We start from the raw sequence: 125,370 nt of genomic DNA, 5'->3' as shown, positions 1-125,370 counted from the left end.
ATTTTGCGACATTGAGGGATGGATGTAAGTAAAATTGCGTTACATAAGACGCCTTTAAAACTTACGCAAGGTTCTCCAAGTGGCAATGGACCTACAAAAAGTTACTAACTTTACTAAGTTACTAACGTTAATGAGATATCACCGTGAACGATGAGTACTAGTTACAGACGGTAATTAACTTCTTTTTGTACAGCACGATATGAACGTAGACGATATATGGTTCCAGCAGGATGGCGTTATGCGCCACACAGCGAACGATTTGAGAGTATGAGTGCCCCGGCAGTCGGTTCTACGTTACCGGAATGACCCGGATTTATTGTATATCCGGCCAAGGACTGTCATTCTAGCAGCACTCCCCATATATATATGAGGAATGTTTTTGCTGACGCAACAACAACAACAGGGTATAATTATCTCCAGCGAAGGTTACTTAGATTGTCTACCGATATCGTACAATTTAACCCCTCTGAATTTTTCCTTAAACGGTTTTTTTAAGTTTCAGGTACCCTCGAAGCTTAATCCAAGTCTACCTTAGCCGAATAGGTTGGTGCGTAACTACCATGTGGAAGTGCACATCACGAAGCAATTTTATTAACAGCGGTCGCCCCTCAACAGACGATGGCAAACCACCGAGCGTATTTCTGCCATGAAAAAGCTTCTTATAAAAATAATAGGTCCCTTCATTTGTGGAATAACATAGGGACGTACACCATAAATAGGAGGACGAGCTCAGCTAAACACCCATAAAGGGCGTAAGCGCCAATTATATATACAATATATATAGCATAACTCGAGTACAACTGAGAACGAAATCGGCTAACTTCCTTGGGAGTGTATAGAGAACCTATAAAAAAAACCAATAAACATATACACGATTGCTATAAATATTTGCTGGACTATAAAACTACATACCAAAAATCTTTCTAGAAATTTTAATTAAAAACCGTGGAATCGGTATGAAAAGTTTGTGAAATTTTCCTAATGTTTGCACAAATTTCAAATTTTGTATAAAACATAGATCTTTCAAAACTTGGGCCCGTTGGACAGTGTACTATACATCTATAAAAAATGCACATTTAAACTAAAAAAGAAAAAATAGTCAAAACTGGTCAAAATGTTGTTATGTTCTCATATGTAGCTAATAAATCATAAATCGTAGTCATAAATCACAAAGCAAAGTTCGAAAAAATTAGCACAGCTGTGAACAGCTTTAATTTTACTTTGATCAATCCGTTCCTAAGTACCTGCTAAGAAATTTTGGCATTACACAGCACAAATAAAGTAAACAGCTGAGTAGTTATAACGCCTCCTACACATAGCACACAGAGTTGTATTTTTTAATACCTTTTAGTGCCATATACAGGGCCCGCCATCTATCGTTACGGATTTGAACTGGTATTATTTGAAGAATGGCAACACTTAGCTATCATCTGATTTGACAGAAAATTAGTTTTATTCTTCCGCTGAACGAAAATGGTTATGTATACGCTCGTAGAACGCTGGGAAATATTGCGACATTACTTTGATAATCATGGTAATGTTGCAGAATGTGTACGAAAATTACGTACGGCAATGGGAAGAAGAAAAGCACCGAATGAAGCGTATGTTAACAAGCAAAATTGCCGCATTTGGGGCTCAGAAAACCCGCACGCACTCGAAGAAAAGCCGATGCATTCACAACGAGTCACTGTTTGGTGCGGATTTTGGTCGAGAAGCATCATTGGTCCATTTTTCTTCGAAAATGAGCGAGGAGTGGCCGTAACCGTCAATGGAGAGCGTTACCGGGCCATGTTGAACGAATTTTTGTTCCGAGAAATTGAAAAGGAGGATATTGGTGGCATTTGGTTCCAACAAGATGGCGCTACTTGCCACACAGTGAATGCTACGATCAATCTTTTGCGCACTGTCTTCGAAGATCGCATTATCAGCCGAAATTCTGATATCGTTTGGCCGCCTCAGAGCTGCGATTTGACGCCGTTGGATTATTATCTTTGGAGTGCCGTCAAAGACCAGTGTTATGCCAACAAACCAGCAACAATTGATGCACTGAAGACCAACATACGTGATGTCATAGCTGAAATACAGCCGCATACAATCGAAAATATGTTGAAAAATTGGACCGATCGTATGGGATGGTGCATGGCTAGCCGAGGCAGCCATATGAATGAAGTTGTGTTCCATCATTAACCGGAAGGATTGTACTTCAAAATAAAAAAAAACAGTTTGGAAAAATATTGAGTAGTTTCTCTTAGCATTTTTAATTCCGTAAAGTTATATGGCGGACCCTTTATTTGCCAGAACACATTTCACGCAGCGGCACTTTTAATTTCAATAAAAAAGTTTTTGAAGTAAATTAACTATTTTCAACTTACCGTCTTTTCCGTTCGTCATCCATGATTTTTCTTTCGGTTGTTGGTTGTCACTTATATTCAATTTCTTTCGGTTTGCTTTCAAATGCACACAAACAAAAGGGTTTTCTTTAATTATTGTCTTTGTTGTACTGCTATCGTTTTCTTTAATGCTACTCTTGCTTATCGGACTCACTGTCCTCCACCGCATAGTAGCATCAGTTGGGAGTTTTTGCATTGACCTGCCACTCAGTGGCGGCGTATAGCATTGTAGTTATAAATATTATTTTAGACGTCGTGGGTGATGCGGATGGTAGTGCGAACAGCGGCGTCATTAAAACGGAGGTGTGTAGACAAAGCACACTTCCGCAACACGATGCAAAGTACGCGGAAGAGCAGGCGTAAGTAGCCGCTACCACTGTAATAGAAATTCCTTCAACTCCACAACGCTTATACGCTTAGTAGCTTACATAAAACAATATTTTTTTTGCATAAAAATAATCTGATTACAGGCATAAATGTGAGCTGCTTATGCTATGTAGGTCGTTGTGTACCGCGCTTCTATTGTTTGTATAAAACAGCTGGTGACAAATTTTCGTGTTGGCATCCAATCACAATGGAATATGCCTTTACACTGTGGACCCTAGCCTTTGGTTAGTAATGCTAGTGTTTAGTCGTTGAGGCTTTGTGCGATTTTTGGCACTTTCGACAATTCTGTGCGTCTTTTTGGTGCAATTCCTTTACCGTCTCAACTTCTATAAATGTTTTCCGTTCCTTTTTGTCTTTTTGCCGTTTACAATTTGTTTAATGGTCGTGACTTCACCCTATTGCATACTGAGTTTCCTCTATTTCGCTGGGGGTTTGTCTTTATTCTTGAATCTTTGCTTGATGGAGAAGCGGTTTTGTTACTGCAATGTTTATTTTACTCCCCTCTTATCGGTGCTGTTGCATTCGCTTGGACTTAAGTACAATTAGGTTTGCCTTTTAGAAATGATTTTCTTATACATACTTCTTTAGTTTTTTTTTTTTTTGTTTCGATAAGTAAAAAAGTTTTTTATGCTCCACGTTATTGCTGATTTTTACTACAATGGCCGCTACTGTTGCTGCTCAGTTCAGTTGTATGTGTACATAGTAGTTATATTACGTGATTTATATATATTTGTATTTGTTTCCTTACTGCTCCAAATTTTTCCTTCTATTTTTATTTTTTTCAAACTTCGCAACCAATGTCTGCCCTAAAATATAAAAAATTATATAAATTAATTAACAAGTCGATATTTATTTTAAATTATGCAAAAATCAACAGCTAAATATTATCGATAATGTGCATATATCCGGAGCAGAAACTAGACGAAATAAAGTGGCGTACATTTGCAAATATCAAAAAGTCTCCATCACAAATGAAAATATACATAGCTCAGAATCTAATTTGAACAATAGACTACATAAATTAAAAAATATTAAAAGCAATACTAAAAAAATTGATTAGCTTTTCTTTATTTTTAAATCACATGTTCTCTTGACAAGGACAGCTTTTTCGATCTCAAAAAGTAACATATCTATCCGATGTTTTTTAACTGTATAAAAACTATCGATATCGACAACTATGGTTTGACAGGTGAGTATGGTACACTGTGTTGATATTTTTGTTCAGTAAGCGAATCACTTAACGGCAGAATAACGCTTCCGAATCGGGGAAATTTAGGGTAGATTCACACTATGGTGCCGATCACGGTTCGTTCTCGGTCTAGTCTCGGTTCGGTAAAATCTTTCGACATCTACATTTGTGTTCTTACATCGGTCCAGTCGCGATTCATCGTTAGTTGCGAGAACGCAACGTTATTCACACTATCAGTACAAGTCGCGGCCAGTTCGATCACGCTCCAGCAAAATATTCTTCGAACTTGATCGATGCTGGAGTGTGACTGTACCGAAACTTGAACAGCACGGATAGTGTGAATACAGTCATTGTTTTTCGTTTGTGAATATTTTACCGGACCGAGACTGGACCGAGAGCGGACCGTGATCGGCATCATAGTGTGAATCCGGCCTTACTTTGAAAAATAAAACTTCGCAAAGATCATAGAGCATTGGCGGCATCATCGGCTTTTACCTCTTTTGAAATTAGGAAGAAGCTGGCTCTACGGTGAATGGCGAGCGCTATCGAGTCATACTGACTGAATTTACGTTTCCAAAAATTAATTAACTGAACATCAACGACATTTGGTTCCAACAAGATGGCATGCCTTGCCTTACAGCGCGTTTTACAATCCATTTATTGCAATATTCAAGCCACCACGGCATACGGCCAGATTTATTGGAAAAAGTAGTCAAAAATTGGTCCATGTAACTCATAGAAGTGGCGGACATATGCCGGATATAATTATCAGACATAAATGCCAAGAAATTATCTACCAGATTAGTTATTAAGCTCTTAAAAATCACTGGATATAATATTTGTTAGACTACAAAATTCTAATGTTTCAAATGAAGAACAGAGAGCAAGTTTGAAGTGGTAGCTTCGTTGGCCTTTTTACAAAATGCAGAAGGAAACACCAGATCGGTCACGTCGTACCATGCGGCCCTGACTATCAAAAATCGAGCTTTTGCGATATTGTGTATTCAACGTTAGACTTTTTTGTGGAATGGTGACAAGATACATCTATATATTTTTTACTTCTTTATAAGAAGAGATTTACAAGAGTTGATTCGTTAATTCGTCGAAGTACTATAAAACTGCATAAAACATTTCCCGTACATTTTTGGGGAATGCTGCACTTCAGCAGTTCTTGGTCGCATATAAATTCGTGTCATTCGAATTATGTAAAACTGCCTGTCGGGAAAATACTAACTAATCATACTTTTTTTAAATAAAAAAAAAAACGAAATGAAATTTGTTTTGATATTTGGTTTTTATATCAGCGAAAAAAATCTTCAAGTTAATATTTTTTTATAATTGTTATTACTTATTAACTCATACTTCATAAAAAACGGTTTCAACTGGTAATCAACAAAATAAAATAATTTGCAAATAATTATTGAAATAAGAGAAAATTAAATTTGTTGGATATTTTGCTTTGATACCACCGAAACAAAAGTCTTCAAGTTAATATTTTTTGATAATTATTGAAAGAATTATTCCAATTGATTTGTTTTGGACAATCAAAAAAATAAGATAAATTTGTAAATAATAACTGAAACGCTTATTTTTTGTTTATTTTGTTGGGGAATGTTTAGCCCCACTGATTTTGGGGTGGTGGAGGGGGTATGGCATCTAAATCTCCACCCACTAGAAATCGGCCAGTCTAAACTTTAAGAAAAGCCCACGAAACTAATCCATCTACAGACTTCTGAGGAGCAGTTTGAAAATTAAGTACAAACACCATTTTATTATAGCTTAAGCCAAAAATTCCCAAACCCCCGAAAAAAAACTTAGGAGACATACTTCACTTTCTGTTTTCTTATCTGTATTTACCAACTTGTATTCTTGTTATGGACGCACTGCTCAATTACGTAAATCAAAGATGGACTAGTGCAAATACTTGTGACATTGCTAGGCAAACATGGCCAAGCCTAAATCTATGTCTGTCCAAGAATATTATAAAAATTGAAATATGTATATAAAATTAGGATCTTAGTAAGAGCCCTCATAGGACATTGTCTCATAGGAAATCACGCAAGGAGATTAGGTGAATACATGCAACGGACCCATTTCATGGTCTAAGTGTGATCGCTGTCTCTATGTGCGAAGCGGTTACCAAACCTAACCTAACCTAACCATAAAAATTTGTTTGCGTGTCGAAGAAAGAATTAACTAAACAATGCTTGGTATTGTCATTTTGGTACCTTTCATTTCTATAAGAAATTTTGCACCTAGGAGTAAAGAAATAATACCGGTATCTAATAGTAATGCTTATTGGGATTTCGCTTGTTTTCTTTTGTCTCTTATTCTATGAGCATATTTTCGAGTTTGACAGCTCAACTCTGCCATTTAATTTGCATATGCGCAAGTGATTTAATGAAAAAAAAAAATCAAAATAATATATTTGACTTGGAAAAATGACAATAACGAATATTTTTAAGATATAATTAAAAAATAATAATGCTTTCTAGTAGCTAGTGTGCTAATTAAATTAGTGTTATATTGTGTATATCCACTATAAATAATAATAATGTTCTTTTTTTGAGAAATATCTGAATTTTCACGACATTTTTTAGACTGTTTTTATACGATTTTTAATCTTTTAATAAGAATTAAATTATTTTTTATGCAACCATGTTACATAAAGAGCGTTTTGGAGTCAGGTGATCTCTGTTATGGTCATTTTTTGGCAACCAGCTAAGAGTGTTTTTACCTATGGATCTGTACAATGATGTCAACACAAAAATTGATACTAATTGCCTTAAGGCAGAATAAGACTGATTATTGTATTATACAAATCAAACCCACTTTTCAAACATTTTCATAACATACAACTCATGCAGAAATATTCTATCTTGAACAGCACAAAGTCAGGCTTCAAAGGCTAAGGATCAATACCTTCACAAATAAAGTGTAAGTTAAGATTGTGAAAAAAAATTAAATTTACAAGGCCTGAGGGGAATGAATAACGTGACTGGCCGAGTATTTATTGGTAAATATTGGTACTTTTTTGTTAAATTCATTACAACATTTGTTCTTTATCGAAACTACACTCAGGCGCATTCCAAGGTGAATTGAGTGCCTTAGGTGGCGCCTTTAAAAAACAGTTACTTTATTTTTCACGATTTTGACAAGTCTGACATCAGCTCCCTTTCCGACACAAAACAAACAAAGGGAGGGGAAAATCTACATGTATGTGAAAATTCAGTGAATGGCTTGGTAATATTGTAATTTGTGGTATTTAAACTAATCATAATAATGAAAATGAAGTGCCGTGTGTTAAATTGTGAAAGCGCAAAAATATAAAGCCTTCAAATGCATTTTTTTGCGTTTTTATGCGGAGACGCCATGACTAGGAAATATATGTGTGCGGGTATAATTTCTTGTGTTTTATTGTTACCATTGCCTTCCCCTACTCTCCTTTTTTTTTTGTTTATGCATGAACTCTTACGACACAGCGAATTTAGAAGGCTATTATTCTTGGGCGCACGTATCTGACTTTACTCGAGCAACAACAACTTTTACATGTATTTTGTTTTAGCAAGTTGGTCGTTCAAATGTCAAAGTTTCAATAAGAATGTAAACAAATAAGTAAGGCTACAACAAAGAATCAAAATACTTTGACATTCCAATCAGCAAATCCCAAAAAAAAAAAAACAAATCAGCTGCGGCTACTATGGCAAAGTCACATTCTACGACCTTCGCCTGACTACACGTTTGTATGACCCATGCAGCAAAATTATCTGAGAAGATAGTTTTTGAACAAAAATAATAAACTTATCTAGATTTCTTTTTATTTATGTGATTTTGAATTAAAAATAAAAAACTTCAGATAAGAAACCAATTTTCCGGTGTACAAATGTGGAATAAATGTTATCTTATTTCGGTGTAGCTTTTCTCCAACAATTCTTTATACAAGTACAGTAAAATTTATTTATGCAGATACATTTATTCCACAACAAAAATAATAGTTAAATAACAAATTTTAGCTTTATCAATAATTTCAAATTTAAATAAACTATTAGTTTGGGGGAAATTAAAAAAATGCTAATAACACATTATCTGTCAAATAGAAACGCTAAATATAAATTATAGTCAAATACACCCTGTAATTATAGCAAGTCATATTTTCGAGTGAAAGATATACCTATGTAAATTAATAAGTACAAATGTGTGTATTTTATTTTAAATATTTGCATAAATTACCTGCAAGCTCAGCAGTTCAACTGTAGTATTACAAAGCACTGCTGAACCGAGCTAAACAAACGGAAGACAATACTGCAACAACAGAGACAAGAGGCAAAGTCAGTCAGTCGGTGGGCCACTCAGCAAACCAACAACACGGCAGACCAACTGAGCGACCATTCATTCAGTCAACCAAACAGGCAAGCAAGTTGCGAACGAGACGTGAGACGTACAAACTATACGTAAGATGTGGGTAACAATAAGACATAAAACAAAATAGAATATAAAACCGAATCGCGAACAACGGCAAATCCCAATCCCAAGTGCGCCACGGCTCTGTGCTTGCCTGTCAGCCTGTCTATATGTTTGGATGTAGCTTGGTGTGTTAGTTGGAAGGTGTTGCAGACGTTGGCGGCGATCTGATGAGGTCACGAGACGTTACTAAAAAAATCAAGTAAAACAAAAGCGTCGTATGCGATGCGTTACAATTACGCGGCGGAAACCACTTGCGGAATCTAACTTCCGAGCAAAACGAACTAATTCTGTGTAGTATTTGAGTTTTTATAACTTTCACAAACTTGTGGATCGCGCCTATCTCCTAGCTTAAGACACCACCGACACTAGCACTTCCACTGCCAAATCACTAAAACAATTTGGTTATTGAACTGATTATCTACCACACATTTTTCCTAGTTGCCAAAATTCTTTGAATAAATAATTCAATTTCATATCACACACATTCACTTCTATTCACGCTTCTTTGCGCCGAATTTGCGTAGTTAGCACACAGAAATTAAATATAATTTTATACTTTTGTTTCATTTATTTCGGCCTTTTTGTTACTCATATTCTTTTATACTCTGCTTCTTGGCTTAATTTCGAGTCACTGTTGCTTCATCATGAATTTACATAAAAACACTTTATGACTCTTCCATTACCTTGGTACTATTCCATATTGCTTTCACATTCTCTAAATCTATTGGAAATTATATTTTGTTTGGAAGGTTTGAAATTTCGGAAATAATATTTTATTGAAGAACTTTTAAAAAAGAAATCCGACGGACAATGAAAATATGCGCTCGCCGTCTACTTTACACACAAACACATACACATGTATACGTCAGCGGCTAGTACAAAAGAAAAAGTCAAAACACTACTAACAACTTGAAAAAATGAACCATGCAGGGTTGCAATAGCGGAATTTTCAAGTAAATATCCATTATTGGTCAAAATTCCTCCGAGCCTCGACTTGTCCAATCAATTGCATAACAAAACTGTTCTTAATTTTTAAAATGTAAAAAAATGCCTATGACCTTGAAAGAAATTACCTTACATGGAATTTGCAAAATTTTAGTCTATAGTAATATCAGGAAATATTTCAGAAATTGAAAAGCAACTTGACTAAAAGCTGATCCTTGTAAAGCTCAACTGATAACAGGAATATTAGAATTGCAGATTGCTCTATCCCAAGGCCACGATGCCAGAACAGAAACGAAAAAAGGAAAGAAGAGGGGAAATAAGTGAAAGCCAACAGAATAAGGAAAAAAATTAATCTGGAAAATCAAAAACTTAATTTGGACAATTTATTCTGTTCTATTTCTGTTTTGGATATATAAAAACATGGATTTTTGACGGAATTCTAATAGAAGAAGTTTTAAAGCGTCCGGTTATTTATGATGGCGAATTTATGATGGAGCTTTAGTTGCTCTATTCTTTGTAGTTAAGAAGACGACGATATGGGCAGAGATAATGCAGATAAAACGAATATTGTTATTAATTCAATTTAATGTTCAGATTCTCGAACAAAAACTAAAAAAAATTTGCTACAATAATATATAAATGTTGTAAAAACCGAGGATCTCATGACCAAATGTTCGCGTTGTCGAGCTTGGCCATCCCCCGCTTCCTTCGCTTGATGCCGCCTGGCGCGTTTGTGTTTTGCTTGTTCAGAGAGGCAACAATACTTATGAGGTTGAAACATCTTGTAATTTTACATATCCTTTGCTTGCTGCTATCTGGATATGTGTTATGTTCTTTAATATTTGTTCTATAATATATTTTATGTTTTCTCTACCCGTTTATTTTCATATTGTGCAGGGCTCATGGTGTGTCTCTGTTGCAGTAAAAATATATTAATTCCGCTTGGACATAGCGGGAATATATCTTCGTGTACGCTCTTTGCTAACCATCTTAACTAATCTTCAAGTAACACTTTTCAACACTGTTTTTCGTCAAGTTCGACTGGCGCTCCATGCAACCCTGCCTCAATTATAACTGTGAAATTTTGCGGTTCTGAAAAATGACAGATGACGGCCGAACAGTCAAAAATCGAATGTTATTATTTAGCGCTGTGTTTGCATAATCGTCGTGGTATTTCAACAAGGTGAACTTTTTTGTCTTTTAATTGCCAGAATTTAATATACTACGAAATAAAACAGAGCCAATACGTGCGACTAATTCGTAAAATTTAAGACCAAAAAAACTAAGTTTTAGCAAGTCATTTTGTGATCACTGAAGTTTTTACGAATTGGGGTCAAATAGTGAGCGTAGAACCAAATAAAATTCGTGTGTAATACGTATAGTAGATAAGCTAACCAACTTGCGGCAACAACAAAATCAACAGGTAAATACAAGTCCAAAGTTTAAACAATAGCATTAGCAAACTGAGACGCATACTGAGTATTTTTGGGGAATAGCAAAAACTAAAAATATTTGTGTATGCGTGTGCAAAGTGCATAAGTATATCTGGTTTTTATGGAATTTTTCCATTGAGTAGTGCTACAGTCAGTGGAGTTTTTGTTGTTCATGTCGAACTTTATTATTGTACAGTTGAGTTTTAAGCCGGTTGGATTAACTTCACCGGTTGGTACTACAGGAAAACAAGGAATTCAACACTTACAGATAATCACAATTGGAAACAATAATATGTACATTTATGCAGTATATAATAAAGTCAGGCAAACCTTTTTTGCTTATTTTAGCCTTAATGGAATACACATATTAATATAGAAGAAAATGCGTTCGGCATTCTATCGGTGACCCTGCCACTTGTCGGCAAGTTATTGATTAATTTCCGCGAATTTCTTTTCCTGTCTCTTTTGACCAAGTCATCAAACGCTGAAGTACTTCATATGTACTACATACATATGTATGTATTCTTAATAGTCGATTTCACTTTGTAGTCACACTTTTTTTGTTTTTGTTTTGTTCTTCATTTTTTGTTTTTATATTCGCTACTATGTCATGCTACTACAATTCAGTGCGGCTGTTCAGTTCCATTTTGCGAAATTGGGCCAAGGCATTTTTGTTTGTTCAAATTGACGTGCTATGAAAATAATGAGATAAACTTGATATTGGGCCTTATTATCAGCAATTTATTACTTGTAGTTGTAATTAAGGGTTAATAATAAGCTACTACCATATTGTAAATAAATTAAGCTCTAGCTGGTGACGTCACCCGTTTAATTAAGGTTTTGTTTGCATTTTTCATTAATTGCTTGAAGTTGCCTCTAGTCAAATAAAAGTTTAATATGTCGTTTAAATAGCAAATTAAAGTTTATAATGAAAAGCGCTGTGCTTAACTGTAAATATTTTTACAGTAATCAAAACAATGCTGATTTTTCCAAAGGATACATTTTTACCCACGAAAATAAGAAAATTAATCTTAATATTTAAATAGTAGGGGAATATATTGTATTGATGCGTATATTTATATATACCAGCCAATATTTTAATAACATTTTAAATAGAAGATCTTCCCTATTTATTTGCATGTTTACACAAGCTATTTTTCTTGGTATGCACTAAAGAATATTACAACTTTGAATTATTATTATTATTATACAATGCACATTAATTTATCGACATACATACGTAGAGAAAAATTAACTACTCTATCGGTAGTTTTATATTTTTTTTAAATGACGTCGTACGTCAATCATGTTGGAGACTGAACTTGTATACTGCACACAAACAGACAAGCAATGGAACGTGTAAAGGTCAAAATAAAGATTTCCTCAAAATTATTATTTTTATGTAGTACAAAAGTTATTTAAAAACAAAATTTGTTGATTAACCTCTCTTCTGCCTTTCAGCAATAAATCTATGTAATTCGGTAGATACCAAAGAGTGATGCCAGCTCTTTTTTTTGTCGCAGAGCTGACTTAGTAACCTTTTTTGGGTGTTTGGTCGAGCTTCTCCTTCTATTTGTGGCGTGCGTCTTGATATTGTTCCACAAATGGAGGGACCTACAGCCTCAAGCCGACTCCGAATGGCAGATATTTTTTCATCACATATTTAACCGTAAAACTGTATGTGAAAAATAAAACATCTTCGAAATTGGCGTATGCATTAATTTAGTCGCATATCACCCGCACATTAAACTCAGTTTTCTCTATTCCGTTTAGTAGGCCCTGAAGCAAGTCAATAAATTTTTAACATATTTAAGCACTTTTATAGTTATTATATAAATATGTATTTCCATTGTAGTGTGAACTTGAAATCAGTATTGTTTACATTTTTATCGGTTTTTGTTTTGCCACCTTTGCCCATGACGAATGTCTTTTGCATAAAACGAGTTTTTGGAATCACGCGCTCTACTCTGACAAACGAACTTGACTTCTATTGAATTTTGCAAAATATTCACAAACAACAAATGTTCACAAACAACAATTCAAAGTTTTGTTTTAAGACTAGTTCGTTCAGCTGTACTACACATACAAAAATATGTATGTGTATGTGCTTGTAAATGTGTGTACTATTGTAAATACGTTTAGGTTATTGAAATCGAAAGACTTAAGCAGCAAACAAGAATTCGCACTCAAAATGAAACTTTATTCGGAGCTCTGCAAATTGTAAAATAAAATAGGCCAAGTTTTAACAACCATTGCTAATGTGGATTGGTCCTCTGCTCGACTGACTTACAAAACAGCGTAAATTTGGAATGGGAGAGGGTACTTGCGTTCATTCCATTAGACACGCGTCTCGCCAAAGTCCACATAAAAGTGAAATTCTTTTATGTCGAACCCATTTATTCTGAATATCCGAGGAAAAAGAAGGTTGTCACGACCAAATACCGCTTCTTCCAACAACAATCGGTTTCCGTAATGACCTGGACTTATATCCGCCAAGGATTGTTACTCTAGCGATGTTCCCAAAAGTATGTATGGGGAATGTTTATGCTGTTACAACAATAACAATAACAACCGTTTCTATGAGTGTTTGAAGCGCACCTACGAGCGATATCAATACTATGCTCGCTGATTTTAATGCCAGCATGTGCAGTGAATGCATCTTTGACCTCACAGTCGAAAAATTCAGCTTACAATGGGAGACTTCTATTGACGTACTGAGTTTTCGCCGCGGTCCGACACTGTCTCTTGAACGGAAAACTCGAAATCAAATCGAGCTGTTGTAATACATAGACGAAAGGTATAATATAAACAAGGGTCGCTAAAATTTTACCACCTCAGCGTCAAAAAGCCCAGATTAACGACTAGACTTTGGCTCTTGTTCTAATAAAGCGCTTCTCAGCGAAACGACGCTCTCGAAAAATGGGCGAGACTGAACAATTAATTGGTACGGGGAGGCATCTCGCTTTGTCAATTCCCTAAAAGTCGCCACCCTGTTGGGAGATGTCTAAGTATAAGAAAGAAAGAATACTTCTCTATATTAGTAGAACGAAAAGAGAGGGCGAAATACAAAATTGCTCCTGCAAACATTGTTGATGAGTTGGCTTTAGGTCTGGTAAATTTACCGCCGATCAGATATTAATGAATCGTCAAATCTAGGAAAACCTTGAGCAAAGCGATCACACCCTTCTATTTGTTGATTTTGAAAGCCAGCGCCGTCAGAATCGGGCAAGGCTTATCCAAGTCCATTGATATCAAATGATTTTTTATTTATTTTCATTCTACCATGTGATTTCTTTCATTTAATATTGAGTGCCACATTTTGTAGCCTATCAAAAGTGACATTGTTAATGTGCTGGGATCACAACGTGCAATATGAAGTGCCTGCTTCCACACCATTTATAATTGCCAAGATGACACGATATGTAACTTTCTCACTTTCAGTTGAGAACGGAAAACGACTATTAACTGGGGCCGAAACACAGGTGCCGCTAGAATCCTAATCGTACCATAGCTTCGTGCAAGCATTGATAAAACACAATCATTATTTTTGGCTTTCTTGTCATGGTGCCCCATCGATCATCGATCTATAATTGAACTCACAATCATCCGCTTTGCTAGAACGGAAGCCATATACAATTTGTCAAGATAAAAACAGTATAAGCATACCGCTTTTGGAATTTTTGTTAAACTTTTTGATAAATCTAATTTGTCATTAAATTATTGCAATCAACTGAGAAGTGTCCGCCAAAAAATAGATTCTTCAACTTTATTCATTGCCTGAAAGCACCTTTTTATTTTTGCGATCATAACCTAAGAAATTTTAGTTTGATTAATTGTTATAGTTTAGATCAATCCATTTACAATATGTACATACATACATATACATACATGTAGAATATGATGATTGAAAAAAATGGCAGTCGCTAATGAGCAAATAACAAATACATCGACAATTTGGATTTCACCATGAGTACCAAGCAATACACGTACTTTTATGGGATTTTGATAATTTGGCAAGATTGAGCGACTGCATAAATGTATGTATGTGTCTAGGTATGCAAATATTTGTGTTGTTAACATAGAAGCTGGTACATATTTACATATAAATATAAGTATAGTATACATATGTGTATGTATGTACGATGGGGTAGCGTCCCTGAAGTCTGAAAATGTTTAGAAAGCAATTATTATTGATTATCGTGAATTTTTTTATTATCATATACAAATTGATGAATAAGTGCAATCATAATAATAGCAATTACGTCTGAATAGAAAATAATTCACACACTAATTTCAAAACATAAGTTTCTAAAAAGCTGCAACTTCGGTTGTGAAAATAAGCAAAAAATGGAACAAGTAAATAATGTCATTTTCTAGAAGTTAAAAACAATAGACTAAACTAAAATAAAAATATAAAAAAAAAACACGGTTGTTAGAGATAACTTGTCAAACCAGCTGTCCAATTAAATATTTGCTTGAGACTTTTCTGATCAGTCCATGATTCAATTATTAAAGGTTTGCTCACTAGTGACATTCGATTTTTCACACTCCCTCACAAAAGATTATATTTAAAAATGTGAATAAAGTGGTACAAATTAAATTCTTTTTGGTAAAAATGGTAGCAAAAAAGTATTTTCTTACTTAAATGGAAACAAACTACGAAGACTTTAAAAAATTAATTTTAATTAATATTTGAATGTAAATAATGGTACAAATAGAAGTTATTAGCGGAAATTGCCAAGTCTAATATTAAAACAAGAAATTATTTCACTTAGTCCAATATTTTATTTTCTGAATTAATTATTAAATTTAAAATCGATCGCGAAGTAGCGAAGCTTCACCAATATGAAACTATTTTGTTAAAAATAAATATATAATTGGCACGTATAATTCTGTTAGGTGTTTGGCCGAGATCCTCCTCCTAGTTGAAGCGCGTGTCTTGATGTTGTTCCACAAATGGAAGGACCTACAGTTTTAAGCCGATTCTGGCAGATGGTTTTTTATGAGTAGCTTTTTCATTCTGGTACTGTACTTTGCTAAGCCTCCTCTGGACACTTCACCCTTCTATGGTAAGGAGGGCTCATTGGAAACAAGTTCCTTCAATCCCAACTTTTTTATAATGAGGTATGCAATGTTATCGGTCGCGTCGGAACTATCCAATTATTCTTCCGGTAGTAACTCTTTGGGAAATGCTAGCTCTTTCCAAAACATGAATTCCTTCTAAATCAGCACATCACAAGAAATAAAGCTTTCTAAATTCTCCACTCATCGATCTTTGATGACGTCAAATACTCTATCATGCCCTGACCTAAGCGGTATGTATTCCATGTCATACTACCATAGTCCTGAACATACCGATGAATACTCTTGAGCGAGTTGTTGGTTATAAGCAAACCATTTTGAAAATGAAATATTTTTTCTACTTTTCCTCCACTTTCACTCAAAATTTCTAGAGCTAGCAACCCAGTGTTTTGCTAAGGGAGCTGATTTGTGAAGAGAGAACGAGAAAGCTGCTTACTGAGCAAACCTTTTATCATTGAATCATGTGATCAGTCTACCTTTGCGAGTTACCAAGCAAAGTCTTACATTCAAAGAGCGGATACAAATCCTGAAATTCTTTTGGATAATTATTTTTTTACGCCTAACTTACAGAATTCTCTTTTTTCTCTTTAACTTATATTTTCTTCAATATTGCGCCCAATTACACTATGCAAAGATTTGCGGCTCGTTATCTGGGGGCGAAATGGTTCCAATTCTGGATGAAAGAGCTAGACCCACATAGTAAAACCTCAACTTGCATATGCTTTCTTTAGTCAAATTTCTTTGATATGACCATTTTAAATGTTTAAATTTGCAAATTTTGCATAAGTATTTTTAGAATAAATGAAAAAATAAGAAAAATACATATCAGAGAGAAATACGTTGTTAAAGTGCAAATAGTAAAATTTTATAATTTTTGTTTTGGCCCCATTTTTAGAATGTTCGAGTAAGATAGCATTTTGAAGGTTGCCAGCGAGTTAAAACGTTCTACAAAAATTTTTTGACCTTAGCTTAGAGCAAAATTTTTGTACAAATAATCTTTTATGTTTTATTTTATATTTCGCTTATACATACACATAACTCTTGCTCTTTTCTGGCCTGATAGTTGGGGGAGTGTACAATCAGTATCGGAATCAAGATGTTATCAATCGAAATTTTGCTAGAAACAGCTTTCAACATTCGCATGGTTCGAACTGTGTTATTTTTCGCTTGGCAGTTTTTGGCTTGGTTTTTGTTTTTATTTTTAATTGTACCAAGCATTGACTAACATACTTTTTAACAACATTTTGTTGTTATTATTTCATTGAAATTCCTTCAAAACAAACACATGTGCATTTTGTTTAGAAAAAATATAAAGTGCTCGGACTGAGTCAAGATTAAAATACAAGGTGGCGCAAAATTAATTAACTTTTGTTTCGGAATAACTTTTTTACTAAATCAAAAAAAACAAAAAAGAAATTTTGATTGATAAAAATCTTTATCTTGATCTTTATGCGCTCCAGTGCTTGTCTGTTTTTATACTGTAGCTGTCTAGTTCACAAGTGCTCACGTATGGCGCCATTTGCAAATATTATAAATCTTCAGATAGTGATAGGTGATCAATTTTGCGCCACCTTGTACTTGCTCATTTCTGATGGTGTGTGCATAAATTTGTTTAATAATTAAACTAGTTTACAGCCAAAAACCCCAGGAGTCAGAATACCCAATTCCTATGCACATTCGCCATGTACGAATATTAACACATTTTTTTCTGTCGTGTAGATATCGCCTTGTAAATGCTTTAGATTAAAGGAAAAAAAGTAGATCATACTAATTTTTAATATCCCGAGAATCTGCTAACCGAGCAAGGGTATGCTGTCGGTAACTCTTTACTTTTCTTTAAACGATTTTTACAAAATTTATAGAAAACCAATTTTTTTTTTTTTTTTTGTAAGAAATTATTACCAAAACGATTGTAAAAAAAATTTTTCTACCCATTTCTTAAGTCCAAAGTAGCTAGAAAAGATTTAAGATATAATTGAAAAAAAAAAAAAAATCATCCAATACATATTAGACTTAATCGCCTAGATTTCAGTAGTGAATAATTCCTAGGCGGTAGCTTTTTTTATATTATGAAAATGGTCGATCTTTAAGAACAACATATTGCGAAATTTGTGACTTTTTTGGTGGAAACAATCATCGAAATGATTGGTTTGTCAGAAAATGTTTGTAAAAAAATTTTAAGAAACTGGTTCTGTCGCACATATAAAAAGGGTTGACAGACCAAAAACTGGACGTTCTGCTGAGATATTGCTGATGTAGCGCAAAGTGGTGCTCAGCAGGCTTCAACGTCAATATCTCGACGTTCTCAACCATTCATGAATCGACTGTTTGGCGGATTTTATCTGTAGCTCATGGTGGACATTTTTCACATATAATTGTTAAGAGCCATATTTTGAATAAAATTAGAGAAACCTGAAATAATCTAAGGTAGGAAAGTAGGTGAACTGGTTGAAGTGCCAGTCTGGCATTCCTCAAGTAGCATTAAAGCGCCGTTTTCACACCATTATGAGACCTCCAACAGGCAGACATCTACACCCAGCCAGAGCTGTTGATATAATGGAAAAGATTGATGAGATTTATGCTGGTCCACTGCCCCAGGCTGTCGGAGAAAGGAGCACCCAGTGACCTTAATCGTCTAGCTGCCAAACCCGGCCATTTACAGAGAAATGCTCTACAGTCTCCTTCTCTGAAAGGTCCCCACAGCTTCTGCATTGGGTGTTAAATGGTAACACTTGAATCTAAACTTTAACTTATTTTATTGGGAAAACAACATCTAGGCGCTTCTTTTAAAATACCCTATATTTCGTGACATGGTCATGAAAGCGTTAATTTTTATGGGTAATAAATGGTTTGATTTCGTTTTGTTACTGGAATTATTCTTCCCTTTTTTTTTGTCGGGACAACTAGCAAGTGGAGCACTCAGACATGAATTAAGTCCATTGTACTACACTTGGATTCCCCTTTAGTTTTCTTTAAATCTACCCGATCTCCGAAGAAATCTGAGTAGATCTTGTGGTGCCAAGGAGCCAATATGGTCGCTTCTTAACACATCAGTACCAAAGACCTGGATTTACAGGACTTGAGTATCCCTGATGTGGTTGGGGGGCTGTCTAAGGCCATAAGCGCAGCTTGGCTGTCGCTACAGACACATAAAGAGATGCCTCTCCATCGGTTTTCCACAACAAAGTTCATCGCTTCTTGAACTGCATACAACTCCGCTTGAAGCACAGATGCATGCATTCCAAGAGCAAAGTGCAGGTTTGTCCCGCTGGATTCCACGTAAACCCCAGAGGCCGAGCCATGCTCGGTCCTGGAGCCATCCATGAAAATGCGAAAACAGTGTTTGCCGGGCTTATTTTCTGAATTTGACCACAACTGGGCCTCTGGCAGCCTTCTCTGTTTTCCAATGCCGGACAGGGGCCCTACCAGTTCCCATTGTGTTTCAGCCTGCAGAAGGCCTTCAACGCCTCTCCTTGGATGAAAGCATCAAGTGGTGGCAAACCAATCAGAGCATCTAATGCCGGGCCTGAACAAGTCGGAAAAGCTCCGGTGCAACAGATGGTCACAGTGCGTTGTATATAGTAAGGTCCTCCTGACTCCCACGAGAGAGAGTGTACTCATCCAGACCACTGATGCATAGGTGATAATAGGTCTTATCATAGCCGTGTAGATCCTTAGGACCTTGCTAGGAGAAAGACCCCACGTTTTCCCAAAGACACCTTTGCACTGCCAGAAAGCTGTCAGTGCTTTGGATGTCTTTGTTTCAACGTGTGATTTCCATAGGAACTTACTATCGAGGATTACTCCAAGATATTTAATTTCCTTGGATAGCTGGATTGTGACTCCTTTTAGCTTAGGCAGAACGAGTCCATCAAGCTTCCTCCTTCTGGTGAAGAGGACAATACCAGTCTTGGCGGGATTTGCCGATAGCCCATTCGCACAGCACCAAGTGTCAATCAGAACCAGAGTTTTCTGCACTTTCCTGCAGGTGTTCATAAGCGAAGGGCCTGTTACCAAACAAGCAACTTCGTCCGCATATGCTTGCGCAATTCTTCAGTTCAAATAATATGGTTTTCTTGTTGTTATTAACATTTTATCCGTCATGACCATTTGATCACTGGTGCGCTTATGACTTATAGTGTATACTTTTGTTCGCAGCAGATTATATGCGAAGTTTCGACTTTTTATTTATTTTTACTTAATTTTATTTAATTTTTTTCATTTTATTAATTAAAATTTTTTTTTCTTTTATTTTATATTATTTTTTTTATTTTTATATAAATTTTATTTTTTATTAATTTTTTTATTTTTATTTTTTTTTATTATATATGTATTATAAAAATAGTTTCAAACTTTTTAGTCAGAGTTTTTAGATATGGGTACGCAATTTCATAACGCATTGAATTCTGGTAAAGTTCCAATTGAAATTCGCACCAATTTCTGATAACTTTTTTTGCTGATAATATTTTGCATTTTCTTCCATATAACGAAGGCTCGAAATTTTTTTATATGGAGCGATTGCACAAGAGCGCATACAAAAAAAAAAACTTCGCTTCATTTCTACACTCTTTGTTTTTTTTGTGAGATTTGGCAATCTACTTTTAGAAAAGAGATTCATACTTAGTCGGCTATTTTGGTAGCTGGTGAACAGTAAATCTTAACTTAGACTTAAGTAAATTTAAAATTTGATTGTGAAACCCCTCCTGACTGCCGTAAAATTTGCAAGCTAATAAAAAAGACTGTTTTCTTCACCTTATCACCGCTGAAATTAATTTTAGGCAAAACAAATTCAACGCTGATTAGTTACTACATACATAAACTGACTGCACACATAAATGTATTTATAAATACATACACAGGTACCAAAAAACAAAACAAAAAGAAATTTTCCTTGTTGCGGGTAATTGAATTATCGCCAATGTTGAAATGTCAAGCTCCATAAATATTTGAGACAGCTTTACTTGCGCATAAGTACGCACATACTTATGTATGCACATACACACGAGCCTAAATGTGTACAAACGTAGCTTGTAGTACATATTTGCACAGGCGGGCGGAAGGCGGCTATCGGACTTTCGTCTGGCTGAGAGGCAGCTTCAAGTACAGCGACGCTATCGCCGAATATTTGTCAATCACCATGCGATATGGCCAGCGATGTCACAGTCAATTTAAAGTGCGGTGCCAACACCAACATTCTGGAATTGACAAAAGTGGATATTGATATTGTTAAATTTCTTTTCAGAAAAATTCTCAGCAATTATTTGGTTTTTGTGTTTTTTTATGTGATCACAAGTGTTGCATGCTAATAGAATTATAATTATTTTTGACAAAAATAATACTGTTTAATTTTAGTACAAAATGATTACATCTAATTTATATTTTGTTTTTGCTTTTACGGTACACTTGAAAGTGCAGGACGCCTTTGTATATATCACTTTATTGTTTCATTTGTTATTTTTGTTCTCAACTCAGCTGGGCAATTAATATATTAACTTGCCAGTGGAAATGACGAATTTTGTAGACTTATAACAGCTAGAAAATAAACATCTAGAATATAATTTATAGACATGAGTTTTTCGCATTAAGTTCGCTGAAATCAAATATCTTTTTCTACGAGCTGTTAACAAAGTTTGAGTCATTGCAGCTGTTGTGATCATTTTCATTAGAATTAATCACCTTAAGCTGAATTTCACTGCACATGAAATGATCAGTTACACTTTTTATTTTTATTTTTGTTTTTTAATTTATTTAGTGTGAACAGGTGGCCATAAATATAGGTACGTACACCCTAAAGCTGCCGTTGCTAAATGGGTTTGTATGTGACTACCATTCGGCATCACCGAGTCCGAAATCCACTGTAGGCATGAAATATCAATTTATAAAAAAAAAATTCTAATGGCAATCATCCCTCGGCAGATAATAATAATCCAGAGGCGGTATTAAAATATTGCTCACTCAATTTGTAACATAGATATCAAGGCGAACACTTCAAAATGGATGAGATGTTCGGCCAATTGTCTAACCATTGTCTTCTGTTACAACTTCGTATCAGTGTTAACATTTAAGGAGCGACTTAGATTTTTTGTAATTTTAATTTTTTTTATTAAAAATTATCAACTTTTGCTTTCAAGCAGGCTCTTAAACGGACCGCCATTGTTTTACTATATAGTTAGTGCCACTTATGACTATGACCCGTCACAGACACGGATAACGCTGCTACATTAAGTGTTCGCTTTAGATTCTCCGAATTTCGGTGACAAACTTTGCAAGCTATAGCTTCCAACTATGATCGTAATTTGTAGTTGAGAGAATTACTTGAATCTGTACTGCTTGAGGGCTGCCCAAACTTCGGCAGTAAAAGCTGGAATATTATGTCGTAACCTCTCTTGGATGGTTTTAGCTTTATGTGTTAGTGCAAGGCCTTGTTGAAAGACTCAGTGCTCTCCATTAAATAGGGATCCATTTAAATTCTTCACGTCTTGCCAGACATCTTCTTGGTAAAATTTTATTCCACTTTTTTTGCCTTTTTCCTAGAAATGCAAAAAAGAGAAACCTTAACGGAATACTCTCCACCAACCGCGATGTTTGTTGGATGCTGACTTCTCTGAACCCTTGCTACAGCATTTTTCACTTCTCACATTTTCAAGGCTATTGCTGGCGTACCACTGCAAAAGGTTCTTCCATATTTTCAATTTTATTTGTTTGAACCGCTGAATAGCTAATAAATTGCGAAAAGATTTCAGATGGAGGGTCGTCAGGGATGAATCGTGGCATGGATCTGAAAGATATGTTTAGCAATCTAGCTACAATTTTCTGCTTCCTCAAAGATTTCGGCGAACTCGCTTCGGCATAGCTTTTATGGTTCTACTCATACGATCAACGTGCGAATCACGGGTTTTGACCCTGGTTTTCACTGCAAGTTATTCTAAGAATCGATGGATAGTAGGATAGAGAAAAATTTTGAATATACCGGATTTTTTTAGTGACGTGAATATCTGCTTTTCATCGCAACAGCATTTTCTTTGTTACCCCATTCCATGTAAATCACGTGAAATTTTAAACCAAAGTGAATGAATATATTTTAGAATAAAACATTTTTGCATCCAAAAAAAAAAAAGACCTGCAGCTCTGTAGGCCTTGTAGCAGAACTTATGGCAGTATTATATATGTGCCAATTATATATACAGGGTGGTGCTTCTCGCATCTCAGGGCAGAACCTCAGACATAAGCAATAAGCAATAAACTTTAAACGAATAGTTTCATACTAGTAAAGCAAGGCTTTTACCTAAACAAAGTAATTTGAGTTCAACAACAAGTTCATATCCTAATAATTTGCTATCGAAGTTATATTCTATCTGCACACATTTTTACTAAACAAGTTTTTTTGGAGAAAAAGAAAAAAGGTGTAGATATGTATACAGAGGGTCTCCAGAGAATAAATAAATGGCGCATGAATAATTTACAATCAAAAAAAAAATTTTTTTATTGTGCGTTATATTTTTAGTTGGAGCCGGAACTGTGCTAATTTCCTATATCTCACGCTTTCGAAAAGAAAAATAAAAGGGTACTTGCGTAAATTGCCTTATCTTATCAATAAAGCAAAAATGAAATCATATGGTACAAAATATTTTCTCAATACTTCTCGAGGCGCCTTTTTAGCTTTATACGCTCCAACTTTCAAATAATATGTCGCCGGGTTTTTCTTCAATCCTGTTATACTCGCAATAAAACCCTTCAGTCTTAGTCTTAAGCCACCTCTTAGCTATCTCGTCCAAGGTTCTCGATTAGGATTGAAATCGGAGGTGTTATCAATTCTTGAAATTAATATTTCTAATAAATTAATTTTTTTCCTTAACAGCTGTTGGGTTTATATTACATAGGAACGCTGAGAGAGAGCGCGGAATTGCCTTTGAGTATTCACAGGCAAAATAATGCTCTTCAATCGACGTGATGAAACTTTTCTCAAATTTTCTTCGGTACCTAAAGGCGTTTTCTGGTGCATTTATTAGTGTGCCGGCGCAACCTAAATAATAGGGGAAAATATCTCCCCAGAGCTGAATTATGTTAATTCACTTTATAATTTTATTTGTTTGAAATTCAAGCACCGTGAGATTTGGTAACACCTAAAACACTCAGACTAAAAAGCCCATTTGTATTTAAAGTGAAAGGGTAGATAGTCAATGAGGAAAGGAGAGAAGTAACAGAAGAAAAAAAGAATAGAGAAATAGAGGTAGTTAGACCTGTGAGGGGTTTCCTGATTCTTTGGTAAATCTGAAAATATCCTCCAGTTTGAGGAAACGAATTTTACTCGTTCTCATGACATCGGAACCTAAAATTCGCAGCAAATGCCCTAGCAAATGCCACGCACTCACAGAGAAAAAGCTCAGTGTTATCAGCTTCCTCTAAGCAAGACGGGCAAATCGGTGGTCATATGTTGACCCCATGGATTATGTCCTGTAATATTACCGACCATCAAGCGAACATCTTTTCTTCCAAGTTTTCTGTTCGGGCTTGTCACAAAATACTGCGCAGTTCTGCAGCGGTTTAGGCCGGACCATCGCTCTTTATGTAAATTGCATACATAATCGCTAATCCACTTCATTATTCCTGCAGAACTAATTCCGATTATTGGCCCTGGTCCCTGTGGGGAACTGCTGATCCACAGTTGGCCAATTTTTTAGCAATTTCATTCCCTTGAGCACCGCAGTGTCCTGGAACTCTTATACCTAAGTACAAGCTTATTCTGTCTTGCTTCTTCTTACATTTTTGAACAATCTTTGAAGTTTGCTTTGCGTTCTCCAGAGCCTTTAGTGCAGTCTGACTGTCACTAAAGACTCGAATCTGTTTCCCGCTCCATCTCCTCTCAATTATCCATTCTGCTACTATCGAATCACAAAAATTTCTGTTTGGAAAACTCTCCATCGGGCCTCAGGTGCTAAAAACAACGACTACTGCTCATATAGCATCTTAAAGAATTCTCTGGGTCCCGAAGTGCTGTTTTCGTGCCAGAAGCCATATTTATGGAGTCTACACATTGCTTTTATGGCTTCCTGGATAATGGAAATATGAGTGTTTTGTCTTTAGATTATATAACAGATAGTCGTTTCAAAAATACACTAATTAAAGTTGTAATACCTTTGACATTTCAACTAAGCTCCTAATGAGTGCTCTCGGCTATATTTCCATCATTCTACGGCTTTACTTTTGCTTCAAACAGAAGCAACTACAACTCATAGTAACACTACCAGCTGTTTGGTGATCTCAGAGATCAGAAGTTGGTTTAATTCATCCTTTGCTCGCACAAGGTATTTTACTTGCCCCTTCCATTTACTGTGTGCTGATATAAAATATTTTGTAAAAAAATCACAAAGAAATAATTTTCAACAAATTATAATTTTTTATTGTCAAAACGCGGACATTTTTTTTAAACGAATCGACAGTCAATAAAAACCGTGATAAATAAATAAATACAAATCCAGTTAAGGATTATTTTCAAATCCTTGCTATTCGACGTTGAAGTTCACATTATTGGCACAATGGTGGAATGTTCGCTGTGCTCGTTATTGAATTTTTTATTCAATTGCATCTATCATGTGATCGGTTGCGCTTTGGAGTATCCGCTCGTGGTGATGGCGCTTAGTTTTCTAATCGCGCTGGTTTTCGTAACGAATATTTATGCGGCAAAATTAATTTGTGATTTTCGTTGCCCGTTACGGGGCGGCACAGCAGGCAGTGGAGGCAGCTGTAGAGCAGATACGTGTGCGGGTGGAAGTGAGTCGGCGAATTTCGATTATGGACCAGATAATGGTAAGCTAAGTTTGTTGCAGGCAAAACAAAAAATAGTGTAACTTTTGCTTATGGATGCGCTCCGCACTTAAAAGGTCCCCACAATTGGTGCTGCTCAGACACAAATCAATCGCCTATAAATATTATCGATAGTAATGTGCAAAAATTTCCCATACGTGAATTACTGTGCTGGAATCACTATGATGATTTGCCCGATGGTATTATGCTGGAAAATACTGGCCATACAGGTTTCTCAGACGATTCTATCTTTTCAATAAATTTCGTCAATTCAATGTTATTTTACAGTTATGCTGCGCGCCTGTTATTCAGGCAACACACCCACAGTGAGCGGTGCTGATCTTCTGGCTTGTTACACTTTTGTTGAGCTGTGCTTTCGCTGGAGTCTACTAAGCAACGATGGATCAGAACATATGTTGAATTATCGCAAGTTTCCGTTGGAGTTACAGGTTACACTCTAATTATTTTCCCCCTTCTTTATTCGCGTGCATTTTTGTACCTTTCCAGGCCATGCATCGCACTGGCCCCTCCGGCGACTGTACATCTAGCTATGATATACTGATGATTGGCTACTTCTTTGAGGTTTCATCGAACAATCCCTATTTGGATCCGCTTGTACAAAATTTACATCGTATACAGAAGCCTGGTTCCAAAATTGAAATCCCACCATTTCCACTCTCTTACCTCTGCTATCAATTTCGTACTGGCTTCTACAGCTACGGTGGCTCATTGACTGAACCACCTTGTTATCAGGGCGCTGAATGGTTTCTCTTTCCCGAAGCCTTGGCGATTAGCGAACGTCAGTTGAACGAATTTCGCCATTTGCTCTCGAAAGACGGCAAAACACGCATTCTCCGCAATTCACGTCCTGTCCAGAATATCAATTGTACACGTGTGGTCAACTTAAACCAATATAACCCCCTCGACGCTTGCCAGATGGAGCCGCCTGAGTGTGAGGTGCAGGCTGAGGATGTGGAGAGTTTTCAATAGAAGTTGCGCGCAAGAAAGAAAAATATCCTGTGGCCATTGCAATTGCAATTTGTATATTTGTAAATTTATTTTACGAATGAAAAATATACACTTGTACAGTTTATATCTGTAAATACATTACGAGTATTTGCTAAGAAGGGCGAAATACAAAATTCTATGCTGAAATAAGCAACGATTTAAATAAAATGGCAAGCGGGTTAAAATTTACTATCACATTCTAAAATATATGACATTCTAAGCATTGTGTGTATGTATGTGTGTAAATGAGCATCGAACTAACTCGAGTTGTGACTTTTAACAAAACAACCTAACCAGCGTGGTACGAGGGTTGCTTTTTATATTTTGCGCCCAAAAATGAAAACATTTCATTTAATTTTTCAAATTATTCTTCTTGGAGTCAATACACCTCCAAAAAATCGCTTGAACCAATGTTCAAAGCACTTTTACCACTCAGTAGTGGAAACCTCCAAAATGAGCTGTTTAAAGACTTCAACAGCTTCTTCAGGCTTTGCAGAACGTTGACCTCGTATTTTATTTTAGATGTTCGGCAACAAAAAGAAATTATTGGATGCCAAATCGGGGCTGTCAAATGGATGAGCCATTAATTCAATCATTTTAGTGCTCAAAAAACACTTCTGAGCCGAAACGTGGGAGCTCGCGTAGTTTTGGTGAAGGATGATTTGTCTTCGTTGGTTGATTTTCCTCCATTCTCCGAAAATTTCTGGCAAACCAATAGTTGTGAACTACTCAGAATTGACTGTTTTAAGTTTCTCTAGTGGTGCGAGTACAGTTGCGATATCATCAGATTTCATGAAAAAACAGGGACCATTTGCTTTGACAATCCAACTTTTGTTGGACTGAGCTCGTTTTAGAACACCCATAATTGCCGACACAAGTCCTTTTTTGCCCAATGGACAAATTATGCAATATCCAACGAAATCCACGTCAAAAGTCCCAATAAATCATCGCACGAGAATGTTAAGTTAATTCCATCTTTTGGGCGAACAAACGAACAAATAAAGCTCGTAAGTAAAAATGTTATATATAAGTTTATGCCAAAAAAACTTTTCGATAAAAATATCGAATTACAGTTTATCACACGTAGTGTAGCAAAGACGACCCTGCTAAAAGACAAGCCTCGTACTTTCCATTACTCTAGAGGTAAATATTTTGTTTCTCATGCAATATTTAAACTTGTAAAATTTCCTAGCTTTAGAATTCACGTTAATAAAAGTTTAATAGAAATATTCAAATTTTCCATTAAAAATAAGGATGTATTGACCAAAAAGCAGAACCTGTTATAATCAAATAATGACGTATATGAGTTTAGTCATCGGCATGATTCAATTCTATAACCGAATCATGGGTTATCGGAAAAGCTAACAAATATTGCAAAATTAACATGCCTGTATTTTTTTTACTGTTTCATTGGGCTGTTTGGAAAATTTTAAATTTTTTTCCTATTGCGTTTGTACTAGCTTTAGAGAATACCCCTATTTAGTTTTATGATGGTTTTGTAAGTTTACTCATAATATTTTTTACTTTGTCCGCTCAACTATTTAAATCTAGAGATCAACTGATTTAAAGTGTCGGAAGTGCTCTCCTACTCGCTGGTGATATGCTAATCAAGTTACTTTCAGATAAGATAAATTATATAAATTGCCAAGTATGAATGACTGACATAAATATTTTTGTTCTACGACGTGCTGTCTTGGCTTAACTCTTATCGCAAGTGAAGCAGTAAAAATTTAGTGATACAAAACAGTACCAATGATTCTGGAATTAGCTTAATTAGCCAGCTAAATATAATTATTTTATTGATACTAAATGACGCTGACGCAAACATTTATGATGTCAAATAGAAGGTGTGATTTATTGCCTGATATAAGGCAGCACTAATTATTTGCGGAACGTTATGGAAAGTTAGGAGAAGTGCTGTTCGATGGCTATAGGCAATAAATTCATAACACCTTTTATGCATTTCTAATTTGGAAATAAAAGTATAAGTGATAACATCTCATGAACAGGCAATTTCCGCTGAGCTGGGTTTCAGATATTTCAGAAGGTATTTTATTGAGGCCGCCAACGATATCTCGTCAAATGTACATTGGACAATCACTAGACTGCATAGAAAATTATGCACCGCAAAAAAAATTCTATCTTCAATTGTCTCGTAAGACCTACATTACACGATCTGAATACTGCAGAATACAGTTTAAACTCTTAACTATCCTTAATTGACCCCGACGTACACAATTGGCCGTGACTAATACGAGTCTGGGCGCATACAATAAGTGTACAGCAGAGAATCGTTAATGATTCTCACAAACTTCAATTGTGAAATCAATTTTCTTGATCACGAAAACATGAAATTTATTTTTTGAATTGTAAAAACCGAACGAAAATTTAGTCGATTTTTGCATCTTTTATCTCGAATATTTTTTTCTATTGCGCAGTGTTAGTGAGATAAGGGCAAACACAACAAATTGTAGGAAGAGCTAGCCAAAAGATGTAAGTGACTTATTTTAAAGTTTAAGTGGAACAAATTTAATAAATACTGGCATTAAATAAATTATTATGAAGAGCAAGCTAACAAATTTCATCCCACGCTTGACTCATACGTTTTTATGTGTTCCTATTGGGCAGTGTCTCGTGATAATGCCAACCACCGGGCTGATGGAAGACTGGCCTAGATTGATGAGGGATCTATAGGCAGCTCTGTGCTCATTGTTTCTAAAGCAATCCTGTCTAGTTATTTCACAAGTGGGCTACGCGGTCTATCTACTGTTGGCGGTCCATCTACATGGCGCAGTATACCAATCTGCTCCAAAGCTTTCTTGAGGATAAAGGGATATCCACATATCAGTTCCCAACTAGCCAGTGCATCGACGATGGAATTTCTCCTCAAATGACTTCTGTCGTAGCAGTAGGAACGAGGAGAAGGTGCATAGTGTTGAACACTTTCTCTGTCATTGTTTCGTCTTGCAAGAACGCGACATCGGTGTCTGAACTCTTACTTCTTTGGATGTCTAGCAGGCTTGGAGTTGGCAACTATCCACAGTAGTTTATCCTTTATCTGAGAAACGAAGTTTTTTCTCCACACTGGAAATAAGAGGGAGAAGTTGAGTGCAAATTAGTGATATCACAAGAGGCCTCCAGGCCTAAGTGAACCCTCTTTACAACCCTATGGAGGGTGCCAACCAAATCTTACTTAACCTAACCTATAATTTATAATATGCTCGTAACAAATATCAGTTTTTTATGTTTTAAACTCTAAAATTATTTCATAATAAACACGCCCCTAAAGGGTTCTCATTTTTGTGACTCATTTTTATATAAACTATGTCACTCCTGCAGGCGATTGGGTTTAGATATGAAAACATCACATGATCAGAGTTCGAAAACAAACGAAACATTTTACGAATGACTCGTCTAAAGGCACAAAACCACTGCGTACCAAAACCAAAAACGAAAGCAAATCTTAAAGTAAAAACCATGGAAAACATGTAGTGAAATAAAACATGCAACTTCTTAGTTTCCTTTGGTGTTTGTTAATTTGCAGTCAGTTCGCAGATGGTGAAAAGAGTTTTAATTAAATCATGCCTCATCCTGATAATAAAATATTCCGTGGGATTTTTCTGTTAAAGGAAAATAGCGCATTTGCCTTAAATTGGGTATGCCGGCAATTAGTAACTTTTTATCTTATTTTTTTTTGTATTTATTAATGATTTTTACTGTTCAATTTTTACATTGATAAGATTGATAGATTTGTTTTGAATGGCATCATTAAAAATTCTTGTTTATTTTAAGACTTTCTTTTATTTTAAGTCACCGACGTACGTAGTCCCTTACTGCAGCCCCTAGAGAGCACAAAATTGAGCTCAACTCATCCCGTAGAGAACAACTGCGTTCTTTTAGTTACATATTTACACAATACATCGGTTTGTGTGTGTATGTGTTTGGTTGCATCTATACAATGTTGCCATTGATATTTTTGGTTGCACACTTTTTCACACATCTGCGTTATCAGTTACAATTTTTCATTATTTAATAAACCAAAGCCAAAACCAACAAATGCAAATAGTTCATTATTAACATTATTCAACATTGTTTTTAAGTTATTTTAACAAAAATTAAAATTTTTCCAAGTTTATTTTGTAAATTATTTCAAAATAAACTGTTTGGCAACACTGTGTGGTGAGAGAGCAATCAGCTGACACTGTTCTACGGGAATTTTCAAAAATCCTGCCATAAAATCTACGATACTACGATACGGAAGGGAAGTAATTTTTCATTTACATGGGGCTCTCATTACTTAGATCGTAACAGCTGACAGGGGACTGCGTTTACGTCGGTGACTGTTTCCACCATAGGGCTTGGCACGCCATCCTGAATCGTTTAAAGCCAGAACAATGCTCCCAAATTGTTGAAATTTACTTTGAAAAAAAAAAAAAAAAATATCTGTTCGCGAAGTTCATAGAGCGAAATGTTGATTCGTCGTCGTTCTCAACTTGTAGCCCTTTGTCCTTCGACTAAGTGGAAATTTGACGCAATGTCATTGGCTTACGTGCCTATAAAATACAACTCGTGCAAGAATTGTAGCCAAATGACCATCCTTTGCGTCGAATTTTTGCTGATTCGCCTCATTTAGATTTTTTAAGGCTTATTGGATAAAGTAGTAAAAAATTGCACTGATCGAATGGACTAGGTAACTCGTATACGCTTCGGACTTCGGCCTCTTTCCACAAAATGAAGATTTCCATCACTCGAAATATTTTTTTTATTTACTAAAAAAGTTATTCAAAAACAAAATTGGATGAATCATTTTGCGCCACCTTGTTTATATGCCTGTGCATTTATATACATTTAAGTAAATAATGATTTTTCACAACAACATTTCTCTTTAATTGGGTTTCAATTGTCTTTGTCGCAAAACAAAAACAACTTCGCATATGATAGAAAAAGTTTTGCCTTATAGTGATTGACCCCCAACAGCCAATGGTAAGCTTTGCATTTTTCACATGCAAAAGTTTGTCATCAAAACCATTTGTCGTTCTGGGACGGCACAAAAATAGGGGTATCCCTATTTGTAGAACAACATCAAGCATTGGGACTGATGATGACGAATAATAATGATGATGATGAGACGTCAATGATGATGAATAACATTTGTAGAACAACATCAAGCATTGGGACTGATAATGAAATGTTGTTCTTCTCAATATGGGCTAGAAAATCAAGCGGCAAGGAAGTCAAACGGCAGGAAAGTGCCGAGTCGAAGGTACCAGTTGGGTCAAAACGTAAAATATCTCGTTTGGAGTAGGGATATACATTTTTTGGATTTTCACTATCTCAAAATTTTCGGGATCTCGTTATTACAAAAATTGCATTCATATTGTTTGCGTAGCTCTAATACTATTTAGGGGGGGACAGGTCTAGGCTGTAGGGAGGGTGGGGAAGCACCGGAACCCCCATCTTGGCTAATGCAGAGGTGCAGAGGAAGGCGGTGGGCGCCGGCGCATTGTCGTGATGAACAGATCGCTGTTCGTCTTCGACGTCGTCCCGGCCTTCCTTGTCCGACTTGTGCCACCATTTTACCTGGGCACTAGACAGAGATTGGTCCCCGTAAGCCTCCTTGAGTAGATCAATGGTTTCGGTACTCGTTTTGTTTAGCTTTACGCAAAATTTGATCGAGTAACGTTGCTCCAACGATGCTGCATTTTCGCCACTGCAAAATCCTAACAAACTATTAAAACAGCTTTCACGCGCGGAGCGATGTTGACTGCACCGCTGTTGCCAGCGAACTGGGACCGGTTTCTAGTGGAAGGGGAAGGTCCAACAATAATTTTCCCCCACCAGCCGATTCGATTGATGGCTTGGCAGACGCTCCGCGCGGGAAGGCTCATTACTTTTCAATTAAACCCTGTACATTTTCTTTATCACTCGACTACTATTTTTGTTTAGCTACAAGCTGTCTAAAAGTCTTGTGTCGGTTTGGCTAAAATAATTTTTTTTTATTTTCAAATACTTGGCAAATATCATAAAGACCGCTTCTGCAGCTTTAAAGATTATAAAAACAGATTAGCTTGATGCATGAGAAGTGGTATAGCGATTACTTAGGCGAAAAAATTAAAAATATATTTTCTTAAGAAAATTCTAAAAATAAAAGTTTTTACTAATGAACTCTCCTCAATAATATGTACGTACACACATCCGTATATATACTAAATACATATGTATGTATGACCTGACTTCTAACTACATCAATAGTGTCACCCCAAACTAAGTAACGTAATTTCTAAACAGACCATAAAAGGTAAAATTTATTATACATACATCGCACTCAAAATGTTTTAAAATCTTATCAGCATACCAATGAGATAATTGTCTATTACTCAGATATGTAGCAAAGAGTTGGGCATGTTCCGCGAGATAAGCCTTCATTATTCTCTGCGTTGATTGTGCTCCTTATCATTTTCGGGCCACGCACAAATGCAACGTCAATAAATAAACTTCAGCCAAGGACGGCATACATATGGTTGACAAGTATATATGTACATACATACACAATACTTGATTGTATGTAAAACCAAAAAGTGCGCAACCTACAGGCACCACTATTCGTCGTGTGTTCATTCGTGCCTCGAACGTTCGTGCGATCAGCTGATGGCGGTAGTGGTTAACGTCTAGAAAGTGCATCAATAGTCGCAACACAATTAAGCTCCTCTGTTCACATTCATAATAAAAGTATGTGAATAATTGGAAATTCATTAAATATTTTTTAAAAAGGGCCACTTTAAAGAGCGAAGCCGATGCTCGCCAACGCCAATTAAATTACTATTAAAAGTATTTGTGCATCTTTAGCTGGCGGGTGCCCGGTGACGGTTGCCGGTTGCCGGTTACTCGTGACAATTCGAGTCTTTTCATTGTGTTAATTTATCTCTGTGTTGTATTTTCTGTTGGCTTGTTGCCGTTTAAGCATCACATTGGCGCGTGTCGCTGTGATGGCGCGGAATCAGTAGGTGTTGCCGGCTTGACGTTTATGTCGTCAAATTGTAGTATATGTACAAATGTATTTGTATAAATCGGTCAATTATTATTAATTGAAAGCGAAAACTACAATTTTTGAAAAGAAAAAACAAAAAAAAAAACCCCCAAGATAGAAATGTTACGTATACGCAGCGTGCGTGTTATGTGTGAAGTGCGATTAATGTGGAAGCTCAGATACCAGTCTTTAGTTGCTAAACTCGAACTTAACTACTGAGTTGTGTTCCTATCTCGGGATACAATTGTTTGAATCACCAGTATTTGTTAAAAAAAAATTTAATTAATAAAAATTCAAAAATTATTGACGTGTACGAAAATACGTTAAATTATGTGTCGTCGATATTAAAAATTATTTGCTAATTAAGACGCTAAAGGCCGTTTTCCCAGTACCCGGTTCAAACTGCTTTTAACTAGTAATTGAAAAAACAATTTCATTTTCACCTAGGGCTGGTTAGTTGACCTCGGGTTAGTTCATTCATTGTAAATATTTTGAGAGAGAATTCGGAAAAGTCCATTGTGAATACACAAAAACTCAGTTCAGTTAGTTGTGTTTAAAAATGTGTGTGTGTTTTTTTGTTTGTTTTTCGTAATAAGTAATTTAAAATGAATAAAAGATAAAAAAAGCAATCGTTTACCAATTTTCTAGAGCACTGATTAAAACATTTTTGTGGCACTGGCCGAGCGAACGAAACGACTAGGCATTTCGTGCCAATTAGTTATAATATTTAAATAGTCTCTGAATTAGCACACAAAGCTAGAGTTGAGGTCACACTAAATGTCCCGTTATTTGAAAAAACCTTCTTTTTGTTAATTTCCAAACTGATGGCAAAACAAAATTAAAATTAAATTTTTCCTGTACCATCAGCTGCCAGTTTTTTTGCTGCTTATGCTACGGTAAACTTTATCAGATATTAGCTCTCAAATGTTTGCTAATCACACATTGACAAATCTGCTTTTTAGGCACTTATCGATTATGTTATGATTAGGTGCCTAATCTTTGAATAACTGTGCTAACCAGAAATTGAGAAATCAATATTTTATCAATTTACCAACTATGTTATGATTAAGCGCATAATGAGCTACTAAAAAACGGTTCTAAGCGTGTAAGCTTAATTTCTGTGTTATCTAATCGCTACTCAAAACGACTGCTACCTGAATATGGGCTTGAAGTAAAATAAAATGATTCAGTCTCATACGCACTTAGTCATTGAAATATCCATCCATTTGTATTTTAATCCATTTAACTTACGAATCTACATTTCTTTTTTTTTCATCGATAATCAAGAAAAAATTATAGTATATAATAATTAAATAAAAATGGTTATATTAATTAAAAATGTTAGGTAGAAGATAAGCGAAATTGTGCGTTATCACTTAAATGTGAACCTACCCAAAAAATGTCCACCTTTAAACTGTATCTGATGTTGCACTATGTGATTATTATACGTTGGTATAGATAATAATAGAAATACGTTAATAAAAATTTTCCATAATATCTTAGTCCCCATATAAGATATATGTAATTGGCGGTTACACCTCTATTAGATTTTTGGCTTAGCTCTTCCTCCGCCTTGATTTCTTTCCACAAATGGAGGAACCTACAGTTTTATGATGCCTCCGAACGGCAGATAGTTTTTTATGAGGAGCTTTTCCATAGCAGCAATACACCCGGAAGTTTGCCATTTCCTACCTAGGGGCGCCGCGCTATTAGATAAAAGCAGATAAAAAGTCAGGCTTAAAATCGTGATTTCTTTAAATTGCTCACTCCGACTTTTGTTGATATTTTGATTGATTTTTTTTCTCTCATATGGCTTCAACGCTTGTCTGCTATCATAGTGGTCTTCTATCTTCCTTGAAAACCTCTTCGTATACAGTGACATCTTGATGAAAGCGTTCTCCGTCATCGTCACTAATTGAATCCATATTTTCGAAAAAAAAAAACTAATGTGAATGCAGATGCAATGTAATTTTAATTACGCGTTGCTTCCAACCGTTAGCAGTCCAACCACACTTAGCATTTTGTATTGGTGTCTCTAAATTACATCAATGGTGATAATACAGGTCGCATCCAACAGCTGAATGCTATACTTCCAATTGGTTTTATAACTATAACTTGGCAACAGTTTGTAAAAAAAGTTTTTCGCTTCTTATTTATGCTGAAATATATTACATTTTTTCTAAGGAAGCTGTCTGTGCAAATGTATACCAAGATATGAATCTTCAATTAACTTTTTAATGTCTAGACCTAGGAAAACACCCTCAAAATTCGAATCCACACAATTATTGTTGTCTGTCGAATTACAGTTACTCTCTGTTTGCGGTCTTAGTATTGATGGCACATAATATCTTATGCCGATTTTACAGAAATTTTCTTTAAATGGGTTAGACAAAAACTGTAATCGACGGTTTCATTCTTTGGCTCGCGCAGTCCATATCACTGGCGTAATAAATGACCTTTTTTGTATTTTTTTCTTTAAACTAACCATTAAAATTTGTATAACACCTGGAGCAGCATACTTTGGGAACAACTTTCCTTGGTTTCTCGTATCAAGATCAAAATGAGCTAAATAATACTGTTTGATTAAGTTGGAAAATGTTTTTTTCGATTTTGGCGTAAACTTTTCACAAATATCAGAGCTGTTAGCTCATGCTCATGAAAATTTCAATACAAGTAATATATTAGTTATTCGACTACAAATCGTAGTAATTAGGCAACAATATTTTCGGACTACCCGAGTTTTAACAATCGAACGTACATCTGCATTCAAAATAAAACGAACGCGACGAACTACCAATTTTAACTATTTTTATTTTTGTATTTAATTTTTTTTATGTTTTTATAAAATTTATAGTTTGTCATACTAAAATTGAATGGGAATTTTCAGAATTCTGAATTAAAAGTTGAAGATTTTTTTTGTCTTGAAATTTGTTAAATTTTTCTGAATTTTCTTATAATCTTTGGAGCTTTGAGTTATATAATTTTTGTTGTAGAATGCATTATGATTAGGTTAGTGATTGTCCACTATGGATTGTCCACACTGGCGCTCATAGCAAATTGTGATGCCGCGTAGGGAACTTGTTAGAGAGATAATAACTCTTCTAAAACCAGTGTCAACTTTTCAAAAATTGTAGGAGATCCTTGTTTTCCACTGTACTGAGAATACATTCATAAAAAGTGTCTACCGAAAATGGTGAATCTGCGTCTTGAAAGAGCAGGATAGTGGCACAAAATGTGCGAGATCATCTCTTCCACTTTCTCATTTAGATAGCTTCTGTGTCTGGACGCCAATCTTCTGGGCGTATCTGCCTATTAGTGTGCTCAGACTATGTTTATTTAGTCTAAGTAGATATTCTGTGCCTTTAGCATTGAGCGGGCCGTAATTGTCAGACGAATCTGCAAGTGGATTCATTACGCCATCTTTCATTCACTACTCTTACAATTTTCTCAAAATTAAGTAGCTTTAGGAGGTGTAATATAAAAACTTCTATAAAAACATAAAAAATTGTAAATATGAAGAAAAAAGAAATGATTAAAACTTACTTTGACTTACTGTACGTAAAAAAAAAATAAAAGGGCATACAAATGTCAAAGTTTCCAGGTGTGATATAAAAATGGAATGTATATAAATATTTATTTTTAGTAACCCCACTATAAAACAATATGAACCGTCTCAGACAATTTTTGAGTTGAGTAGGGTAATAAACCAAAATGACTTAAAATTTTCAAATTTCATTAAAAGATAAAATTGAAGCCAAAGTTGAAAAGGAGGGAGACACGATATAATTAATGAACCAGTAGATTGTTGCACAAAAACTAACGTGTGAGATATGAAATAAGACTGAAGCAGCAAAAGGAGCTAAGATTTTTATTCAATATAATCAACAGAATACTGAAAATATATATTGGTCTATGAATAAGTTCGTGCGGTTTTTTTCGAAATTTGAATTTCGGATCATTCCCATGGCTTTTAAACGTTTGGAAATGGTTGATTGATCAACTCCCAAAGTTTTTGCAACCTCTTCTTGCGTTTGAGCCGGATCTTGATCGAGCAATTCCTCCAATTCGGTATCCATGAACTTTGGCGGCGCGGCCAAAATCACCACTTTTAAAGCGTGCAAACCACTTCTGGCACGTTCGCTCAGCTAGAGCATGCTCACCATAAACTTCCACCAAGATACGATGACTTTCGGCTGCTTTTTTCTTCATATTAAAAAATTCCCCGCAAAAACACATTATTTGGCACGAAATTCGACATTTTCAAGTGTGGTAAAAATATTGTTGTTTACGCTTCAAATAAAAAACTTATACTGACGTTTGTGCCTTACGACAGTAGCTCTCCAATGAATGTTTGGAAATGTGGATCGATGGAATAATAATCAAGTTACGCCATCTGTTGTAAAACCGCACGAACTTATCCATAGACAAAAATTATTTCCTAAAATGATTCATATCCGCAGCGAAAAGCTTTAATTATCTTCGAATAAATAATGCAAAACAAAAACAATAAAAAAGTTAACGGGTTAGGTTAGATTAGACTTGGTTGATCATCTAGATCGCACATAGACCAAAAATTCATCCATAGTGATACCAAGTGGTAGTATGGAGAGTTTATTTTATATTTTTTCTTTAATACACAGTTTGAATAATTTAAGTAAGCTGCTAATTTTTTGATCTGCTGCTGATCTAATGCTGAAAGTGATGCAGAACCTAAGAAGTTTATTCGTGTTTTGCTAAGTGCGGGGCAGTGGCATTCTGCACTAGCTTCAGTTTACCCGTATACGAAGGAGTAAAACAGTGTCCCGTCAGTATCCCCACTACAAGTTTACACTCTTTCATTGGTAAGAGATAAAATATTGTTTGTAGACCTGATGTTGTGCTTGCGTAGCGTGAAATTCGTGATTCTGTATGAGCTGGCTCTTTACCATGTTGAATTCGCTTCTTGAATCAATGCTGCATCTACATCTAGTCGTTGTTTGCAGAGAGGTGGTGGTGTACCAGCCGTACCAGGTACTCGAAGATTAGCGCCTGCTTTGGCTAGCGTATCCACTTTCTCGTTTCCTTCAATTCCCTTGTGTCCTGGAACCCAGTAGATATGGTGGCTTGTTTCTCAGTTCCTAGCTCATCTATCCTGTTCTCGTATTGTCGTACGCAGTGTGAATTTGTCATTACAGCTGCTATTGGCTTGTTGGCTGCTTGGCTGTCAATGTAAAAGTTTATTTGAGAGTGTTTTCTATGTCTAAATCTGTTGCTTTCGTTGCCGCGTAGATCACAGCTTGGAACACACTGCAGTACTTCGGTAATTTGTGTGACTGTTCATATTCCAATTTCTAACAAAATACTGCGGCTCAACCCCCTTTTCCGTGTTGGCACCGTCTGTGCATAAGTTAAAAGAGTGGTGCATTGAAAGTTGTCCCTTCCGCCATCTGGCCTTTTCTAATACTACCTTAGGTTCCCTTTTAAAATTAGCTTGAGGAATAACGTAGTCCGAGTTAGCGGACTGTGGCCCCTAGGCCTTTGAACTACTTTTTTGCACCTACGCCTAAAGTTAAAAGGACTTAACAAAAAAGGATAACGAATATCAGTTAATCTTCTCATAATAACAATTCTTATAGCAATAACTAAAAGTGCGCTATTTCTCTGTCCATAGCTGTATGACAACGAAGAAAATGACAATTTAGTTAAGCGTAGATATATCTGTTAAAATACCCAACAAAATTAAAATTGTTTGCAATAAACTCTTAAATTCTCAAGCTAAACTGAGTCGAAAAAAGGTTTTTTCGAGTTAAATTACTTGTATATGTACATATATAAAATGAATAAAAAAAAATTTAAATTAAAAAATTGTCAACGTAAAAAAATGTATGTTAAAAAAATTTACTTAAAAAAATATTTTTTTTTACTTAAAAAACAAAATTTTGTTAAATTTTTATTGCGTAAAAATATCATTTAATATTTACTTTTTATATAATAAAAGAAGAAATAAACAATGATTAGTAAATATTCTCTTTTTTTTTTTAATAATTGCACTGGAAATACTCTTTCTTTGGAAATGCACTTCCTTTGATTGAAATTTGACAGGTCTCATATACGGATATTTTTCTATTAAAAAATAGGTGTTGGCAAATGAACATAAAAGGCATAGCCAACGTCTAGAATTAATTTGGCTTAAAAAATAATTTTTTACAAAACAATTTAATACTCTATTGGGATTAGAGCTCTCGATTTTGTTCCCGCATTTTCGAGTAGTCGGGACAAATGAGTAACGAGTACTCGCACACCTGTTCGAATCTTATTCGAGTATGCCGAGATTTTGAGTAATTCGGCACTACTTTGATTATTTTTTCCCGTTTTTTTTTTTTTTTTGTTTTTTGACGTCAGCACTTTTTTAAAGTTGCAACACTAACGATATAAAATATTTGCAATTTTCGTTTAGCTGCTCAAATTGTTCAAAAGCGAGAATATTTCGAGCAAACCAGTTGAGCAATGAATTTCGAACGAGCATCGAAACTACTATCGCGCAGTGCGATGCTCAAGTATCTTGAGCTCTAATAGGAATATATTATATATCAGGCCGCCGTAGCCGAATGGGTTAGTGCGTGACTACCATTCACAGAGAGAACGTAGGTTCGAATCTCGGTGAAACACCAAAATTAAGAAAAACATTTTTCTAATAGCGAGGGCCCTCGGCAGGCAATGGCAAACCTCCGAGTGTATTTCTGCTATGAAAAAGCTCCTCATAAAAATATCTGCCGTTCGGAGTCGGCTTAAAACTGTAGGTCCCTTCATTTGTGGAACAACATCAAGACGCACACCACAAATAGGAGGATAAGCTCGGCCAAACACCCAAAAATGGTGTACGCGCCAATTATATATACATATATATATATATGATTTTTCTTTCTTTCGCTTTCCTGCCGTCCCGTGACTACATCAAGTCAATTTCTATGTAGGGATAAGAATAATAAACTCGTTTCAACTATCTATAGGTAGAGTGTACAAAAAAAACGGTTGGTTCAAGTAAGCACCTTAATATTTTTATATATTGTTGTTTGTATTGCTTCTATATTTCTTTTGTACATATATACTATATATGTACATACATATATTGCGCACATTCGCATCATCCTCCGACTCACGTGCCGCGTTGGGTATTTCCAAGCCCAAAAACATTCTCATATTTTACGTCACTTTCTAAGCAAATAAGATAGTGCTCATAGATAATTAAAAATCATAATAGACTTAAATGCTTTGCAATTTCATAACAATAGAGTAATCAAAAACACATAAAAGAATACAAAAAATGGTTCCTTTGCTGGTATGATATGCGCTTAATTTTCTTATCTATAAGTGGATTGTCTTAACGCTATTATTTTCATGATAAAATACGCATATATTGATACATACAAGTATATAAGTACATAGGTATGTATATGTTTGTCACACTGCCAATGAGTGAGAGCACGCAATGCTAAAGAAAATCGTCTAAAATTAGTTGGAAAATACCAACACGATATGATAGTACTCTGCGTTATTGTTTGCCACAACAGTCGGATTCGTTTTCTATGGACATATTTACAAAGGTGTTGAATGAATTTATCACAACACTATGCTTTCAATTGATAAACGAGCCATCAGCGCGTGTAGACGCTTACATAAATATAAATTAAAGTGATTAGAATGTCACAGAGTTATTGCCTAAGGGGCAGGACGACTTGTCTGTCACGCCACACAGTGAACCGCATCTCAAAAAAAGCCTGCAAAAAAAAAACAAAAAGGAGATGCCCATGCACTGCCATAATTCTTAGTTTGTACTCGTATAGGTCCGTTTTCGTTTCCGTTGATTAAGAATTCTGAATGTAAGTTTTCGAACTTCACATGGAGAATGGATTTTAGAAAAACGCAAAAAGGCTTAAAATGCGAGTGTAAATACTCGAGACGGTCATTTTGGATACTGAACGTAGTTTTTTTTTTTAATATAAAAAGGCATATTAAGTATGGCGGCATCAATGTGAGAAATATTAAGAACACAAAAATATGTAGGTGAGTCCTTTCAGTTGAAAAATAATAATAAAAATAGTGAATCAAATTAATGGCGCTCCTGACGCTGCTGTTGATAGTTAATTTAAACATTCGCACCTACTTACGAGTACATACATATACATATGTATTTGAATTATGCGCCCGGTGAATGTAACCTACACTTGGTCCTGGTCCCGAAATTTCGCGATGACATTTGGGCATATTTTCTGAATTACTCGGCGTATATTTTATTTCAGTTCTAGTTTGTTTGGGCAATTGGAATACAATTTTCCTTTCAAAACACCCCAAGGAAATAATAAATCTTAGTGATCAATTCATATCGACGCGAAGTGTGATAACTCTTCCGTAAAATTTCGTTTCGTTCGATAGTCGATTGCATTAACCTGCAGAAACCGCATGTCTTCGAGATAAATTTTCCCAAATTTGAGCTGGGAAAAAGTAGTTTCTAATCTCACGGCAACGAATGACATTTATGATATACTCGCTGGTAGCCGCATTGCCGTAGAAAAGAGATCTAATGCGCCTGAAAAAGTGAGTCGTGATATGTATACAAAGGCCTTTTAGAATGACTTTAGAATCTCTGCTTCCCAGATGTGACAATTCTGTTCGTTTACATTGGCATTCAACTCGAAGGCTCCTCAGCAGAGAGGATGATTTTCTTCGAAAAATCACCATTCACTTGTTGGTGCTGTAAAATTAGAATATTCTGGACTTGTAAGAGCAACTTGACAGCTGTCAATAACAACACTATCCAAAACAAAATGGCGCTTACTTTAAATGGGACAACAGATATTTTTAACTTAAGGTTGTTATACAAAACATGTTGCATCTTACTTTGCTGTTGTTTTTGTGTTTTTTTTTAACGAATTGAAATATTCTCTATAAATGGCCTGACAGTCTTTGAGATTTCTAATTCCTTGTTTTGTAAAATATTTTCCCACATAATTATGTAGTAAAAAAAATTGGTACTGAAAAAGCATTAGCAGTTTTCAGTTAGGATATCAATACATAGTTTTGAATATATAGATTAGGAATTTTTCCAAGAACATTTTTCCAAAACAAAAGACTTCTCACCAAAAACCATCTGCCGTTCGGAGTGGGCTTAAAACTGTGGATGCCTCCATTTGTGGAACCACATCAAGACGCACGCCACAAATAGGAAGAGGAGCTTGGCCAAACACCCAAAGAAAGGGTGTAAGCGCCAATTATGTATATACATATGAGATATCTATGACATTTGTAAAGTAGACGAATATGAAATTTTACACTATGCTATAGAACAAAGCGTTAAAATTATTGAAACTTACTATGAAAAAGATCGACATCTTTAAGAACAACATATCGCCAAGTACGAAATTTTTTGGTGGGAATAATCGACCGAAAGAGGCAACAATTCAAAGGTTGGTGAACAAATTTCAAGAAACTGGTTCTGTCGAGAATAGAAGCACAAGAAAACCAAAAATTGAACTTTCTGTAGAAAATATTGCTGCTGTAGCGCAAAATGTTGTTGAACAACCTTCAGCATCGATATCTCGACCGCCTCAAGAATTAGGCATTCATGAATCGACTGTTTGGCTTATTTTATCTGTGCAGACGTGCACATGGTAAATACATAAATGATGTAATTTTTCAAATATAATTTTTAGGAATTTTTTGGCTTTAAATAAAAATTCAGGTGCCATTAATTTAAATTTTTACATGTTTTATTAAAAAAAACAAATATCTAGTCGCGTCTTATGAATGACTTTTTACCTTATTATTATTGTTTTTTTTTTTAATTTTTGTACCTATGTTATTTATTATTTTAATTTTTGTTTAGTTTTGTTTTTGAATTTTTATTTTATTTTTTTTTAATTTTTTTTTTATTATTTTTTTTTATTAATTTTTTTTTTTAATTTTTTTTTTAATTTTTTAATTAGTTTGTATTTTTTTTATTTATTAAATTTTTTTTTTTGTATTCTTTGTTTTTTTTTATTATTACTATTTTTTCATATAATTTTTTTTTGTAATATATTTAATTAAAATTTTTTATTTATAATTTTTTTATGAAAATAAGTAAATTTTCCACTGTCGCTTCGGTTAACTTAGTTGTGTCATCAAATGTCTCTATCAAGGATTTCATTAGTTTTAATTAAGAATTTCACACAGTCTGTGTAAATAAATGAAAATAAATACTCAGTACCTGCCGGTATACTGTACCAACAAACGACTCATATTGCTGGCATTTTAGAATAAAAAAGCATTTGCTTACACAATAATTTTTTCTTTGTATATATATATGTATCTATGTAAATAAACCATTTTAATAATTTATGTAAGCTTGATTATTTTTTTCTACTAACAACTTCTCTGTAAAATTTTCTTCCAGTCCTTGGCTGCCTAAAATTGATATTTCCTTTGTGAACGTGTGACCAATAAAACTCGCCATCACGTCGCAATACGCCCTATTAACCGTTAAGCACATTATTTGTGTCTACAAGGTGAAGAAAAAATTCATCGAACCAGTGAACAATACGTAAAATACTCGAAACCAAAAGCATTCCTTGTAGAACAAACATTCAGTCACGAATCACAACTAAGTAGCCACAACCGCATACACCCTGTAGTACCTACTACGTTCAATTAAACACATTCCAGTGGTGTCTATCTTGTTGCTACAACGTTCCTTTAGCACGCAACGCACACCAACAAACGATGCCAGTCCAATCACCAATCGCAATCAGCAATCGAGCTATTGAACATATAGATGATGTCGATCCTCTTGAGTATCATGGTCATTGGGAGCCAGTGGGCATTGCACGTGTCCAGAATACAGGCACTTCCGCGGTGGTAACATTCGCCAAACGCAAACAGCAGCCGTACATTAAGGGCGGCTGCTTACATGACAACAAATACATTTTTGAGCAGCTGCATTTTCATTGGGCCGATACGGATGAGTCGGGTTGCGAGCACACGCTTGAAGGTAACAAGTACTCGATGGAGGCACATGCCGTACACTACAATTCCAAGTATAAGAATTTCACAGAGGCAAAGAATAAACCCGACGGCTTGGCTGTGATCGCGTTCTTCATACAGGCGTGTGGTGACAAAGATTGCCCTGAATTCAAAAAGATCACTGAAGGTATACGTATAGTGCAGAAGATTAACACAAGCGGTTCGCTGGATTCGGGTTAGTAGCAATATCGTTAAAAAATTTATTATTTCATAATTAAATTAATTAATGATTTAGATTGCTTGTCCTGGATTGGTTTGCAGGAGCTAAGCAAACATTACTATACTTATAAGGGATCACTGACCACGGCACCATACTTCGAGAGCGTCACTTGGATCATCTATCGCACGCCGATTTACGTCTCCAAGGGACAGGTAAGTGCTGGAAAAATAGAGAATTTAATTTCAAATATTTAAAGCCGCTAACATAAAAGTGTTGTTGTAGCAGCATAAACATTCCCCGTATATGCATGGGGAATGCTGCTGAAGTGACAGTCCGGGTCTAAATATAAATCCGGGACGTTCTGGTAACGTATTAGGTCTCCGGGGGCGGAATTAGGTTTTATAATTAAAGCTTGTTCCTAACCATTGAGCGTATGAGCGGGAAATCCATTGGCTTTATTCTTCGTGCTGGTTATTTAGACACGATGCCGCAGTGGACGGGCGAATAACATGCAATCGAAGCGTATTTCACGTTACAATATTCGACGTTTACGTCCCCAAGTGAAGATTTCACTCGTTCACGTGTCCGAGACTTCCGGAAAACAAGTTCGGTGGCAAAAAGTCCATGGCACGGGGCCCAGCTGGACATAGAAAACAAACGAAAATATTGAACTTGTCGCTATAAGTTTGCGCGATAATCCGCGTCAGACCCTGCGCAATAGAGCGTCTTTTAAATTGAAATTGTGTAAGCGCTTAAGTTTAATGATTACAATTTGCATACAAATTTTTACGAGACAATATTCCAGCAATTTCGTTCGATAAACAATATCTTTTGGAGTGATGAAGTCCATTTCCATATTCCAAGCAGTGCAATAATTCATTCATTTTTTTTTTTTTTTTGAAAATTGTCCAGGGCAAGCAATTTCGAGAGATCATGGCATGCGTGTTTTCTTTCCTAACAAACTGATAAGTCATTTCGGAGACATGTCGTGGCCACCCAGGCCATCCGATCTGTGCGAGCACCTCAAAAGAAAAGTGTATGAAGCAAATCCCGCGACCATCAAAAGAATCGTTTCCACGAGAGTCGGTTCTACGTAGACGAAACGACCCGGATTTATATCCGGCCAAGGACTGCCACACCAGCAGCATTCCCCGTGCATGGGGAATGTTTATGCTGCTGCAACAACAGCAACCATCAAAAGAAAATATCGTTCACGAGATTCATGGCATCCCGACTAGTATTAGTCCCAAGGATCTGAGTTTTTATATAGGGTGGTTAAGGTCTTAAATTTTTGGGCGAAACTGCTTACAGTTTATCGAAAATATTTTGTTTAAAAGACTTCAAATAAAATTTCTGTCCTCGGGCGTCTAGCATAAAATTGATAGAGGAATTTTTTGATTGTACAATTTAACCCTTTACCTCCTATATACATAAGGTAGGCCTTTTTGATCCTTTTCTAAAACAAGCATTAGAAAAGTTCATTCAAAAATACAGTTAGTAAATAAGACTAAAATCGCAATAAAGTCATGTTTAGTTCGAAAAAATTACTTTAACTAATTTTTCTATGAACTTGTGCGATGCAGTAAGTCAAAAATTGCTTTCCATACAAAGTTGTATGTGTTTACAATGTATCTATAGCATTGTAAGACTATTAGCTTGGATAAAGCTTTCCTGTGCACACATCTTAGCCCGAGCAAAGTTGTTCGGCTTCTGTGACTCCCAGTAAAATTGTCAGCTTAAAATGTCTATGGAACACTTTAACTCTCTAACTGCATTTTAATGTTATTATTTTATACCTGCTTTTATTATAACTGCTTTGAGGAATGGCACAAATACCCGTTAAGGTAGCAGTTAAATTGTTACAATATGCTACAAAATAGTTCCTCTTCAAATGAAAATAAAATTTTTGTGGATCAATTCAACCCTTTAACTGACTTTTTTAATGCATTTTGTAAATGAAATTTCTCTTTTTAAATTATATTATAGAAATCTGAAAACAGAAATTATATTTGATGTCGTATTAGATATAATCTTTTTGATAAGCTGTACGCGTTTTCGGGGAGTTTAGGAAGGTGGTAAGGGTCTCCCGATGAATGTCGTTTAATGTTTGTCTGTGCATGGTCCGGTACAGTAGTTACATTTTTGGTTTGTCCTGGATCTCGTCAGTGTAGTTGAAGAGATACCTCCTGACATACGTGAGAGCTGACTCAGGCTCTGGCAAATGTCTGCAAGGGGATACACTGGGTAGCATCTTAGATAATATTGCTTGCTTAGCATTTTGTTGTGCTCTTTAACTGGGAGCATTGTTGCTTCATTGTGGAGGTGATACAATGACGGCGGTCTTCGGTCTTTATTTCTTTTGTTACGGTGAATGGCGAAGCTATTGAGCCATGCTGACTGAATTTTTTTCCAAAAATTTATCCGTTAAGGGGGGAGCCTGCTTTAGAGGCTTCAAAAAATCAATTTTTTCGTGGATTTTTTTGGGAAGGAAAGAAATATTCGATTGAAACGAGACTTTCGGGTGTTATTGTTATATATTTCAGCAGTCTTCTCAAATTGTTTCATTAAAATATATATCATATTATGCCTAGTACAAGCATTTTGCCGAGGCGCCTCGAGTGTGCATGTGTCGTTCGGCGGGAAAGATGCAGGTCGCAATTTTCACCTGAAACCAAAAATCCAAAAAAATTTTTTATTTTAGTATAGTATAGCTTCTAGTTAAACTAAGAAAGTTAAACAAAAAGTTAGAAATTCAACTATTTTCGCTAATTAAAAAAAATTCATTTTTTTTTGAAAAACAAATTCACTTTAGATTGTTTAAAAAGTGAGATAATCATAACTTTTTTAAGGTTTTTTAGGTTGAACTAGAAGAGAATTTAATTCGTCAATGTTATCTCGTTTCGATAGGACGTTTAACTTTTTCCCTATCTTTCCCGCCAATTAGGAAAAATCGTAAAAATAAAAAACCGAGAAATCGCGCGTAAAAGTTTTTGTATATAAAAAATCTGCTCGTATATGTACCTGCTCGACGCTTGCTCAAAATTTCTTCTGTAACTGCGAAAATATTTTGAATTTGCTTCTGAAATTTTGAGGACACATTCTTAGATAGTTTGGGAAGACATTTATGCAAAACAAAAAAAATCGATTTTTTGAAGCCTCTGAAGCAACAAGATGGCGCGATTTTCCTTACAGCGCGCTTAACAATCAATTTATTTAGTTAAGCCACCATTGACGCCATACGGCCAGATTTATCGGAAAAAATTGTCATATTCAAAAAAAAAAAAAAATAACCGCCGAGAAATAAGCAGATTATAACAAAAAAAAAAATCATTCCAACAATATTTCTGTTTTGTATTATCATTTTAGGTTCTCAGTTTTTTAAAAAACAGCCAATATATGTACATACATTCTGTCAAAAAATATCGGGAAACGTTCATTTAAAAAGTGCGCGTTACACATACATATGTACATATGTCTAAATTTCGTTTGCTGGAATGTTGGTACAACTGTCCTCTATAGTGTCGCAGAGTTTGAGCGTGATCTGTCCATCACCTTGTTTTTGGCATTTAATTATATAATATCAGTCAACCGCAGGTTCGCTCTGCGATTTTCCTTATGGCCGCCCATCAAGGTCTTCAACGCATGAAAACGTCGACAAAGTCAAGGAAATGGTGGTGGAAAACCATCATTTAAGTTTGTGGGAAGTAGCTCGTAACCTTAGCGTGTCTCAGGAATCAATTCCCAACATTTTACACCATCAATTGGGCATGAGATGCGTGGCTGCTCGACTCGTTCCAAGAGAGTTGAATTTCTTTCAAAAAATTCATCGGAAGAAGGTGGCTGAAGACATGCATTTATCCAGCGCATCATAACAGGTGATGAGACGTGGGCATATGAGCCGAAATCCAAAAAACCTCGTCAAAGTTGGTCAAAAGTGAAAGTCATGCTACTCGTTTTCTTTGATTATCATGGTATTGTGCACTCGGAATTCGTTCCAAAATGGTTCTGCGGTAAATAAAGAATATTTGGAAGTTATGTGACGTTTGAGAGAGAATGTGCGTAGGAAACGGCCCAATTTGTAGAAAGAAACTCATGGATCTTGCACCATGATAACACCACCGTCTTACAAGGCTCATATTATGCACACTTTTTTGACCAAAAACTCGACAAATTTCATCGAACAACCACCGTATTCACCGGATTTAGCCCCCTGTAACTTTTTCCTTTTCCCAAAACTTAAATTGCCACTCCGCGGACGACGCTTTGAGTCGATAGAGGCCATTAAGGAGAATTCGCTGAAGGAGCTGAAGAAGATCTCTTCAAACGGTTTTAAAAGGTGCTTTGATGACTGATCTATTCGCTGGCATATGTGGCTCCTCGAATGGAGCCTATTTTGAAGGCGACAAAATAAATGTTGATGAGTAAACAATTATTTTGCGTTTTATTGAACAATTCCCAGTACTTTTTTGACACAATGTATATTAAATGTGCTTTATCTGTATTAATTTGGGGTAATTTAAAAAAAAAAAGTGTTATCGTTTTGATATCCCATGACATCCGTAGGGTCTTATCCTTCAACTTTTGCTGACGGAGGTGCTAGACAACTTGAGATATCTCATATAGTCCAGTTATAAATTATGTTACAATACACAGCAATATTTAATTATTTTTCTATTTATTTCCAAAACGGCGCTTCAGTGCTACTTGAGGAGTGCCAGACTGGCACTTCAACCATTTCATTTCACACAACAATATAAAATAACTAAAATGCATTAAATTGTTTTTAATTTTCATCCTCATCTGCTAACTAAATTTTAACCGTTCGAAATTTTTTATAATTTTCCAGGTTCAAGTATTTCGCAATTTACAATCATGTCCAAAGGATGAGAGTAAGAAAATAGTCAACAATTACCGTGAAATTCAGCAGCCACACAAAGATCCTGAAATTTATTTCGCTCGAAACGCCAAACCAAAATCGAAATTATGATTTGCTGAATATGCGCAGTTGTAGAAGGACAGACCTGAACATATATCACATACAATAACAAAGGGAATTGAAGTGTACAACTAAGTATTTAGATTTAGAAATTCACTTCGCAATTCACGCAAATATAATTTTTCTTTATGTATGTATGTAGTTGCAGTAGGGTTGGCACTTTCCATGTACATCTGCTTATACACGTCTAAATGTGTATGCCCAAATGTGCAACCACCGACGCACTCAACTATTCCACTTTTGTCACTCAGTCATATGTGTACGTATTTTATTAAACAAATGAGTAGATATACGTACTATAATTAAATATTTACCTTTATAACTATACAAAATACTATGTGAATTCACAACCAACAAAAGAAAATGCTGAATGCAAAAAACATCGGTTGTTGAATAATTAATTTTCCATTATTATGTGATTTATTGTTGCACTAAAAAGGCGCTATTCATGTGCTATCTCTGGGTATTACTTACCTCTAAACTACTAAAATACTGATAAATTTTTCCTATATAGTAGTATACCCATGCTATTTGTACTATATTTAATTTTATAATATTTATTATGCACGTTGTGTAGGGTCTACATATGTATGTAAAAGCAAACAAAAGGGTGTCTAAAACAATCCGAAATGTTAAGGAATTGTATTTTTTTAATTGCAATATAGAATTCTGTTAGAGTTAAAATTTGTTTTATTTAATGTTAAATGTATGTATGTATGACATACTAGTATTTGACTACTGTTTGTATGTATTGTATAATGCTTGTTACGAGGAATTGTCATATTTTTATATTCAAAAGAGAAAATAAGCAAACGACTTGTGTCGTAAGTACATGAACACATATGTATTTCAAAGAAATATAAGTCCAAAACCAAATTATTAAATATTATGTAATATACTATGAGTTGTTTTTGTTAATATCGTTTGGCGATTTTTTTCTATTGAGATAAGTATACTGACATACACATATGGCCATTAAAATAGGTACGTGGGTTCATACGGAAAATGCAAGTTTTTTTTTTTAATTAAATGACAGATATTCAATTGTAAGTGGTTTTTATTTCAAAGATTAATATAACAAATATAAATAATAATTCAAGGATCTTTAACAACTGAAACTAGTGGCAATAGGCAAAGGAAATATTCACGTGGTCAATAAAATAGGTGCGAAATAGAATTAAAAGTCCACCATGCTTGTCAATGACTCTTTGTATTCGATTTGTCATAGAATTGAAAATCCTACGGCAGGGTACTGTGCGAATGGAACACCATAGGTCTCTGATTTTTTGTCATAAATCCTTGTTACTTTTGAATGTTTCCTTCTCGATTCGCTCATTTAAATCTCCACAAAGGTTTTCAATGGGTCGCGTAACTGGCTTGGCCAACCCATAACTTTACATTTTTTTATAAAAACCATTCAAGTACTAACATTGAGGAGTGTTTTGGATCATTCAGCCCTATCATAGAATCCGTTGTAGAATATCTTCGAATACGAATGTCTATTACGAATACGAAAAAATTGTAATCGCGGGCTCCATGTGAACACGAAAAAAGCGCTGGCAAACTCAACTTTCAAATGAAAATGTATCCGTTGACACGTGTGGTAGTGTTAATGGAGGAGGAAAGTGTGAAGAGCAAACGGAGTCTCAGAATTGAACAAAAAATATTGAGAGATGCAAGCAACCCCCTCGATATGGACGAACAAATGTAAGTGCTTGCTTTTTTGTGAAAGAAAAAGTTTACTTAAATACGGGTTAAAACACCTTTATCAAAAATTACCGGTTAAATAAAGCTGCATACATATATACGTTTTGAGTTTTATTGAAAACAGCACGAGCTTAGCGAGGTCGTCCTCCATAACTCCAGTTCTCCGACTATCCGTTTTACGGTTTCTTGCGGAGGGAGGTTATCAGCACTAGGTTAGCAAAGGTTTCGACGTGCCAATGGGGCAGTCGGCATTTAGTACATTTAAAGACGTATTGGCGTCACTGCAAACACGATTTTGTCCTCAGTGAGTAAATCTCGAGTGCCAATGAACACCAAAGCAAGATGGAATTCTATCAAAAATATAGATTTCCTGACATCATTTTGTGTGTGGATGGGACGCACATAATAAAAATGATTTCCCCTACCGAAAAAAAATTCCTCTACCACAACCGGAAGGGCTACTACAGCCATAAATGATTTCTCCTTTATTACTTGTTACAAATTTACACCTATGGAAGTCACATAAAACTACAAATACTTAAAAAATTTCTTTTTATTTATAGTTTAGTTAATATAGGCCTTACATTTTACAGCTTTTATATTTGTTTCCTTTTAAATCCTCTCTTTATTAGTCATTCTAATTTTTGTCCGTTACTTTAACCTCGTCGTAGAAAATGTGTACAAAACTTTAAGATTTGACGTTACGGATGTATTCAGTGAATGCTACTCTACGAATTTCGAATGAACGTTCGGGGCTATTCGAATTGTATGATTACAATTACTCCATGATGGAAAGAATAATGAGGTGGCGCCTATCGTGGTCCCGTTACTTTGCGCTCAGCGAATTTGACAACTAGTTACGTGATTTTAGCTCCAGTATGGCCAGATTACCATTTTCGTAACTTGATTTATCTTTTTTTTTTTTGTTATTTTTATTATTTTTTGTCTCGGAGTTTTAGTTCTTTCTTTATGACATTTTTCTAGCTGTTCTAATTAAAATGTCATGTTTATAATTTTGTAAAATATACATTTTTTAATAATTATTTAAATAATTCACTCAGTTTTATTTAGCTTTACTTTTTTTTAACAACTGGTGGCATTGCCCGCGATTGCAGGTGTTGTTGGTGTTCTTCTGCTTTCGGCAATCAAATCTCTCTCTCGCTACTGCAGTGTTACCTAGCTTTGGATATAAAAACGCACTAAAATGCCCATTCAAAGAAAAAACCCGACAAATTTTTATTGAATCACTTAAAGAACTTTGTATGCGTGACAAATTGTCTTTAAAATGTGCGTTTTCTTAAATAAATGTGTTATGCTTATGTATAATTTAATTTATGAGTTTTTTTTTAAGCGAGACTCTTTTGCTAAGGGAACGACTTTTTTATATTATATTTGAAGTTATGTAACTAGATAAGGTGTACTCTTTTTGTAAAAATGTCAGTATGGTTTCTTTAGTATTTTCTGGTATTTTGTTGTTTATTTTTACAATGAATATAACCCTTAATGTCCTATATCTGACTAAGGATTGATGACCGGAAGAAACGATTACACCTCTATGGTTTTAATTCGCATTCAATAAATTCAAAGGCTTTTTAAAATGTGTAAAAAGGTTTTCAATCTTAAGAAGAGTTGAGAGAGGGGCATTTAATATTTTTGCATAACCTTAAATGGAGCCAAAAATTAAATTCACACTTTCAAAATATCAAATTTTATAAAAACCAACTAATTTGCATTAGCACTAAAATCTTCTCAGAGTGACCTTTTTTAACCTTTTTCTGTTTAATAATATAGTTTGTTTTTTAACCTAAAGTTTCGGCAGCTTTAAATTAAAAAAAAGAAACAAACACGAAACTTCAAAATTTTCGCATTTTCGGTATAAAAAAGCACTAAATTTATTGCGAAGAGCAAATGGTTGGCAATACTGCACAACTCTGCAAACGTGACGTCACGTACGCTCTGATGGGCGCAATCTTCTTTCTATCATTCTTGACAATTACTTAGTTTCTACGAAAAACAGTCTACGATGAACCGCCTGATAGGGCTGATTATCTTGCATAAAAAGCCACCGAAGTGTCATATTCTCCTCAGCAAATGGTAGCAGCATTTATTGAAGTATGCCCTTGTAAATAAATTTGTTCACTTTATTGGTTATGAATAGGTGAATAGGGTCTACTCCATACCAAGAGATGCATCCCCAAATCATTACGTTGCCGACACCGTGCTGACTGTTGGATTTTTTGTGCTTCTTTTTGTCTGGCATTTCGCCCTGTATTATTTTCAAATAAACTTATTTTTGTTTCATCACTCCAAAGTATAGGGTTTTTCAGTAAGAGCGCTTCAACTTTTGAACTTTTTTGAATAAAACACAAACGGTTTGACTTTTTTAGCTAATTTTTTTTTTATTATCGAGTTTGAACATATACATTTAAGTATGAAATTCGATTTCTTTTGCATGACCACCGCGTGCACGTTTTACGAAGTCCAATCGTTGAACCCAATTTTCGACCAGTCTTTTGCATAAATCGGCCGAAATTCCAGCAATTTCGCGTTCAATATTGGCTCTGAGCTCACAAATCGTCGCCGGCTTGTTACTGTAGACCAATGACTTCACATAACCCCAAAACGGGACGGCTTGTTAAATGGACCGTAAAATGGCCGAAATGCTCTTAAAGTAGCAGCAACAGAACGATTATTTTCATAAAAAATTTGCACGATTTGCAATCATTGCTCAAGTGTGTAGCGTTCCATGATGAAATGTATACTAATGAAGTTTACAAATGACAAGCGAAAAGTAAAAAATATTGCGTCGTTCGCCCTCCCTATCGGAAAAAAGTTGAAGCGCACCTATTGAACAACCCTATATTTTATACCACTTTTTCATACCTTCTGGTCCATACCATAAATTGTGCTCTTGTGCAAAAACGTTCTTCTTCCCCAAATTTGTTTAGCAGCTTTATGAGCTTTTCTGCCTAATAGGTTCAGTTCTCTCTTATACTCTGTTGTTAATTTCAGCTTTGATAACTTAAAAAGATCCCTCTTGGCAAGCGTCACAATTTAATTCGTCGTTAAATTAAATAAGTCGTTTTCTTTTTGTTACGACGTCGTTCTTTGAATTTTATGGGCTTAAAGGCATTTACAACAATTTTTGGACCGTTCAATTGGCTCAACGATAAATTTGTTTTCGTTTGTTTGTTTTCGAAGATAAACAATAAGCCTCCGCTCCGCAACTCTGCAATGCTACGGGCGACCCATCTTTGAAAGAAATTCATATTGATTATTAGTTATTAAAAAACTATCTAATTCGCTACTTACGTTACATTAAATCGTTTCCACTTAATTAGTTAAAATGCAACAGTTATCCGCAAAGTATGAAAATAACCGAATCTGTGCAAGCAATAACGCAACTTAATATAACGGGTCTTTCAATAATAGCTTTAAATATTTCCGAGCGGCCCAAGAAAATCGATAGACAAAGGCTAGGCACGCTTCGATGACCATATGTGTATATTTTACGAATCTATTAAGTTAGGTTTAACATTCTATGGATGCGGTTTTTTATTTTTTTGGCTGTTCTTGGCTGTATATCATTCCGCGTCGTTCCGTTAGCATAGAACCCAATATTCAGGGAACATTTATGAATGTTAAGAATGCGCCTTGAGTCCAGGTACGGTAAGCATTTGGTGGTTTGCATTTTTTGCACATAATGGTGCGGCGCACATAGCTTCAAATATAAGAAGGTAGGTGGAAAAAAGTCATGGGGACAGTTAGTAAACTGCTTCAGCAAGAGCATGGTGACAGTTGATAACAAGCCTTTTTAGCATAGAAAGAGAAATGTTAAAGTCGTAAATTCAAAATTCCACATTATTTACTCCTAAAAAAATAATCGATATCAAATCAATTTCATCTATCTAAGGAATAATGGAATAAGGAATTCTCTCTAAACAACTTCGACACTACAGTCTATACAGATTGCTCCAAAATGGATTGTGGTGTTGGAGCTGCATATATTCTCATAGACTTGAAATTAAAAAATCTGTGCGTCTTCCTTATACCAAGCAGTGTCTTCCAGGCAGTAGTGCTAGCAATTGGGGAAACTTGTAAGCTTCTAATCGCAGATGTCTCTTTTAAGGACAATATCGCTATTCTTTCGGATAGCCAAGCTGCAATCCAGGCACTGCATTCGGCTACAACAACCTCCAAAGTGGTGGAACGAAGTAGGTATAGCCTTACCACCTTGAGTGAAAACCATAAAGCTACCTCAATCTGGGCCCCGGGGCATCGGAACATTGAAGGTAACGAAAACGCAGGTGAACTGGTAAGAGGGGGATCTGTCATGAATAACGCTCTTGCATAATCGGTATTCACACCATTACGAGTAGTCAAGAATACAAATCCTCTAAAATACCTCCGAATCGCGGATTGCAAATGGAGAGACCAGACGAAATGCAAAATTAGTAGAACGTTAAGGTCCACCTAAAACCTTAAGCAATCGTCAACATTGATAAACATGAAACAACGGGATGCCTGGAGACTAACGGCAGTCATAACTGGCTTTTGGTCTGATGGAGAACAAGCAGCCAAAATGGGCATCCCTCACAACACATACTGTCACAGTTGCAAACAACGGGAGAAAAAGGAAACCATCTTTCATTTCCTCTGTGAATGTCGTGCCCTATGGAAGGGTAGAATGTTAACCATGGGCAAATCACTGTTCGAGAGTCTCAAATAACTGTCTGGCTTATTTTCGTTTTTTTTTTTTTGAAAAATATAAATGGATAATGGTTAAAAAAGCTCCAATGCTTAATAAAACATATAAATTGAAACGAAAAATTCATGGATGATCAGGAAAAAAGACGATTGTTTATTCATATGCGTTGATTTGAAATTTAAAAACAATCTTCTTTTTTCCTGATTTTCAATTTATATTTTATATTTACTCAAAAACAAATAGAAAAACAAAAAATATTGTTTATGCCAAAGCGCTTGAATAAAGAATAAAGAAATAAATAATATGAAAATCATATATTTTCTGTTCTAAACCATATCTATTCTATTTTAGTGTGCCCAGCGAAGGGGGCCGGGTTTGCTAGTTTATTTATATATTAAGAGCACACAAAATGAATTTAAGAAAAAAGAAAATAAATTTTCATGGAATTATACGTCCTTGAAGTGGAAGTGGAAAACAAAAGACAGTGTCCTCGTGACAAATTCTTAATTAATATAAATGTCATTATCGTATGACGCGGAAAAAGGGGAAACAATTTTTTTTTTCATAAAATGGCGGCTACTCAAAAATTGAGGTCGATTTTTCCCTAATTTTTAAGCTTTCTCGAATTGTTTACAAATATTAAAAAATTGAAATTTCCAGTTTTTCGTTATTATTTTCGTTATTTAAAGAATATTCATGATAAACTTCAATCAAATCGGTTGATTAGAACTTGAGATATTGTGCCGACCGTATCGAAAGAAGTAGTTTCGAGAAAAACACGTTTAAAGTTCGCCGTCCCCTCAAACCAGTGTAGCTGTCGCGTCACTAAAATAGTTGTAACTTTGAAAATAATTTGAATTTTGAAAAATCCTTTTAGGGAGATGTTTTTGAATACTTAAACTATCGAATTTTGAAAAAAAAATTTTCGATTTTTTCAAATTTCTAGACTAAAATACCCTCGAATACTAGAATACGCAAGTTAGTACCGGTTCGTCAGATTTTGCCCAATTGTTAAGAACATCGAAATATCGACGTTCAAGTTATTCTCAACAGAACGTCTAGTTTTTAGTTTTCATTTTCTATCCGCGAAAGAGTTAGATTCTTGAAATTTGTTCACCAACCTTCGAATTGTCGACTCATTCGGACGATTATTTCCACCAAAAAAATCAGGAATTTTGCGATATGTTGCTCTTAAAGATCGACCATTTCCATAACAAGTTTCAATAATTTCGTTTAAATTGGTACATCTGTCTACTTGACAACTGTCTAAGATGTTAAAAGAGGATACTCTCTAGGAATTATTCACTACTGGGAATCCCTTTAGAAAGAATCTTCATATGTAATTTTCGCTTTTCCTAATTTTCAGATCTTCAGCTTCTTTTTGCGTAATTTTACGAAAATAATTCTTCGTACAATGGAAGAATTACTCCAAAAATGAGGGAAATTAGAATATTTATAACTATGTAATCTTCAACATATAACTTTTGCATTTCTGATAGTGGAAAGGAACCAACCTTTGTTTATCCAATCATAACCAATAAAGGTATTCATGTACCAGAAGGGCTCAAAACGTTTTCCTAATTCAATTTTAACGGATATTCGCTACGGGGCCAACAATCTACACGTCCGTCCTCTTGTTCTTGTTCTATAATATTTGGTAATGCTCCTGAGGTGGCAATTCGGGTCGTTCCAATGACGTGGAACCTACTCTCGTGGAAATGTTTAGCATCGGTGTATGCGAAGTCAATTCTTTTTTCGCGTGGTTTTCTCCTATGGGAATGTTTTAAGCTATTACAACAACAGCAATCATTGAGTTGGTGGAGAGAAAGTCAAGATGCTATACCATAGATGAATGACTTGTAAGACATTTTTTCTTTACCGACGTACTTTCCTGGTTCTTTGATTTGGACCGAGTTACCTCAAAAGTAATTAAATTAGCCCGTAGCTTTGGTTATTAGTTCTAACACGAGTATATTAAAAATGTAATTGAAAATATAATTAAAAAAAACATAAATGAGCAATGGATATCTATTTGGCATCCAAATCAGCATGAAGTGACGCCGATGTTGTTACTAGGTGATATCCGGCATGAAATGGCGACTGATTGATTTTGGCGATTTCTTTTGCACCGTTTTAGTGGAGCGCCCGGGGGTTTTGACCTCGGATCTCATGGGGACTGAATGAATTGCCATGTAACCAACAGGATTTTCTTTTGTATGCTCTAAATTGTAACTTCTACCAATATTATATTGTGCAATTAATTTTTTCATTGTTTAAACAAACAAATATGAAAAATTAATATATTGGAGCATAATATTTAGTTGGAAATAATTTTTTTTTAGTTCTACGTTAAATTTTACTTAAATAGATAAACACAAACATCTTCCCAACGTTCCATTTTATTTGAAGGGTCGAAGAGACCTTGAGCAGGTAGTCAAACTTTTCTGGTATTGCCAGTGATCAGACTATTGATGAAAGGAATGAGCGTCGAAGGGGGTCCTTTTAAACGAGGTGCCACTGAAAGTGTAGTTCAGAGGAGTGTAGGATCAGAGGAGTTATTTATAGTAAAGATATTATTGAAAGCATAGAAAATTTTTGTGACATATCTTTCAATAAAAGTCATCAACACAGTGATTCTACAGATGCTAGAATAGAAAGGGATGGTATCGATGTAAAAAGATTGGTAGACTTTTTCAAAGAACACAGTCCTTTTCCTGATACAGATGCAATTATGTCAATTGCCACTGGAATTACCGATGATAAAAGTATAAATTGTTACAATGCTTTTGACGAAGGTTTAAAAGTTATGAAGAAAATCGAAGGGAAAAATGTGCGCGAATTGAAGTTATTAAGGAAAGATAAAATAAATTCTCTATTGGCTAAAACTAATAAAATAAAAATTCATGACAATGTTATTCCCATTGATCCATTGTTGCTGTTATTTGTGCGTTGAAAAAAACAGATGATGAACTAAAAACTTATATGAATTATGAACTGGCACCATATCCACTTGCTCTGTTTCAAGATGGCCTACTGCGAAAGACAAAAAAATCAACTTTCTACGAATTATTCCCAGAAATTCAGATTAATTTGAAAAGCTTAGAAAATGTTCATTATGTTATTGATGGAGGCATGTTGTTATGGTATTTGATGGATATAAGAAGGACGGTATTAAATCTGCTGAAAGGAATCGTCGCGCACTAAAAAATAGAAGTACAGATATTGAATTTGATGAAAATATGCCGTTAAAAATCGCTCAAGATAAATTTCTAACGAATAAAAAAAATAAATCTCGCCTAATCGAAATGTTAAGAATAAAATTAGCTGATAACAATATTTTTACATGCCAAACGGAAAGCGGAAAGAAATTAGTTTAGAATCTTAAAATATTGTTGTAATTTCTGAAGACATTGACGTCTTGGTAGTGTTAATGGCATTGGCGCCTACTGATCGTGAAATATATTTTTTAAAACCATCCCGAGGCAAAGTTAACCAACAAATATTTTCATCGAAAAGTTTAGAAAAATCTCTACCAGCATGTAAAGAACATGTTCTATTTTTACATGCTTTCAGGGGCTGTGATACTACTTCTGCGTTTTACAATAAAGGAAAAATTAAGTTTATCAAAAATTTTGAGAAGCGGAATTATCTACATGACTCAGCAGCAGTATTTAAAAATGTACATGAAGATGCAAATAATATATTTCAGCTGGTATTACATGTATTTTGGGACTGTATGGTGCTTCGGCAAAAATGACAGATTTGAATACAGTCAGTTTCAATTCTTTCATCAAAGCAACTGCCACATCTGATCCAGCATTTGAACACTTAAAACGGGCTTACCTACAAATCCAGATGTGGTTAGGGAATGATTTAATCATCGAAAATTGGGGATGGAACTATTCCAATAATACCTATCATCCAATATTTACGAATCAATTACCTGCTCCGGAAAATTTATTAAAAATGTTTTTTTTTTGTATGCTAATTATTTAAATAAACAAATGGTTTACATAATATTTTTTTTAACATTTAATTATCCATAATCTATTTATTTTTTCAGTTGCTTCCACTTCTGTTACAAAAAAAATAAATTCTACAACGTTATTTGCATTATAGCACATAAGTTATTGCAACCATAAATATTTGCTATTTAAAAATCAAATGCACAACTTTTAAATAGGTAGGGATTATTATTTATGTTATTCACAACACATTTTCGCAAAGATAATTTAATTTCATCTAGTCCCTAAGACATCCTAGGTTTTAATGTTTTTAACGCTCCAGACGCTCCACTATTTTAGGTTGTCGCTTTTTCATTTAACAATTCCTTGTCGTGCAGTTTTAGCGCCATCGAACTGCCAAACCGCTTTCTGGGGAGGGCGTTTGTTCAAATGCTCAAATTAATGATAAATTTGATAATAAAGTTTTTTTTTACTGATTTCTGTTTCTATTGTGTTGCCCTCCTCGAATTCCAACTCACTGTGCACTTTGAGTTACTCGTAATTACTCATGCAAGTTTTGTTTTTTTAATTATCAATTTTCTTTCATTCAGAAAAAAGTAAGAAATTATTGCTTTACTTTATCACTTCGTCTCAAATAAAAAAAACACTGCAATCCTGCAATTACTTTTTATATAGTAGGGATAGTCTTTCATTGGCATATGTACCAAATATTTTAGTTAATTATAAATTTTCCGGTACATTTCCAATTATAGCTCATCCACAAACAGAATCCATCGACGAATAAGGGAAACTTGTGAAAAAGAAAACAAAAATTGTAACCATGTCCTTATCCAATACTGCCAATCTTGCAGTAAGTAATCCCCATTTGGCGCTCAATAGCTTCATCAATGTTTTCTCGCCGTCTTCTTCGGTTTCCAATGGGAATGAAACTGAAAAGACTGGCACGTTCATCCATAATCGGCACATCGTTTTGAAGTTGGTCAATAAAATCTTTGATGATAAGCTCGGCAATATTGAATTATCTCCGTCGCATTGCTCCAGTGTGGCGAAGAGAAGTTCCGAATATAGTTATGACAGACGACTCAAGTACTGGAAGGATGTGTTGGAGCAACGCAAGAATGTGCAGGCGAACATACAGCTCAAGACTGGTAAATTACCAGCCCAGGTACTCTTCAATCGTGCAGTCACCGTTGATGAACGTGACAAGCAGACTGTGCGCCGCTTGATGGACTATGCCGAACGTGTAACGCCATTGACTCTAATAAATAGGAATGCATCTATATTACCGGAATATATGGACTGTAACACATGTCAGCACGTGAATGAATTACGTGAAACGTTGCCAAAGGCAGAGCGCGACGGTGAGAAGATAGTTGAGATTAGCGGCTTACCGTCGATAACTAAGAAAGAGCTATTGGGAAAGCCGAAGGATCAGGGTACCAGCAAGAAGTCGGATTGGCTGAAATCGAAAGTGTTAGAGGATCGCATTGAAGAGAAGCGTCACGATTTAGAACGTGTAATTGAATTCTATCCAGATATAGAGAAATTGGAAGTTGTGGGCGAAGGTTTTGACAAGATAAACTTGTTGCAACACAATGTGGATATAAAATATATAGGTGAAGAGCTCATACATCATATATCACAGGATTCGTCCGCTTGTCAAGCAGATACACAGGCAGAAACGAGTGTGGAGGAGCCACCGCCACAACCCGACTACTATGTCAAGATAAACGAGCATGTTTTCCAATTTATTGAGAAACGTAGCTCTAAATATGTCGAGATAGAGGTTCGTTTCGAATGCGAGCCTTTCGACAAAGTCATCAAGCACGTTTTACATGTGGAAAATCTGGGCAAAAAGGTGTTGAATTTCGAATGGGTGCATCGGCCGTATTTCGGAAAGAATACCAATCTTTTGAAGGCCAACGATGATGAATTTCTCTTCCCGCAAACACCGTTTCGACTTGCGTCAGGCGATACCATGGAAGTGGTTGTGCAATTTCAACCACGTCATGTCAACGTCATAAAAGAAAAGTGGATGCTAAAAATAGATCCATATTTTTTTTGTCGCAAAATAGACGCTGTCGTTTTGCGACTGTATGGAAAATGCAAGCCAGCGCCAGAATATGTAAACAAAATTAGAGCTGACCTAACAGATGTGCTGAATAAGTCTAATACTAAGATGGCGCGCCAGCTTACCACGGGCTTGGCTTCACTCACACCGCTTATTAAAGGGCCCGAAACGCAGTGTCCTTACCAGCGCACCCTCACTGAACTTGAGCTCTTCGAATTCAACAATCCCGGCTATCGTTGTGAGCGTTATCATGACATACAATTACTGAAGGAACTATACCAACGTTTGAAGAAGCCACGTGAACCTGCTTGGGACCTTAGTGTAGAAACTTTGAAAGCTATGATATTGCGCCAAGGAAGTCCCGATCGGCGTGCTTTACTTTTCGTCGAGATGCTGGGTATTTTAGAGGAGATGCGCGGCAAACCGCCAATAGACTTCGAGGAGAAAATACTCAACAATACGGAACGTGAGCGGGCTTGCTATGTGTACGTGCGTGGTATTATTTCGACGGGAATCGATGAATGGGAAGAGTTGACATTGACCATTGAGGAGGCTTTCCTGAAAGTGACATGGCAGGAGTACATGGAAACTTATTATGAAATACAAAAGGAGACCACTTCTTTACTAAATGAAGGCGCTGGGGGCGATGCTCAAAATATAGATTTGGAATTGGACGAAGAGGAAATTAAACAATGGCTAGCTAAGGAGTTGCGTCATCGCAAGGCGTTCCGTGACACACTCTACATGCAGACCTATACGCATTTGTGCAATTTCATGGAGGATATTGTGTCAGTGATTGAGAGCACAGATATCGTATAAGCCGTTGCTATGTTCGGTAGATATTTGTCTTAAATTGCTTTTTTTGAAAATGAGTCTATGGACAAGTTGTGCGTCATACACTAGTTGAAAGAGCTTCTGTGCGCATGCGGCAGTACTTGAATGAGAACTGCACTGAGAAATGTTTGCGCCAATCATTTAAATAACTTTTTTTCTTTTATATTTTACTTGAATATACGAATGTACATATTTAATAAAAAATGAAGGTAACATACCTAAAAAAACTAGTCGTTTGAGTAGCGTGCAACTAGCAGACATCGCAAAAATATATTCCTATGCAGCGATAGGAGTTTAACCTGCAAAAATATCCGAACGTAATTGTGCCAGAGTAACGTGTGCCTCATAAGCAGCTGAGGTTCTTCTTCTGCAGTGGAAGGAGGTTGGACGCCAATAAGGACATTCGGAGAGCGAGAGTTCATAAAAGGCGGTAAGGGATTCCCGGTGCATGTCTTTAATTGCCTGTCGGTCTGGCTGCTTCAGTGGTTCTCGTGTATAGTCCCGGATCTCTAATTTTTCGTGCCAAAGGGGGAGGGGAATGAGAAAGACGTGAACCTATGCTGCTCTGGTGAGATCCAAAAAGTCGTGGATTTTCCAATTGAGGTGCTTAGAGGTACCCCCGTTACGTCAGCGGAAAACAGAACTCGCTTGCGGCTGAGGGCGAGATCTACATGCAGCCACAAACCGTGTGACCCACACTCTATGTATTTTAAGGCCTGAACACGCATCACCCGTTGCATTGATTGCTTCCAACAGATGTTGAAGTAGGGTGGAGCCGTTTTTGGCAGACGCTGCAGAAATATACTTCTGGTCCAGGGTTGGACTCAATGCTAGTCTTGCAAACAAGTTTTTGGAACAGCCTAGGTGAGACACCACGGACGATTGATGAGGGGTGAAATTCATCGCACTAAACAGGGTTAGTTTACTGTGGCGGCAGCTCTTAATTGAGAAAAACCCCAGTCATTTCGATACGTAGAACTGGTTGCCCTGGGAATTCTACACATTACATACATTTTTTTAGTACGCACCTGGTTTTATTACCGCTAAAAAATTAATGTGCATAGTCATGGAATTTATAAGAAAAGATTTCAACTTGTCAAGTACTAATATCAGCCATTCAAACAGTTCATAAAATCAAAGAAATTCGTTCTTTTTATCACAAATATGTTTAGGAAACTTCATTCCACTGAGTATAGAATATCCAATCCACTGAGTATATAGCATATATGAGGAGATCTTTCAGAACAATCTGCTGTCTCTTAGTTCTTTTTAAGCAGTGGTATAATATTTTCTATGAACCAAGTGCTAGTCATTTGTAAATGATCACCTTCTACAGATAAATGTAATAGTTTGCCGTCATGATCCATTTTATCTAGTCCGAGCTGCATAAGAAACAAATGAGGAATGAATAATAAACACAACAGTTTGCATAGAATCTTTTAATTTACATCTTCGTAGATTCCGCTTTGAGTTAGTGGTCGAATTGCTGTATCTTGACCAGGTGCATAGAAACCAAACCATTGCGATTCTCTGGGCTGAACTATGGTATCATTCAAGAACATGACCATAACAAATCTGAAAATATTTTTAACTGTTTGAAACATATTTCTATTATAATTTGCAGCTTTTAGTAGCAGTCTCTTCAATACATACTTTTCGAGTTTATTTAGATTATCGATATAAGTTTGGTTGATAAACACTTCGTTGTTTATATTTGAAAGAAATGAACTCTTCTGTCGATATTCCTCTTCGTGTAACGGATCATGCCAATAAGTAGCCTGTACCAATTCGCGTTGAATCCATCTAATGCAAAAAGGGGGTAATTAACACTCATTTAGCAAAAAAACAAAAACGGGGCATGAAGTTACTCTTTATAAGCAGCGCGATACAATAACTTCCGTAGGTGTTCACAAGCGTTGTTTGAAAGTGATGGACATTTCGGCAAACCGAAGACGCCTTGATGCTGTCCACCTATAGAAATCAATGTTTTCATAGGGGGACTAGAACAGCGTTGAGCCACAGCACGCCTGTATTGTTTAAGTAAAATCAATAATAAATTTCAGCATGCATTTATTGTACCCACAAAAATTGTCCGCCTTGTGAGAAGCCAATAGCATGGTAGCCTCCTGCTAGCTGTTCGTCTTTGATTAATTGATCACACACATAACGCACTTGATCGTCAGGATGTAGGAAGAAACCGCTTTCATAGTCTAGTGCAATATTGCCGCCGATCCTTAACGACAGTACATATGTGCCATTTATTTCAGTTTCAATTAGTTTCTTTATGGAACCCATGCTGAAGGGAAAACAGCAAGTATCACCTTGAAGATGGAAAAGCGCAAGTAAGCGACTACCAAGTGCATTGATGTAGATTTGCAGAAACCATAAGATCAACTTACCCATTCCATGCCATAGCACAACTGGAAGTGGTCCAGAAGCAGCTAAAGCACCATAAAAAATTGTTAATATCAGCAAGCCTTTAAAGAGCACCATTGTCTTGGAATTATAAGAGACAAAACGGACTCATGAGTCAGGAACAGGCGATTTGTCTACAAGCTATAATAAATAAATCAAAACACAAGGTTGCATTGCATTTTTGTTATTTAGTTAGCGTCAGGGTTGCTGAGAAGTGTTAATACTGTGATTATTTGTTTATTTTTATTAGAAACGGATGTGACCCGATAAGAAAGCAAATAATTATTTAAAAAAAATGGGCTTTTACTCTTTTATTTCTTCAAAAATATATAACTATGTACGTAGTACTGATTAGAAAGGAAAAGAAAATAGAATACAGGAATATCCAGGATCATAAAAATATAACTGATCTTAAATGCATTCTAACACCGGATTTACACACGGAGTCATCTGGAAGGGAGACACTGGAAATTCTGTTTTCATGTCTCATTCGCGGCCACACGGGCAAAATTGTTTTCGGTAACATTTTGACATTTAATACTTTAGCATCGTCTGGTTCGGATGTATTATAGCACGCGCTTACATGTAAAGCAGAGCGCGTTCGACAACAGTTTATTAAATATATGAATGAAAAATGCAAACTGGTTAAATAATAAATAATTTTTTGTTTTTTTTTATTGAAATATATTTGAAATTCCTGTACTTGAATAAAAAAAATTAAATTAAAAATACTTCATATGTAAATAATTAATTTAAAATTAACTTGAGTATCTAGAAATGCAGGGAAAAATTAGAAATCAACATAAACATGTCCCATAACTATTTTAAATTATACCTACTTTACTAGCAAAAATAATCGTGCATTTCCCAAGCAGCGTTCGGATGTTTGTCATCGTTGTTATCTTCCGTTTGATTGAAAACCAACACATAACTTAGAACTTCCTTCCACAAAAGAAGAAAACGAATGAAGCAACTGTCAAAAATTGCTTTAAGATAAGAAATACGAATAAGAAGAGCAAAGCGTGTTGCCAGTACAGGCCGTCCTTCACCCCCGAACAAAATGTTTCCCTTCCAAATGTTTCCGTGTGTAAATGGGCACTAATTTCAGTAGTGGACAATCATAGATGTTTTTTATGCAACTTTTTGTTGGAACAGGCTTAAAGGAAATATAAAGGTAAAAGGAAGTGTCATAGGTAAGTTTTAATTAAAATTGTGTTGAAGAAGTGTCATAAATTAAAATTATTTTCGGAAATTATAGTTTACATATATGTACTTATTTTATTATCGATTGGAGGAAGAAAAAGAGAACGCTCACGAATGAAATGGTTCGATGACGTTGAATCAGATTTTAATGCAGATTAAACACGCTCCAACCGTTGTATCAACATGGGCACGTTGGATAAACGGTTGTACCATATATAGTATGGTTGTACAACTGATTTCGAAGTTGGCACAATGGTTGCATGAAAATTAAAAAGTTTTAATTTTTGGGTGAGCGGTGTTAACGGGAGTACAATGAGTTTGTACAACAAACTTTGTCTACATTTTTGTTTTTTAGTTATTTTCACAGAAATTTAATTAATTTAATATATGGAAAATAACAATAAATTATTATTTTACAATAAAAAAAGGAGCACTAGCTGCCAGGGCTTACGGCTCAAATATGAAAATATCACTTGTAATTTACTTGCACACACATTAATTTACATTTTTACATTCCGCCCCCATCCTCGTAATCCGCAGCATCTGTTGGCTGTATTTTTCGCGATTTTCGTGATGTCACCTCGTCTTCCTCCGAGCTGTACGCGCTCAATTCATCCGACATATCATTGTTAGCATCTAAATCGTTGTAGTTGTGGTTGCTTTTATGAGTATTTGTACTCGTATTGCTTTTCGTCGTTTTACTCATTTTTTAATTTAATTTCCTATATTTTGATTTTCACAGAAAATAAGTAGATTATTATAAAAATGAAATAGAAATAAAACAGTAATTAATAAATAATATTATATGTTATCAATTATTTTTATTGAACAAATTTCACTTGATTCCTGTATTTTGCGAAATGTTAACGAAAATGAGAATAATAATATCATGTTGGAATGAGTATACTAAACCGTCATCCAACTCATTGTGCAGCGTGTTGATACAACGGTTGGAGCGTGTATGCTCTACATAAGAAAATTAACGTTCGCAGATGGAGTCATGGATATAATAAAATGGAGAAAATTTGTTAATGAAGCTATGGTATGATGATCACCGATTAGAAGAATGAAAAAGAAGGAGAAGAAAAAGAAGAGTCATAGCAAGACGGTACCAAGGTGGATTTATTAAGGTGACAGCGTTCACCCAGCTGAATTTTTCACCTTAGGTATGGCTTACGTCAAAATGATATGCTTTGTTTGTATGTATTGGTATGTTTACATTTGCTTGCTGATTTTGACGTGATGGTTGGACCAAACGCAACAACAAATACATGTAGGGGTTTACTTATATGTGTTTACTGTCACCTGTAATAAATTCGCCTTGGACGGTACCATACAAGGCAGCTGATTATCATATATGCATTCATATTATGTCCGCCGTAGCCGAATGGGTTGGTGCGTGACTACCATTCGGAATTCACAGAGAGATCGTTGGTTCAAATCTCGGTGAAACACCAAAATTAAGAAAAACATTTTTCTAATAGCGGTCGCCCCTCGGCAGGCAATGGCAAACCTCCGATTGTATTTCTGCCATGAAAAAGCTCCTCATAAAAATATCTGCCGTTCGGAGTCGGCTTGAAACTGTAGGTCCCTCCATTTGTGAAACAACATCAAGACGCACACCACAAATTGGAGGAGCAGCTCGGCCAAACACCCAAAAAAGGGAAATATATATATATATATATATATAACGGCATTAATGTTCATATACAAAGGGTTTTTCAATAAGGGCGGGTGGATGTTGAAATGGAATTAAATGGCGTTTGCTGTGTGGCACGTAGCGCCGTCCTGCTGGAACCACATGTCGTCTAGGTCCACATGGTTCAATATGGGCCATAAGAAATTGGAAGGGCCACCACGTCTACCGAAAAATGGGCGCAATGCGCGCAACGTTTGCGTTAATGAACACTCATTTTTATAATTAAGTTTTATCACTTGAACGTGCTGTTCAATCGTGTAACTTGCCATAATGATTTTGCATAAACAACTGAATAATAAACAAAAGATTTGACAGATGTCACCAAATCAAAATGGCTGCCACAGAGCGCCAAAATCGACCCGCACCAATTGTAAAACCCTATATATATTATACATATATACAGGGTGAACGATATGAAGTGTGAAGATTTGAACGAAACCCACGTCGAGGTGGAAAAAAATGGCCAAAGAACTGAAAATATCGCAAGACAGAATTCGACGCATATTGAAAAATGAGCTCAAGGTCAAGGCTTACAAGTTCCAAAAAGCACACGATCTTTCACCCCAGCAAAAAAAGTTCGGTGCAAAAGAACAAATGAGTTGTTGCCCTTGCACGAACCTGGCGAATGTCCTAACATTGTGTTTTCTGATAAAAAAAATGTCCCAATTGAACAGTTCATAAACACTCAAAACGATCGTGTTTACTTGACCGAACTCTCATACGAAAATTTTATAGCCTACGTATGGCCACTCGAAGCAATTTCCCATCGCAGGTAATGGTTTGGGCCGCAGTGACCGCTCATGGGCCTGGTGTCAAAGAGAAAGCGACTTATTATCGGGAAAATGTTTTAGAAGCTGCTTTGGAGCCGTGGACACTCAAACATTTCGGTCGTAAACCATGGACGTTCCAACAGGACTCGGCACCGTCTTATAAAGCTCGTGTGAGCCAAGAATGGTTAAAAAATCATGTTTCACACTTCATTTCGTCCACACAATGCCTTTCGAATTCGCCAGACGCAAATCCGATGGACTATTCCATCTGGTCCATTTAGGAGAGCAAGGTGAGGACTAAAAAATATGCCAGTATGGATGCGCTGAAAAAAGCGATTATACGAGAATGAGCCAAAATACCTCAAGATCACATTCGTGCAGCATGCAACTCATTTTTTGACCGTTTGGAGGCTATAGTCAAGGCAAAAGGTGGTCATATCGAGCTAAAGTGAATATATGTTAAAATTTTAATCATTTTTGAACAATTTTGCCTTTGAAATCAATAAAAACTAGTTTCACACAAAAAATTTATGGTGTTTTAAATAGGTAACACTTCATATCGTTCACCCTGTATATATACTACATATAAAGTGACATTTAGAGGTTCGTTCTGTGCTGGAGAAATTTTCGCTTATGTAAGCTAATGAATGGAGGAGGATGGTTCCATGTGTAGAAGTCCACGCAAGTGGGGAAAGTTACTGATCGCCATTCACTTGGGAGTGGCCAGGACGATTCTTCTACATATGGCTCAAGCAGCTCACAACGTCCGGGATTAGCCCACGTATCCTCTGGTTAGCTTTCGAACACCCGTTCGGGAGTGAGCTAACGTGAGAAGGCGAAGCATCCCAGCATAGCTGGTTGTGCGCTGGGTTTGGGACCCGCCACTTAAAAATCCCCCCCAATGAAAACAGCAACAAAGCCTCGGATGAGAACTTCCAACACTGATGACGACCCCTGCAAACGAAATAAGGAATACGATTTGAGGGCATGCACCTGGAATGTCCGGTCCCTTAATGGGGAAGGTGCCTCTGCCCGGCTGGTTGATGTCCTCGTAAGAGCAAAGGCTGACATCACTGCCATCCAAGAGATGCGATGGACGGGGCAAGGCAAGAAAACCATAGGACCTTGCGACGTCTACTACAGCTGCCATGTAAAGGAGCGCAAATTCGGTGTCGGATTTGTTGTGGGAGAGAGACTTCGTCGCCAAGTACTGTCGTTCACTCCGGTGGACGAGCGTCTCGCAATAATCCGCATCAAAGCACGTTTTTTTAACATATCGCTAATTTGCGCCCACGCCGCGACGGAAGAGAAGGACGATGCGACCAAAGATTCCTTCTATGAGCGCTTGGAGCGTTCGTATGAGCACTGCCCCCGCCACGACATAAAAATCGTGATTGGCGACTTCAACGCCAGGGTGGGCAAGGAAGGAATTTTTGGTCCCACAGTCGGAAAATTCAGCCTGCACAACGAAACATCCGGTAACGGACAGAGGCTGATCGACTTCGCCGGGGCCCGAAACATGGTAGTCTGCAGCACCAGATTCCAGCATAAAAAAATCCACCAAGCTACCTGGCTGTCCCCTGATCGAAAAACGCGAAACCAGATCGATCATGTTGTGATAGATGGAAGACACGCTTCTAGTGTATTAGATGTACGCACGATCCGAGGACCCAACATCGACTCGGATCATTACCTTGTTGCAGCCAAGCTGCGCACACGCCTCTGTGCAGCAAAAAACGTACATCTACCTACGCAAAGAATGTTCGACATCGAAAAGCTGCAATCACAACAGACAGCCAGAAGATTCGCCACTCGACTCTCACTCCTGCTCTCAGAGAGCACTTCCCAACAAACCGGCATGCACGAGCAATGGAGCAACATTTCTCGTTCCCTACGTACCGCCGCCGAAGAAGAAATCGGATTCCGGCGAGCCCGAAAAAACAATTGGTACGACGAGGAATGTCATGCTGCCGCAGAAAGAAAGGATGCCGCCTATAGAGCTACGCTGCGATCGGGCGCAACGCGAGCCATGTGGGATCGCTACAGAGAGCTGAAAAAGGAAGAGAGACGTATTATCCGACAGAAGAAACGAGAGGCCGAAATACGTGAGTGCGAGGAGCTTGAGATGCTGGCCAACAGGAACAACGCCCGAAAATTCTACCAGAAAGTTCGGCGGCTTACAGAAGGTTTTAAGACCGGGGCGTTTTCCTGTAAGAACAAAGACGGCGATCTGGTGACTGACGTACAGAGCAATCTTAAATTATGGAGGGAACACTTCTCGAACCTGTTAAACAGTGACAGCTGCGCATGTCGTAGAGAATGTGAAGATCCCGATACCCCAATCGATGACGACGGAATTGTAGTTCCGTTACCCGACCATGACGAGGTGAGAATAGCAATATCACGGCTACAGAACAACAAAGCCGCGGGCGCCGACGGACTGCCGGCTGAGCTATTCAAACATGGCGGCGAGGAGCTGGTAAGGTGCATGCATCAGCTCCTATGCAAAATATGGTCGGATGAAAGCATGCCTGCCGATTGGAATTTAAGTGTGCTCTGCCCAATCCATAAGAAGGGCGACCCTGCAATTTGTGCCAATTACCGCGGGATTAGTCTTCTAAATATCGCCTATAAGGTTCTAGCGAGCGTATTGTGTGAAAGGCTGAAGCCCACCGTCAACCAACTGATTGGACCTTATCAGTGTGGCTTCAGACCTGGAAAGTCTACCATCGACCAAATATTCTCAATACGCCAAATCTTGGAAAAGACCCATGAAAGGAGAATCGACACACACCACCTTTTCGTCGACTTCAAAGCTGCATTCGACAGTACGGAAAGGAGTTACCTGTATGCCGCGATGTCTGAATTTGGTATCCCCGCAAAACTAATACGGCTATGTAAGATGACGTTGCTCAACACCAGCAGCGCCGTCAGAATTGGGAAGGACCTCTCCGAGCCGTTTGATACCAAACGAGGTTTCAGACAGGGTGACTCGCTGTCGTGTGACTTCTTTAACCTGATGTTGGAGAGCATCGTACGAGCCGCAGAACTTAATCGCTCAGGCACAATATTTTATAAGAGCGTACAATTGTTGGCGTATGCCGATGATATCGATATCATCGGCCTTAACAACCGCGCTGTTAGTTCTGCCTTCTCCAAACTGGATAAAGAGGCAAAGCGAATGGGTTTGGTGGTGAACGAGGACAAAACGAAGTACCTCCTGTCTTCAAACAAACAGTCGGCGCACTCGCGTATCGGCACCCACGTCACTGTAGACAGTTATAAGTTCGAGGTTGTAAAGGACTTCGTTTATTTAGGAACCAGCATTAACACCGATAACAATGTCAGCCTTGAAATCCAACGTAGAATCTCTCTTGCCAACAAGTGCTACTTTGGACTAAGTAGGCAATTGAGCAGTAAAGTCCTCTCTCGACGAACAAAACTAACACTCTACAAGACTCTCATCATGCCCGTCCTAACGTATGGCGCAGAAGCTTGGACGATGACAACATCCGATGAAGCGACGCTTGGAGTGTTCGAGATAAAGATTCTGCATAAGATTTTTGGACCTTTGCACGTTGGCAACGGCGAATATCGCAGACGATGGAACGATGAGCTGTATGAGCTTTACGACGACATAGACATAGCGCAGCGAATAAAGATCCAGCGGCTACGTTGGCTGGGTCATGTCGTCCGAATGGATACAAACGCTCCGGCTTTGAAAGTATTCGATGCGGTACCAGCTGGTGGTAGTAGAGGAAGAGGAAGGCCTCCTCTGCGTTGGAAAGATCAGGTGGAGAAGGACTTGGCTTCACTTGGTGTGTCCAATTGGCGCCGGTTAGCACGAGAAAGAAACGACTGGCGCGCTTTGTTAAACTCGGCCAAAATCGCGTAAGCGGTTATCGCGCCAATTAAGAAGAAGAAGCTAATGAATGAACTTTTCATAAACAAAGAAATTTATTTTTTATGGAACCTGGTATTCTGTGCATTTTGATACATTTTTCGCGTGAGATTTTGGTCAATCGCATCTGGTAGTTTGGTCAATTGCATCTGAAGTTGTCGGCCCGTTGAAAACAGGTTGACGATTCCCACAAACTGTCTCTTAATGTTCTGAGATACGAACCATGGAAATTCGTCATGAATTCATGGTTGTTAAGCAAAGAGTCTCTATTACAAGTGGCATGCCGAAGGCGTGTTTAGCTGATTTTTCAGCTAGCTGATTTTCTGCTATTCCCATTTGTCCTGGTTTCCATACTAATTTAATTCCATTCTGTCTATTAATTCTTTCCATTACATATCGGAGTATGGGATTCTTTGCACTTTTGCCTTTTGCGCCAGTTCGGAACTTACAGTCTATTGTCAGAAACGATAAAATGGAAAATTTAACAACAAAAAATGTATATATGGTAATTTTTTTGGACAACAAACAAATTTGTAAGCAAAGATGGCTTTTGAAAAATAAAAGTTTAGTACTCTCTATTATTGTTTTTGATAGAAAGGCCCATTAAATTATTTTTCATTAATCTTACCTTGTGGCAATGGGTTGACACTCCTAGTTTATGTGCTTAGAAGTGCAAATTAAGCGCCTTTAGGGGTTAGGTGGGTTTGAAAATTTCAAAAAATCGAATTTTGTTTTTTTGTCTCATTAAATAGTACAGTATATTTAAAATACTCTCCTAAAATTTTAAGTCAATCCGAGTAAAATTCTAAGAGATAGACCCTTCAGAAGTTCCGCCCATTAGATCACGTCAGTTGAGCGCTTCGCTCGTATAGGTGTTTATCTCAAAACTCCATTTTTTAAGTCGGTGGACACGATATCTCGAAAAGTTATGAAGCGATTTAGTTCAAATTTTGTACAAATCTTTGAAATAACATTATCTAGTTATTGAACGAAGGATTTTTTTTTTGTTAATTACAACAATTTTTTTTTAGCCAATGTATGTCGAAAATTTCGCTAAAAAATGTGTTTTTTGGTTCAAAGCCTGTCATAAATTCAAATTTTGATTTTTTTTCCCCTTCGTACAACAACGAGATTTATCCATGTACTAACGAAATCAGTTTGGTTTTCTGATTTTAGATGAACCAATAATGAGCTATGCTGTCCACGGCAAGAGCATTTTTTTTTGAGACATCAAGGAAGATGAGGTACCAACGGCTGAGTTTTCGAAATTGTTAAATAAAAATTTCACAAAATACTGTTTATATATATTATGTATCTTAGATACAGTGAATTGCTTAAATAAAATATATGAAATATATGATAAAAAAAAAAATAGTCAAAATCTTCTTTTTTTCAACCTCTGAAACCCACCTAACCCCTTTATAGCATCAAATCAGTTAGTTTCGGCCTTCGAATAGGTCTTCAATGGTTTGCTTATATATTATATAAGAATACATTTTATAAGAGACTCTTCCCGTTCGTAGTTCGTTAGACATATACTGTATATATATATTATTGATACTAATACAATTTTTACTTTTGGGATTTTTTTGATTGAATCAAACAAAAAATTTGCTTCTAAAACATATTATATTCAGACTCACCTTTTTGCACTTTATATAATATTATATTTATTTTTTACACACAATTTAAGAGTAAATAAGAATGCACTTACAATATTACATTTTTGGATTTATGTACAATACATACATATGAAAATGCTGTGCAAGTAAATACTCATTATTTTTAGTTTAATTTATAATCAAATTCAAATTATATATTAATGCACTCCATTGCTTGCTGCTGTTGTACCGTTCGGTTGTTGTTGTTGTGATTGCTGTTGCAAATGCTGTTTATTACTTGAGAAATCTATGCAAGAACCTGATGTTAAATCGATTTCTTCAGAATCGGAATCATCAGAGCCCTCATCCGAGCCATGAGCCAAAGCATTGGCCATTACACTTGGATCCGTCGCCAGTCCATTTATGTTCATATGCGATTGCAAAGCGCTACCTAGTCCATGCCCATGATGTTCTTTGTATAATTTTAGTTCAGTGTAAGTCTTCTCACATCCATTTGGGTGTCTGCCGTTTATAGAGTCATTTTTAGATTTATCCACTGATTCAGCATCTAATTTTTGTGAGTGTTGTTGCTGCTGATGTAGTTGAAATGCTGGATGCATCATTGTAAAATCGCTTGGCATGGACTGTCCGTTAGTCGCGATCATCGATTCGGGTGAATGTATGTGCCCGTCCTTCGGTTGTGCACCACTGGTAAGATTTTCGGGTGTTAGTTCAGTAGGTGAGGTGCCATTTAAAGGCGCTGTACCGGGTATTCTAGGCACCCGATCGCCTGGATGGAATGAATTGTAAAGGGAATTTAAAAATAACAGTTTTTAGGAGTTACATATCCTTGGTACCTGCCGCTATAACTGTAGGCGTTCCCAGGCTTAAACAACGCATGCGCCAGGCATCTTGCAGCAATTGTAAACGTGCCTGCTTTCGCCACTTAGCTCTACGGTTCTGGAACCAGACCTAAATATTAAAAATTAAAGTTTCAGTTAACATAATTGCTAGTAATTATTAAGAGTTTTTTTAGCTAAATATATGAATGGTTTGGTTTGAATGGTCCATTTGTAGATCAACATCAAGACGCACACCACAAATAGGAGGAGGAGCTCGGCCAAACACCTAACAGAAGTGTACACGCCAATTATTTATTTTATTTTTTATATGAATGGTTTCCCTACAGTCTCTGTTCTAAAAGAAACCGCGCTATTTATAAATAGAAACACTTAGTGTATATTTTGTGACACTTATTTTTTAATAATAAATATGCTTGCCTCCTGCTTCGATACATAGTTTTCCAAATTCTCAAGGAACGTCCTTTTTATCGATACACGACGCTTTCTTTTCAACTTTAAATGCAGCTTCGAGAATAAAAAATAATCGCAGGGTGTCAAATCAGATGAATACGGGGAATATTGCAACGAAATAATGTGCCTTTTTACCAGAAATTCTTTCCGATGAGATAGGCATTGTTAGCTTACAGGGTGAGCCATCTTTTTTGGTATGAAAACATTGAATAACTTTGAAAAAAAAACACAACTGATTTGTATAAGTGAGGTATTTTTATTTGGTTTGGTTATTTACAATTCATTAAAACTATTTTTTGAATACAATACCAATCAAGTGGCCACCTTTATTAGCAGTCACAAACTACGATCTTTTTTCTGCGTTTGTCATCGCCTGGTTAAGAAATTCGGGTTTCATAGCTTCGATTTCGGCTCGAATGTTTGCGTTAAGGTGGTCAATAGTCTGCGGCTTGTTGGCGTAAACCTTACTTTTCAGATAACCCCACAAAAAGAAGTTCGGGGGGGTTAAGTCAGGTGATCTGGGGGGCCAGCCAATGTCGCCTCTTTTTGACACTCCCGGGAATTTTCGCAGTATGGCGCGCCGTCTTGTTGAAACCAGTAACCGTCTAAACCTTTTTCACGCATTTGCGGGCAGACACAATGAGCCAACATTCATCAATATCGGTTTATCGGTAAAAATATGGTCCAATGATGGTTTTGGAGCAAATGCTGGCCCAAACAGTTACTTTCAGGTCATGCAATGGTGTTCCATGGATCTCATGTGGATTCTCAGTTCCTCAAATACGGCAATTTTGTTTATTCACGCTGCCAGAGAGGTTAAAATGTGCCTCGTCAGATATTAAAATTTGCTTCCAAAAATTGAGTTCAGTGTCAACCATTCGAGCGACTGTTTGGCCGTATTCCAAGCGACGTGAATGGCCTGTCGGCAATATTCTTTGTGTCAATTGCACTTTATACGGAAGCAAATTTAAATCATCCTTTAAAATGCGCCGCATTGTGGTTTCACTGACGTCAAAGTGCTGAGCGCGACGACGATACGACACTGTTGACTCCTGAGCAATGCTCTCCCTCACTGCTTCAACAAGTTCATTGGAACGTTTTGGTCGTTGATGAAAGGCATGTTGACGATCTCCTACTGTCCCGTGCTCAAAAAAATTCGTCACCAAACGACGAATAGTATTGTCAGACGGTGTCTGTTTGCCGCGATACTTTTTGCGATATGTGCGTTGAGTTAGAACAATAGAACGACTATTTTCGATGCATGGTTGAAATTGAACTGAATAGACGTATCGAAAACATGCATGTCGGTTGGTAAATGACAAAGTCATTCAGCGTTTACATACCGACATAAAAGATGGCGCACCCTGTATGTACATATATGTATAAGCAAAAAATCCTAGATTCCAGTAGTGGCACAAAAGAACACACACTTTCTTACAATAAAAAAAGTAAAAATAAATGTCCCAATGAACAAAAACTAAAAGAGCAGATTAAAAGTTAAAAAGTGATAAACTAGATTCAAAAAGTGCTTAAGGTTTTGGAATTTTTCTAAAAAAAAATGCATAATTTTTGGTTTAAACGAAGATTATTTGCCGTAATGCAGAATTAAGGAATTATTTTTCCGAAACTCTTACTTTTTGTGAATGGTTTCACGTAGCCGCGTAGTCTCACATCACGGTTCTATTATTTTGTACGTAAGTGTATATATTTTTATTTGTGCCGCGTACATCTTTTGTTGGGTGTTGCACAGCCGATATGCAGTTGAAACTAGAAGCATACGAAGATGTGGTGTGAATGGAAGGGCTTTTTGCCATTCCATTTTGATCTGACATCTTAACGTACATGGCAAAAGAAAAGAACAAATCAGCTGGTCTACTGATACCACCTTTAATAGATTCGCCTTCGTCCAACGTGAACAAATTTTAATCTGTGTATGTTTTTATTTTTTATAACCATTTTTGTAATATGGAGGAAAAAAATGGCATTTCTTGGGTTGGGAAATAATTTTGGAACATTACGTTACGGTGATTGCCGCTCTTCTTAATGGTGTAGAGGGGCCTACTTACACCTCGAGACCCATTATGATAACACTATTTCAGTCAAATGTCTGCCCGTTCTCAAAATGTTATGATTTAAAATAATCAAACGCATTTGCCCAGGGGCATAGAGTGTAGTTTTTGCACATAGTAAAATGTCTTTTACGGGAATTTTTTATATGCAAATAAAATAATAAATTAAAATTTTTAACAGTCCACAAGAAAATTTAAGTTAAAGGATTTTTAGAGGATATCAAGTTTTTCTCATAATTAATGTTCTATTAAAAAGGTTTAAGGATTATACTATTGTATATATAAATCTCCGCCATGAAAAAGCTTCTCATAATGGATGGGCCTACAGTTTTAAGCCGACTCTGAATAGATATTTTCTATGAGGAATTCTTTCGTGGCAGAAATACACTAGGATGTTTGCTATTGGCTGCCGAGGGGCAGGCATCACGGAGATTCGAACCTACGTTCTCCGAATGGTAGTCACGCACCAATCCATTCGGCTACGGCGCCCGTCTAGGGATTATAGTCATACATATTTCTCTATTATGAGTTTTATTTTGAAAAAGTTGTGTGGCCATAAAATATTATTTTGTTTAACATAATTCAATCCTTTTCTGATTATCCGTACAAGCCTAAACTACATGAATTCAGACCTTACCTAGACCTAATAATAATCTAATCTAGATCTGCTTTTTATAAAGTGCGTCTTTTATAAAGTAAAACATTTTAATTAAACTCCATCAATATCAAACTTTAATGCCAATTATATGTTTAGTAAATCAGTACTTGGTGGCCGCCACAGCCGAATGGGTTGGTGCGTGATTACCATTCGGAATTCACAGAGAGAACGTTGGTTCGAATCTCGGTGAAAGCAAAATTAATAAAAACATTTTTCTAATAGCGGTCGCCCCTCGGCAGGCAATGGCAAGCCTCCGAGTGTATTTCTGCCATGAAAAAGCTCCTCATAAAAATATCTGCCGTTCGGAGTCGGCTTGAAACTGTAGGTCCCTCCATTTGTGGAACAACATCAAGACGCACACCACAAATAGGAGGAGGAGCTCGGCCAAACACCTAACAGAAGTGTACGCGCCAATTATATATATACAGTGCCAGCTCGCTAATCCGTATTAATGATTGCAGACCCTGATTCGGATTAACGAGATATTCGGATTACTGGATGTGCTGTTATTATGCTTATAATTCACTATATTCGAAAATAAAACAAAAGCCAGGATTTCAAAATAAATTTATTTTATTTTTATTAATCAACAATGAAAAAATTAAAGATTTTTATAAATACATATGTACATATGTATGTATTTACATATTACGTTTTTTTTAACGTAGATAATTAGTGATGTAGGTTTGCTTGTCTTTCAGTGCACATGCTTCTAAAGCCTTGTTCCGCAATTCTTTTAGCATTAATATGTAATCTGATTGCAGACCTCGTTCCTTTGCCCAATCTATTGAAATATTTAAGGCCTGCAGAGCTTCACGATTTTTAACGTGTTTCGTAATTAAAGGCTCTGGTTCCACATTTTCTGTGTCTGACTCTGAACTACTACACGAAGTATTGTCAGAGTTCATAATCTAGCTAAGAACTTCATCTTCAGAAATAGGCACGTCATTGTTGCGGTGAAATAAGTTGGTTATTGTGCGAAATTCTTCTGTTTCTTCAACACGATCATTCTCTGGCAACTCTTGTTGTAACAATGATAGAGGGATGTTATCATCTGAAGCCCACCTCTGAGAATGAATATGCTTCCAACAAGACTTTATAGAAGAATTGGCCACCCTGTCCTAAGATCGTTTAAGCAATTCACAAGCGTCCTTTAAACTGAATTGTTTCAAAAAAATGTCTGAATCATCCGCTACAGAGCTTACCAGTTCACACAAGAGATCTTTTTTGTAAAACAGCTTAGTTAGTCGTATCGCGTTCTGATCCATGGGTTGAATAATACTAGTACAATTTGGGGGTAAAAACATAGTTTTGAAAATCAGGTACAAGATCAGGTCTAGCAGATAAGGATTCGCCGCATATTTTCAAAGTCGCACAGAAAATCGCTTCTTAAAATTTTGCAACCATCCGTCACTAGAGTGAAATGATTGATTCGGATACATTTTTTGATGAAGTGATTTAGCTTTTTGTCGTAAAATTTCTGCTGAAATGGTTTGATGCCGTGACCGCTTCTCTTCAAACCAAGCATACAACTTAATCTCTAATTCTTCATTCTCTCCCGATTTGAGTGTCTTGCGCTGTTTTAAAAGTTTGGCATCAGAATTCTCAGCAAATCTTATAAAAGAATAAATATGTATGTACAGTAATATTTACGGAATACCTTTTTTACACAGGTTTTTTACCTTTTAATATTTTCAGCATTTCTTTTTATGTCGCAAATTGTTGAAGCTCCTACACCAAATTTCTTTGCTAAAACTTTTCCTGATTGTCCACGATTTACTTCTTCTATTATTTTAAGTTTATCAGCTAATGACAGTGTTTTATGTGCACGTTTTTTTGCCATGTTATTTAAATTGATGTTTTCGCGACTAATATCACAACTAAACTATTCGCAACAAGATAAATACACACTTACATACATAGAAGGCTCTGTATTTCAATAATGTCCCGTTAGTTATAAAATTCCGTTCATGGTTTTGCAAAAAAACAGACTCAAAAATAAAAAAACAAAAATTCGGTTTAGCGAGCTTGCAACGAATGCGGACTATAGAGCACGCAATGCGTCATAAATTCAATTCGGATTACTGGATAATTCGGATTACACACCTTCGGATTATCGAGCTGGCACTGTATATGTATATATATTCCAATCCGTTTTATAATTCTCTACTGAGGTCAAAGATGCAATATACCTCAGTAATTGGGAATCAAAATTATACTGTTTGATTTCGATACAAAGAATCGAAAGAGTTCAACGCAGCTTTGTTCGGTTTGCTCTACAATCTCTTCATTTTAATGAGTCACGCGCATCTTATGCGGCTCGCTATATGTTAGTAGATTTAAAATCACTTTGAGTACGACGTATAATACACTGACTGATGTTTATATATTCCTGGAAAAACATTAAGACGCACGCTCAGTCAGCTCAGTCAGCTCAGTCTCTACCTGATAGTTGGAAGGCAGTTATTTGCCCTAACTAAAAAAAAAAATCTTTTATTTTCAAAGGAATCTTTAGTCGGCAGGTTTGCCCTAAAGCTCTTCCATAAGATAATAGCACTTTTACTTTGACGATCCTGTTTCACTTACATGACGTTTCAGCATCACTTCACATGACGATCATTCAAGCACTTTACATGGCGATCCTGCCAGTACTTTTCACAAGAATAGGAGGAGGAGTTCGGCCAAACATCCAAAAGGGTGTTAGCGCCAATTATACTTGTGCATACATATATAAGTTTATACTCGTATATCGTCCGGATCTATTGAAGTAGATAAGCTTCCCCAAAGGGTTTAGCGTTTTCATTTTCCGTTGCATGTTAAAATTTTTAAACCAAATTATTCACCCATTATGCACCTAGGTCTCTTACTGAAATTAATGGAGTTTTTAATAGTCTCGATCTTGATTTCGCCTTTCCTAGATCTCTATTTTTATCTGAGCTGGAATCAAATTATTTCTAAGTTCTATCTTAAAATATTATATTTAAGTAATTTTGCACCTCTATTCTGTAAGATTTTGCAACCATAGACTTGATAATGAAATGAAATGGAAATTCCCGTGATGATGCCTACATATGCCGCCTTACGTGTAAGGCCAAGTGTCTGGGCTTTACGGTTCATCCTTCGCCAAAAGTCATTTTATAATGTCGATATGCTCGCTTTTGTATCAAAATTTGAGAAAAAATTGGAATCTTGAATTTTCAAATACCAAATGAATTTATTTTCGTGTACATGAACCAAAATCGGACCATAAAGGTGAGTATTTGAAATATCTCGACCTCAGCATACCCAGCTTTTTTCACTGGAATTGGATGTATGGAAGTATTTTATAAACAAAAATCTTATATATACATATTTGCATATATGTAAGTAAATATGTGGTGGAAATATGACATTTTAAAGATAGTGATCGAAATGGCTCAATGAGTTAAAGTCTATGTAAGCGGGCAAAGTTTTTGATAACCATTCACCCTTGTAACGACTAATTTGCAAGCGATTCAAACAGCTCACAACTTCCGAGCGATCTCAGGCGAGTATCCTCTGGATAGGCACCAAACGTTTAGGAACAAGCTGATGTGGGAAAGTGAATTCTGTGGAGCCATTCCGGAGTATTCGGTTTAATATATTTATATTGCTTAGCAGATCTGCAGCGTTTACGCGTTATTAAAAGCGTTTGCAAGCAGAATTCTGTCTGGAAGTAAGCTGATGTGTAAATGTGCAAACTTCAAACTTTTCCACAAATGCAATGAAAAATTCCAAAGTGCTTCGGATATTGACCATCTCAAATGCATGAGTAACTGCGGAAGGCAATTGGGGAAGTTCGTGTTGCTTGGCCAAAGCCAAGAAACGGTTGTTAATTATATAATTAATTGTTTTCGAACAAACTAATTTGTTTTTATACAAGGTGGCGCAAATTATTCATTAATTTTTTTTTCGAAAAACTTTTTTACTAAATAAAAAAAATATTTTCAGTGATGGAAGTCTATATTTTAACCTTTATGCACTCCATTGCCTGTCTTTTTTCTTTTCTGTGTTTTTTTCTTTCTTTTATTTATTGCCTATAAATTTACAGCTCGTTAAATCATTAAAAACCCATTCAATTATTCGTCACGATGAAGCAGAGATTGCAAATCTATACTATAAAGGTGAATGTCTGTACGTTGTCCGCGCATCACTACGAAACGACAACACCAAATGACGTACAAATTTTTATACATTCATATTTCCACCCAATGAAGGTTATAGGCAAGTTTTTATGATGGAACCCTCTTCTCACAGCCCCCAGGCCGCACCACCACTCTCATTCGTCACTAAAAATCGAATATTTGCTTCAATTTAATCTAAAAGTCTTAGTTTTTTCTATTTCTCACTATTTATAGCACACTCTAGACTTCATAACTTTGAGATAGAAAATTAATAAAAATAATTTTGCTTGATATTTTTCTGATTGGTTGTTTTGTATTGTAATATTATTATTATTATTTTCTATGAAATTATTGTTTGTAATTCTTTTATATACATATCCTAAATCCCTCCCACGCGAGCGGGGCCGCGGGTTAGAGCTAGTAACCTATAAAGGCTCTTTAGTGGACAAAGAACTAACAACCAAAACAGTTAGCTTTTGTTGATATTTAAGATGAAAAGCTGTAGTCAAGCTTACAGCGCGTGCGCATGGCCTAGTGTTGATGAAAGTCATAACGGAACTATCGTCCTGCCTGTTTGTATACTGCTGCTGCAAGAATGATAGAAAGAAGATTGCGCCCATCAGAGCGTAGTGACGTCACGTTTGCTGAGTTGTGCAGTATTGCCAACCATTTGCTCTTCGCAATAAATTTAGTGCTTTTTTATACCGAAAATGCGAAAATTTTGAAGTTTCGTGTTTGTTTCTTTTTTTAATTTAAAGCTACCGAAACTTTAGGTTAAAAAACAAACTATATTATTAAACAAAAAAAAGGTTAAAAAAGGTCACTCTGAGAAGATTTTATTGTTAATGAAAATTTGTTTACTCTTATAAAATTTGATAATTTGAAAATGCAAATTTAATTTTTGGCTCCATTTAAGGTTATGCAAAAATATTAAATGCCCCTCTCTCAACTCTTCTTAAGATTGAAAACCTTTTTACACATTTTAAAAAGCCTTTGAATTTATTGAATGCGAATTAAAACCATAGAGGTGTAATCGTTTCTTCCGGTCATCAATTCTTAGTCAGACATAGGACATTAAGGGTTATATTCATTGTAAAAATAAACAACAAAATACCAGAAAATACTAAAGAAACCATACTGACATTTTTACGAAAAGAGTACACCTTATCTAGTTACAAATATAGCAAAAAAGTCGTTCCCTTAGCTAGGCAACACTGCAGTAGCGAGAGAGAGATTTGACTGCCGAAAGCAGAAGAACACCAACAACACCTGCAATCGCGGGCAATGCCACCAGATGTTAAAAAAAAATAAAGCTAAATAAAACTGAGTGAATTATTTAAATAATTATTAAAAAATGTATATTTTACAAAATTATAAACATGACATTTTAATTAGAACAGCTAGAAAAATGTCATGAAGAAAGAACTAAAACTCCGAGACAAAAAATAATAAAAATAACAAAAAAAAAAATGATAAATCAAGTTACGAAAATGGTAATCTGGCCATACTGGAGCTAAAATCACGTAACTAGTTGTCAAATTCGCTGAGCGCAAAGTAACGGGACCACGATAGGCGCCACCTCATTATTCTTTCCATCATGCTGCTGCTGTATAGTTCACAAGTGTCAAATATAATTGGCATAGAACGCAATTTGCAAAAATTATAAATCTTCTGATAAGAGATCAATGTGATTAATTTTGCGCTACCTTGTAGTATAAAATATGTATTTAGTCTCCTTTGATATATTCATATACATACATCAATTTTTATGGTGTTAGAATATGTCAAATGAGTATTTTTGGATGGCTACACCTTTAAAATACTTAATGCCATCATTTTCAATTGAGATTTCTGCTGATCATCGCTGGATTCACGCACAGTTTCGGCAGATTTGCGGCGATCACAGACTTCGGTGGGCCAACATGTTTTTTAGCGTTTAAGCCCTCAACACTCTTTATTAATAGAAAACGTGAAAAATTACTTTAGGTATCTGCTCCACTCGTTGTTTTTTTATTTTACCGATGCCATAAACCTTTTGATACTTTAAATGCAATATGTAATAAAAATTTATATAAAGCCTCTTCTTTTCGCCAAGCGCCAGAAAGTCGCGAATAGATAAAGCAACTGGTATAAATCAACATATATAGGGAACGGTGGAATAGAGCTGCCTTAAATTACATGTGCTTGTAAGACAGTGGGTTATAGCAGTTAAATGAGGTATAGTCATACTCGCTAGTGGCGAATCTTGCTCGATAACTTTGTTGCTGTTTTCAAATTTTTCGTTAAGTTAATCGAGCGTAGAGATAGCGAGCGGGGAAGTGGCGAATAAAATATAATGAGTAAAGAAGAACATATTTCTATTATTGGACATTTCACTTAGAAAAATATCACATCGTTATACATGTATAATAGGGCGGGTCGATTTAAAAATCGCTCATTGCTCTGTGAAAATCGTGTTCTAGGGATCAAAATAAGAAACTTTGCCGAAGGAACCATACCTCTAAAACGACATTGTATAAGTATATTATTATATATAGTATATATTATATAATTATAATGTGTAGGGGAGATCGGGGGGTCGTGAGACACGGGGGGTCATGAGACACGCTCACAGCCCTGAACTGAAGAGCGCGGCATCTGTCTGGTATCTGCGTAACTTCTTGCTAGCTTTCAATCATAATATTTACATGACAAATATTTTGTTCATGCAGGTTATTTGTGTGTCCTCATACCGCGACTCCACTTGTGTGATTGAAAGTTTTGCTGATAATCGTTTTTGTTGTTTCTTACACTTTGTTGAACAAGCTAATTATAAAAGTGCATGCATCAAAACCTTCCTTGGTGAGTAGCCTTTTGACCCACAACAAGAGTTTTGCGTAAATATTAAATGCATCCATAAAACAGTGGCCACATTGAAAATAAAGCAATTGGGGGGTCGTGAGACAGCGTATTCGGGGGGTCATGAGACATGCTATTTCCGTAATCTAGGAACATTTAATAGTATTCTACAGCCGTATCTCGCATTTCTGTGTTACGTTTAGTGTTATTTACACTGTATTGGATAAATACAGGGTTTTTGATAATTAATTATTTATTTTTCAGACATTATGGTGCGTCATAAGTATAGTCAGACTGTTAAACCTGCGATTGATGCCAATGTTTTTGTGGCTGCTATTAAGGAGGTTACAATCGCGAAAAAGTCTCTACGATCCGTTGGTAGCGCATATAAAATCGATAAGTCGAAATTGGCAAAAGATTCTCAGAATAAAGAAAACCAGAAGAACAAGGCAGCAAAAGCATTACCATCGAAGCGCGGACGTCCTAGAAAATCTTCGGTTGTAATGACGATTCAAAATATGTCGGACTCTGAAGATGAAGACTTTTGTATTATCTGCAAAGGTGTAATGCCCAAAAAATTAAACCGAAACAATTCGATTCACTGTAATACTTGCGATAGACCTGTTCACTTGAAATGTGCAAATTTAACAGCCGGCTATTACACCTGCATCCATTGTGAATCTGATTAATCTAATATTTTCTTTTTCGGATATTCATTGACTTGATTGATTAGGTATATTATTCATATTGTTCATATCAATTATATTGTAGAAGCCAATATATGCCTTTTTAACGATTGAAATAAAAAATTTTTATAAAATCAGGCCGTTTTCTTTCTGATGAAATTTGTGTCTCACAACCCCCCGAACATGCGAAAATCCGAAAAAAATGATTTTTGAGCAGGCAGGCAAAACTTAGAGATTTTTCTATAATTTTAAGAAATTAATCTTTTGTCAAAGTGTTGTTATACTTAATCACAATTAAAAAATTTTAATGTGCAGAAAAATGGATAGGTTATATTATGTTTATGGTCAAAAAACAAAACCCGTCTCATAACCCCCCGATCTCCCCTACAAAATAAATGAATCAACGGAAATTGCAAAATTTACCAGGGTATAGTTCAATTGAAATTGGATAAAACGTACTACTTAGAGTGAGAATTGTTATTGGTCGAATTTTCCACCACGGGCAAAGGACTTTTAAAAAGTCCTGTTTACTTTGGACTTAATAAATTAGTATATTGTGCGTGAGAATTTATTTAGTACAGAATAACTTGATTAAGAAGACTCGTAGTTCTTGAGTCAAAATATAAAAATGGGAATTTTTTCAGAGAAAAAGTAAAAATAAGTAGTAACTAATAAGTATTGTGTTGATTTAACTAAGGAAAAATATTTACAGTGACTGGCGGTGCAATTCGAGCAACTATTTGTTGTTCTTTTGTAAAGTTTGAATTGCTTTCAATATTTACTTTTTTTTTGTTAATTTATTAATATATAAAAATAAAGCTTATATTCTAAAGGTGATAAAGCTCATATTCTAAGGAAATTAATATAAAAGTTGTTCAAAAATTGCATAAAAGTATCCAAGTTCTGATCTATTTCGGGAATTAGAAAAAAGGAAAAAAATTCATCAAAACTTTTAAATTCTTTTTGGACTATCCTTTGGGTTGTACCATTTATGTATCTTTAAAAATACTATGGTAAATGTTTACAGTTTAGAAGTCTCGTATTTCTTCCTTGAATTCTACGCATTAGCTCCCTAGAACCTATACGAAGCTGTAATCGAGGAAAATCTATAAGTTCTAAATTATTAACTGTAGGTATTTTAATCTTCATTATCCGAGCCAGCTTTTGTTTTGTTTTTCATTGGGGGAGGAGTTTTACGCTGCGGGTTCCAAACCTTGCGCACAACCAGATATCCTGGGTTGTTTTGGCTTCTCACATTAGCTCGCTTTCGAACGGATGATCGGGAGCTACCCAAAGGATACTCAGGTAGGCCCGCCATAAATGCATTATATATACAAATTTGGCATTGCCAAAAACTTCATTCAAAGCTTGGATACAAAGTGTGCGGCTTTCAATAATTAAAAAAAAAAAAACATTTCTTAAACTATATACATCAGGGGTGGCCAAACGGTCGATCGCGACTATTAGTCCAGTCGATCGTGGCAAGTCAAAAAAATATAAATACAATATACATACGTGGAACAGACTGCGCAACACTGCTGCACGCATTAAAGGTGGTAAACTATCGACACTATCGATGGTTGAGCACTATCGAGTCGACCTACTATTGATAGTTCTGCACTACTGATAGTGTTCGATAGTGCCACCGACAGTTTTGTTTACACATCACTGAAATAAATTGCGCGTTTATTCATTTGTAGCGTCGCTTGGCTTGTGAAAGTAATTTTGTTGAGTGCAGTGAGAATTGTTTTACTTAAAATTAAAGAGAAAAGAAGCATCATCTTGTATCATTTTTCAATCGCCGTTCCGTCACGTTATTTATCCTCTCTTCTACGCAGTACAGCTCTCTTTTGTTTTCGGCTCGTTATCGCCAATTCCCTGCCTTTAGTTGACGAGACCTGGTTGACGACAGACTAGCGCGAAGCGATATAATTCACGATTAGACTGCATCGCCCCTCATAGGTACCTACGCTATGGATAAGTGGTTGAAGAGAAACGCTGAAGGAATATCAAATGAAGAAAGAAATGCTCATGAAGGTTCATCAAATGAAGTAAGATCATATTTTTGATATTTTTACTATTGCAAACGAACCTCTTATAAATCCTACCTATCGATGCCGTTCAAGATAAGGAATTCAGGGAATTTATCTAGAAAATCTAGAAAAACCCCCCTTGCTTATCTGTTTTCAAGGAATTCAAGGTGGCTGCCTTGAGCGTTCTAGGCCTTGTCGTTGTCTTGACTACATCCTTGATTGTTGTCACAATATTTCTGCTACTGACTGGAAGCGTCCAGTTAAAAGGATAAGTATTGCAAGCTCTTGAGAGCCCTTACTCGCTCTTATACTTTGAACAAATTATAAATAAAATATAAAATTAAATTTATACTTATTAAATTTTTAATAAATATAATTTTATTTTGAAAAATGTTGTATTAATTATTGTGATTTATTGTGATGCAATGGTAAAATTAAAAATTTTAATGTTTACGCATAATTTATTAAATCAAGTACAATTTGGTTTAGGTAAATGTCATAAAACAATGTAAGAGTTAAAATTTAGTACTCTGAAATTTGTTTGTCTGTGAGGAAAATAAAGAGTAATTTAAATGTGAAATGCATAACATTTATTTATTATTGACTGTAAAGTCAATAATATAATGCAAATTATAAGTAGTAAAGTTTAGTCCTTATTAAAGTTTTATTTATGAACTAAAGCTGAAGACATTCAGTATATAAATAAATAAATTCACACATATTTTTTACACAATTTGTTAAATATTATATGTAAAAAAAATCAATTCTACTTCAATAAATTATTTTTTTTTATCAAAAATATTTCTCGTAGTGTCAATGAAATGAATTTAACTTTAATACATGATTTGTTTTATTCTCTTATACTTAAATTTAATAAATCATTATTTCTGCATCAAATAAAATTTTCTTGCAGTGCATATTTTTTAACAATATTTTGACAATTTATTATTATTATTTTTTTTAATAAAATAAAAAGACTACATAATTGTGAACTATGCTGTTTTATTAAGGTTTTCAAGAAGTATGTAATTGGTAGATCCCACAGGGTGTCGTCAGTGAACAGGAGATCTTGGGTCTAATCAAGTTGGCCTTCCCTGATATACATATATATAATTGGCGCGTATACCCGTTTTGGGTGTTTGGCCGAGCTCCTCCTCCTATTTGTGGTGTGCCTCTTGATGTTGTTCCACAAATGGAGGGACCTACAGTTTCAAGCCGACTCCGAACGGCAGATATTTTTATGAGGAGTTTTTTCATGGCAGAAATGCACTCGGAGGTTTGCCATTGCCTGCCGAGGGGCGACCGCTATTAGAAAAATGTTTTTTTTTTATTTATTTGGTGTTTCACCGAGATTCGAAATTACGTTCTCTCTGTGAATTCCGAATGGTAGTCACGCACCAACCCATTCGGCTACGGCGGCCGCGATTTATAGGGAGACGTGGTGCACCTGCAACAATAATGTCTGATAATGCCAAAACGTTGAAACGAGCGGATTTCGAGTTAAGAAAACAAAACGATCTTTTGAATAATACCGAGGTTCAGCGGTTAGTAGCGTATAATAGCATAAACTGGAAGATTGTTAAAGACTATCTGAATTTGTCCGAAGACGAATTGACAAAGCTGCTAACTCAAGTGAAAAGTGTGGTCAATGTAAGACCATTGACTTATATAAGCAGCGATCACAACGATTTGGAGATTTTGACTCCAGCACATTTTTTAACTAACTTTAAACCTCCTTTACTTCAAACAGATTACAAAAGCGATAGCTCTTCCTCGGCGAAGTCGTGGCAACAGCGGCAAGCTATAATAAAGCGGTACACGAAGAGATAGTTTACAGAATATTTAAGCGCACTCCGTACCATACACCACAATAGAGGCAGTCCAACCCGTAGCATTAAGGTCGGCGACGTTGTCCTACTACACCATGACAATAAACTTCGGCTGCCGTGGAAGCTAGCGGTTGTACAACACACATATCAAGGAAGAGATGGTCGCGTTAGGGTTTGCGATATCCGGCTGCACGACCAAACGACTTTCAAGCACCCAATTCAGTTATTATATCCTTTAGAAACAGAGTCTTCTATGTCCGGGACCGTTCTCCGTCCAACAAATTAGTACTTTTATATTTACTTAGAAAATCCGTTAATTAATGGGAAAGAAAAGCTCAGCACAGTCAAAAGCTACACGGTCATATCTTGTATTATCTTTTTATAATGATTTAAAATACAGTAAGAATCTGACCGCTAAGACTGTTTGAGCTCGGGACGAAAATAGCCTGTTTTATTTAATATTTTTCACAAGCTAATTTGACCACATATTGAAGAAGAATCGTCCTGACCTCTCCCAAGTGAATGGCAATCAGAGACTTTCCCCTCTTGCGTGGGATTCGACTCGTGGAACCAAGCAGAGAAAGAGAAAGGCCTCATCTGCGTTTGGAAAGATCAGGTGAAGAAGAACTTGGCTTCACTTGATGTGTTCAACTCGAGCCAGTTAGCACGAAAAAGAAACGACAGGCGCGCTTTGTTAAACTCAGCTAAAATCGAAGAAGACGAATCTTCTTTCCTAGAGCTCCAGTGTGGAACATAGGGTCACATTGCTCAATCTTACTCTGTAGTATATTAAAAGGTAATGAACTACAAAACGCCGGGCATGAAAAAATTTCCAAAAAGTGGCAGTTCACAAAAAACAAAACTAAATAAAACAACTTTAATTTATACTGCTTATGTTGGGATATGAACTAGGTATGTGTATTGCATTATCAATCACTGACCGTATGATTTTCAGTTACACTCACTATTTTCGTGCACTGATAGAAGAAGTTGTTTGACTTCAACAGAATAAAAAAAATTAAAATGGTTTTTGTTTAAGCTTTCTTGTATCATATAAGGTGGCTCAAAATTAATCAACTTATAATATTTGCAAATGGCGGCGTACAGTATGCGGCTGTAGTAAACAAAGAAGCAAACAATGGTGCGCTTAAAGATCAAATTCAAGATTTCAATTACTCAAATTTTAATTTAGTAAAAAAATATTATTGTATTAAAACAAAAAATTTAATGATTGATTTTGTGCCACCTTATATTATATGTTATATACTATAATAGCCATGTGAAAGTAAAATTTATATAGAAAAAATTGCATATGCTTGAGAGTCTATAGATTTTATTTAGTAATGCTGCATACTCAGTTTTTTATTTCTTCACCAATTAAATTTTTTATGGAACTTTAAAGTTTCAGAGAACTAATTTTTCAAAAAATGTTTTTAAATACTTATACGCACGCTGTGACATTGATATGGATACTCGTATTAAACGAAAGAGGATATATTGAAATATTCAAAAAAAAAAAAAGTATTTATATAGTACAATAATGTCCTTTGAAAATGCCTCTTTAAATATTATTGAATATTTCCTAAGAAATGATTTTGAAAAAATTACGCTAGAAAATGTATGTACATAATACATACCGCAACTTCGTTCTCCTTGCTATTTTATAAAACTTTATAAAAAACAGTTGAACTCTCCTCCTAAGATATAAAGTATACGCAATGGAGATCTCTATTTACGTGTTCCCCTTTCAAACCTTAAAGTCCTTTGATGAGAAAATGAGAATCTGAGTATGCAGCACTACTAAATAAAATATAGTTTCACAAGCATATGCAATTTTCCCTGATTTATAAAGAGGAAAATTTTTGTCGCGTGGTGTTCTAATATGAAGGTAAATTTATCCAGTGAGAACATTTTGTTTGATAGCAAAACTTTGCCTTTGGTCATAAACATAGATATGTCTGTATACGGGTATTAAGGGACTCCACTTGTATTAGATTTCATGAAAATAGTAGGTTTTAATAATACAATAAATAAGCTCTTTCGTTTTCAACAAAAAATATTACACACATCCGAATGGAAGGAAAAATATGCTTTTTATCACTTTTCACTTTTAAATTATTCGTACTCCCAAATACTGCATATACATATATTTTGAACCATTTGGTCCATTTTGTGCAAATAGTTTGAGAAATTGTATATATAAGTAGTATATAATTTTTTTAATCATAAACCATCGAAGGCTTCACCTGCACACGCGCTTCACTCAAACTGATCCGCAAAGCCACTTCCTCACGTAGGAACACATCTGGATAGTGAGTTTTCTGGAAGAGTGCTTCCAATTCTTGCAATTGCTGCGGCGTAAACGTTGTACGATTACGACGCTGACGTCGCCGACCGAACATATATTCGGTTAAAAGGTCTCCCGGTAGAGGTGATAAAAATGGACCCGCCATTTCTTCACGAAGATCAAAATTAATTTACACAAAAAAATGCGCGCTTGGCGATTTAAATGAATCCTTTCGTTGCTGCGCGTTGATGTTGCAGCCAGGACGTTCGCGAGACGACTGTGCGCATCCTTAGCTATTGTATGCCTTTTATTATTGCCCCGTTTACCACTAATATGTCCTTTATGAGCGCTCATTTGCAAGCGCAAGGAAGAATATGTGGGTGCATGGCCATGCGAAATGGTGAATGGTGGTTGGGTGATTGCAAATACTATACATATGCACAAGTACAATAGACAGGGATAATTAGTAGCGCCAGCTGTGCGTTCGAATGCTAGTCAGTCTCATTGCTTATACAATTGAGTAGTTTTCGCATTTGCTTGTAAACAAATTTCAGCGCCAAAGTTTACGCATGCAGTTTACATTTACTTACTCTCTGCTGCACTCTCAAATTAAGAGAGCTTCGGCATCGGGCTCAGGCTCTTGTGTTGTGGTCACAGGTTGTTTTACAGTGTTGTAACCTGCATTTTTCTCACAAATATTTGTTTGCAATTTGCTCTGTTAATTGCTGCGAAATAGTTAGAGCAAAGGATCTGGAATTTAGAAATAAAAATTAAATGGTACAACATAACTCGTCTTAAAGGGATAATAATGAGCAGGGTATCGCATTCAATATTGACAGGTCAGGCTTGTCCTTAAAAATAATGGAGAACTTTAAGGTTGTGTGTCGCCACTCAAAGGTAAATGGTTTTTGTTCGAATTTATTAAAAATTATAAAAATTATATGAGTAGATATCATATATAGTAAGGAACCTAATTTCAAATGCAACGAAAAGGCTGACGCAAAAGCAAGAGCAGGGTATTTGGAAAAAACTACAAGGTCTTAGCCAGTGTGGGGTATAATGCAACCGACTGTCACAGTCTCGAGTCCATGACGGCAGTCGAAAAAGTTCCTTGATGTTCCAGACCTAAGTAGAGTTGAGATTGGGCCAACGTGTTTTAACAAACATTGTTGACTTAATCACAAGGTTCATTCCACGGCAGAGTTACGACTAAAAATCAGCTTACGCTGCCTAGACCCCAAGAGGAAATTTCCTTTTGTAGTTCAATCGCCCACAGCGCCACTCCCAAAATATATATAATACATAAATAGAACAAATCGTGTATAGATAGCTTTGTAACTCAGGAAAAACTGTCGCCTATGACAAGGTTAAAAGGGAACATTTTCTGTGACGTGTGGTATATAATATATATTATCGGTCCTGTATTCTTCACCCAGTGTCATGTAAGTTTCGTGCCTATCCAGGTTTTGACAACCCGTATATATATAATTAGTGTGAAAATTCTTTGTTGAGCGTGTTCCTCCAATTTGTGTTGGTCGCCTTGATGTTGCTCCATAAATCATGTTTTATGCCGCCTCCGAACGGCAGATGCTGTTTTGTTTTTCTGAAATACATTCGTAGTTTTGCCAGTCGAGGGGCGACCGCTGTCAGGAAAAAACAGTTATATCTTTTGTGTTTCGTGTCCAAAGTAAGCTTCGAACCGAATCGTAGTTATGGCCGCCGTACTTGGTAGGTAAGCTGTAAGCTCTGCTTGATATTGTATGACTTGCAACTAAATTCGTGCGTCATAGAGGTGTCTCTGCATATGAACAAGCAGCATGAAATAATTAAGCAAAGATTAGGGTAGTCGATCCCTATGCCCGCCTATTTTTTTAATTTTACTTGCGTCGTACAAAATATGATTAATTTTGTTGTATTTATTATCGAGTTATAGCATTTTTTTCGTTTTAGAAACTTACCGTTACATGGGGATGAGCATGGTTTATGATAAATTTTGCCCAATTTCTATACCAAACTACCTTAGACCAAGAGTAGTATATAGTATGCACCAAGTTTCATTAAAATACATATACACTTTTGGTGAATTGGCAAAATTGACTCTTTTCGTCATTCCGGGTCTTCTAGTGTATATGGTAAAGGCCACGATGAAGAGAATATTAAGATGGCTTCGATCGTGGTACCGCTTCTTTGCTCTCAGCAAATTTGACAGAACCTCTGTGTGTGTGACGTTGCACTTGTGCACTTTATTCGTGCGTTGTTTGTGTAATTTACTCTTCTCCTTCCAATGTTGTTTCTACCATTCTTGTTATATGTCTATATCTATTTCGGTTCCTTCATGCTGTTATATACAACCGTTACGTGAACAAACTTGCAATACCCGCGCGCATTTGTGCACATTTGCTTAATGAACAGTAGTAGGGAGCAATATATTGGATAATTTCATCGGTTCTTAATGAGAATAATTAAAAAAAATTATTTTCATAAAACTCATTTTACACTCTCTTGCCCTCGCTATTCTACTCATTCACCCATCCAGAAAGGGAAAAAACTATTTAATGCAATACGAAGACGGTAAATGAAATTGGAGCAGAGAGCACAATGGAATTGAAAAAGTTTCATGAACCCTTATGTTTATGTTGTAATTTGTTTAGATGCCGCTGAGCAGATTCACACACTACAAGTTAAAAGAGAGCAAATGTTAAACTCGGCTGAGGTGACTATGAGTTGGTCAAAATATTACGCTCTTGCACTGCTTTTAAATGTCTTACGTACATATATACAACATACGCACTTACACAGTCGTTTAAATTTTATCGGTAAACACTAGTAATAAATATAATTTAACAACAATAACGTAAACAACAAATAAGAAAAAAAAACGATAGCTGAAGAGATATGGAAGATGGAGAAGATCTTTGTGTGAGTAATGAAATTCGTAAGCACATAAAATTGAAACAACCAATGAAACACACGCGCCGCTAAAACAACAACACAACAACATTAATAGTATAACAATAAAAACAACAAACAACAAGTAGAAATTGCAACTGTGGTGCGGGTGTAGTTTACAGGTTTAAGCAATTACAATGAGCGCAATGAGATAAACAACATTGTGGTAGTGATGCACTGAAAACGGGGAAGCGAAGGAGAGTGGCCAACGGTTGGTGGGCTGACAGTTGCACCCTCAGGACTGTGCAGCATTGAGAATGTATTGTTATTATTGCTATTGTGTTTCGCTCCAAGAACTGTATTGTTATGCGAGTATCCTTCCAACATCCTTGCTGTGCACATGTGTTTGTGTGTGTGTATGCGCGAAAGTGTGCTCAACTGTGCCGTTGTGTAGGTGTAAATGTATTTGTGTCTGTAAGTTAAACAAATGAAGGGATGTAATTTTCTCATTTGCACGTTTTGTTTCGTTGTTTTTGCTACCGTTTGTTGCGAATAAGTGTATATTTGTATGTATTAATATATCCGTGTTGGTGTTACTAAAGCAGATATTTGTTGTATTGTTGTTTCATACCTTACTGTTGCCGCTGCTATGATTCTTTTTGCCTAGTGGGTTGACTGTATGGGCGCCGCTTGGCTGGGTGGTTGCGACGAGGAGCAGGGGGATATAGCGCTTGCGCTAAAATTATATTTATTTATTATTTCAACAACTGCAACGGTGGCGGCTGGCTGCATCTCGACGCTTTGTGTTTGTGTGTATTGCCGTGGTGTTGTGCGCCGTAATAGGCGGAGCGGCAGTGGTGGATTCAACAACATTTCACAATTGAAGCCAATCATAAACGAGCAACATGATGTCCATACGCGCGGCGCCAAGGGGGAGAATGGTTGATGTGCTGGAGCAAGGGCTGCGAGTAATGTTTTTGGTAAGCGTAGAGGCGCGCGCTTTTCATTAAAATTATGAATATTGTTTCGTTGCTGCTGCTTTCCTTGGATGCATTATATGTATGTATGTAGATGCTGCTGAAATTTGTTGGAGCTGCTGTTCTCCATTTTTAATTTTGTAATTTGATGTGCAACAACAACAACAACAATAACAGCTGTATTTTGCAAAACAATGCAGTCAGAAACTCATTAGTCGGCAGCCGGGTGACGGCCACAGTTGCACGGTATGGTGGTGGGCGGTGGTGGTGCACAGGTGGGCGGCCGTTGGTTGTGTGGTTGATTTGTATGCCATTTGAGTGGCAGCTGATGTCTCGAGATTGATACTCTAAACACAAAACGTCGGTGGGAGTGGAGCGGAGGTGCGTGTGCATGATTCAACTAAGGTGTTATAATAATTTGTTGCTTAGTGCTTTTTTTTTGTGTTAGTGCAACGAAAAAATTCGTGCAGTTGCTTCATTTATTACAGAATCATGCAAATGGAATTTTTTGATTAGGTTCCACATTTTCAGTTCAAAGAAGAAGATCAAGGAAGAAGTGGGTTTGGATTGGAGGATGACGACCAAACGGTGGCCAATTACATTTGCGTTAATTGATTCAATTTTAGGTAGACAATTTTTTTAACGAATTGGAAGATTTCAGTTCTGTAGAAAACGGAGATATTTTAAAATTTTTGAAAATCACAGACTGGATATAGAGGAAGCTCCCCACGTGGCATCACAATGGGCTATGAGCGTAAGTGTGCCCCACAGGACAACCGCTTCAACCTAGCGTAACACAACTGATTCAAGCTGCTGATGAAATTCATCAGGTGTGTGAAAGCCCAGATATCTGAATCGTAGCCCGACGATAATAGGACAGTTGAGGAGGTGCTGAGAAAGTACTTGAGACAAGGCCAAGTTTCAGCGCTAGCTGAGTTGATGCGAGTCTGATTTTTTCAGGATCAGACCACTGGTTTTCAAGGGAACTCCAATCCTCTCAATTCGTGGTGGAATCATCTTGAGGGCCCTCTGTCTAGCCAGCTAATTAGCCCAAATGAGCCTAATATCGAGCTTTTCGACGTAGTTGAGAGAGAAAACAGGTATTCCCTGACTGATTTCGAAAACACAAACAACGAGCCCAGAAAGAAAGAGTTGGAAAGAGTGAAACCTGCCACTAATATGGATACCAATTTAATTCACATGATTTTCGCTGCTGTCTTGACCATAGTCAACTCAATATTTCAGCACATTGCCGCGAATTTGGGCCCTTACGTATCTCTCTAAAAGTAATTTCGATTTCATGTTTGAACAGTCGAATCGTTTCTGGAAGGTTCGTGTAATATTTATCCTTAACAGCACCTCATAAAAAAAATCACTGTTTCTAAGCAGTCAGTTGACATCACCGCCTCGACTAATTGCTCGATTTTCAAAGACCATGCCCAAAAGAGCGCATGTAGGGTTGGCTCCATGCCCCTTTATGTAGGATCTTTGAAATCGAATGCCGTCCTACATGGATGTTAATGTCAATATTCGAGTTACTTGGTACTGCCTCGTGCGTAGTAATAAGTACTACGGAATTAGTGTTGTAACAAAGAACTCTACATAACAGCATTTCTGCATGCAGAATACGCGCTTACCAAATAGCCGCTCTAGGGAGTTCCTCCTGGAAATAATCAAATTATTAGATATAGCCATACTTGATCAGAACTCGCTTTGTAACCCGTATACCAGTGCCTCCCGGGGCTAGATTTATGCAATTGCCCAGCCCGTGAAAAGTTTGAGAAAAATAAGGGGTTCTTCTTTAAAAGCAGCGACTAAAACCGTAAGATCCATTACGAAAAACTCAAAATTAGCGAACACTCGAAATTACTTAAAATTCTAAAACACACCAGGAATTTTGCTTTTCTGTTACGAAAGTAGATATCTACAAAACAAATGTAAGTACAACACCATACGGATGTAGTTAAGGGAAATTGAACTAATAGCCATAGGGTTCGCAGCCCCGGTCAATAACTTATGTCGTAGATGCCAAGATGAGGAATAGATACAGAATGTTCAACACTTTTTGAACGATTGCATTGCTGATGATGCGCTCTAAATTCATAGAAGCGACCGAATAAAAAGAAAATTTAGTTTCGAGCCATCCTTCAGACCCTCACAAAGCAAATAAAATCTGTTTACGGGAATTCTTGAATTCATATTTAGCATACAGAGTTTGATTGAAAAATAATGAGCCTTCCCGCGCGGAGCGTCTGCTAAGCGATCAACCGAATCGGCTGGTGTGGGAAAATGATCGTTGGACCTTCCCCTTCCACTACAAACCGGTCCCAGTTCGCTGGAAACAGCGGTGCAGTCAACACAGCACCGCGCATGAAAGCTGTTTTAAAAGAGTGTTAGGATTTTGCAGTGGCGAGAATGCAGCGATCGTTGGAGCAACGTTACTCGATCAAATTTTGCGCAAAGCTAAACAAAACGAGTACCGAAACCATTGAGCTACTCAAGGAGGCTTACGGGGACCAATCCCTGTCCAGTGCCCAGGTAAACCGGTGGCACAAGTCGTTCAAGGAAGGCCGGGAGGACCTCGTCAACAATTGGACCCTTCATCACAACAATGCGCCGGTGCACACCGCCTTCCTCTGCACCTCTGCATTGGCCAAGATGGGGGTTCCGGTGATTCCCCAGACCTGTCCCCTCCGGACTTCTTCTTGTTCCCGCGCCTGAAAAGAAAGCTGAAGGGGAGACGTTTCGACTCCATCGAGGCGATCCAAGAAAACTGTGACAGCCGAATTGAACGCGATTCCGGTGGACGAGTTTAAAAAATGTTTCCTGCAGTGGAAGGACCGCTACCAGCGGTGTATTGACGCTCAAGGGACCTATTTTGAAGAATATTAGTTGTATAAGCCAAAAGGTTTAATAAACTGCTTAAAAAAACAAGGCTCATTACTTTTCAATCAAACCCTGTATGTAGTACAATATAATCTATTTACGCAAGATAGAGAGTGAATTGAAGACGGTAAGCGCCTAGGTCGTCCAAATGAAGTGACGTTTGGCAAAATTGAAAAATTGATATTGGAAAAAGTTTGTAAAAGAAACAAACCACAGAAGTGGTTGGCGAGCTTTATAAAAACCAAAAATTATCACTTCAGTACAGCGTACCGAATCTTCGAATCTATGTATCGGATCAATGTAGCGGATTATTACTGAAGACGAATTTTCGTTCGTCATTATGAAGCTGAGTCGAAGCAAGAGTCTATGAAGTGGCATAGAAAAGAATAATTTCAAGGTGCCATAATTGGGTTTTAAGTTCATACCTGCTGCGTGTGTAGAAAAAATAAAAGTAGTGAGATACAAAAGGACTAGGGAAATTTACTTGAGAATAATCGTGCGATGGCGCCGCCATAGCCTAGTGATTTGGTGCGTGACTATTATTCGTAATATCAAACAAAATTTTTTTTTAATTTTCATTCGAAATCATTAGACCATTCAGCTGTTGCATCAGGCACGGTTTCCAGGGATAGTGACGTCGCTGCTCGAACAAAAGATTGTTTGAGACTCTCCAAATTTCTGTGAGGTCTTCGACAGGTCATGTTCTTCAATTTAGACCACAAATTATAGTCCAAGGGATTCAGATCTGGACTTCCAGCCGGTTAATATTCTGCGGCTATGAACCCAGAACATTGTTTTTAGCTACTGCTGGGTGGTTTTTGCTTTATGGGATGGAGCGGAATCTTGCTGGAAGATCCAACGTTCTTCATTGAATAGAGTACTGCTCATCTGCTTCACTACGCCTTCTAAAGGATCCTCCCGGTACACTTTTGTCACTTACCACTTTTTTCGCAGGAATGAACAGATGTAACGCCTTTACAAGATACTCTCCACCAAACCATTACGGAGGATGTTTTGCGTCTTTAGAAGTTTTAACATAGATTTTGTCGTTTTGCTTATTAAAAACTTCTTCAACAGTCAAAATTTTCTCATCTGTCAAAGAATATTTCCATGGCCATTGATCGCGTACCACCGAAAAAGCTGCTTGCATCTGTCGAGTCTAATTTTCTTCAAGCGCATTGCCAAAAGATGAGCAGTTGAGCGACGGAAGGCTTTCACGTGGATATCATCTCCAATTAGTCTTCACATGGGTCTGGTTGATACATTCATTTCCCTTGGCATGATTCTGTGCTTTCTAAGTGGATTTCTGCGAATTCTTTCTCGGACGGCTTTTATGGCTGCCCTGGTTCGAACCACGCGAGGACGAACACTTCTCTTTCTGTCTGTCACTTTAGACATTTGGGAAAAACGATTGATCGTGCGGTAAACAACGTGGGTTGGAAACATGTAACCCTTACAATTGTAGGGGCCCTCTATATTATTTATTTAAAAAATTGAAGGGAAAAGCTTCAATTTAAAAAATTTTACTCATTTTGAGGTTGCTTATCTCTATATTTTTCCTATATATAAGTTTATCCTTGACCGCCGTTTTTCATTTTATCACTTTATGAAAGGTCTGAGTTTTATACTTAAAGGAAAATGTATCGGAAATGAAAAACTAGTTTCATATTTAATAGCGCACTCCTTTCTCTTCATTTCCTGAATATTTTTACCCTTCCCTGTAGTACAGTATATCAAAACGTAGTTGTACGGATTGTTAGAAAAAATCTTTGCATGAAAAATGTGGCAAAAATAGAAATTTTAAATGAAATTTCTTCAAAAAAATAAGCTAAGAAATGTTCAGAAATACTCCAGTAGTCAGTGCTCCTGTAAAGTTTCGCACCGATCGAACTAAAAATAAAAATGATCTTTCAATTCGTTAAAAAATTGTCTGCCTTGAATGGTGAATCCCCGCCTGGATAGAGCAGGACAATGGCACAGAAGGTGCAATATTGTCTCTTCCACTTCCTCATCAAGACAACTTCTACAGAAGTCATGTGCTTGCCCCACCATCCTTTGGGCGTGCCTACCTATTAGACAATGTCCCGTTATGACTGAAATCGGTGTGCTAAGGCTGTGCTTATTTTGGCTAAGGAAAGATTCTGTGAGTTTAGCATTGAGAGTCGGCCACAGTTGACGGGCGATTTTGCAGATGGCTTCATTACGCAATCTTCTTAGCATTAAAATTATATAAATTATGGAAGGTAATTTCTGCTAAAAAATTTAAAAATTCTCAAAATATTTACAAAAGATGGTGTTCTTAGAAATTTTTGATACTGATTAGTAATTAAATGATTTTGCCTAATACTCTCTAAAACTAAACAAATGTTGAATATACGATCGACGGGCACAACATTGGTGCAAAACGGGCATGTTGGTTTTGGACTTCCGGTGAGAAGATGTTGGTGAGTTATTTACGTAGGCCCGATCCATAGACGCGTGAAAATGGTTGCTTGTAGACGAGTGATATTGTTGGGGTAAAGAAGTTTATCGCGAGTCGGGTTGAGGTTGGAGCATCGATGCTGGTAATTGTTCCATTCTGCGAGTCTCTTCTGTGGGAATGTTGTCGTAACATTTTCTTCAGGTCGTTATAATCGTGTGTCTTATATTGAAAAGTAGGTTTTAATCCACAGTATTACGCAGCCATATCAACGTGTTCACTACCAGGAATGCCGACATGTCCAGGCGCCGAGAGCAAAGCAATTTTCTTCCTATATTTAAAGCAAAGGTCACGGATCTGGACTATTATTGTTGAGCTATTGGGTATGTTTTGAACTGCGTTTAAGCAAGAAAAACTATCGGAACATATAACGAATTAGAATGATGAATAACATATTCTAGAGCTTTGGGGATAGCAAAAACCTCGGCCGTAAATACAATTGCGTGTCGTGGAAGCGCAGCTCCTGTGATTGTCACCCTCTAAAATAAAAGAGTTGCCTTGTATATAAAAAAATAAAATTAAATAAATAAGTTAATTAAATAAAAAAAAGGTTGTCTGTAAAGTCGGTTTACTGACGATAGTTTAACGTGACAATGTCATAAGAAAATACTGATGTAATAGTTGCAATTTTCAAAACAAAATTTTAATTTTATTTGTTTGATAGATATTTTGTATGGATATAGAGAAGGAGGTAAATGGAATTGGTCAAGTTGTGAATTAATATAATCCAATCAATCAAAATATATCAAATATGTGAATTAATATACATATGCGCATATACATACATATATATGCTCACTCAAGTAGGACAGAGCCAGATGTCGAATGTTGCCTAACGAGGGGGCCGATTGTGCTCTTTGTCGTTCGTTCCGCGCTCTCGCTTGCAGTTCAAGCAAGGTAACGGCGCATGCGCAAGATAACGATACATTCTTTCGTGCGTGCAGCCGGCTAAATCGAATTGTAAGACGTTATCATGTCAAAAACTGCAACACTTTAATTCTTATTTATTTTTAAATAAATTTATATAAATTAAAATATCCAATTTAATCTAAATAAACAAATAAATTTTAAGTCGTGCGTAATCTTAGTAAATGGAGAAAATGAGTGCCTCAGGGAATCAACAATTTTACATAAAGTGACCGAAATATTACCAACCTTCACCAATTTTGGCGAACTGTGCATTGGCAGAAATTATACTTCGGCCTCAGAAATTACCTTAAATTTTTGTCATTAATTTCTATTTATTCATTACAAATTACATTCAAAACTAAGAAAAATGAATAAACTGATAACAATTTAAAGGTAATTTAATACAAATTTAAAATTTAATAATAATTTTTTAGATTTTTTTATGTTGAAAATTGGGGTAGAAATTTTTGAAGTGAAATATCTTCTGTGCCGTTATCATTTCTATTTTTGTTTTTTGTTTTTAATTTTGTATGTATATATTATTTTATTTTATTTTTATAATTACTATTTTGCATTTTTTACATTAGAAAACAATTTGTTTTTTTTTTTTAACAAATAACAAAAATAACAATTTTTGATACAATTGTTTTTTGATACATTTTTTTTTTTGATAAAACAAATAATAAAAAAATATTTTTGATAAATAAATAAAAAAAATCGGTTTTTGATAAAACAAATCTTTACTTATAAAATTTTTTTTCATAAATTGTTTTTTGCTAAAATTTGTTTTTTCATTAAAAAAACCACCTCCTCAGAGTTCTTTCTTATTTTCTATGATAATTGTTTAGACAATGTTCAATAATCACTGCAAGCTTCGTTCATAATGGGATACCTAAAGGGTTTTTCAACAACAGGTGTTATTGGTGAATGAATTGCGCTATCGAGAGATGATTAACGATTTTTTATGGCTGAAATTGGATGGTATTGATCTGGACAGCGTTTATTTTCAACAAGACGGCGCTACGTGCCACACAACCAACGAAACCATTGATCTTTTACGGAAAAAGTTTCCGGACCGTGTTATCTCTCGAAGAGGTGATCACAATTGGCACCGAGATCTTGTAGTTTAACACATTGTGACTTTTTTCTTTGGGACCACGTGAAAGAGAAGGTCTATGCCAACAGCCCAGAGTCGATTCAAGACCTCAAAGATGGAATTCGTAAGGCTATCGAGGAAATAGGGCAGCCACTTTGCAATTCAGTTATGGAAAATTTCGTGAAAAGGATATTGTCCTGTAACCGTGGTCATGGTGGTCATTTGCCAAATGTTATTTTCCACTATTTACGGCATACCTGCATTTTTCGACTCACTACTGCTTGTAGAATTGAGAGCTTCAAGCCCTTCAATCTTGGGCAGTTCTAAATCCCCTCATAATAATAATAATAATAATAATATCTTTTGCACTTGTTTAGAATAAGCAAGGGGAGCTCTGAAGTGAATACGTCCAAAGTTCTAGGTATAGTAATGGTACTATGAAGCTCTACTTGGTCGTTCTTTTTACCTCCGATGTACAAGTATTGCCAAACTACTACAGTATGAGATACCAATCCGAGTACGTGAGTACAAATACGTGTAATTACTCCACTAGTGGGGACTGCAATTGGGCAACCAGAACGTTCAGCGAAATGCTATACAAAAGTAGTGGAGCGTCTTCTTAATTCTTTTCGTGCTACAGGGTCCGGCACTCGAAGTGTAACCAATTAAAAAAGCCATAGATTTAGTTTGGAAATTTCAAGTAAAGTAAAACAATTAAAAACAAATTAAAGTAAAAAATTAAGAATCAATTTACTTTTGCTCGATATGACCACCTTTTACCTTGACTATGACCTTGAAACGGTCCAAAAACGAATCGCAAGCTGCCCGAATGTGACTTGCAAGTATTTTGGCCCATTCGCGAACAATGGCTTTTTTCAGCGCCTCGAGACTAGTGAATTCTTAGTTCAGACCTTTCTCTCCAAAATGGCCCAAAGAGAATAATCCATCAGATTCAAATTCTGGTGAATTTCAGAGCCATTATGTGGACGTTATGAAGTTCGGAACGCTGCTTTTTAACCATTCTTGGATCACTCGAGCTTTGTGAGACGGTGCCGAGAAATGTTGAAACATTTGAAATGTTTGTCTGCCCACGGCTTCAAAGCAACCTCCAGAATACTTTCTCGATAATATTTCGTATTTACCTTGACGCCAGGCTCGATGAAAACGATTGGAGAGCGCCCATCTGCGGTTACAGCGGCTCAAACCATTAGCTGTGGCAGATGCTGCCTCCTGGTGGCCAATCGATGACTCAAATTCTCGTATGAACGGTCGGTCAATAAACCCTATCGTTTTGGGAGTTTACGAATTGCTCAGTTTGAAAAATTGTCTCGTCAGAAAACACAATATTTGGAAATTGACCGCTTTCGGCCAAGAGAAGTAACTCCTTCGCTCTCTCAATTCTGACTTGTTCCTGCTTTGGTGGGAGATCATGTGCCTTTTGGATCTTGTAAGGCTTGACTTTGAGATCATTTTTCAATATGCGCGGATGCTACCGTCAGATATTATCAGTTCTTTCGCCATTTGATTGGCACTTCGTCGGGAATTTCGCTCAAGTCGCTTCTTCACTTTTTGAACCATTTCACGTGACGTTGCAGTCTTTTGATGAGCACCTCCATGACGATTCGCGATGCTACCAGTATCATTGTAACGAGTGATGGAGCGATAAACAAAAACTTTATTTACTATAGGGTACTCGAGCTTACGAACAATCGCTGATTGTGATTTGCCAGCCAAATAAATATAATGCAATCACTCTCTTACGTTTGAAATCTATTACTGATTTTCTTTTTTCGCGTTTACTCTCGGCAAAATGCTTCCGCGCGCTTGTAAACAATAGGTACTCTGGACAGTCATTTAGCCAACTAACAGACACCTGATACCCGTGCTCAGCTGCGCGAGCGGTCTGAAGTTGGTCTCACTTCGAGTGCCGAACCCGGTACTTTCGCGTATAAAAAGTGTTTAATGAGCACACGAAGCTTTCTTTTTCTTATTTTTGCGCAAAAGCTCGTTGGTGACTTTTTCAAATCACTTGAATATGTATGTATGATAGAATGTTGAATATGATTTTGGATTAGCAAAATTTTGGTTTTGAGGTGAAAGTCCAGTTGGTTTAATTTTCAAATGCTAATTGACCCATCTTTGTATGCGCATAGAAGAAGTACATTCATAAACATTAATAAACAACAAGTTATTTAGCATACTTGAAAGTCTCTAATAATTCTTATTGATACTCGTATTTGATAATGGATTTTGTTTTTTACAAAATATTAATAGTACATACGACCACATCCGCACACATCCAAACATACGAGCAGGCGAAAAGTTGGGAACTCCCAAGTGCGTTGCAGCCGCATGCAACTGGTAATATGTGGCTCGAAGGCAATACTCACATCAACATGGTTATGAGTAAATTAACTGCGGTAATTGGCAGCGCAACACCATTCGTATGTGACAGTCTCTTTGGAGGCGGTTGATGAACTAATTTCGCATGAAATGGCTCCTACAAGTAGACAATTCACACAACTGCACATCCTGAAAGTATGCAGTAATGCAAAAAAAAAAAGTATGGAAACTGAACAAGTGAATAACGAAATATGTATGAGTGTACAAAAAATAAAAAATATGAATATGAAAATGGAAAAGAAAATACCACGTGAATGCAAGTAGCCTACAGGTGGAGGTGGGAATGGGGTAGACTTTGAGGCTGGCTGACAAAGGAAATCAAAGGCACAGACGAAATGAAATGTTGACGGCAGTTAAACAATGAAATTTCTTCATTTTGTTGTGTTTTGATGCTGGTGTTGCCGATGTTGGTAAAGTGACAGACGCGCAGCAGCTAAATTAGAATTTTTAATGAAAATCGCCTTAACAAAAGGCGCATCAACTGCACCATAAGCGGCAAGAGGAGGCAGTAAAATAGTAAGTGGGGAGTAAGTAATAGTAAGTTGGGCAGCGGACACAAAGTACGAAGGAAGAAGGGTACAGAGCGGCCGTTTGATTAAAATATTATAAGCACATAGAAATAAGGATTTAAGTAAATGTTGATATAACTACGATAGAAATGAGGTAAGAATATTGTTAAGTCTAAGAAGAATAAAAACACAAAATTTAGTTTTAAACCAAACAGGATTCCTGATGTATATATAGGTATTTATGTGTGTGTATGCATGGGTATGTATGTATGTATGCAGTTCGCCGGAAGTAAGTTCAATGAATGCCAAACTCCTTTGTTATTTTATAAAAAATATGCATAATATAAATTAACAGATTTTCAAAGAACATGAAACGATGGCAATGGCTGAGGGTTTGCGCAAATGGGCCGCACTGCAAGGATATCCCGTGGCGATACATATTTGTTATTGCTTGCTTTTAAACCGCAGCAGAGTGCTTTTTGCTAATTTCGTTTTAATTATGCTGATTAAAATTTTTATGAAAAGATATAAAAAACAACAGCAACAACCAAATTAATAGAAATAAAATACAGCAAATGGAATCATTTCAATATAGAGATGCCGCGAAGAATGCGCAGGCAGCGTAATAACGGCGCAGCAGGTGTGAAATGCAGCATTTCAGTTATGCAGAAAAATCATTAACTTAATTAAATTTTTTTAACACAAACATGCAAAATGTAAAAAAACATACATTCTACGCCGTCAGAAGCATTTGCCAACATTGCTGCATATTCAGCAAGCGCAACAACAAGCCACCAGCGGCACCTACAAACGCTCATTACACGTACATATACATATATGCACATACATACATATGTATGCACGAGTGTTGGAAGGTAGTTAAAAGAATGCGCGGGTATATGCGGCGAGGAGCCAAGGGTAGGTGGCAGAAAAATTATTTTCATAATACTAATTGCATAGTCACAATGTCATTTTTATTAAAAAGCAACCAGCCGCATTGCATTACATTGCAGCAGCAACAACACCAACAACAACAGCAGCAACAGCAATGAATACGAGCATCCTCGGGCGAGGTGGCAGCCTCGTCAACGTCAGCAATCTCATCATCAGCAACAGTAGCAACAACAATAACATCAACAACAACGGCCTTAATGGCAGCGACAGCAACACCGATGTCAGCCACAGTTGATGGCGTTGAAGAAGGATGCACAGTAAACTTAGAGGGAGGAATTGGGGGATGTGGTTGCTGAAACGAAAGAGTGAGCGGCGGGAGGTTTGAGGGAAGCACGACAAGAAAATGAAATGAAAAAATAAATTCATGCAATGCAGCCAACCGACCAAGTAGGCAGTCAGCCAGCTAAGTTGCTGAGGCGAAAAATCGCCACCCACCATTCGACACATACATACACACAAATATGCATGCGAATATGTGTGTACGTAACACAACAGCGCTGTTCATGGCAGGTCCACACTATAGAGATATGTATGTGCATATGTATGTATGTATGAATGCACGAGTATGCCTACAGCAGGCACACAAAAGAAAATGAATTGAAAAAAGTAATTAAAAACAGCAAAAAACGCCAGCGTTGTTGCACATGTAATGCTCCTGTTATTATTGTTATTGTTTTTGTTATTGCTTACTGCCGCTACTGCTGCGGCTGTTGTAATATCAACAACAAATCACAATGCAAAAACACATTAGCGCAAACAAGCGAGTCAGTAGTGGTGGGGGGTGGATGGGCTGCGAATGTATTGCACATATATGTGTGTATGTGTGTGTGAGCTCGTATATGGTGCAAGCGAAGTGCATAGCATGACAAAAAATGCTAGCTATGGCGGTAACAACGTAAAAAGGACGAAATTAAAATACATTAACACGGCAACAATATGGCAATTCGCTGAAGAGCGCTAATTTCCACACGTAAGCAGCGTTGAGACAATAGATTCGCTATGGAGCTGCATACCAATGGAAGTATGGCATAATGAAACCGCTGAGTTGTAAAAACATACATACTTGTCTACATATACATATATGCGCGTATAAGTTGACGAATATGTTGCTCCGAAATGAAGATTGCACACTTCATGTTGAAAGCGAGTACAGTGTCAAAATTAAAATCAGCGACTTTAACTCGCTGTAGAATTGGCATCATATATTTGTCGAAAAACTATGGAGCACCTCAACGAATTTTCCATGGCTTGATATGTGAGGCTTTCCTACTATTATTTACTTTCTGCAAACCGATAACATTTGTTGATGCTCGGGTTTTTTTTCAGAAAAATGTAATCAAAAACATCAGGTTTTAAAAAGTTTATATTGCAAAAAGATAAAATTAATTTAAAGTAGAGCAAAAAATGGTTTTATTATTTAAATATTACATATTATATTATATGTATGTAAAATATTAATAAAATAACTAGTAAAAATTAGTAAGTTGATTTTTAATGGTATATAATAGGGTGAGGAATAAGTTCATAGCGTCCTTAGCGAAGACTTTTATTTATGCAAAAACCAATAATTATATCAATAAGTTAATCAAGTATATATTCGCCGTTGCTGTTTACAACCTCTTTCCACTTCTCGACCAATTTGTTGATGCCAAAAATCGGCTGGTCTGCTGTCAAAGAAGTTGTTGAGCCAGTTTTTAAGGACCTCTTTGTTATCGAAGGCAGCGGCCTTTATATGGTTTGAAAGGGGGTGGAAAAGATGGTAATGGATGCTGAAGGACCTGGTATTCGAGCTCTTATAGTACGGCTTTGACGTCTTATGCAACATTGGTACTGACGTTGTCGTGAAGGAGTATGGTTTGGCCATGTCGATCGAATAGCCTTATTCACGAGCTCCATTTTGACCATGGCATTCCTTTCGAGCATTTCCCAGTGCACCATGCCCTCTCAGTCCCACCAAACACATATCATGTTCTTCTTTGGATGAAGAACTCGAATTCAGAATGCCTTCCGCGGCGGGACCTGTCATCGATGTCATTTTTGAACTTTGCAAACCATATCCGAGCTGTAGACTCGCCTATGACAACTTCTCCATTCACGTCGCAAATATTCCGGGTTATTTCGGCAGCTTTTTGACCTTGATGAAGAGGAAAGAAGTGCAGGTGGCGAAAATGTTGATTTTTGCCTACTGGGTATTTAATTTTAAGCCTCGAAACTAATAAAAAATTAAATAACTCAAAAATACAACTAACAACGTTTTTAGAGCAGAAAAAGTTCTATCGAATGAATACTTACCATTTGCCAAACAGTAAACAAATCGTTGTAACTTAAAAGAAAATATAAAAACGCTATGAACTTCTTCCCCAACCGAATATACATAAAAACATGCCTCCAAACATAAACCAAACAAGTTTGGCTTTATAAAATAAATAAAAACAAACCAGAAGCCGGTACAAATGACAAGTAACGATTGGCAAGGACGATTCGTTCATGTGTCGTATCTTCTTGCCATAAGTTCTGTTACAAGTGAAGTGCGTCATAGATGTGAAATTATAATGTTTTTTTTTTTAATGAAGTTAGTTTTATTTAAATATTATATTAAAATAAAAAAATTTAAATTTTCATTCGAAACGATCACCATTTGCTTTTACACAAACCTTGAAATGATTAGGCCATTCAGCTATTTCAGCACGCACGGTTTACATGGACATAGACGTCGCTGCCCGCACCAAAAATTGTTAAAGACTCTCTGTTTCTGTGAGGTCTTCGACAGATTATGTTCTCCAATCCTGACCACAAACTGTAGTCCAATCGATTCAGATCTGGATTTCCATACAGCCAATACTCTGATTCCAGGAATATTGTTTTTTATCCACTGCTCAGCGAACAAAACACTAATGAGATTTACCCTTGCATAATTCTTCAAGCAATTTTATTTCTTTATGGAATTTTTCACCCTGTGCACCAGATACAGCATTAAGATTTTCTATGAAGATTTTGGGATGTTAATGCGAAATGTACAACTTATTGCCTTTTTTGTCTTTAGGGCTCAAGAGAAAAAGAAAGCCATTACTACGCAACATTTTTTGAACCTTATAGGGAATCAGTTATAGATCTGTTAAATTTAAAATAACAATGTTTTTTTTATTTCTCCAGGAATGCTTGTCGGGCTGGACATAAGAAGACAAAGAGTGGGAGAGCATTTGACTAACATGAAAAATAGAGTGTGATTTCATTTCGGTAATGACTACGCTGAATTTTGGGAAATCACAGAGCGGAGGAGAGGCAAAAAGAACATAACCATTGCTTTTAACAATATAATGTAGCCGCTGTAGCTGAATGGGTTGATGCGTGTTTAGCATTCGGAATTCACAGAGAGATCGTTGGTTCAAATCTCGGTGAAACACCAAAATTAAGAAAAACTTTTTTCTAACAGCGGTCGCTCCTCGGCAGGCAATGGCAAACCTCCGATTGTATTTCTGCTATGAAAAAGCTCTTCATAAAATATCTGCCGTTCGGAGTCGGCTTGAAACTGTAGGCCCCCTCATTTGTGGAACAACATCAAGACGCACACCACAAATAGGAGCAGGAGCTCGGCCAAACACCCAAAAAGGGTGTACGCGCCAATTATATATATATATATATATATATATATATATATGAATATAAATATTTATCCCGTCCATGTGCTCTCGTCCGAGAAGAAGTTAAGAGGTTATATACAGTTAGAAGGTCTAAAAAAGCGAATTTTCAGAATTTTTTTCTCAGAAAACTTTTAAATTTATTCATCTAAAAATTTTTACACAAATTATGTTATCCTTTAACTGTATTTTAAGTCCTACTCTTAGTAAAAATATTTATTTGGAAAGGAGCTGCAGCTGATCTCCGGGAGCTCCTCTCAAAAAAGATGTTTTGCGGTGACTATTATATCTCTAAACTAGATCCTCTAAAATTAAAAAAAAACCAAACAGATTTCGTTAAAGTAATGTTAAATCTAGTAAATAATCGAAGGAATAAGCAAAATAATTTTTTTTACAAAATGGCGGTTTCTCAAAAAAAAAAAAAAATTGATATTTGACCAAAATTTCGGCCTTTAATTGATTATAAAAAAAAAGTATTTATCGGTGAGAAAAAATCTTGGATTAATTACTAAAAAATATATTTTAGAAGCTCGTGTTAAAATTTGAGACTAATCGGTTTAGCCGTTTTTGAGTAATGTTGGTCACCGACTTTGAAAACACCATTTTGAGAAAAACGTGTTTAAAGTTTGAAAAGCACTCTGAAACGCCTTTTCAAATTTGCGTGTAACTTCGAAAATATTCACCGGAACGATATTAAATTTTCTGTGTGTATTCTTAAATATATGTACATTAAGAAAATAAAATAAAAAAAAAACAATTTTTGGAAAATTCTAGCTGTATATAACTCCTTAAAGATGATTTACCGCGTCGCCCTACCCCATCAAAAACAGATGACAATAACGTGCCGTATCAATATTCATGTGGTTGTGCACCTTCTCTGCGTTCCTGAAATGATTACGCAAAATTACAACCTTCACGATTGGCTGTACTTCCGTAAAAGAATAAGTAAAAACGTCCCGAGTTGAGTAAACAAAGTCAAAGGTTCTTCACCAAGATAATGTTTTTACTCATTTCGAATTGTCTGTCAAGAGGTGTGCATATGAAACATCATACAAGGTGGCGCATAATTAATCACTCATTTTTGTTTTTGTTTTGAATAACTTTTTTACAAAGATTTTACAAGATTTGTATAATGCAGTTGTCTAGTTCACAAGTGTCAAACTATGATTGACGTACGACGCCATTTGCAAAACTTGTAAAACGGAAAACTGGGTGTTTCAATAGACAGTTGTAAGTTACCGAGACTACTCTATTCATATGATGAAAAAAGCTTCTCAATAAATTTATTTGTCTTTCCGAAGTGGTCTCTATCAAGGCGAACAACACAAATTAGGTATGATTACTGGTCCTATCCCTCAGGGATGTATGCGCAAAATAAAAAATATATTAATATTAAACTAAATTTCTTTGTAGACAAATTTTTTTTGATCAACCTATTTCACATTTGGTTCTCCACTTTATGACACCCTGTTAACCATAGTAGGTATTCTGAGAAAACTTGTTCCCACAACAACGCCCACAACTGTTCATGTTTATTGTTTCGTTATTGTTGGCTGAGTTTTTGTTGTTGGTAGTCTTATATTTACAACATAAAACACGATTATTATGATTTCATTTCATTTCATTTTACTGTGGAAAACAAAGGACGCTCAACAACGGAAAATGAGGAAGAAATCATTCATTGTTGTGCGCTGTCTTCAATGTAATTTCGCAATCTTTTTTGTTGCCGTTGCCGATGCCGATGCCTTTGCTGCTGCTGCTGCTGCTGTTGGTGGTGTAATGTGGTTGTGTGGAAAGAACACATATACGTATGTACATATGTACATGGGAAAGCCAAACGTTGGGGGAAAAGGGCGGAAGGGCAGGCAGCAGTCATCAAGCTGTCAACTAGTCAGCCAGTCAACCAGTCAGGCAGTCAGTGGGTGCATGACGCCAACATAATCAGGATAACAAATGAAATCCTTGTCGACAGCAAGAACAACAACTGCTACAACAATAATTGCGCAGTATTTGAGGCAGTTTTTGTCAGACGTTATGGCGCTGCAACAGCAATAGCAACACCAATAACAACAACAACGAGAGCAGCGGCAGCAGTACCAGCAGCAGTAGCAGCAATAGTAGGACGGTCCTTTTCACATTGTTATTATTTTTGCCTTTATGTAAATGTTTTGATTAATTTTTGCCTGCCGCTGAATCCGCAAGCGTCCTCTGCACAAATTACCGCAACAAACCAAATCATCGCCTGCTGTTGAGGATATGGTCTCTCATCGACTCATCTACACAAATCGAACGGTGTGTGGGGTTGGAAATTGCATGAGCGATTGTGACTCTGTGTGTGTGGTGGCATAACGTAGATCTGGAGCCACTAACAACATCAGTAAAACAGTTATTTACAATTATTTTCCATACAAACATACATATCTAAGCTGTTCGTGGCCGTAAATGCAATCTAACCTCGGAGATGCGCTTCGATTGGGCTGCTTCTGTTGTATTGGAATTTACTTAAATACTCTGGGACACTAACGCACACATACTTAAGTAGATGCGCTAACTTTCTCACACACCAATTTTCTTAGTATGTATGTTTGTATTGTTGTCAATTCCACATGCCTACAGATAAATGTATAGCTCTATAACACAAGCAATTGCTGTGAATGTGCGAGTATGCAAAGATTGTATTGCATTTTGCATTCGATTGTGATTGATATTGAAATTATATTTTTCATTGCACAGTTGCTACATTTATGGAGCCTCAATCAATTTAATTGATTACATTTTGTAAATAAATAAAATTTCAATAGCGGAATGGATTTCAATTGAAAAGTGATTTCATTTCGAAAATTTTCATTGCATTTACTTTATTGAAATGTGATTGAGGCTGATCTATTCAAACTAAAAATAATAATTTTTAGTGATTCATAAAATTTAACTTCAGTAAATCAATCAGTTCATGACAGGAAATATTAAAATAATATTTCGAGAGAATTTATTGGAGTTGCCAATAAGCCTATTAAGGAATTAGCTTGACATTATAGATTTTGGTAAAAGATAATATTCAAAAATTATGGAAAGTAACAACATTACACTTACTTTCCGACGAAGTTAAATATCTAGCAGTAATCTTGGATAAGAAGCTGACTTGGGAGACACACGTTTCACTGAAGGTGAATCGCGCATTGAGGATTTTTCTGCAATGCCGTATAGCCTTTGGTAAAACCTGGTGTCTGAAACCTGCTGTGGTCCTATGGATATACACAGCACTTATCACACCAATCATCACTTACGCTTCTGTAATATGGTGGCGACAGAGCATGGTTAAGTCCACAATCCGGGAACTATACAGGTTACAAAGAAGTGTATGTTTATGCATCACGGGTGCCATGAGTACAACCTCTGGTGATGCCCTAAATGCTATGCTTGATTTGCTCCCCCTGGAGCTTAAGATACAACAGGAAGCAATAAAAGCAATGTGTAGACTCCATAAGCATGGTTTCTGGCACGAAGACGAAACTTCGGGGTACAGAGAAGTCTTTAGGTTGCTATTCGGAGCAGTATTCTCTGTTTTTAGCACCTAAAGATGACCTGATACCCACCGTTTCATTTGGTAGGAAATTTGATGTCAGATTTCCATTGCGTGAACAATGGTGCAATCCAGAATGCATGCAGGGAAGTTTGACGTATATTTTCTTTACCGATGGGTCCAAGAATGAAATAATGTCTGGAGCCGGATGGTACTTAAACGATAGTAATAAGTATCACTATGCTATGGGGGAAATGGCAACTGTTTTCCAAATAGAAGTTTTTGTCATTCTGAAAGTAGCCGAATAGATAATCGAGAGGAGATGAAGCGGGAAACAGATTGGAGTCTTCAGTAACAGTCAGGCTGCATTGAAGGCCCTGCAGAACGCGAAGCAAACCTCAAAGATTGTTCAAGAATGTAAAAAGAAGCTCAGTTCTGTCGCAAAACAAACAGGCTTGTACTTATATGGGTTCCGGGACACTCCGGTGTTCAAGGAAACGAAATCGCCAATGAATTGGCCAACCGTGGATCAGCGGTGCCCCCACAGGGGCCAGAGCCAATAATCGGAATCAGTTCCGCAGGAATCATGAGCTGGATCAGCGATTATGTAGGCAATCTGCATAAAGAACGTTGGCCCGGTCTAGAGTGCTGCAGAACTGCAAAGTGTTTTGTGACAAGTCCGAACAGAAAACTGTCAAACTTTCTACTAAAACTTAGAAGGAAAGACATTCGGTTGATGGTCTGTATCATTACAGGACACAGCCCGTGGGGTCAGCATATGACGTTATGCTTGGAAGAGTCGAATAGCACTGGGCACTTTCTCTGTGAGTGTCCTGCCTTTGCTAGAGCACGGCTACGAGTTTTGGGTTCCGATGTCATGAGAATGAGTAATATTCGTTCTCTAAAACTGGAGGATATTTACAGATTTGCCAAAGGCTCCGGAGAATTCTCACAGGACTAACTATCTCTATTCTTTCCTATCTCTTTCTCTGATACTTTTCTCCTTCCCTCCTTGACTATCAACCCCCTTTCCAGAGCTTTAAATACAATGGGCTTTCTAGCCTGAGTGTTTTAGGAGCCGCCAAATCTCCTGGTGCTCCTTGGCTCGACCTTTTTAAATTTCAATTTCAAATTTCATTTCAACCACATTACATCTAAAAGTACAGAATTTTGATCTGTAACACATTTTTCCGCCACGGCGCATTGTATTCGATCAAGGCAAATATACAACACGACTAAGTTTTTCCTACCAACTATAAACTGAATTATTTTAGAAATAGATGAAGATTTAGATATATCAGGTGAGTCCCTATAAATATTTTTTCCGAACTCTTCTTTCATACACATGTATATACAAGGTGAAGTCCAAAATAAACAAAACTGGCGTCATAAAAATGTTTTTGATGGTGCCATCTTTTTAATGAGTTACTGCGTTGGAAGTTACATCCTAAAGCTTGGTGACATTCTGTTCAGTGGAAGCGAAGTTATTGCATTTATAGCGTCAGTTTATGTCATCGGTACGAAAATGAGTTTCGAACAAAGAGCTAATATCAAATTTGGTTTCAAAATCAGTAAAACGTTTACCGAAACATTTGAATTGATGAAAAGAGTTTATGGGATTGTCTATGTCATGTCATAGTTCATGAGTGGTTTAAACGTTTGGTTGTTGACATAAATGGCAATGAACATACGGGCCGCCCAAAATCAGTAATCACCGAAAACTCCATCGATATTATGCGTAAATTTAAAGAACCGAAACCACCGTTGAAATTCATGGAATCGGAGTTTAATATCTCCAACACTTTTATTTATCGCATTTTAACTGATGATTTGAGCTTACGAAAGGTCTGTGCACGTTTCATTCCGCACAAGTTAACTGAGGACGAAAAATTGCTCAGAGGCGAGAAAAGAGGACAACTTCCTTTATAACATTGTAACTGGTGATTAAACGGGGTGTTTCCAACATGAACCTGAAACTAAGCGTCAAAGTGCCCAAGATGAGCCACCACCCAAAAAGACGAGTTTGGGGAAGCAAAAAATCAAGTCGATGCTCATTTGTTTTTCGATTCCAAGGGAATTGTCCACAAGCAGTCCATGCCAACGGGCCGAACCGTCAATGCAATTTTCTTTTTTGGCGTTTTGAAGCGTTTGTTGCATCTCATTCATCGAATTCGCCCTAACCGCGAAGGAGGAAGCTGGCGCTTATTGCATGAAAATCGCATTTTAACCATCAATCACTCACCGTATTCGCCTGATATGGCTCCCTGCGACTTCTACTTATTCGAAAAATTGCATTTGGCCATGAAAGGAAAATGTTTTGCGTCCGTAGAGGCTATCCAAAAGGCTTATACCGAAGGACATTCCGGTCAATGAACTGAACTCTTTCGAAAAGCTTTTAGATCGTGCAAAACAGTGTATAGAGGCCAGAGGGGACTATTTTGAATAAATTAACTTGAAATTATCAAAACAAAGCTCCTGTCGTTTCCTTTATAACTCAGTCTTGTTTATTTTGGACTTCACCTTGTATATATGAACAATGTTCTTCTTCTTGATTGATGCGATAACCGCTAAAGCGATTTTGGTCGAGTTTAACAAAGCGTACCAGTTCCAAGTCCATCTCCTCCTGATCATTCCACCATACCGGAAACTTCCCTCTTCCTCTGCTACCACCAGTTGATACCGCATCGAATACTTTCAGAGGCGGAGCATTTATTTACTGCATTATGCCTATCATATGTCACAGTAAAGCTCATACAGCTTATTGTTCCACCGGCTATGATACTCGCAGGCGCATTTTCTCTCAAACACTCCAAGGGACGCCTCATCGGATATTGACATCGCCCCAGCTGCTGGGCCATACCCTAAGAGAGGCATAATATTACTTCATTATATTTAAAAATTTATTAAGAATTAATTTTACAAAAATATTTGCAATTGGAAACTTCTGCGATTAAAAAAGTGCCTTGACTGCATTACGATTAGAAAAATGCCTTGACTGAACCGTTAGATGTGTTTTTAGTCAATTAATTTTTGTACAATATGATATAACAACCCAGGTCCATAGAGACTAATATTATGGAAGCCAAGTATATGTAACTATATAGAAAAACTTTAAACCTTAAACTATGGACTAGTAGAGTTGCAGATAAAGGCATTCTAACTTTTCTTCAAACTTTTCCAAATGTTTTATTATGACTGGAGATCGACCGAACCTCGACTTTGGCTTTACAGCAACTTATTTACATACATATATTGTTATACACACTAATGACATTAACTATTAATCATTTTTCTTTTTGCCTTAATTCTGTCGTTTGAATTCAATTTTGTGTTTTAGTGTATTAATAGACTTTTAATAAAATTTTATGGCGAATATTTTTGTAGAGCATCTTAACCTGTTATATTTCTGTGATATGCGTATATTTTTTGTTCTTTCCCACAAAAGAGTGGTTAGAGGGTTAACATTTTCCACAAAAATGTTCACAGCTATTTTTTATAGATTTTCTGGTCAGATTTTCTAGATTCTATTACTTTAAAACTATTTTTAGATTAGCATATATCAAATACATCTCCATGGTTTGGCAAGTTACACTCTCTCTTGGCTCGTACAAGTAAGATTTAGAGAATGGTTTTTTAATATACTTTATTATATCGATATTGCGATTTTTATAAAGGGCTTCTGCGAGTTATTCTCCTTTTAAAAAAGCTAAACGAGTGACGTTTGGTGAAAAGTATTAAAATATACTGGTGGATCTATATATACCTGGGTTGCCTTTTATAATATGCACCCAATAACGAAAATAGGTTTACTGTTTTCAAAAATATCCTTCTTAGAAGCCAATACACTTCTCCATTCGCTTGAACTAATTTTCAAAGCACTTTTGCCACTCAGAAGTGGAAAACGAAAAAACGAGCTGTTTAAAGATTTGAAAAGCTTCTTGATGCGTTGAAAAACCTTGACCTCTCATTTTATTTTAGATGTTCTGGAACAAAAAGAAATTATTTAGTGCCAAATCAGGGCAGTAAGGCGGCTAACCCATTAATTCGATATTTAGAGTGTTCAAAAACTCTCTTGTGTGGGCTGATATGTGAAAGCTCGCATTGGCTTGGTCATTTCCATAATTTTCCGAAAACTTCTTGCAAACAACCGCTCAGAATTGACTGTTTAAGTTTCTCTGGTCTGTACCACTTTTGACATGGCCAACGAGGAGAAATATTCTTAACGACCAAATGTTCATGCATTATTGAATGTAGGCTGACATAAAAGTATAAGTTGAAGGGGACCCGGTGGTCTAGAAATTTCAAAAAATCGATTTTTTGTTTTTTCGATACTTCGAAAGTATAGTACCTTAAGAATATACTATGAAATTTTCATGCACAAATCCCTAATATTATAGCTTCTACTGTCTATTAACTAGGTAGAGAGCGGTACGCGCGCTCTGTACCTCAAACTTTAAATTCATTTATCTCGAAACGACTTTTTTTGGCACGGCAGGGATGAAAAAAAAGTTCAACTGAATCACTTGAATATGTTGTTCACAACATATATGGCTATCGTCGGAACTAGAATCATAATTTTATTTAAATAATTTCTTATTTTTTATATGAGTAGAACTCTCGAAACTACCTACGCCGTCCGAGTCCGATTTTTCAAAAGGGTCATCTTCAGCGGCATTTTTATAATAATAAATATTGTTTTTAAAGTGAAAAAAAAAATCGTTTTATATGCTCAATAGTTGTAGTAATAAACAAGAACAGTTGAAATATGTTTTCTTTTTAATTTTTAATGGCGAAAAAAAATTGTGAAAACAGGCGAAATTTTCGTGCTCTAGGGCCCCCCTTAATTTATTTTGATTGAATTGCTAAATTAAAACACAATTGTTTAGCATCAATCTGTGATTCTTAGTGTGTAAGAAATACTGCATTCCGAGATTATTACAAATTAAAATACAAAAATAAGCATAGGCTAAGAAAACGATATGTGACAATATTTCTTGAAATTTAGGATAAGGTGACGCTATTGAGATCTGACTGGAGCTTACACAAATCAGAATGAGTAGAAATTTAAGTGAAATGTCACAGTCATAGTTTAAAGGTCGTTTGATATACTCGTATTACTTATATAAACGAGTATTTGATAACTTATCAATGTAGCAAGCAGTAAATAAATTGCTTTTAAACAAGGGCGATAAAGAATTACAAAATTTGAACTTTAATGAAATCGTGACATCAGAGAAAAGCAGTTTAAATATTTTTAGTGGATACCATTAAATGTTTTAATAAGGCTATATCATCAATATTATTAATTAATTTAGTTCAACGATAGAAAAAGTATTTTCTAATAGCGGTCGGCCTTTAACATCCATTTGTGCCGAAATAAAATTTAACAGCGACTTAAACATATGAGTCGGTTCATTCAAGCCATTAGTTGTTCTATGATATTTTATGAAAAATATGAACTTATCTCTTAAAGGGCTGAGGGAATGTTAAACGACAAATGAGATAATAGTTTAGGTGAATTTTGCTTCTGTTTGAAAGACTCAGTCAATTCAAATTTCTACAACGGAGATTACATATACATAGGTACAGTCCAAAATAAACAAAATTGGCGTCATAAAAATGTTTTTGATTTCGCCGTCTTCTTAATGAGTTAGTGCGTTGGAAGTTATCTACATCCTTACCTGACTTCCAGTGAAAGCTTGGTGGCATTCGGTTCAGTGGAAGCAAAGTTATTGTGTCTAAAGTGTCAGTATGTTTGAGTTTCGAAGAAAGGGCTAATATAATGTTTGAGGAGTAAGTAGAAGGACAGAATGCTTAAATTTCGGTATACTCTCGTCAGCTAATTTAGCAGTAGGTAATTTCAGGTTTCCGACATATTTTAGCTTAAAAGTGCAGAAACGCGATTGCTCTAATATCTAATTATTAAAAATTGCTAACAGAATGAATTCTTAAAATTTCAAAAATTTTTAGCTTGCGGCCATAAATCTAAAATTTAGTTTTGAGAAACCAGTTCAAAAGAAATAGGTATAAGTGTTAAATCGAAATAAATCGAATGGCAATTGAAAGAGGTTTGCACTATAAGACGCTGTGCATGATTTTGCGGGGAAAAGAGGTGACAATGCTGAATAACCCTCTACTTTTAGGTTAAAATATCTCAGAAACCTGAGTTTTTTTATTTCAATTCATATGCACTTTTAATATTTTGAGTCGATTTTGACAAAATAAAATTTCGAATAACTTTCTCGATTGGTTTACAAATTTAAATTTAAAATCGAGTTCTTTGGACCCAACAAATAAGTGAGCAACTCGACATGAACACTGAAGGCAAATCAAAGTTCCAACTTAATTAATTAGTTCACAGTTAATGAAAATTCTATTTATTCATATGCTGTGCGAAGAATGTGTGCAGGTATTTGGAAGTATGCATATATGTATGTATGTGTGCTAGTGTTTCTGCTAAACAGCACGAACAACAGCAGGTGGTTGTATGCAAATCATAAAGAAAAAGTTTGTGCTAAAGTGAAATAACAAAAAAAGTTACAGCGTAATTAATCAAAATAATTTGAGGAGTTCGCCCACTGAACAAATGTATGCACATACATATGCACTTGTACATAAAAGTACATATGCATCACATACTTACAAATGAATTTGTATTTGGGCGCGCGTATGTATGTATTATATGTAGCAAAGTACTTGGGCACATGAGGAAACAAAGTCCTCATCAAAGTATTACTAACAAAATAAAATCAGCATATTTGATTTTCTGAAATGGGGAGGCTAATAATTCGGTAAAAAAAATAAGTATAAAAAATTCAAATAAATTTCGATAATTCATAAATGGAGAAAATAAACTAATATTCGGGCAGGTGCAGTAATCCACTTTCGCGTAAATTTTAATGCAATTGACAGAATGTACTTTTACATCAGCACTGAAGGACCTAGTAGCCAGTCTGCTAATTAAGTTAGAGTTATATTGTATATATCCCCTTATATTATAAATAAAAATAATAATACTTTTATATATTACTTATATCTGGTATAATGTACTTGCAGTGAGTCAAAAAAGTATTGGCACACTTGAAAAATCAAAGTTCTCAGTGCTATAACTTTTCTTCTAATGGATGTATGAAAAAATAGAAAACGGTAGTTTCTAAATGTATTTATTTCTTAGGTAGTTGGACAAAAAAAAATGTATATCGACTTATGTTTACAAGCTCAACTTTGAAAGGTAAAATAAGGCACAAATTCACATCAAAAAAGTATTGGCACATTATTTATGTTATGCTTTTGGCGTCGTAACGGTTATTCCAGTTATTTTCACTCTCGCTTTTTACTTATTCGTAAGTTTTAGGAATTGCATACGGTCACAATAACTTTTCATCGCGATTTCAACGGACATAGACCAAAATGGGCCGTGGTGCTGAAATTTCCCTAGAACTATGACAATTAATGATAAAACTGTATTTAGAAAAAAAAATCCTATCGCGAAATTGGCAAACTTCTCGATAAATCATGGTACAGCGTTCGAAACGTCGTTATGCATTATTGCAATATTGCCAAACTAACTCGGGAGAGCAGATATGGCCACCCAAAACAAATTAACCGAACGACAGGAGTGAATTGTGGTGTCCACGGTGGCACAAAATCCACCAACTTCGACTGTCAAATTGTAAGAGACCCCGCAAAACTCATTTGCAATCAATTTCAACACCCAAACTGTTAGGAATACCCTATATAAGACTGGGTATCATGGCCGGGTTCCTCGACGCATTCCCTTCATTTCGAAGGGAAATAAGAAAAAGAGGCCAGAATTTGCTAAACAGCATTTAAATAAGCATAACGCTCTTTGGAACACCACAATATTTAGTGTTGAATCAAAATTCAATTTATTTGGGTCAGATGGAGCACAAAAGATTTGGCGAAAGCCAAATAAAGAGCTTCAAGAGAACAAACTGCTCAAAACAGCTAAAGACGGTGGAGGAAATGTGATGGTTTGGAAGTGTTTCGCGGCATTTGGTGTCGGAAAGCTCTGGTTCATAGATGAGACAATAGATAAGGATGTGTATCGCGACATTCTTAAAAAAAATTGAACCCCAAGTGCCGAAAAACTGAGCCTTAAAAGGACAAGTTAGCAATTTCAACAAGATAATAACCAAAAACATTCGTCTTATCTTGTGCAGGAGTGGTTGATATATCATTGCAAACAGCTTAAAACACCCCCCAATCAACGGACTTAAATCCTCTTGAGCCACGCATGGCATCTTCTAGAACGGGTGATACGATCTCACCACATAACGTCAAAGGATTCTCCAAAAGAGACAATAATTGCTAAATGAAACAAAATAACACCTTCCGAAACTTCAAATCTAGTAAATAGTATGAAGAGACGTTGGCAGGCCGTTATTCTAAAGGAGGACTCACAAAGTATTAACGCGTTACAGCTGCAATGGAGCAAGCTGATTACGCTACCTGTGCCAATACTTTTTTGATGTGAATTTGTACCTTATTTTACCTTTCACGGTAGAGCTTGTAAACCTAAGTCGAATTTAAATTTTTTTATTCAGATGCGTAATAAATAAATTCATTTAGAAAATACCGTTTTTTATTTTTTTATACTTTCATTAGAAGAAAAGTTATAGCACTGAAAACTTTGATTTTCAAGTGTGCCAATACTTTTTTGACTCACGGTATATATGTATTAAACGGTGTGGAAAAGCTACCATTGCCCTGGAGTACTAATGCTATTTTGTATGTGTAAATTAACATGAGCTTCATAACCTCAAAATAGCAACACTTTCTGTAACGATATGACAGCTTACAACAGTATAACATCGGCGAATACTATATATAAGATTACATGAAATTTGAGAGCGATCGGGATAAAAGAGAAATTGAGAAAAGCATTGCGCTAGGAAATATATACTGACATTATTGCTCTAGGGTTAATACGGGTAAATACAATCGGTTATATTTTTCGCAAAACGGGTTTTACTTGTTTTCAATTCTTGTTTTCATTGTAGTCGCAAAGTTGTTTCCATTATTTTACACTTTTTTCACTAAAATTTGGTTAATTTAATGGACATACTTGGCAAAGTATAAATTTAAAGCCGAATATCGAAAACAATATAAATATAAGAATAAAGAAATATAAAAATATAAATAATATAAAATAAAATTAATTAAAAAAAGTGAAAGAAATAAAAATAAAATGAAACAAATTAAAGTAATATAAAATTGTTAGAAATTATATAAATAAAAAATAAATATGATAATAAAAATGTAAATGGATTAAAACAAAATTAAAAAATTTAATGTAGTAATATAAAATGGATAGATAAAATAATATAAAATGAAATGCAATAAAATAAATTTAAATAATAAGAATTTAAGTGAAATGAAAATAAGTAAAATAGAATAAAATAAAATTAAATTATATAAAATAAAACACAGTAAAATAAGATAAAATTAACTAAATGGATTAAAATATTTAAAAGAAAATAATAAAGATTAAAATGAAAAAAAAAAATAAAATAAAAATACAGTAAAATAAGGTAAAATGAAATTAAAGAGAATAAAATAAAATAATAAAAATTAAAATAAAATAAAATAACATAAAATAAAATAAACGAAATAAAATAAAATTATATTAAATTAAATTAAATACGATAAAATTTAACTAAATAGAATAAAATAAAATAAATTAGAACAAAATAAAATGAAACAAAATAATACAAATTAATGTATATTACTCCTTTTTTGGGGTGCAATAAATAACATAAAAAGGAAAATAATAATAAATAATGAAAAAATTAAGAGCGGGATTTCAGCATCCAACTTTAGTATGTAGTAATGCATGTGGCATGCAACATTGCCAAACCATTTAGCGTAAAGGGAAGTCCATTTAGCAGCAGTTAACCAGCCGGCGAGCCACCTGTGCACATCTGATTGTTCGGATTGTATGACTTGATTCGTGATTTCATTTCAAAATCACAAAATCACAAAATTCTAAATCTGAATGGGAATCATCTACAATAAACAACACAACATGCAGTGGAGTAAAAAACAAAATGGTAGGTGGGGCAGTTGTTTGGTACTATTGCACAATGCCAGCAGTTAAAACGTTTACACAACCATTGAAGAAGCAAATAGGCTGATATGGTATGGATTCATTTCAATTGACTTTCACCCCTCGTTTTCGCTAACTGAGCGACATTTGCAAGCATGCGAGTATGTGTGTCTGTATTCTGTTTCTGTATTATATGAGTGAGTGTGGTGTGGATTTTTAATTCACTTGCAGTTTTTTATAATTACTCGGTACTTTGCTCTGAATTTTATTATGTACGTTGTTTACTGTTGTTTTTGCTGTTGCTGTTGTTATTTTATGTTCATTTAAAGGTTGACTTTCAATTGAACGCTCGTCATATGGCATTGTGGCACATCATCACATTTACAACAT

The 125,370-nt window shown here is 36.1% G+C and overlaps 5 protein-coding genes across 8 annotated transcripts; 3 read left to right on the top strand and 2 right to left on the bottom strand.

Moving 5' to 3' along the window:
- Positions 1–10,469: 10,469 nt before the first annotated feature.
- On the top strand, positions 10,470–50,820 carry LOC129237826 (carbonic anhydrase 2). 3 transcript variants are annotated; one of them, XM_054872775.1, is made up of 4 exons: positions 10,470–10,798; positions 44,141–44,941; positions 45,002–45,138; positions 49,773–50,820. In XM_054872775.1, the coding sequence occupies exons 2-4, from the start codon at positions 44,467–44,469 to the stop codon at positions 49,911–49,913; spliced, it is 753 nt and encodes a 250-aa protein (XP_054728750.1). In that variant the 5' UTR covers positions 10,470–10,798; positions 44,141–44,466; the 3' UTR covers positions 49,914–50,820. The 3 variants fall into 3 exon arrangements, with proteins under 3 accessions (XP_054728750.1, XP_054728751.1, XP_054728752.1); XM_054872776.1 differs by lacking the exon at positions 10,470–10,798 and adding an exon at positions 33,334–33,431; XM_054872777.1 differs by lacking the exon at positions 10,470–10,798 and adding an exon at positions 33,681–33,702.
- On the top strand, positions 25,290–26,801 carry LOC129237825 (carbonic anhydrase 1-like). Its single transcript, XM_054872774.1, has 4 exons — positions 25,290–25,697; positions 25,772–25,924; positions 25,983–26,143; positions 26,202–26,801. Exons 1-4 carry the CDS (start codon positions 25,427–25,429, stop codon positions 26,682–26,684), a joined length of 1,068 nt encoding a protein of 355 aa, XP_054728749.1. The 5' UTR covers positions 25,290–25,426; the 3' UTR covers positions 26,685–26,801.
- Positions 50,821–60,826: 10,006 nt separating the features above from the next.
- Positions 60,827–63,407, top strand: LOC129239260 (uncharacterized). 2 transcript variants are annotated; one of them, XM_054874629.1, is made up of 2 exons: positions 60,827–60,898; positions 61,055–63,407. In XM_054874629.1, the coding sequence occupies exon 2, from the start codon at positions 61,123–61,125 to the stop codon at positions 63,190–63,192; it is 2,070 nt and encodes a 689-aa protein (XP_054730604.1). In that variant the 5' UTR covers positions 60,827–60,898; positions 61,055–61,122; the 3' UTR covers positions 63,193–63,407. The 2 variants fall into 2 exon arrangements, with proteins under 2 accessions (XP_054730604.1, XP_054730603.1); XM_054874628.1 differs by having other exon boundaries at positions 60,893–60,976.
- Positions 63,408–64,258: 851 nt separating this feature from the next.
- Positions 64,259–65,751, bottom strand: LOC129237468 (palmitoyl-protein thioesterase 1). Its single transcript, XM_054872246.1, has 6 exons — positions 65,607–65,751; positions 65,291–65,528; positions 65,076–65,234; positions 64,861–65,010; positions 64,656–64,782; positions 64,259–64,589 (listed from the first exon to the last, which is right to left on the bottom strand). The coding sequence occupies exons 1-6, from the start codon at positions 65,698–65,700 to the stop codon at positions 64,467–64,469; spliced, it is 891 nt and encodes a 296-aa protein (XP_054728221.1). The 5' UTR covers positions 65,701–65,751; the 3' UTR covers positions 64,259–64,466.
- A 9,181-nt stretch (positions 65,752–74,932) lies between these two features.
- On the bottom strand, positions 74,933–92,916 carry LOC129239386 (ALX homeobox protein 1). Its single transcript, XM_054874850.1, has 3 exons — positions 92,611–92,916; positions 75,654–75,768; positions 74,933–75,586 (listed from the first exon to the last, which is right to left on the bottom strand). The coding sequence occupies exons 1-3, from the start codon at positions 92,815–92,817 to the stop codon at positions 75,015–75,017; spliced, it is 894 nt and encodes a 297-aa protein (XP_054730825.1). The 5' UTR covers positions 92,818–92,916; the 3' UTR covers positions 74,933–75,014.
- Between the last annotated feature and the right edge of the window lie 32,454 nt (positions 92,917–125,370).

Source organism: Anastrepha obliqua, chromosome 2, assembly GCF_027943255.1.
Source record: "Anastrepha obliqua isolate idAnaObli1 chromosome 2, idAnaObli1_1.0, whole genome shotgun sequence".
NCBI classification, from domain to species: domain Eukaryota; kingdom Metazoa; phylum Arthropoda; class Insecta; order Diptera; family Tephritidae; genus Anastrepha; species Anastrepha obliqua.
The sequence above is the reverse complement of the archived record's forward strand: the minus strand, read 5'-3'. Positions and strand labels throughout refer to the sequence as shown.

Coding starts and splice junctions, on each gene's coding strand:
- LOC129237825 (XM_054872774.1), top strand. CDS start 25,427: ATGGTGGAATGTTCGCTGTGCTCGTTATTGAATTTTTTATTCAATTGC. Junction 25,925..25,982: donor GGAAAATACTGGCCATACAG/GTTTCTCAGACG, acceptor GTTATTTTACAG/TTATGCTGCGCGCCTGTTAT. Junction 26,144..26,201: donor AGTTTCCGTTGGAGTTACAG/GTTACACTCTAA, acceptor GTACCTTTCCAG/GCCATGCATCGCACTGGCCC.
- LOC129237826 (XM_054872775.1), top strand. CDS start 44,467: ATGCCAGTCCAATCACCAATCGCAATCAGCAATCGAGCTATTGAACAT. Junction 44,942..45,001: donor AAGCGGTTCGCTGGATTCGG/GTTAGTAGCAAT, acceptor TTAATGATTTAG/ATTGCTTGTCCTGGATTGGT. Junction 45,139..49,772: donor TTTACGTCTCCAAGGGACAG/GTAAGTGCTGGA, acceptor ATAATTTTCCAG/GTTCAAGTATTTCGCAATTT.
- LOC129239386 (XM_054874850.1), bottom strand. CDS start 92,817: ATGGCGGGTCCATTTTTATCACCTCTACCGGGAGACCTTTTAACCGAA. Junction 75,769..92,610: donor TGAGTGAAGCGCGTGTGCAG/GTGAAGCCTTCG, acceptor TTTAATATTTAG/GTCTGGTTCCAGAACCGTAG. Junction 75,587..75,653: donor GCCTACAGTTATAGCGGCAG/GTACCAAGGATA, acceptor CATTCCATCCAG/GCGATCGGGTGCCTAGAATA.
- LOC129239260 (XM_054874629.1), top strand. CDS start 61,123: ATGTCCTTATCCAATACTGCCAATCTTGCAGTAAGTAATCCCCATTTG.
- LOC129237468 (XM_054872246.1), bottom strand. CDS start 65,700: ATGGTGCTCTTTAAAGGCTTGCTGATATTAACAATTTTTTATGGTGCT. Junction 65,529..65,606: donor TGTGCTATGGCATGGAATGG/GTAAGTTGATCT, acceptor TCCATCTTCAAG/GTGATACTTGCTGTTTTCCC. Junction 65,235..65,290: donor TCACAAGGCGGACAATTTTT/GTGGGTACAATA, acceptor TAAACAATACAG/GCGTGCTGTGGCTCAACGCT.